Source organism: Lepisma saccharinum, chromosome 12, assembly GCF_977018435.1.
Source record: "Lepisma saccharinum chromosome 12, izLepSacc3.1, whole genome shotgun sequence".
Classification (NCBI taxonomy): Eukaryota; Metazoa; Arthropoda; class Insecta; order Zygentoma; family Lepismatidae; genus Lepisma; species Lepisma saccharinum.
In genome coordinates, this window is record NC_139240.1 from 35,633,638 (window position 1) to 35,735,629 (window position 101,992).

The 101,992-nt window shown below is 37.1% G+C and overlaps 2 protein-coding genes across 4 annotated transcripts; one reads left to right on the forward strand and one right to left on the reverse strand.

Annotated features, from left to right (window-relative positions):
• Positions 1-20,828: 20,828 nt before the first annotated feature.
• Positions 20,829-55,459, reverse strand: Cdc50 (cell cycle control protein 50A). The gene is made up of 8 exons (XM_083132077.1): positions 55,268-55,459; positions 51,003-51,136; positions 45,937-46,074; positions 41,735-41,927; positions 37,192-37,314; positions 29,965-30,186; positions 28,383-28,548; positions 20,829-24,265 (listed from the first exon to the last, which is right to left on the reverse strand). The coding sequence occupies exons 1-8, from the start codon at positions 55,320-55,322 to the stop codon at positions 24,220-24,222; spliced, it is 1,077 nt and encodes a 358-aa protein (XP_082988203.1). The 5' UTR covers positions 55,323-55,459; the 3' UTR covers positions 20,829-24,219.
• Positions 55,444-93,410, forward strand: Rad23 (UV excision repair protein Rad23). Of its 3 annotated transcripts, none has more exons than XM_083132074.1 (8): positions 55,444-55,635; positions 59,011-59,089; positions 68,069-68,279; positions 70,999-71,143; positions 72,258-72,471; positions 77,876-78,058; positions 88,218-88,366; positions 92,757-93,410. In XM_083132074.1, the coding sequence occupies exons 1-8, from the start codon at positions 55,444-55,446 to the stop codon at positions 92,865-92,867; spliced, it is 1,284 nt and encodes a 427-aa protein (XP_082988200.1). In that variant the 3' UTR covers positions 92,868-93,410. The 3 variants fall into 3 exon arrangements, with proteins under 3 accessions (XP_082988200.1, XP_082988201.1, XP_082988202.1); XM_083132075.1 differs by having other exon boundaries at positions 77,879-78,058; XM_083132076.1 differs by lacking the exon at positions 77,876-78,058.
• The last annotated feature ends 8,582 nt before the right edge of the window (positions 93,411-101,992 follow it).

Below are 101,992 nucleotides of genomic sequence, written 5' to 3' on the forward strand. Positions count from 1 at the left end.
GGCTGATCCGGTAGGTCTGAACGGCAACAGGGCCCTTAACAGGGATATGAATAATCCCATAGCACACTATGCCCCCAAAGTCCTTTCCCGCTCTTTCCTTGCATTGGCGCCCTCTTCTCCCTTGTTGCCTCTTCAGGGTAGCGGAACGGCCTCCCTCTTCGCTTCTGTCGGCTGCAGAAAAAATGTCCTAGGTAATATCTACTCGACGGCAACGGTGTTCATTAACGTATTTAACAATGTTGTCATTTTATTTTAAACAACATTTCAATTCTTTACATTTTGCTGTTACCTGCGGTAACACCGGCTACATGCACGCCACGCCTCTGGCATGATGGCATCAAAGTCCCAGATTTCTGTCTAAACTGGAGGTCGCAACAGGGGCAAGGAAGGTACAGATAAAGAAGTTCTGCCGTGAAAGAACTTTCTAGAATCTAGAGAAGAGAATCTTCTAAATAATTGCCGCTACTTACACTTCTTCTTATTTATTTATTTATATCGTCTTCTTTTACATGGTGAAGTTAAGGCTGTGGAGTTTTTTCTTCAACTTGACCATGTTTACAAAAAAATTTGAATGTGCGATATTGAAATATTGAAAAAAGAAAAAAATATATAAAAATTACAGAGGAATAAAAAAAATACATGAGAAGGGTTATCTAACCTATAGATATGGGAACTCACACTCACACATACATATTTTTGCCCTTACACATACACACGCACAAGCAGATACATAACATTATACTTAAACACAGTCCAAACTGGTATACTTTGGCGATAATTCATCTTAACTATTACGTTAAATCATACTCTGCACCAGCCACTTTATTAGGGAAGTCAAACATTTAATTTTCGTTATACAACATGTGTAACTTTATCAATTTTTGAACGTCACAATTGAGGAAGAGACATGAATTTCAGGTGGCAACTTCTTCCAAAAACCTGCTGAGATAACAGTAAAAGAATTTGCATAAAAGTTGGGTTTATGGAGTGGAATGGAGAGCAGAGACCTATCGCGCGATCTGGTGTTGCGGCTGTGAAAGTCGGAAAGATGTTGAAATCGGTTATAGACATATTGCGGGTCTTTTATTTGGAGGATTTTGTACAGTAAAATTAACTTATGAAAATTACGTTTATTGTTTAATTTAAGCCACTCGACCTTCCCAAAGTACGGTGTCAAACGCTCTGAATATTTTAGATCGAAAACGAAACGAATGCAGGCATTTTGGATTCGCTGCAGTCGTCTAGCTTGCTCGTGATTGACATCCAAGAAAGCAATGTCGCAATAGTCAACAATGGGAAAGACAAGAGACTGGACCAGTTTAATTTTTATGCGTTCAGGGAGGAAGTTTTTGAGCCGATAGAGTGAATGCAATGCACCGAAAGCTCTTCTAGATACAGAGTTAACTTGCTCTGCCCAGGTGAGATGGTGGTCGAGTATCACACCCAGATTCTTAACAATAGTGAAGAAGAGCAGATGCATATCATTTACGTTCTTATAAATAAGATGAACAAATGTATTAGCTGTTGTTCACGTTCTGTGAATTTCCTTCACCAAAGTTGTGAGCAAAATATATGCTTTCTACATATTCACTCTTCACTGTAAACATATTATACAAAATAGTTTTGCTTAATGTCAAGGGGGCTGACGGCAGTGCCAGGAGGGGCTGATGGCAGTTCCAGGGGGGCTCAGCCCCCCTGGCTCCTGCCTGGCTACGGGCCTGCTTTAACTGCTGGGAAGTACAGTGTTTAATAACGGAGAATGCCTCATCCACACCACATTTTTTTTTTCAATTTCGTGATGCAGGCTGGAAGATGGCGAAAATTTGCACAAACATTGATACCCCTTCCTGTTGCATTGTTTCCTTTGCCGCTCTAATTCGTTCAAGGTCTCAAGGTTGAAGGGTTCCAAAATCTCTGTGGTGGAAATTAAGCCTAAGGTGTTAGGTTCGGCTTGTAAGATTTATTTAGACTTAGCATAAATAATAAATTGAAAGTGTATTCATGCTAAGATAACCAAACCTATCAGACCTAACCTAACAACATAAGCATTCCTATAGCATTCAGCAGTTGTTAAGTATTTTTTAATATTTATTTTAAAATAGAAGTCTGTGAGACCGGACCTGGGACAGAGTGTGACAAAAACATGACCTGGGAAGTTAAGGGTTAATAAAAATTATTTTTAAAGTTAAGCGAAAGGTTTAAAATGAATTTTTCAAGTCAAAATAGGGCTTTTAGGCATTTATACGAATTTATAGTTCATTTAGGCATTTATAGAAATTTGTAGCTCATTTAGGCATTTTTAGGTCCTATATAATTCAGTAGATGAGTGCTGTGTATATGAAACGCAAGGTTCTCTAAATAGCATACGTCTAGGACTTAGCAAAAAAAAAAAAAAAAAAAAAAAAGGTATGAATCTAGAAATCCGTTCCCTACTGATGAGACATCCATGGACTCACACCAGAAGCGTGCGGTAAGAAAAGGCGGGGCAAGCGTCGCTTGCGTTGTTTATTAAAACACTTTTGATATCTTAAGTTCGTGTTTTTCAATGACTTTATACACATTAGAATGGAATTTATTTACTATAAGATATTTACATTGCAGAATTTTCATTTCCTCTATTTTCTGTTCTTTTGGCTTGAAACATAAACCGGCTACACCCTTGACGACGTTGGGCGATGCGGCATGACTGACCGCGTTAGAAGAAGAGGACTGCTCGCCTTTCTCCCCGCTTTTCGAGTGACTTATGCACTTCTTGCATGGACACTGTCTATCCCCGTTTACAAAGAAAAAAGGCCGAGGGCAAGCAACACCAAGACCGCATCTGTCTTTGGCAAGGGTGTTGGAAAGAATTCGTCCACACTGGCCACAAGTGTTGCTAACTTCCATAATTTTCTGTGCATCCGTAGCACCACCTAACGCGGTACGATTTTCATGTTTGAAACTCTATAGTAATCAACAAATTACATTATGAAGTTAGCCAGTGATCACCAGTCGTATGCTATTTATAAGAAATAAGTAAGAAACCGAAACCCGTCCGTTTAAGATCAAAACTTAATACTAATAGGATGTTTATTATTTTCAGGGTTAAAAAAGAACGTAATTTAATTTACAGTTGCCCTCAAATATTAAGTAAATCATTATTTTCTTCATGGTTGAAATTCACATGTTTATATCGAGAGGCTGTTTTTCTTCTTTATAATCCGTGCAACGAAGATTTGATTTTACGGTATGTATGCACTTCACACACTCAAGCCCGATACTTCACCATTATGCACATTATTGTATAATAAGTTGGGATGTGTGTAGGCCTATATTATATTTGAAATTGTTATAATTAACCGAAACGAAAAATTAACCCATCGCTTGCCTATCACGAAAGGTCACGGCACGCCCCTGCTCACACTCACTGTTCCTTTAGCCATCACTCCACCTAGCGGGCCATAGCTAAAATAAGATTATCTGCCCCTCAGTAAATAATGTCATTAAACCTTCCCGAACGACACCTTGGTCCTTCGAGTCAGATTTCTATCTGCACTAAGGAACGACGTCCGAGCTCTGACATTCCACACTGCTGGAGCCAGCGAAGTAGAACAGTTAGCTGGCGTCCCGTGAGAACGTTCTTGCATGCTAGGCACCGATTACACGCCGGGAGGGATACAGAGTGATATGCGCTTCCCACAGCTTCCGGGCTAAGCGCGCGGGAACTGGGTGGTGTTGTCGACAAAGGTTAATGTCCTTCAACGAAGCTGCAAAATGTCTCAGTCGGTAGGCAATCAGGCCCGTAGCTACTTTTTTGAATTGATCTCCAGGGGGAGCTCACAGGTTATCAGGAGGTGCTTTGTAAACAAAGACCATTTTCAAAAGCTTAACAGTTTTAAATGAAGGTAAATTATGTGTGTGTGTGTTTGTGTGTGCAGGCCTGTACCTAGAGGGGGGCAGGGGGTGGGCAACTGCCTGCCCTGTGAAAAATACAGAACACATTCCTACCTGGTATTCTCACTAATCTTTACAATTATATCCTCTATTACTCTAGCAACATATCAAAGACACTTATTGATTTGGTGGTTTATTGAGGTGTGTAAGATTCCGAATAATGTCGTACTAGGATTAGGAGTGGAAAATCCCTTCCTGATTCAGACTTCGGAAAATGATTTCGAAATTTTCAGTATCTAGAACAGTTGGATGTGTTGCTATGAAGTTTGAAATGCTTAATCTCTTGTTTCCCAAGTCAAGCGTTTGGGAATAGTGCTTCATGCAGTAGAGAGAGGGAATGGACATTTAATTTCTTTTACCTAGCGTTGCTTTTCTGACACTTCTAGCTAATCGCGACAATGAGTGATGACGTGAAATTGATGAAGAGGCACTCACAAACAGTACCGCAACCACAAGTGCCCCCGCCCCAACCTTGAATGGAAGTCCATTCTAGGGAGGAAAACATTTAAGTAAAAAAACGAGAGCAGCAGAATCTAAGAATAACAGGACAAATGGATGGAATTCGAGACAGAATTAGTTTTCACGTGTTTTTTGCATTTTTCTTCCAGACGGCCAAGGGAACTTGCAGGGGGGCACAGAGGGTCAATTGCCCCCTTGATTTCAAATTTCGTAAAATTTTCTTGATCGCTTCGCTCGCAATGTCTGCTGTTCTTATAGTCCAAGTTCAGAGCCATAGTTATGGGGCCGAAAAAGTCTAAATGAAATTAAAAACGTGTTAAAGAAAATGCCATGGCACCCCGTGAAATTATTTGCACCCTATTAAGTCAATATGTTTTCAGTTTGCAAAAATTTGGATCAATAAATTTTCTTGCTCGCTTCGATTCCAATATGATTGTTTTCTGTAATGCATTCTAAATTACCCGAGAGAGAAGTAAGACCAAATATGTAGCTACTTCAGACTGTTGCTGCTAAAAAGTATTGTCTTAAATGCACGAACATTTCTTTTGAGGAAAAAGACAAAATTTGTATAATTTTTGCTGTTGATTTGTTATACACTATCTGGCCATTCGTCACCGGACACCCCACCAAAGGCATGTGGAAGCATCATGGTGTGGTCATGTTTCTCCTGGTATGGTCTTGGTCCCCTTGTGTTAGTGCGTGGAAACATGAATGCAGATGCATACCTAACGATCCTGGACAATTCTGCGCTACCGACATTGTGGGCACAATTCGGTAGTGGTCCTTATCTGTTTCAGCACGACAATGCCCCATGTCATACGGCAGGTGTGATCAACACGTGGTTCGAGGATATGGGTGTGCAAAAACTTGATTGGCCCGCCCAAAGTCCTGATCTCAACCTGAATGAGCATCTTTGGGACGAGTTGGAGCGCCGGTTGAGAGCCAGGCCACACCCCCAAAAAAACACTAAAGAGTTGTTCGCCGCTTTGCAAGAGGAATGGAGCAGGATTCCCGTCGAAACCTATCGCAATTTGGCGGACAGTCTTCCTCAGAGGGTTGTGGCTGTACTTGCTGCGAAAGGTGGCCACACACGATACTGACGGACGCCTGAAACCGGATTAAAGTACTCGTTCCAGGTGTCCGGTGACGAATGGCCAGATAGTGTATATATATTAAAGAAACTTTGAATGCACACACAATTTAGCGTTAAGATGTTGCATATGTATTTTCTTATTATACGTCGGTTCATGTCGCACAGTGGCGTACGCAAGGGGGGGGGGGGTTACGGGGTTTAAACCCCCCCTTGAGCTTGTGAAATATTATGAAAAATGCTGTGGAAAAAATTAAATGGCCAATTTTTCACAGTCAAAGATCTGGGACAATAATATTACTATTACTACTTCTACTACTACTACTACTACTACTACTAATAATAATAATATAATTTGAATTATTATCTCCATGTGGCATGGAGAAAAGCACAGCATTCCAAACACACGCGTCTTTCAGAGTGACGCCTTGAAAATAAACACTAGTTTATGAGGTTAGGTTAGGCTAACTATGATATAAAAGAGAAAAAAGTTGTTTTGTATCTCAGTTGCAACAATGTTCAACACACTGGCGTACAAAGGATTTTTTTTTCGGGTGGGGCTGGAATAGTAAATGTGTATAGCACATGGCTTCGTTTTGGAGGGCAGGATGCATAATAAAATATTTCGTATTTTTGGAGCTTTTCAGTCTATTAAAATTGTATTCAAAGACAAAAATGGTAATCGGGATTCACTTTAAAAGAGGTTTAGCATTTACACATTTTGATTTTTTAAAGTTCTTAACGGATTTTTATTTGAAAATTCTGATTTTCTCAAAATTTCGGTACGGGCTGGAACACCATCGGCCATCCCTCTACTTACGCCAGTGTTCAACGAACATGTATTTTTTTTGTGTGTGAACAATGAGAATTAACTAAATAAAGTTATTGGTACGTTGTAAGAGGCTAATGTATAGACAAAGGCTAGGCGGACAAGAATACAGTCACCAATTCGCCTTCCCATTATATTGTTTACCACAGCTCGTCTGAATGTCTCTCTTTAAAATGTGGCACCTTGTTGACTAGACAATTATTAAAACGACAATAAGCTTAACTATTGTAAAATGTTTTGTTGGTAAGATCAGCGAGATAATTCAGATGTGAATTATCGGTGACATTTAAGCGGGGGAAAAGCCGGAAAAATTCAAACCAATTTCGGGAATCGAATCTGGATCTCCCGCGTGATATCACTTGTCAGATGCTCTACCGACCAGATCACCGCAGCTCCTTGGATGAGTTTCATACTTTGATTATTTCAATTTATTTTAATATATTTTCTTGTATTTATGGATCTTCTTCACCCTTGAAATGTCTCACCTCGTTGACCAGACAATTATTTCGTAACAAAGAAACAAATAATACTCCCAGGATTTGATAAAAATCGAATGACTAGAAAGTAATTTCGTTCTATTGTTTTCATAAATACAATATTTATGTAGATCTCTACAACTTAATAGTAGTAGTAGTGGTATTTGTAGTGTTATTAGTATTAATTCAGCTAATTAATTAATTATAAGTATTATTAATTAATTGTGATTATTATTATTTAATTCAAGTATAATAAAACAATGGTAATGTGAATTTGGAAAAAAAGTTTTAGAAATAACACCCCCCTTGATGAAATCCTGCGTACGCTACTGATGTCGCATAAATAAAATATATGTTGTACATGAAAGTAATAGGCATATGTACAAATATAATTTTCGTCATGCATTTTGTGTCTTTCAAAAATACAGTTTGTGTGCTTCTTTTCCATTATTAGCCAATATGAAATTGAACGTGTTGGAAAAATATTTTCAAATCAATTGTTCCAACACAAATGCTTTAGCACTGACTTCTACCCCCTTCTTGCGTGATTTTTAATAACGTCTTTGATGCTACTATTATTACTACCACCACTATATTACTATTATTATTATTATTATTTGCAAGTTTGTCCTGGTACTGCCCCTCCTCTCCAGACAAGAATTCGTTGTTGCGCCTCTGCTCACAAAGAACACTCATGCCCAGGCTCGAAATTGGGACCCTTGGCTTCGTAGTGTGTTGTGTAATCAACCATCCCACCATAGAGGTCGCTGGTGAAAGATTTAGGACAGCTTAGTGGGTCAAATTATTATCAAACATGATGAAAATGTGATAGTGTTTCACATTTATTGTTTTGGTTAAAACGCGACAAAATTTGTAGTTTGATATGGGTTACACTAGGCATCTTGTGGAGTGTAAATATCAATTTCAAATCTTTGAATCATTTATCATATGCAAACACATCAAATATGATAAGCAACATAGGTGTGGGTTATGATATGCATTTTGTAAAGGAAAAGGTAAGTGATAACCCTGACTGTTGGCATGATATCGTTTCCATAGCATGTTGTATATTGCTCTTAGAATTTAAACGGCATTTAAATGCCATTTGCAACTGCGAAGAAGCTGTCAATGGGATTGCATACATTAAGGACAAACGATGCCATATTTCGATTACTTGTTACATCGAAAGAAGAATTGGACGAGCAAATAGTTACTGAGAAGAGTTGTTTGCCTTGATGTCCTGTACACACTGTGAAAGTTGGCGGTGTTATCAGGCAGCACCCTATGAATATAGGATCAAGAAAATGACAAGTAGAAAAAATCTGCAGTGAAATAAATACGGCTGATAATCTCTCAAATTATATTCTATTTATTTTCTTATATTTATAATATTACACTGTGTCTGTAACAGACGTCTGTTAAAATACCTCAGGCACAAACTATTTTTTTGACAAATAATTCTGTCAACTCTCCCGCTGTGGAGAGGCTTTCCCTAATTTTATTAACAAATCTTAAGCCATTCTGTGACTGGCAGAAGGAGGTGTATCGTTTGGTTTCGTACCATAGTCATTAAGCAACATATTTTTCATAATGTAAAGAAGATACATAATTTATCTCTATAAAACTTAATATGAAATATTAATGATGACAATGTCATCCAAGAAGTCATTGATCAATTAAGGGATTCCTATTTGTTTTTCGGATGTCAAACATGTATTTCAACAATAAAATAATACAATTCACACAATACATTTTCAAAATGGTAACCAGTACGCAAACATTGTTTATAGTGATGCAAGAATCTCCCCTTTGAAGCAAATATAATCCGTGGTGGACTAAGGGGCCCATGTTTTAATGTTTTAGCAAGTACAAAAAAAATACAAATTTTTACACAATTCATTAAAGTGTAGATAATATGTAACCATTATTATTTAATTAATTTGATTTTCCTTGCATAACACAACACAATGATGTTCTTGTTGAATTCTCGTTAGATTCCTTTGTGCGTAAATATCTTGCATACTGGAAATTATAGGGAAACATTATGAAGCATGATTTATAAAGGGCTCCCTTAATCAGCTCTGCAGAGAGGCTCAAAGCTGTTGATACATATTAATCGTCTATTAACATTATCGACCTGTAAATATCAAGTAGATACAGTCCTGATTAGACTGTTTATGTTAGTTATACTTTATCTTTGTATTCTTCGGTAGTCCGGAAAGGTCATTATCGAAATATTGTTATTTGATGTTGCTCGAACTTTTTTGTTGATTGGAGTTTCAAGATATTATCCCTTTCCTGTTACTTACAGCTTTTTGGGGAGGGGGGGGGGGCAAGTGCCTCTGTGCACCCTACTATATCTGCCAATGCGACACAGTATATTAAAAATTTGCCCCCTCTGGGAATGACTTCGCCCCCCTACTAAGAATTTCTGGCTACGGGCCTGTGTGTTTGTGTGTGTGGGGAATGTCATTAAGTTACACAAAATTTAGAAATATACAAAAACATCGCTTGAAGTGTTAATTGACTGATATTGAAATCATCCCTTACTACACAATCCATACTACTTTTGATGATACAGATATTTATAATCACTCAAAGAAAATGTATAATATTCAATCATAGTGCCTACTGTACATTCTACCCCTGGCCGAAGCAATGAAACTCCCCATTGTTCCCAAAACTTGTGATCTGTTGACCTTTGACGTAGATGTGGAGCAAGGACGTATTTAGGGGGTGGGTCCAGGGGGTCCGGACCCCGCCGAAAGATTTATCAAGTACTAAAATTAAATAATGAAAAATATATACGTTTAGCCGTTGTTGTAAAATTGCCTCTGAACTTATTGGAAGACAAGGATTATATTGGAATCATAGGGCTTTGAGGGACACGAAGGACGTATTTAGGGGGTCCGGACCCCCCACCGCACACACACCCGAAAGACTTATTAAGTACGAAAAATAAATAATTAAAATATTTGTTGTACAATTTCCTTTGAACATATTGGAAGACAAGGATTATATTGAGATCATACGGCTTTGAGGGACAGGAAGGACGTATTTAGGGGGTCCAGGGCCCCAGACCCTTCCGAAAGACTCACCAAGTACTAAAATTAAGTAATGAAAATATTAGCATTTGTTGCATAATTGATGGTTATTAATTTCCTCTGAACTTTTTTTAATCAGAAACTTACTTTTCTCCAACTACATGTGACTTAATTTTTGTTATTCGATAAATATTCAATTGTTCATCTATTTGACATTAATTTAATTGCCAAAGCACTTCTTTTTATGTCAATTATTCCGATCTTAACTAAAGGTAAGCTACGTAATGAATATGCGCTGTTATATCTCTATTTTTATAGCTACAGTATTTTTACCTAATCGTGTAATAATAATATAATATTAATTTATGTATTGTAATTTGTATTAATTGATCTAATATAATTATTTTAATTTAAATATTATTATTATTATTATTATTATTATTACAGGGGAACCTTTGTAACTCGAACCTCAACATCTCGAATTCCTTGATAAGTCGAATTTTTTGTAATCCCCTTGAATTGTCCATAACACTCAATACTAATTTTACCTCAACAACTCGAATAAAACCTTGATAAGACGAATTTTTGTACAGTTTATGGGATGCCGTTCGAGCTCAATAACTCGAAGGTAGACTATGGAAAACCTCTATGAGTCGAAGTTAAATTCTAATCACCTCTATAACTCGAAGTTTTAGTCGCACGGCTCTCAATAAGTCGAAGTGTAGGGTGCGTACGTACAATGTCAGATGATCAACATACGTTATAGGCATACGTAGTGCAGACGTTCAGAAGGGTCAGTAAACTTTAGACCTCTATAACTCGAAGTCGGCAATTTTGGCCCTCAATAACTCGAACCTTGGTAAGTCGAAATCCTTGATACCTCGATTTTTTTTCTTTTCCCCCTCAAGTTCGAATTATCAAGGTTCCACTGTATTATTATTATTCCTGAGATACTTGATTCGGATCCCCCCCGAAACATATTTCTAGATACGTCATGATGACATCAAAGTCACAAATTTTTGTCTAAAAGGGAGGTTGCAACAGGGGTAGCGAAGGTACAGATAAATAATGTAATATCCTGTTCATGTTATGTGAATTTATACTTCACCAAAGTTGTGAGCAAAGTAATGCTGGATGTGCTGTCTACATTTTCACACTTCACTGCAAAAAAATTATACAAAAGAGTTTTACCTAATGTCAAGGGAGCTGACGGCAGTTCCAGGGGGCTCACCCCCCCCCCCCCCTGGGCCCTGCCTGGCTACGGGCCAGTAGGCAATCAAGGGGCGGCTCAAGATAAAATTTTCAACCGAGCGAGGTGTGTTATTTTACGCCCCCCCTACTTTACACCCCAATAAAAACCTTGACAACAGGCACGTATCTAGAAATATATTTCGGGGGAGGGGTCCGAACCAAACGTCTCAGAAATAATAAGCATAATAATGTTTTGATTAGAATAATTATAACTATATTAAATTAAAGTATGTAAATTAATATCGTATTGTTATTGTTACATGAATAGGTGAAAAGACGGTAAAAGAAGAGATATATAACAGCACGTATACATTATCTAGCTTACATGTAGTTAAGATCGCCAGAATTTATATAAAAACAAGTGCCCTAGCAAAGAAATTAATGTCAAATAGATAAAGAATTGAATATTTATTGAATAACAAAAAGGACGTTAGATCCAGTTGATGAAAAGTAATATTCCTGATTAATATTTTATGCATATTATCTATATAATATATAATGCTTGCCTTCCAATAAGTTCGGGGAAAATAAATAACACTCGACTATGCAACAAATGCTAAACAAGTATATTTTCATTACTTCATTTTAGTACTTGGTAAGCAGTGGCGGATCTACAAATTATGGGCCCTCCCGCCCCTCTATATAAAATACACTTACTTGTGAAAGGAAATGTCAAAGTTTTTGCTGTTATTCAGTTTCTTCAGTGTGGGCGCGCCCGCTGGAAGGATTTAATTCTTATTGCTTAGCGTCGCGTTTCTGCCACTTTTGGCCAAGCACGAAGCTTACGATGAGTGATGATGGGATGAAATTGATAAAGGAACATTCACATAGAACAGCCATATTCAAGCGGGGATTCAAATACGGGACCCCTGTGCACACTGTGATGATAACCATTCCACCACGGAGGTCGGTATATCTCTGGAGAGCTTGGCAGAATTGTATTATGCTTCTCATACATTGATAAATTTTGCAAAGTCATGTACGGATGAAACTTTTGATAAGTCACTTTTGTAAAGAGACCATTCAGCTAAGAAGTGGCGAAGCGTGACATTTTTACTTAGTTATCGCCCATCGCAAGACTTGCCAAACGTCAGGATCAATCTTTCAACCGGGGCGGGGGGATTCCTAGGACATGTAGTTTTAAACATACCAACTCTGCTATACAGGGTGGTCCAAAAGTATGGAGACACCCGAATAAAGCTTCAATGGTATACTGTTACATTGATAATTATGATAAGAGTGTTCGTACAGTGGGATCCATGAGTATTAACGTGCAAATTGTCCATGACTAATTTCATTAATTTTTTCTCTTACATCCCGTGCGTTTTTAAGCGAATGATTCTGCTGGTGCAGAAGTTGTCAACAACTTGTTTTGAGTTTTCTTTTAAGTGTTGAAGCTCTTACTGGGTCAAATAAAGTGCACGAACATGGTGATGGACAATTTGCACGGTAATACTCATGGATTCCACTGTACATGACGTGTGAAGTAGAGATGACCAAATCCATTTTTTTTTCCTACGGAGTATATGATCGTGAAATAAGGAAGACAAAACTTTCTTAATAAATACTACCCGAAAAAAAATGTTAAACCTCTCTCTCCGAAATCCGGGTAGTAAAATTTCCGAATGAAGATTTTAAATTTTCAGGAATCCTGATATTTTTGACCATCCCTGGTGTGAAAGTAAGATATGTTAGGAAAAAGGTTCTATCTGAGTAAGTATGTCTGTCACCTCGAGAACAAAAATCTTGATCATTCTTGTGTCATTTGTAAACATAGTGAATACAAAACAAGAAGAAGTACTTCGTGCTTTATAAAGCAAGAACATTTTTTTCCGAAATCGATATTTGAACCGCAGGATCTAAAAAATTAAAAGGAGAAATACTATGAAGGAAATACAATGGATCCAGAACTTTTTTTTTCCAATTCTTTCTAGCACTTACCGTGGGGAAATTTATGCTTTTGCTTACTTATATTTTTTCATATGCACCATTACTTTCATGTATTCTGTGTAAGTTGCGTTGCGATGCTCTTCAATATATGCTTTTCTCTTAAAAACAAGACCGTTGCATGCTTTACAGTGGTGGACATTCTGAGAAGTTTCATGTTGATGACGTCACAGAAACCTTGTCGTGTTTGTAAACAAGGGGGCTGAAAAAAAAGGTCTCTTATGACCAGACCTTCAAGAGCGGGGGAAAGGCGGTCGAAGGACCTTGGATTCGCAGACCTGCTGCGATGACTTGGCCCGCCCGACACCATTGTACTCAACAGGAAACTTAGCGGGCCGGTTGGGCACGGGGGGGGGTTAGAACTGGGCTCTCCTTTCGATGCGCTAAACCAAGCGAATCTCTTGTTTATTTCTAACCGTCTTGTGGTGTCAGTTGATTAATTTCGCTCAAATATGCGAATATGTTTTTTACTTTTTCTCTAAAATATTTAAAAAAGCAATATTTTTATTATTTTGCTTTATCATCGCTGCATCTCCCGATAACCCTCTGCAGCTGAGAATGATGGACTAACACATCTTTCATAACATTTATGTAATTGCTCTGCTTGTGCCCTTGTGCTGTAATTTTGGCATGCGCTGATTTTGGTTTGGTTTGATGGCCCCCAAGTGAATAGTAATTTCGTCATATCGACGAGATTTTCATCCCTTGTTCCGGTGTGTTGGAATATTTGTAAGACACGTTTCACCTCGTAACTCATATGTACGTACACAACTAGTAGTACCACAACTCAGAGCTAAGGAAGAAAAATTTGCGGTTAGAAAGAAATTGAAGACTAAAATTGGTAAACGCTGTAAGTGCCACAATAATTCATACACCATTTTTCACGTTAAACTGTGAAATGTGCCATGCTTTATAATGTGGTAAATGTGAAATGTGGCTGGTAGCCCTCTAAGTAGTTCAAAGGGCGTGTAAAGAGGTCACTAGTGTGCACGTTCTTACGGGCTGATGTGCGGACCGATGTGATTTCCCAACACTTTCGCTTTTCGCACTTACAACGTTTACCACTTTTAGTCCTCAATTAATGCTTAGTTTGCGGTATGGAGCATTCAACAGAAGTTAACCGAAAACTCTTAGCCAATTTAAAATTAATAGCATATCCTTTCACCGTACAATATTCTGGTGATCTTTTCTTCTCTGCTCTGAGGTGCTGGGCAATTAATTTACTATACGTTTATTTGAGTATGCAAAGTGTATGGTAAGCCCCCCTCCCTCCTGCACTGCGGGGTCTTGCGGTTTATAGATCCGGCACTGTTGGTAAGTTTTTCGGGAGTTCCGGACCCCCTGGCCCCTATAAATACCACTAAAACGTCCTGGCTTGCGCTTGACCATGTTACATATTTACGGTTTTTAGAAGAAGAAAAATAATAGTCTCAGTTTTTTTAAAAAAAATAGTGTTACTATTTAAAAAACACGTTTATTGTTATTGTAGGGATGCATTTATTTACATAATGATATCAATATCTTAGCTGATTTTGCAATATACAGGGTGATTCATATAAAACTGACACATTTCATTATCAAACAAAGATACAAAGCTTATTACATTTGAAATGTAGCATAGATATGGGAGTTTCCTTTAAATTACATGCTGAAAATATCGTCTTCCATCCTGAAGGCACATCAATATTGCATATTTCCCTTAAGCTGGTTCCAGCAACTGCACTGTTTAACAGCCATGACTCTCTACAACTTTATCTTTTCTGTGCCATTTGCTGACACATGGAGTACAAGCAGATGAGACCGCTGGAGTCATACCTCGACATTCCGAGAAACTGTCAGCAGTGTAAATGAACGATGCTTGCCAGTTTCGCTCCCAAGAAATACTGTTGTTTCCTACTTGAGTACAAGCACTAGTATAGGATTTTTTTGATGAGGTTTCGAATGGTAGTGATTGCTGCCACAACAGTTTTGGCTGACGTGACGTCATTAGTGTGAGGTTATTTAGATAGAAGAAAAAGTGTTGTGGTACTAATTCGAACCGTTTGGAATACCAAATTCCCTCTGCCATGTTGTTTGCGTAGCTGTGATCGAGTTTATAGTTTATAGTCCCATTATGTTTTCACAATAGGCCCTACCTGTTACCGTTATGTAGTGTGCACTGTTTCTCCACATCGACTGAGGCAATATGAGGACGACAGTTACCCAATATTGCTGGGCTACCCACTCCGTTGGGAATATATGAATCTCCAAGATGTCCCGCATCACGTGAAACTAGCACGGAGCATTACGATGAATTACTTGTGAAATAAATACAGAAATGTGTTCATTTTATATGAATCACCGTTATTTATTATGTTATGCAGCCCTAACCTCAATTAATTCTTGTCTACACAAATCTAACTCTTTTGAAAACAAATAGCTATAAATCAAAATTAAGGTTTTGGCGCTACCGCCGTGTTTGTGAGCTTTTTTCAGTGTAATTTCATGTGTCACATACCTAGGTTATCATTTAAAAAAAGTGATCTCGATCCAAGAAGGCAGCTTTCAAGATGGCGACCATATTTCAAAAGTGGTTCAGTACGTTTTCCTCCATCCCCAAACTACATGTACACACACAAAATTTCAATAACCACATGCATTTCGGTTATATTTGGCCCATTCCACACTTTTGGACCACCCTGAATAACCATCGATTATAGTACACCAAATGCTATAGTACATTTTCATTATTTTATTTTAGTACTTCCGTTATTTTTTTTGGGGGGATGGTCCGGACCCCCCTAAATATGTCCTGGGATACAATGGATTCCTACTCAAGGGCAGCGCCCCAGGCAGTCGACACCACCCCTGAGAGCATCTGCCATCAATAAACTAATAATACAATGCAAGATGCAAGTTTTATCATCCCTGCAGTGGCGTTGGAGAAGGGTGACCATATGTTTCGTTTTGACCAGGACAGTCCCGTTTCAGAGGCGTCGTCCAGTCGATATTATTAAAAAAACACCATTTGTCCCATTTTATAAGTCTCTAGGAGTTAGCTTGAAAACCAAATCTAAATCTAACACACATTTCATGCCAAAAAATGTTGGTGGAATTCTTAAACTAGCTTCATGGTTGTCGAGAATGTTCGAGCAGACAGTTCCAGTGGCGGTGAGGGGGGCAATTGCCCCCTGCATTTCGCCACTTTTCCCCCTGCACTAAGCTAAACCTTATACAAAGGGAAAATACTGCCTTTCCCCCCCCCCCTTCCATTTTGGAACCCAATCGCCACCACTGGACAGTTGTATTGCTTTGTGTGTGTGCAGTGAATAAGCATGGTCAAGAAGCGTGTACGAAGTTTCAATACGAACCTGCAAGAATAATTTAAATTCCTGCATCTTGACAACCTCAAAAGACAAATCTCGCATTGTGTGTCAGATATGTGGGGAGTTTTATGAACGGTTGGTGAAGAATAAAGTTGTTCTCAAGAAGATTGGTTCTTCTGATAAATACTTCTGGTTTTTCTCAACTTCAGTGTAGGTTGATGAGAAGGGAAGAGAAACAGTATGCAAGTCATACCGAAATTATAATAATTAAGGTCTGTATTGCTGCTACAACCATTTTCGTCACCACCTTCTTAAGAGAACCAAACCGAACTAGCCTAACCTACCCACCACAGATTATTTACAACCCCAAAAAGTTACCAGCCAATGGGAATGCTTGAAACAGTTGTACCAGCAATCACTACCAATAATTAATACCTCTTGACAAGGGTTATGCTATATCATTCATACGATCTATACTTTCATAAATATTAATAATAATAATTTTATAGTTAGGCTTAACCAATTTTGTACGGAGGGGCTAAACTGACCTCCTTGGGATGTCCCGTTTTTGGGTCAAAATATTATGGTTACCCTACATTGGAGGGGAGGGGGTTGAACACAAGTGATGAATTCAGGTTGGTCGGGAGAGGGGGGGGGGGAGATCACCTACGGAAATAGAAAAATTCCCCTGCCAGAAATTTCAATAACTTGGTAGAGCATTCGGACAATATCTGATGAGATATTGTCTGATTATTATCTGATACTTTTAACGAAGAACATTTTCTGGCTATTTTGCAATAATAAGCACTGATTCAGTCCTTTATTATTAAAAGGAAAAAAATAATCATGGAACGAATTTAAATCATCGTCCTTCACTGAAACTCAACAACGGGCATGTGTAGAGCAGCAGGGCTGATGTAATGTAAGTTTCTATTGTTGTAAGGAATTTGAACTTCTTGCAACTATTTTAACGGTTAGTTCTTCAACAATTTGCTGTGGAATGGTAGTGATGTGCTGTACAGTCTTATTGGAAATTTACAATTAATTTAATTTATTTACATATCAGATGTAAAGGGCAATTAAATAATATTAGTATTGTTTTATTAGTGTTATAATTTAGCATCTATGACATTTTCCCTGGAAGCACAAGCACACAAACTGCTCTTTTTGAAAGACAGAAAATGCATGATAAATGCATTCCGAATATAATTCTTTTCTTTTTAGACATAACATGTATAACTTCCATGTGCAACATGGAGTGACATAAAATAAGAAAATACATTTTGCAACACTAAATCGTATGTGTGTTCAAAGTTTCTTTAATACATTTATATAAACAACATATATTATTTAAATACATTACACAATCAATTCATCCACCTCATAATAAACACTACCTAGTCATATCATAAATACTGACACAACACTGAAAGTAAATTATGACGAAAGTGTTAAAGATACTTTAATGTCCTGATTGTATAGGTTACTTACAGGTCTAACGAACACAAAACACCAATCATTTTTCAAAATGGCCGCCTTTGGCCTTCACACAGGCCTGAAGTCTCTGCGGCTACTCATCTACAGCATTACACACTGTCTCCGTAGGGAAAGTCGCCACTGCCTTCACCAGGGACCGTTTCAGACTGTCAATATTGGCATGCCTCCTCGTATAGACCATGCCCTCAAGCACTGACTACAATTTGTAGTCTAACGGGTTGAGGTCAGGGCTGCTAGCAGGCCAATCAGTTGGAGCAATGAAGTCCGGGACATTGCTCTTGAGCCACTCCTGGGTAGTGTGTGCCTTATGGGCTGGTGCGGAATCCTGTTGGAAGGTCCAATGTTGGTTCCTGAACAAAGTGTCACTCAAAGGCTTCACAACAGAGTTCAACACAGTATTTTCGTACACTCTGGCTTACGTTTTCACCCCTTTTTCACAAAAATGCAGCTTGGTGATGCCATCATATGCCACGCCCCACCAAACCATGACTGAGGCTGGATTATGACCCCTCTGGATCTTCGGGGCTTTCTCCCAAGCTTCGTGGGATGTTGACGCATACACTCGGTCATTTTGGCAATTGAAAGTTTCCTCAATGTTGAATATCTTTTCATCTGTGAAAAGAATTTTCCTGTGGCCATTGTTGGCGTAACGCTTTTATCACCCTCTGCTCTTTCAGACGTGCATTGAGGAAGTGACCTGTACTTTGCCGGTAAGCCTTCAACCCCAAGTCACTTCTTAACATTTTGGGAATGTTCAGCTCACGAGCAAGCACTGCCTGCTTTCGTACAGGATTTCTCCGAATACGTGCTGGCACTGCTTGCACTAACTTTTTGGTTCGTACGATGCGTGGGCAGCCTTGCCTTGGGCGATCATCAACTGTCCCAGTCTCTGTGAATCGCTTGATGGTCCGATACACGAAAGATTTGCTGACATTCAACTTTTTAAGTGTTCTGAATATCATGGGGGCTGTTTGACCCACTTTATGAAGCGCTATTACTGCCACACGATTTTCGTAATCACCCCACTCCATAGCTACACTTTTACGAACACACTTCCTCTATGACAGCTCAACTCGCAATGGCCCACTCCAGCCTCTTGCACAGGAAGGTTGGCCGCGACCTTGAAAACCGGTTGTACACACTGTCTCAAACTTTCTGTCAGTATTTGATACGACTAGGTATATAAATTGTCTCTCAAATGTGCATGCTATTTTCCTCCAAAAAATTCTTCATGCATTTAAGACAACATGAATGAAGAGAAGTTTTACTTCTCCCTCTGGCAATTTATTTGGTCTAGGAATTAATTCGTGCGCCTGAACAAGAGATGGCATAATGAGCGTATCGTCCCACAGTTCCGTTTATTCACACATGCGTTGAAAACTCCTGTCAGCGCGCATCGTTCGTAGTATAGGGCAGTTGATTGACGCGTCAACAACAGCATTTTGTAGTCAACTGAACATGGCACAGTTCGTGCCAGATAAAGTGTTTTTGCGGGGTGTTCTGCTTCATTACTTTAACATGCAGAAAAGTGCTACCGAAGGTCATAGTATTTTGGTGGAAGTGTATGGTGACCATGCGCTAGCTGAGCGAACGTGTCAGAAGTGGTTTGCACGGTTTAGAAGTGGTGATTTCGGCCTGGAAGACCAAGAGCGACCTGGACAGCCAAAAAAAAAAATTTGAAGACGAAGTATTGAGAGCATTGCTCGATCAGGATTTGTGTCAAACACAGGAAGAACTTGCAAAAGCATTAGGCGTTGATCAAAAACAGTTTCCAAATGCCTCAAAGCCATGGGAATGATTAAAAATATGTCACATTGGGTTCCACATGAATTGAAAGACAGAGACGTTGAAAGACGAAAAACCATTTGCGAATTGCTGCTTCAAAGACAGAAAAGAAAGGGGTTTTTGCATCGCATTGTTACTGGCGATGAGAAGTGGATCCATTACGAGAACCCGAAACGAAAAAAGGCCTGGGTGAAGCCAGGTGAACCAGGTCCATCACAACCGAAATGAGATATTCACTGTGCAAAGGTTATGCTGTGCATATGGTGGGATATGAAAGGTGTGGTGTACTATGAGCTGCTGCAACCGGGTGAAACTATTAATGGAGAACGTTATCGACGACAATTAATGCGTTTGAAGCAAGCTCTGGCCAGGAAACGACCAGAATGGGAGAACAGACATGATAAACTTATTTTTCAACATGATAACGCTCGCCCACATATCGCAAAACTGGTCAAAACCTATTTAGAAAATGTCGGATGGGAAGTTTTACCCAACCCGCCGTATTCACCAGACGTTGCTCCTTCGGACTACTACTTGTTCGATTGCATGAATAACGATTTGATTGGACAGCGCTTCACTTCTTCAGAAGATATCAAAAAATGGGTCTCTGACTGGATCGCTTCAAAGGATGAGGACTTCTTTCGCCACGGAATCCGTAACTTGCCTGACAGATGGGCGAAAGTGGTGGCTTGCGATGGACAATATTTTTCTTAAGGTATTTATGTATTTTGTGTTTGAACTACAACTTCAATGTGTGCGTAACAACCGCACGAATTAATTCCTAGACCAAATACAATGCATTACAAAAATTTTTTTCATCCAATTTTTTGCAAACTGAAAACAATATTGATTTAATAGGCTGGAAATAATTTCACGGGGTGCCATGGCATTCTATCTTTTACAGATTTTTTCATGTAGATCGTTCGGAACCCAGGGCAGACTCGCACTATCCACTAGCTACGACTCGGAACTTGAGAAGACTACGAAAAACCGGCATTGCGAGTGAAGCAAGCATTAAAATTGTACAAATTGTATTTTTATTTGCAAAAAATTGAAATCGAGGGGCCAATTGCACCTCTGTGCCTTTGGCCATCGATGTTTGCCCCCTCCCCTAGAATTGATTTCCATCCAAGTTTGGAGAGGGGGTAGAGGTGGAAATCAATTAGTAGTGTGGGCATCAATGGTTCAAAATGTAGATAAGAAACTAAGAAGCAATTGAAACAATACATATATTTTCTATTCTCCAATTATATACAAAGTAGGAAACAAAAACAAAATCATACTGATGCAACTATGAAACATATCTTACATGGAATGGTTTATCATTATATAATCTGTATCTTACAAAAATACAATTATCATTTACTCTTTCTCTCTCACACAAACATTTTGAAATGTTTCAAACATACAAGGCACACATCATCATTTCTGCATACTCGCTTTTCACATAATTAATACAACAGTTTGTAAATGTAATACAATTTACACAAATTTATAAATAATATTATAATGAAGATCATGTTACTGCATATGGAAGTGGAAAACTCCATTTGGAAATTCAATCCTTAATTTAAGTTACAAAACATATAATTTCAGTCCATACATACAGTGTGTTCCAAAATAGTGTTTACACTCTTTGAACATTAATAACAGAGAAACTATTGAAGATAACTTGACTGGACTTGTTGTATATGAAGCTGCGGATGTAGGCATTCTCTTGTTTTTAGTTCTTTCACAGACCACCAGGTGGTAGGCATTAGTGTACACAAAATGGCAAAAGCAACGTATGTAGTGTCGACCCAAATCTCCCATTTAACACTGTTAGATTTCTACCTGTGGGGAACTGTGAAGAACAATGTTCAAGTCACACAGCCACAGACACTGAATGGCATGTGGCATGCAATTGAGACTGCCTGTGCTTCCCTTCCCGCTAAAATAATATCTGCTGTTTGTTGATCTGTCAAATCTGCACTACAGTGTGTTGCAGATGATGTATTGCTGCCAATGAACATGTATAAAGTTCATACTTGCTGTTATTAGTGTTCCTGTTAATAATATTCAAAGTGTGTAAACACTATAAAAAGTTTATTGATTTGAAATAGAGTCCATAATCCACTCCAAACGTTTGCTTGTAAACAATTCACTCATGATCTCGGTTTTAAGTCGCAAAATGCAGTTTTTTGTTATGTAAAATGGAATCTATTGAAAATTTTATTTTGAGTTTTTCCAGAACAGAAAATTTATAAAACATCACAGATTACTAACAAATAAGTACTTACAACAATTTATCACTTTCTTATGGAATTTAATCAAGTGCCATTATTCTTTCCCTTAAGAGAGTAAACATGTGGAAATCAATATTGTACTTGAGGTAAATTTTATTGTAAAATTCAGAAATTTTCACTTTATTAATTTTTCTTGGCCAAAGTTACTACATACAGAAAAATTCTGTATTTTCTATAATATAAAAATAAATATATTTCTTACAGACTTTTAAGGATCATTCAACAAAATACCATTTCATAGATATTAATTTAATTAAATGTATGGTTCATATAGTATGTTGAAAAGCCAAAGGTCTTAGGTTCGAATCATGGATAACATTCATCCTCTCATCTATTTATTCAAATAATCATTCATCTTCTACATGATATATAATCTAGGAACCTAAAAAGCAACGTAAAACAACGAAATTACAAAATAAGGATAAGTTATAAATGTAGGTCACAATAAATGAAAAGATATATTAAATTTTGGTAAATAATGCAAATATTTACCATTCACACATAGAAACAGCAATCCCCCCTTCAGGACTTGAAACAAGGTTCACAGAATGCTACACTAACCACTTTCAATGGGTGCGTTCTGAAAGTCTTAACGAAACGAACGAAAGTAACTGGCCTCGTGAACCTGGTGAAACCAGTTATTTTAAAGAAATTTTCCGCATGGCATCCAGCAGAAGGCATGTCTTTCTGGCAGAATTAAACTCTGCTGCGGGCACTGTTACTCATTTTAATCACATTGTAAGAAGAGTAAGGTACACTCATCTTGCACATTCATATCGCTCTCTGTCAAAATTATAATACATTAACCGAACTAGTACAGTTTGAAGCCATCATGCACGCGTGTTCTGTCCAAGCAGCAGACGATTCTCACTGAACAAACCAGACTCCTAGCCCGTGCGAATCTCGTTCTTTCATGAGACACGTGGAATGCAACTTTTGGGACAGCATAATGAACCTCACGGAAGCACTTAAGGAACAGCCAGTTACCATAACTCGTTTAACGCGTTAAGCTCGTGCGACTTTCCAAATGGGCCCACAGTCTCCAGCAGCTAGAGCTGTGAGACTCAAGTGTTGCCACAGATTGAACAGTTGACAGTTGAAATCAATTGAGGTTAAACAACATATGCATTTGGGAAATACTTGAGGCTTGGCTATCAAATGTGGATATATGAACATATAAGAATATGCTGTTCTATAGAGCTTTCAAAGCATCTTTGAAATACTTTGAACTTCTGTTTGCCCGATTTCTTCCCAAAGTACACTGTGTGATGATGTAATATCATCCATTCTTACACTGTACTTTTCATGAACGTTCAAACCAAAATACTATACTTCAATCCATATATTTTGTGATTATTGTATAATTGTTTCACTATGTGGCATTTTCTTGAAATTCTAGTTTCAATAGTCAAAGTTTGTTTCAAGGCCATGTTATGCACACCTAGGCTAATTGTTTACAGTTTAAAGTGGGATCTGAACCACTGTGGATCCACCAGGGATTGAATCCAGGACCCCTCGATTACAAGGTAATCAATGAACCACGGGAAGGCCAAATTCTAGTTTCAAATGATTCCACGACTTACACTGGAAACCTCGATTTTGTGTTTTTCAGGGGAGTAAAGTGAAAAAGTTTAAGATAAGGCAAAAATGTTAAATCCAGGAAAAGTTTATAAGATTTACTTTACTTAGACCATGAATTCTGAATGCATAATTCGGAAAAATGTAAAAAACTGGGAACATAAAAACCAAGGTTCAAATGTATTTCTATATTCCAATAAAATAATTTTTAGTTGAGTTGAATTAAGTATGTAAAAAACATACATAAAAAAGAGTTGGTGTCTGCAAATACAGATAGTTTAAGTACAAGTATGGTATCGTTTTCAGATATGATTACATAGTTTGTTGACCAATTGTCTAGAATCAGCTGACAAAAGTTAGCACCATACTAGAACAAATGCCTACTGCAACTTAACAAGAACAACATGAAAGGAAGATATTATGTATAAATAGGCACAAACAAATGCTGCATGCAAACAAAAAAAATCAATCTCCTGTACAAAATTAACTAATACTAAGTCAATCTTTGAGTAGTGACCAACATTGTTGTACATAAGCAAAACCACAGAATGCAGTTCAAAATAATGATCATAAGAACACAATGCTGGTGCAACGTTCCTCCTACAAATTCGATCTGAGAAACTTACTACATTTACATCCCTAATTAATTAGAAACTTGAACGACAAATCACTGCAGTTTTCTTTCATGTCACATTACCAACACAAATGACTAGCATTCACTTCTCTTCGGGCACAGGCTCCTACTGATATGGAGTTCTTGGACTAACATTAATCATCTCCGTTGTACTGAAAGAAACAAAATAACTTTGTGAGGAATACAAGACAAAACAAACAATCTATAATGCATGGGCAAATATGAATTGTAATGCGTAAATAGATCCATACCTGTAATTATTTTATTGAAATCAAAGTAGCTAATTTTCAAAATACTCTTCCTGGTGCCAATACTCTGGAAGCTTGTGGATGATGCCGCTCAGGGAAAAAGTTCATTGGTTGGAGGCATACCCACTCCCGAACAGCACACATGGCATCCTTTTGGTTTTGACAAAACTTTTGGCCGCTCAGGTGCTCTTTAAGATTACCAAGAGGCGATAGTCAGATGGTGAAAGATCCAGACTATATGGAGGATGTGGGACAAGGTTCCATTTAAGTTTCTGGATTGTAGTCATTGTTTGAGAAGCCACATGTGCACGGGCATTATCCTGCAGAAATGACACCACCATTTGTGACCTTTTTCTCTTGATCCTGATCGCAGTCTTCACTCGTCCTTCGAGAAATCTTGTGAATTATTCTGCATTGATTGTACGATGCACCGTGAGAAAATCCAGGTAAAGTATTCCTCGGGAGTCCAAGAAGAAGCTGGGGAATATCATCTCGGGTGATAAAGGAGATCGTGGACTGGCATGCATGAAGTTCATTTTCCACTATTTCCTGACATTTCTTAAAGGCACTGCACAACTTATACACAACAACATCTGACATCATATTGTTATTTCAATCTGGAACAAATTTCAGACTGTCCACAGCTTTCTTTGGTGAGGAATGAGCATAAGTTTGGAAAATTGGTCAAGAGCAGAAGTGAGGGACGTGATCTGTTTTTGTGGGTCAAAAATGTTTTGGCTGCCCAGATTCATAGCAAACTGGTGTCGTGCCCTGGAAGCAAAGCAGTAAGAAGTTCAAAGTGATGCAATCAGTCAGAAAAGTTCCTGATACTGTTTTCTGGGATGCATCTGGGGTTTTGCTGGTGGAATACCTCAAACATGAATGCACAGTCAATGCAGATACCTACTGCCTACTACCTACACTTCAGCATTCAGGGGGGACCATCAGAAGGAAACATCAAGGTCTTCTATGCAAGGGAGTGCTTATTCTTCATGATAATGCACATTTTTATACCGCATGTCAAACTGTTGCTTGTTTGTGAAAGTTTCACTGAGAAACATTGGACCGCATCCTACAGTCGGGATTTGGCACCCGTTAATTTCCATCCCTTTCTTTTATATAAATATAAACACTACATTCAGACCAATGAAGATATAAAAACTACTGCCTTCACATAGTTCTGAAATCTTGATGCAAAATTTTGTTAGACTAGCATAAACAACATAATCTCACGCTGTGATAAGTGTTTCGACAGGAACAGTGATTATGTGGAGCAGTAGTGTCATGTATCCAGTTTCACCCAGCATACTCATTTCCAAACTATAAAGAGTACCATGTTATTTACAGGCTTTGTAACATTTTTTTCTGATCACCCCATGCATAAATTTACAAATTTTCCGTGAAGAACATGAATGGTTTATTGCACAAATAATGTATTGTGTTTCCCTGTTGCAAATTGTATTGTTTTTTCTGATTAATTTTTAAGGATGTCATAACCTCTGTTAATGAAGGCAGTGGTCCTTCATAATTACATGGAAGGAACACAAAACATTACTTGTGTAATATTAATACTGCGTTTACTGCACCCACCATTAAATGAATGGTTTAGTCACGTCTTTCATAAATTTAGGTAACCAGATGTCTACAATGGGTTTTGTTTTAGAAAAACAAACATGTTTAGACACTTTAAACACTGCCACATCAAACTAGAGCACACAAATTGTATGTTGGTACAGAAAAACATCGTTAATCCAGAACCCGATAAGCCAGACTTCGCTTAATCCGGACAGGCAAAGGAAAAAAAAAGCAGAATGCAAGGTTTTAAATGTGGCTAGAAGTCAACAAGAGAACTTCCTAAAGAAAAGGCAGTAAACCACTAATGAAATTCTGTTTTCCGCAGACTTTATAGTGTATTTAGGCCTATGCCCTTTAAATACACCACAATAAACATATTTTGTTGCTATAAATGGAGTTTTAATGTGCTTTCTACTGTTCTTTTAGGTTATTTGAGTTCATCCGGACTTTCGTTAAACCGGTCAACTTATCCCCCCATTAGTCCACATTAACGAGGTTTTACTGTATTCAAATAAAAATGAAAAAAAAATGGCAAAGTTAAATAGTTCCTACTTTATCTCAGGCTGGAGACAGACTGTATTTTCAGTGGAATGTATCCCACGGTATGCAAGTGGCAAAATAACTGGTTTCCCTAAGTGCATGTTAAGTGGATGGCTTTCAATCATGCCACCCACATTACCTGGCTTCAAGTCCTGGCATAGGGATGGATGTTCTTTCGGAGTGTCCCTTCATCAATTTTGTCTCATTATCACTAATCCTTGTCATCACAAATAGCAAGGAAAAGGTAAAATTGCCCCATGCATATAGCACATCATACCATGAAGGCATGTGCAGGTTGGGAAATAACCTTTTGCTAGGGGTCTGCAGGAAAAAGTAACAACAATTAAGAAATTATGGTAATAACAAATGTTTACTACGACAATTGTGGTTACAAAAACAAAATTAAAAGTTAGTTCACGACAAACAACCTTGCTTCAAGGCAAATGCTAAAACCAAGACCTTCTTCGGCGAAGTGGCATTGACTTCTTGAGCAGTTCTGAATGGCCGGGTGCATCACCAGACCTGAATGCAGCGGAGCACTTTGGGGCTATTCTGAAGGACGCAGTTGAGTCCTTGATGATAGTGGAACGCGGACCGGACCGCTATTCCCGGCCAACACTCCTTGCACATCTGGAACAAGTCCTCCGTGACAGGGAATGGAATACGGACTGTTTTCGAATCTTCTGAGCTCCCATCCTGATCGTCTTCGTGGTGTGAGAGAAGCAAACGGCGGGCATACTAAGTTTTAATTTTGTTTTTGTAACCACAATTGTCGTAGTAAACATTTGGTATTACCATAATTTCTTAATTGTTGTTACTTTTTACTGTGGACCCCTAGCAAAATGTTATTTCCCACCCTGTATAGAGGATGTTGTGGGGGTAGGGCCCCCCACATTCTTGATCTCGACCATTTGGGAAGTGATCAGCACCATGCTTGGGTGCAACATAAAATAAGAAAAATTACAAAATAATCACCAAGTTCATTTTACTAGAATTCTGTGCTTGGTGGGGTGGAATGGACCCCTAACAAGTACAGGTTAGGTTGTTCTGTAATACACCACCCTTAGCCGGATCGCATCTGCTAAGAAAACTACAAATAAACAACTAATTTGGCTCATTAGTCCCGGGTTCTCATCCCGTTCCCACCAGAGCACTTAGAACCAAAGAATAAGATGACAGGCAACAACTTACAGAATTATTGTTGTAGGATGCTCCTGAATAGTCTCATAAATGGCTTTATACATTTATTTACATTATAAACAGATCTCGAATTTTTTCATTTTCGTTCTCTAATTTACCTCTTACACATAGATACTCTTAAGGTGGTCCCACGACAGAACTGCCTGTGGAAGCCGGCATCGATGGATGCTTAGTAATCTGATGAGGCCATTGAAGTCTGTAAGATAACTCTCCACATCATATCTCTCAAAATCTGTTTCATACACTCTCAATTACACACAAAAATTGTTTACTAATATGAACACTTAATTCCATATGAAAACAAGGTACAGTACAACCTCGTTAATCCAGACTAATGGGGGGATAAGTTGACCTGTTTAACGAAAGTCCGGATTTACTCAAATAACCTAAAAGAACAGTAGAAAGTGCATTAAAACTCCATTTATAGCAACAAAACATGTTTATTATGGTGTATTTAAAGGGCATAGGCCTAAATACGCTATACAGTACAGTACAAAATCTGCGGGAAACAGAATTTCATTAGTGGTTGACTGCCTTTTCTTTGGGAAGTTCTCTTGTTGACTTCTAGCCACATTTAAAACCTTGCATTCTTCTGTTGTTTTTTTTTGGTCCGGATTAAGCGAAGTCCGGTTTATCGGAGTCTGAATTAAAGAGGTTTTACAGTATATCTAAATTACACGTTACAGTTACAGCTAAAAATCCTTACCTTTTCCCACATTTGATATGTATAAAAAGGAAGATTATCCCTAGAAGCAAGCATATACAGCCCACCACAATGTATGCTATTCCTAGGAAAGGGTTCTTTCCCCCGAGGAGAGATGTGGTGGACAAAATCATTCTTTTCCTCCCCTCAAAAGACTTCACTGGGTACGCTGCAGGCACAAGAGAATCATAACTGAAGTTACATCTTCACAAAAGCATGTTCATAACATATACGTAATGATGATGCAATGAAAAACTCTTAATGTACTATTGTTATTAGAGCACTGTGGTGAATGAAAGATCAAGATTAAATTACAAAAACTGAGCACATTTCAGTCAGAAGTGATATATAAAAATTTCACTTCAGTGTTAAATTGGTGAATAAAATCCCAAATTTGATTTGAAAAAAGTAAATAAAAGTAAAAAAGTAAAGTGTTCCCCTGTGCTTAGCACCACGCCATGAAGGCGTATAGGGGGTGTGGGGGTAACGCCCCACACTTTCTTGATCCGGTCGTGAGTGGGGGTGATGTGATCAGCACCATGCCCCTGACCACCTTTACCCCTCAGGTTTCCCCAGGTACGCATGTTATTCGACGCTGGGTGGGCGCTGGGGCCGCTTCCATCTTTAGAAAAGTTCCCGGATTTGAACCGGCCGGGGATCGAACCTGGGACCTTTAGCATGGTAGTCAGACGCGTTACCGACTGAGCCACCAACATAAATATTTCCTTTTTAATTTATGTATATAGTTATCAGAATATTAAGTTTATTCCTGTGTAAAGGAGTCCATTTTGTAACAGAATTAATCAATTTTCTATTATTTTGCATGACTCACAGGATCATTCAGACATCTGAAAGTGTTCCAGCAACTCTAAATTTAGTGTTTAAGTGTTTACTTCACATTTTGCAGTTCATTTTGAATTTCATGACAAAATATGGTAGGAAAATGTACCTTACACCTTTCAAAGCTATGAAAAAATGAATACTACAGCATGTTCTTTCACATTTCGTAATTCCGTTGAAACAAAATATGCACGTCTCTAGTTATCATGTACTCTTTCTATCATATTATACTGTTTCATAGTGTAATGAATGTCATCAAGTCACTGAAAAGTTAATAAAATTGGTTTTACTGTCATTCTGTTGTTATGATTGTTTTTCTTGTATGTATGTATTGCTTAGTTACATGAAAACTAAAGGAAACAAGAAAAGTGACACGGACGAGAAACCTGTTGCAGAGAAATTCATCTGTATTCCAAGGGATTTTCACATTAAATTGGAAAATTTTTGAGAGGATTTTAACACGCGCGCGCACGTTATTGTTGATATGGTGATAGTATATTTTTTTCTCTACTTAAGATTTTAAATAAATAAAAAATAAATAAATAAGAAATTAGTTATTTGTGAATAATCGGAACACATTTCCAGCTTTCAATTATTTCATTAAAATAGAAGAATCAAGAATCTCAAACGTTTTGGCCAAAAGTGTTGATTACATTGACCAGACTGCAAACGTGAGTACCAGCTTGAGACAAAAAGTAACATGCTTGAGAGTTCTCTCGTTTGAATGCATCAATCAGAAACTTACCATAAGTAACATGGAGAGTGTAATTTCCCTTAGGAAGCCCATTCAGATAGCCTGTTTGGCTGTGGTCCACCCGTCGGTACAGCTTTCGGAATGTTGGCAAGGCGGCTGTTCGCATCCACACTATCAAATCTTCATTCTCAAAGCCGTTGTTGCTCGGGTCACTGGGGTCCAGCTTATACACAGGTTCCCTCCAATTCAGCGGTTTGGCAAAATCTTTAAATGCTGCAAAAGAATGGAATACAGTAGAATCACCTCTTTTGAGCCTGTGTGTTTCAACCTCATGGGCCACTTTTACAACAAAACCTTGTCAAATTGATACTTTGCATAACTCTTTCAGGCCAGACACAAGGTTCTGGAGAGACCATAAACAGCCCTATCCTCAACTGACCCCTTTTTCCAAGGTGATCTGGAGAAAGAGAGGTCTATGCGCTAGATAGTTGTACGAGGGGACGGAAATATAACATTATGGGAGTATTATTTTGTCATTTTGGGAATATCAAACTTCCGATGGCGTAGAAAAACACATGAACGAGAAGAGGACTTGCTGAAGATTTTATTTGTTGTCAGGAAAGTCAAACTTCAATTTCATTAGCTGTAATTTGAAGTTGCTGGCTGCATTTTTTCCTCCGTAAGTAATCCATGGGATATTGAAAATTTTATTCATCATATGTACTTAATAATCAACTTGAAAAACTGTTTCCACTTGTAACATGGGGAGAAAATCATACTCTCCTGTATCTTTCCTTTAGTAGAGAAGGTCTAAATATGGGCGAAGGTTTAAATATGGGTTTTGGAGTTATCACCGCTGCTGGGTGCTGCAGCTTGGCAGAAGCTATTGGAACTGGTTATCTGTCAAGCATAAAGGTTGCGGTGCCAATTTGCAAGAGAAAGTGGTGGTTAGTTTCGGCCTTGGATGCTGTTATAGAATTGCAACCTCCGAAAACTTTTTGCAGGTATGTTTTCACTCAGCGTTTTCTAAATTCTCATCTGCTTTGTATAGGTTATGATATTAGCAGTACATAAAACAAATGTGGACTTTTATAATGCAATGATTTGTTTGAGAAATATGTATCACAGAGAGCGAAAATAAATTGAAGAAGAAAAATAGCGTGATAGTCTAAATATGGGCTATGACATGAGGTGTAATGTTGAGATCACATTTGCAACAAATATTTGGATGTTTATCTTAATTTCGATTTTTCCCATTCTGCATGATTTTCAAAACAACAGATTAATCATAAATATGAATTTTATAATGTTTTAGTGATAAATGACGGTTTTTTAAAAATTTTAATTGCTTTTTGTGATATTGCCACTAGTAGTCCATATTTAGACCACAATTTTAAAATACATCATTTTACCATTTTTTGGACATTGCTTTTTTTAAAATAAATGGAGACCTTCTATACTTTAGCATGCTATTACATTTAAATATATACGAGGTTTGTTAAAAAAAAAAGACCGAACTTTTTTAATAGCCCGCCAATGGTTGCAGATGGCATGATCCCGCTACCGTGTTGCACGTAGCAGCATATCTTGGTAAGAGATCGCCTTTTACTGGGTTCCGATCTATGCGTTCGTTCTCGAGTAGCAGCCGATTGTCGGATTAGTGACAAAGCAACAATGAAAGAGTTGGAGGAGCAATGCGTGTGTGTGAAATTTTGCGTAAAACTTGGGAAAACTTTTACGGAAACATTCCAAATGATTAACAAGTGCTATGATTGGTTTAAGCGCTATAAGGAGGTGCTATGATTGGTTTAAGCAATTTAAGGAGGGCAGGAGTTTGATTCCCGAATATCCAAGGGCTGGACGACCTTCCACGTCAACAGACGATCAAAATGTTGAAATTGTTCGCGCTGTGATTTGTGAAAATCGTCATTGAACTGTCTGTCCGTGAGGTTGCTGAAGAAGTTTGCATAAGTGTAGGATCCTGCCATAAAATCCTGACTGAAAAACATAACATGCATTGTGCCAGTGCAAAATTCATTCAGTTTGTTGACAGATTACCAGATGCAGAATCAAGTTCAAATCTGTCAGGAACTGCTTACAAATGCAGATGAAAACTTTCTCAAGAACATTGTAACAGGAAATGAGACATGGGTTTACAGATATCATGTGGAAACGAAGAGGCAGTCTTCGCAATGGTTGGGGAAAAGGTCTCCTCGACCAAAGAAAGTGCGGATGAGTCTGTCAAAATCAAGGTGATGATGGTTGTGTTTTTTGATTGGAAATGCATTGTGCACCATGAATTTGTACCACCTGGTCAGACGGTAAACAAGGAAGTCTACCAGAGAATTCTAACACGATTGAAAGATGCTGTGCTTAGAAAGATGTCTGAACTGTGGGGGGATCAGTCGTGGATGTTGCATCATGACAATGCTCCACCTCACACATCGCTTGTCACAAGTTATCTGGTAAAAATCACACTTCTGTTGTGCCCCACGCACCCTATTCTCTGGACTTGGCATCTGCAGACTTTTTTCTCTTTTCCAAACTGAAAACCCCTTTGAAAAGACGGTGTTTCCAGACCATCGAGGAAATTCAGGAAAATGCGATGAGAGTACTGCGCGCCATCGAAGAAAGTGCGTTCTAAAATAGGATGAAATGATGGCAACGGTGTATTGACACTGGGAGGAGTACTTTGAAGGGGATAGTGGTTGAAAGTGTGTATCATGAGCAATAAAGCAAGAACAGCAAAAGTTCGGTCTTTTTTTTTTTAACACAACTTGTATTTCATAGATATGCATTTTAAAGGCAGATGCTTGATATATTATTTTTTTTCCTCCGAAAATGACAAAACATAAAAAGGGGGGTCCACATTTAGACCTTTTCCTCTAGCAGTGCCAATTCAGATGATTTTGACATAAGTGTACACCTGGTGTGAAACTATCACTCTTTGCCTTAACCTTTTGATGCCCAAGACCTTTTTCACAAGTAAGCCTCTGGGTACCGAGCCGATTTTGAGCAAAATGCAGAGTTTCAATTAAATGAGTATAGATCGGAAGCTAATTGCCCTAGAGAGATGAGTGATATACCGTTGTACGCGGAATGAACCAGAGATTCAGACTATATGAATTTTTTGCAAATTCGGCGTATATGTTTCAAGGGGGAGGGGGCTAACTCTCAAAATTCCAAAATTTCGGGAAAAAAATTGTTCTTCACCCTCAAGCAAAAAGTACATGACAGTGTCGACATGCATATGGAAATGATCGCTAACATGTAAGGAACACAAACATATTTGCATTATTATCATATGACCAATGTAACTTGAGTTATACCCCAAAAGGAATTGTCGGCACGCCACTGATTCAAGTTTCAAAATGAAGCGGTACCTTGAAATAACTTTAGCTCAGAGACTATTTGCCCTGGAGATATGAACGATATACCGTAGTACGGAGAATGAATCACAGATTCAGACGATATATAATTTATTCACATTAGGCGCACATATGGAGGGTGAAAGGGGGGAAATCCCCTGATTTTTTTTAAAAAACAAGGTTTCTCCCCCCCCCAAAAAAAAGGATATGAAAATTTCAAAATGCACATAGAAATTATCGCTGGCATGTAAGAAACAGAAAAATATTTGCATCATTGCCGTATGACCAATGTAACAACAGAACAACAAAGGCGGTCTTCCTTTGTCGGCAAAAATTTGACGTTGAAAAGAGCAGCAAAAGAGAAGTACCTTTTCCCCACCATTTTCATGAAGACAAAAAAAAAATGCAAAAAACAATTTCTGTTAAATACATGTGTTAGGAACAATATAAAAAAATAAAATCGATATTCTAGCCAAAAATAGAAAAGTTATAACGTAAAAACTACGACCTTGACACAGTGTCTCGATCGAGATGCTTGGTACCCCGAGGGTTACTTTTGGGTATCTCCTTCGAGATGCTTGGGCACCAAAAGGTTAAATATAGAAAAATAACACACATATATTTACAATATAAACAATTACTGCACTACTATTACAGAGTTAGAACTAAAACTAAGACCAATGCCTCATTCCTGTTCTTTACAGCAAATACAAAGTCATGCACTAATGTTTGGCAAGTAGATGGTTCTTTAAGTTTAATTTGTGTGTTGCAGGGTGGAGCACCTGTGAGGTCAGTGGTGGTGGTGCTTCATTCCATTCTTTTATCACTTGACTATGAAAAAATTTCCATAGGGTGTTGTCTTGTGCATGGAAATTGCATAGTTTTCTGTTTTTCATTCTTCTTGCACAGGACAGATTGCTTGTATAAATATTTAGGTTTCTTGCTGTACAGAATCCTTTACAGTTACAATAATTGTATCTAAAGTAACAGTTACGCGGAGATATGTAATTCACTCTGATATATTCACTTTTCATTTTTCCATGCAAATTTCTCTTCGCGATTGATTTCGCCACCCATCTGGTGGCTTTGTCAGGCATATACTGTCTTACTGCGAGCTGCATGGTTCCTTCTTCTTCCACTTGTGATCGTGGTGGCGCTAGTTGATGCGGTCCTTTCACTTTCTGTGGTTCCGGTGTGGGCATAGTGCTTCCTTCTTTTGCCACGTATCGGGGTACATGCCTGATGAAGCCACCAGATGGGTGGCAAAATCGATCGCGAAAACATTTGCGACGAAAAATGAATAGAGAACTTATCAGTGACTTACAAAAATGTCCAAAATTTCCTCTATTTTTAATGTTTAACCAATTAAGTTCCTTTAAGCATGAGAACTATGTTCTCTTATTTTGACATTCAGTGTAAATCTTACATGTACCTTTTGAAGTTTCTGTAGTTTGTAACCGAGGGTTCTGTAGATAACTATGGGTGACATGTAATGAACTTTCGGCATTACAAGTGTGTTGACTAATTGAGTTTTTAACTGCTTTGCATAATGTAAGAACTCCATAGTAGATTCTCATCCAAGATTATGCAGAGATTGTTTGCAATTTAATACTTGTCAGAAAAGTTCCAGGACTGATTTTTTAATTTCTTACCTGTGATATTCAAACACAAGAAATAGGTGTTATTCAGTCACCTGATATGTGTTCTGAATAGACATGGCCTTTGAAGTGTTTCCATGTAAACTCACTAGGTGGCAGGGCTGTGCTTAGCAACCCACAGTTCGGCTTGTCGGCGCATTTAGTTGGACGAGTGATGTGATGGACGTGGATTCCGAGCAGAGTTAAAATAAAGTTCTGCATTAAGAAAGGGAAAACCTCTAGTAAAACATTGAATATGATACAACAAGTATATGATGACGAGGCATTATCGAGGAGCTGTGTCTTTGAATGGCACAAAACGTTTCGTGAGCGAAGATATTCCATTCCGTGCAAGACAATCCCAGAGTGACAAAGACAATGTTGATCACATTTTTTGATGCTAAAGGTTTGGTGCACTATGAATATCTGCCTGAAGAACAAACGATAAACCAAAACTTTTATATTGAAGTCCTGAAATGTTTGTGTCAAGCAATTCAATGGCGCTGTCCTGATTTATGGGCATCAGGGCAGTGGTTCTCAATGCTTTATCAGTCCAGGAATATCTGGCCAAGCATTGTCTTTGTGCTTACTAATATCATAAAAGAAATTGAAAATTCACTATGATGTTTAAGCTGCTCAAATCTTTCTCTTAAGCCTGGTTCACATTGGTCAAGTAGACGGGAGAATAGCTGGAGCGAGTAGGGTAAAGCGAGCTACTCTCCCTGTGTAAACATCTGGGGAAAGCACTGGAGCCAGCAGTCAGGACAGTCAAGTGACTGTCCACGGAGGACAGCGACTCGACCGAGTTGCTTCTTCTCCCATCGATTTTTTCACTCGCATGTAAACCCGACAGACCACTCGGTCAATGTAAACACTTTAAGGACAGTATAGAGTCTGCATTGTGTTGTGTCTGTGAGTGTCCGTGGAATTTGTGTCGATTATAGGAGCAAACAAAATAATCTACGGGCGTATGAAGAGATGGGACTTGATGTATTTGGCGTAGGAGAAGTAAAATTAAAAATAAGGAATTTACGTTCTACATTCAACCAAGAACAATCGAAAATAGAAAAATCAAAGAAATTAGTTTTCTTTCAAGACATGTCCTCGTGCATTATTGTATTCATTTCTCATGAAAAAAAGTGTGTAAATAGTTTCAGAACTTTTTTCTTAAATCGACAACGGCGTTCATTCTGTCAAAAGAGAACCAAACAGCTGCAGTGCCTTAGACTGCATGGCCATGGTGCGGAAAGTTTGTAATTGGAAAATGACCCTTCACTCTTAGGAGACATTCATAATTGTATTGAAAATTAATAATCTAGAATTAACAAAACTATTAACCTAATAATGAAACGATACCTGTCCTGAAGACCTTCTATAGTCCTGAATGGGAATAATTGTACACAAGAACAGAATGGGTGGTTTACCTAATGTCCAAGAAGATTTAGCGTGATTTTTCTTAATATGTAGTGTCACTTTTCTGCTACTTAGGCATAATGGCGAACATGTGGATGAGTGATGTGATAAAATTTATGAAGGGACACTCACAAATAACACAGAATTCCAACTCAAACCCCTGTGCTAACTTTGGGGAGAAAGTTTCCTTAAAACCCTCCTCAGTTTTAAAGTTTTACATAGGTATTAGAATATCTTAATGACACACAGAAGTAAAAAGGTAGAATTCCCTTTGCACATTGAACTGTAGAGAATTAATATTATCATGCTGAAAAGTTAGTAAAAATTTGAGGCTCAACTGAAGATCAACTGAGATATTTCGCATTCAAGGTTCATTAGCTTAATTAGTTTGATTCCAGGATGAGATTCAAATTTTCACCTACTATTCAATAAATTATGTTAGTTGATATTGGTAATTTTACGTTACTTTTGTGCAACTTTTGATTAATCATGATGGTGAGGATGAAATTCACGGAGCATGGCCTGGCCAGAATTTGAATTACCCCTGGTGTTGTAGCAACCTTTACTCACGACTTGGTTACAGAGATCGGCTATGTTATTTTAAGCACATGTTTGCATGAATATGAAGGCGATATCCTAAGATGCGCAGAAACCTATTAATAAATTAGTGAATAAATGCACAGCAGAAATAGGAAATCATTTAAATCTGCATGCAATAATGTTTACCATGCTACATCATGAATTTACATGTTTGTTCAATTTTTTAAAAAAATATTTCTTTGTAGTATAATATTTTCATGTAGAAGGAACCACATGAAATTTTGAAATGAACAGCTTATGCATGAAGCACCAGAAAATACCTTCGGTGAGATTTTTTCCTGGTGGGTTCTGGAACTTTATCTCCTTGTCCGATGGCCACGAGATACCGGTCCTCAGCAATGGCACTAGTTCCTTGTGGACATCTGAGTAGATACTCAGGGTATCTGGACAGGAAAAAGAAAAGATTGATTTTCACATTTATATTTAACCACACAATAAATCAGGATGGTTACTCCATAGAGTTCAGTAACATTATTGCCTTGTAATCAAGGAGTCCCATGTTTGATACCCCATGGAGGCACAAAGTGGTTCGGATCCCACTTTAAACCATTGGTCCAGTCCCAATTAGACTACAGTTGAACCTGAGTTATACGTATGTCAAGGTGAAGAGGAAATAATACATATAACTGAGAATTACTTACAAATCAGATTTATCATTATTAAAATACTTTAATTGTATCTATTTTGAGGAACAAGCTATACATAATACAGGATATTTCTGTCAAAGTGAAGAATTAACGAATCTAAAAGTTTGATTCTTAAACTTTCTTTGCAACTTTATTAATGAACACTTTGGTACTGAATTAATATGGTAGACACTATAGTTTTTCTACCAAATTTGAAAAAAATGTCTAAAATAGCATTTATTCTACTGACGACTGTCCAAAGAAATAAGTTATGCCTAAATCTGCAGCTATTTCAGTTTTAGTTTTATATGGATTAGCGTCCACTTCCTGTATACATTTTATTTTCTGGTCATGCATGTAAGTTTTCCTCTTTCTGTTGTCCGTGACAGACCAGTAGGAACTGAAAACTGTCACTTCTGTGACATTGTTGTAGCTTGGCTACATACAAATCAACTGTATTTTATGAAAATTAGAACATATAACACCGAATTACATATAAATGCATTACGTAGAAATAAGGTTTAATCAACACGTTGTTAAATTATATTTTGCCGGGACTTACAGTAATTTACGTATGAAACAGAATTCCACAGAATTGTTATGTATAAAGCAGTCTCAACTGTATATGTGCATAAAGCGGACTTAAACTCACAACACTCATAGGGTTTGAAACATAGCTTTGACCTTTAGGTGTCATTTATTTATTGAGAAAATTCCAGATACAGCACTGGTGGCCATTTTACACTGAAATTGTCAACAATAAAAATGCAATAATAATAATAATAATAATAAGCAAAAAGATATTAAAAAATAATAATTACAAGTAACAAAATAACACAAAGAGAATAGCAAATTGACAAAAAATAAGCAAAAGGTCACAATTGGATATTATTTACAAACATTTCTTCTAATAGAAGACCGAAAGGCAAACTCGGAGGAAAATATATCAATTCTTGACGGAAGGTCATTGTATTGTGTGGCAAGTCTGTAAAAGAGGGATCTTTTTGAATTTGTAGTCTAGGTTTCTTTGTATAAAATAATCTTGTGTTGCGAGCATAGGTACTCGAAAGTGGAATTCCTCAAGGAGTGTGTTGCAGCGGATTTTGCCATTCACAATTTTGTATAAATAACTGAAATCATTCTGCAAACGTCACTCAAAAAGCAGTTTCTAGGTTTAGAAAAGACAAGAGATGCTGAGATGAAAAATTGCGTAATGAGGGAAGCCTGTATCGAACTATAACTAGGAAGAAAGTTGAGTTGAACACGCCATAGACCAAACAGGAGAGCAGTATTCTATTATTGGGGAAATGAATCATTTGCCTGTTATATGTTCTTCAAATGTGAGTTTTTGGTTGAAAACAATGCCTAGGTCTTTGTTAAGAGGATACTGCTTGGATATTATTGCCAGACACGGAATAAGATGACTTTAACAGGTTCTTCTTGAGAGAGATGGTGAGAGTAGTACACTTTTCAGGATGTCCCATGTTAGACACCAGGAAGTAAATGTTGTTATGTCATTCTGAAGAAGATGAGTATCGTCGGAAGTGGAGATTTCTCTCATCTGCGAAAAGAAGGTAATTGCTAGAGGGAGCTGTGAGATGGTAGGCAAGGTCGTCGACGAATAATATGAATAAGAGAGGTCCTAGAAAACTACCCCGTGGAACTCCTGAGTGGACAGGAAGAAAGTTGGATAGAGTTCCTGGAAGAACGACACATTGTTGGCGATCGCTAAGGTAATCTGTCAGAAGGGTTAGAAATTTACCATGAATGTTGAATCTATTGCAGAATTTGTGAATCAGAAGATGGTGACTAACAGTATCAAAGACTTTTGCCAGATGTATATGAACTTAATGAATATTCAAAAATTGAACTCTGGTAAAAAAGACGTGGCACAATTCCAATGGAATACTTATATAGAGCGGAACGCCCGATTTTACGTTCCCCGGTTTTACATTTCCGCGCATTATACATTCAATATTCATGGTCCCAATGGAGCAAAATGCTATAAAATTTTCTTCGATTCTACATTTCCCAGCATTTGAAGTTTTTTCAGCTTGCTCCCCCTGTATTACAATAGAAAAAGAAAGAATGAAAGATATCCTTCGGCACACCCGTGCAAGCCCAAACTCCCCCAAATGGGGACTTTCCATGGGGGAGGTCAGGAGGGAGGGAGGGAAGAAGGAAGAGAGAGAGAAAAGGAGAAAAAAAATGCACCCCTATTCTCCGTTCACTCTTCGGTAGTGTGGTGGCAAACTGCGGAGGGGTAGCACAAGATGTTCCTCAAAAGTATTTAAAAACAAACGGCCAACTTTGTGATGCTCTATCCTGTATGGAAAAACAAGAAAATATCTATGAAGACCAACTTCATACTTTTTTGAAGTAATGTTAAATAAGTGCTGTTATATGGGTCCGAGACATGGAAAGTAACAGAAACGATTCCCTCTTTAAACTACAGACCCACATGAATTGCTGCCTCAGAAAAAAAATTATATCTGCTGGTCAGAAGTGATTCAAAACCAAATACATTGAAAAAAGATTAAAAACTGGAGAAACTGAGTTGTCCATATGGATAAAACGGCGGAAAAGGAATTGGACAGGGCATACACTGAGGAAGGAAAATGAGGCTACCGAGAGAGAGGCACTAGATTGGAACTCGCAGGGTAGAAGGAAAAGAGGGAGGCCTAGCCAGACGTGGCGAACATCTGTTCACGCTATGGCAATGAATTGATGTTTAAAGTCCACCTTATGCACAGACAGGCTAATTGGGACTGGACTTACAATTTAAAGTGGGATCCAAACCAATGTGCAATGTGCCTGCACCAGGTAACGAACCCGGCACTCCTTGATTACAAGGCAATGATGTTACCACTACACCATCGGGGAAGCCCTACGCTGAGGCATTAGAGGAAGGAAAGAGCTGGAATGCAGTGAAGAGAATTGCCATTAGTAGGACCAGTTGGAGATTTTTTGTTGATGTCCTGTGTTCCACAGGGATCACCAAAAATTAACGTCAAATGTAAGAACTCCCTTCTCCGTGGGGGGAGGGGGGAGAAGCGTGCATGTGTGTGCTTCTTTCTTCTCTCTTTTGGGAAAGGGGCGAAAGAGGAGAGAAGAGGGAGAAAGTACAAGGGCCCCATCTAGAAGGGGGAAGAAACAGAAAAAGAGGAGATAAATATACTAAGAAAGTCTCCTGTGTTAGAATAAACAAGAACACACTGTGCAACAAATGCTTTTTCACACACTGGAGTGGCCAATGTAATTTGTTACTTCAGTCTGAAAGTTCCCTAAATAAAACTGTAAACATACCATTCACAGATGAATTTTATTCCTTAACCCCTTAAGTGCGGAATATTTTGAACAAGTCACTACTGCAAAACGTTCTTTTTTAGCAAATTCCATTTCATCACTCCCTCCTTCTTCTCTTTCTGATTCAGATTCACTGTCACTGCTTTCAGAGGTGAACAAGTGCAAATCAGTCTTCCTCGATGGCATTGTGGTAATGCCATCGCCTTGTAAATAATGGGTCCCGGGTTCGATATCCGGTGGAGAGACAATGCACAGTGGTACGGATCACATTCTAAACTGTAGGTTCAGTCTCGATTAGCCTATGTGCACATAAAGTGGACTTAAAACAGAACTTCAAAAAAGTGCTAGTCAATTTTTGCATCATGCAACCTTTGTTTTTGAGCCATATTTCTATTTTATATTATTCATGAACTACGCCCAATGAGAGCAGACAACTTTTCTTACATCTAACTTATACTCTCTTTCTTCTATTTAATCGTTTTCCTCTTCTTTCTTTTCTGATACTGTATTTGTTTTTACTACAGCTAGCATAATCTCACATTAGCACTTGCAGTTCATTGAGTTGGTATTTATGTCCACTTTATGCACAGTAAGGCTAATCGAGACTGGACCTACAGTTTAAAGTGGGATCCGAACCACTATGTGCCTCCACAGGGTATCGAACCCGGCGCCCCTTGATTGCAAGGCAACGACGGTACCACTGTGCCATTGGGGAGATCCTCACTTGCAGTTGAATCTAATCCAAACATATATGTACGAATTCCACATTGCAACAGCAAACTTAAGGGCTGAATGAGATCTTCAATGATGCAACTGAAATTAGTTGCATGGGAGTGGAGCACCCTGTACTGATAGCATTTACACAACTTACCATTAAACATGCTGTTAGCAATTGCTCCACAGGGTGCAATAGGGGTGCCATTTGTAGTTTTGTCAAATGGCTGGCAATCGGTGGAAACATCCGTGTGAAGATTTCCCAACAGCTGGGAATCATCCCTAGACTTCACATAGCGCCTGTGATTCTGGTAGAAATTAGTAAGTCCATAATACATGTACACCTTGCCCTGGTAAAATGAGAACAACAGTAAGTATTGGCAAGAAACATTACTATCTAGGTATCACACAATATAAACAAATTCATGCAGCTGTTGATAAATTTATTATAAAAATAGTTTAAATAGTTTTTTATCAATATAAAACAAACAATGAACAGTCATGCAAGATGGATTTAAATTACTTACAGAATCACTTTTGTTGAAAGTACATTAATTTTGTAATCATTTAATGGCATTTATTAGGCTTTAAGGAAGGAAAAGAAAGGAAACAAAATATATATAGTGATGGGGTGGAGCTCATAGGAAAGGAAATGTAATATGTAAAGTGTAAACACACTTAAATATTTCTTGATTTAAAATTCAAAAATTTAATAGGGCAAAAATAGCAAACAACTCATGTAGAATAATATACAAAATACTAATCATGTTAAATCGTAAATAGTGTAATTATAATTAAACTGTAAATAAATATGGCAACTAATATTTTTCAAACTATCATTAAAAAATTGCCAAAATTCAGCTACAAAAACTATAAAACACATTTTAAGTTACAATATTCAGAATGTTTTATTCCCACTGGAAGAAAAGTTACTGAAGTTATTAGAGTTTCATTCACACATTCAACAAACATTTTCATAGTAGGTTCACAAATACCGTATCAGAAACAGAAAAATGTATATTTGCATATAATTTTTTATTTGCTTTAAACAAACTATTCAAATATTTTACAGCGCCATTTAACAGAAAAAGCCTTTCTGTAAAATAAAAGATATATATCTATATGTATGGTGCCAAAGACCATACAAGCAATTTTAAATGCTTTTATAAAAAAATAAAAAATGAACAAAAATGATTTTTATCCACTCAAACTAACAAATAATTTACATTTCAGATTTGACTGATATACCTTATAAGGGTGTCTACAATTTAGTGAAACTAACTTCCCTGACTTTTCCAGGTTTATATGCAATATGCGAGACGAGTTAATATGCAATTTCTACTGTAACAACCAGCGATACTCGGTATATCTAACCGTAGCATAGTTGTCCACAATACATTTAAGGTTTCTTGCGTGTCCTTTCTTCATTGTTCAAGAACCTATTTTCAGTGAATTTCCACAAAAATACTGATTTCTCCAGAAATACAGCAAATTTCCCTGACATTTCCAGAAAAAGAAAATTCCCTACCTTTTCTAGGATTTCTAGGTTATCGAGACTGGTATTGGTAGGAACGTCAATTTTGTTTCCTTTTTCCCCCCAAAAGTGGGTTATTTTTGTTACTTATCAGTGTTATTTTCCCCAAAATCAGTGTTCTTTATTTTAGCACACTTTTCCCTGCCAAATATACCTAAAATTATACCTTCATTTTAGTTTTAAACATGTATTAAATTTCTAAGTCACATGATGTGCTCCTGTACATGGCTCATACATAGGGAACGAAGTAAGAGTCCCTTGTGGCAAAATGCTCCGATAGGAGGTGAAAAATTGTTTTAAATATCTATTTATGCATACTTTCATGTAGCTGTCTGAATTATTCAATGTATAACATTAACCAATGATTTTTTTTATTAAATTTTGGAAAACTTGCAGGTTACACATGCGTAAATATGGTACATTTTTCTTTTAAAGCCAGACCGCAACCAATGTTGAATTTTTGCATTATTTTTAGTTTTTTAAGCAGAAAATGTATTGAGAATCACAAAAAAGGTCACATTTGCATAATTTTGCAATTGAAAATGCATCAAAAATGTGTTCAGAACATATCACTCACCGCACATACTTAAACAAATTTTTACAAAAATTAAAATATTTTGGGTGTTGTTGCATACATGTGAGAAATTAAGGTTCCTAAATATTGGCTATTCGTACTGTTATAATTCCTGGTCTTCTTCCCCCCTCGCCTTGTTATTTAATGACACTTTTCTGTCATTTATGGCTAAAATAACGATGAAGGGACACTGGCACCCTTCCTCAGGGAATTTCGATGACAAGTCCAAAAGTAAACCACTGAAAACACCTGGGTCACTGAGCTGGCTTTTGTATTTTATTGAAAGTTTGCATAACTACCTGCTGTGTGTTAAGAAATAATGCAATGATTTTATATTGTAAGTGGTTTTAATTTTTTGAGGTTTTGTTCTTGCTCTCCAGAACTTTTTCAAGTTTATGCTACCAAAATATATTTTATGTGATCAAAAGTATCCGGACACACGGCGAAACGTGTGTTTATCATAGAGGGCGACAAAGTACTGCTACCTACCATGTGGAACACATGGTCAGCGATCTCACGCCAGTAGTCTGCAGACAGCAGCAAGGAACGGTTTGAGGAACTCCCGGACTTTTGACGTGGTCAGGTGGTTGGGTGCTACTTGAGTAAGAAGTCTGTGCATGAGATTTCCAACCTCCTAAACACCCCTAGGTCCACTGTTTCCGATGTTATAGTGGAAGTGGAAATGTGAAGGGACGTGTACAACCCAAAAGCATGCAGGCAAAAGCCAAACGCCACCTTGCGTGGTGCAAGGAGCATCAAAACTGGACCATAGAACAGTGGAAAACCATTGTGTGGATTGATGAATCATGGTACACAATGTAGCGATCCGACGGTAGGGTGTGGGTGTGGCTAATGCTTGGTGAACGACATCTACCAGCCTGTATAGTGCACACAGTGAAATTCAGGGGTGGCGGGGTTATGGTGTGGTCATGTTTCTCCTGGAGAGGGCTTGTTCCCCCCTTTTTGCTTTACGTGGCAATGTCACGGCACAAGCATTTTAACAGCTTTCATGGTGCCTACCGTCAAAGACCAGTTTGGGGATAACCATTGTGTCTTTCAACACGACCGAGCACCCATCCATACTGCAGGGCTTGTGGGGGGAGTGATTTGACCACAACAAAGTCCCACTAATGGACTGGTCTGCTCAGAGTCCTAATTTGAATCCAATAGAACATCTCTGGGATGTATTGGAATACTGACTTAGACTAGACCACACCGACCCACATTGATACCTCTTCTTATTTCGGCACTCCATGAGGAATGGGCTGGCATTCCCCAGGAAACCTTCCGCCACCTGATTGTACGTATCCCTGCAAGAGTGAAGGCTGTCATCAAGGCTTAGGGTAAGACAACACCGTATTAACCACCAGTGTTCCCGATGGAGGGCAGCCCAAACTTGAATTTTATTTTCAGGTGGGTGTCCTGATACTTCTGATCACATAAAAAGAGCATGCATTAGAAGTTTATGATGACCAGCCATGTCAGATTTTGGTTTTGGTAGAATACGTTTCAAAAAAGTTCCAGGGAACTAAAACAAAACATAGAAGAATTAAAACCTATATTTGCGTTATTTTGTAATAACAAATTTTACCGGTATTCTATTAGCAACAGATAATTTCTTATTTATTAGGGATGTGAGAGATTAATCAGTACTCTATCGGTATTGGCCGTAAAATTACCAATAATTTTACCGATCTGATATATCTATAAATATCTTACAATTTAGAGCAATATTCTGCCAGATATAATGTTTATGGATATAAATACGTAATATCCATGGCCTACATTTTAAAAAAGTAAACGTCTAAATACAAAACTTCTTTTGCAACATACAAAGAGGTCAAGGGATCATTCAGGTTTCTTAAGGAGCATTTTCATTTTATGTAGGATCAATATGTAGAATATTGGTAAATTTTATATTGGTATCAACAAACATTTCATATTGATCCATCCCCAAAATTAATCCATTCAGAATATTATTCTTATTTTACATAGCTTAAACGTTTCGGTAATCACAATGATAAGGATGGGCAAAGATTACATTCAACTGAATAGCGATGGTATTCCATCATTGAACCTGCTGATGAGATCATTCTATATGCTCGAAAGGTTGGAAGTAAACACAGACTTAACCTGGTAATCCAAGAACACACATTAAAATGAACTTGGGACCAACCACACAAAAGACACAAGTGATAACTTTTCAGCAATATGGAAGCCTTTTATAATTCGACTAAAATAACATCCTTACATTGAAATTCTTCTCCAGTTGAAAATCTATTTTACATCTGCATACGTCGCCCTTGGTTTGATTGATGACTTCAGCACACATTACATCACTTCTTCGAACGCTGTAACAATCTGTGTAGTCTATGAGATGCTCCTTCACCTGCAAGTTAAGTAATAAGAATTACAATTTATGAAGGAAATACCATATCTTCCGGTGTATAAGATGTACTCTTTCCTTTAAAAATACGCCTGAAAAACAGGGTGCATCTTGTACTCAGTTTTTTTTGTTACCTCCATTTCTGAAAATTTTCTCTGTACTGAGTCAGATGATTTCTTTCTTGCTTCCTTGTGACGTGTGACGAAGAAGATTAAAATGTATCCTTTCCAGTTAGATTAGGTAAGTTATTTGTTGAAAGTAGACTTGCATATTACTTTTACTAAGTGGCACACGAAATACCAGCCTGTCTGCAATAGTGTAGGTGTACGTGTATGTATGGGAATCATTGAGGAATTTTACAGAAGAAAGGACTGTCAGCAAAGGAATGTGATCGCTGGACCTCACAACTGTGGGGAAGTTTGAAGGGAAAAGTGTATGCAACTAATCCAAAAACATTAGGAAGACTTGAAGAACAATATTCGTAATGAAATTCGGAGAATTGACGCTGCAGACTTACGTCGCGTGCACAAAAGTGCATTGACGCACAAGGAGATCATATTCAGCACCTTCTGTAAACAGTATACAGTCAACATTAAACAGTAAGTACAGATCTTTGCACTTGCTTATTTGGTTATATCTGTGTTCGTATAAACACGCGTGGAAAGCGGGCCGGTTTTTCATGTGCCACCCTGTGTTTGAAATACTGTAAATTAATTATAAATTCAGTGATAAAGATTTTTCCTAAAAAATGTGCAAAATTATATGCCGGCAAATACGATATTTAAAAATATTTGGGGATAATTTATCATGAACAGTACAATTTCTCTTATTATATATAGACTGTTCGGGGAAAAAGCACCTACGTCAAAAATGCAATTTCATAGCAGACAGTTTTTATGTTGGATGATGACTGTTTAGAATCCTTACATATGCATAATATAAAATTGTACTTATATTTTCTTTAACTGATTCAGACTGACTTAAATGAAAGCAACAAAAAATCGGTTTGTGACTTATGTGCCTTTTCCCTAACACCCTACATATGCTGTGGTGTGAATAATCAGTCAGGAACCAGTATGATAAATTACATATTGAGTGGAATTAGTATTTTTTCACAAACAGACGTTCTTGGGTTATCAATCAGGTTAATTGATGTTAACTTCCTGGCTGATAACACTTGTTTGAATCACGTCTCCAGGAAAGCTACAATTCCTATCATATTTTTTAGTTTGTGGCTCAAACACAGTTAAATTCACATATTATGCAAATATACAGGGTGTCATTTCAATGGTGCCCACGGACCACGGAAACGTATATATAGAGGACATCAAAACAAACAACTTTTCTCAGTAACATTTTTCTCGTTGGTGCCTCGTTTCGGCGCTACAGTCGTTCAAAAAAGCCCATTTTGCCACCTGAATGCTGGCAACCACACACAACATTTGATTGCATTGGTGACGTCATATCCCGTCATGAAGCGATGCGTTCCAGGGTTGCCAGGAACACACATTCTCATTGTTACTTTTTTTTTTTAGCCGTAATGTAACAACTTGCACCTCAGATACTTCCGTTATTAGCACAAAAGTACCACAAGGCATCTGGACACAAACCTGTAGATATCAACCTTGCAACGAGATTTGCAAATATTTGACATGTAGCTGGGCGGAAACAGCCACGTGTGAGCTGTAAGTCCAATAAAATTTATTGTTGTTGATATTTTAGATGTAAGTGAGACAAAATCCGACATTGACATTTCATTTTGAATACGTTTTTTACCATTTCTCATATCATTGGTTCACTTTGCCCTTCCCCGGAGATGACTGCTGATCTTCTGGCTGGTAGGCTATGATGTTATTGTCATTTGTTTGTCATCTTTCACAAAATTTGTGTGTTCCTTGCAACCGTGCCGTGTGCTGTTTCGCTGCAGTATATGACGTCACAGGTACGATCAAATGTTGTGTTGGGTTGCCAGCATCCAGGTGGCAAAACGGTCTTCTTTGAACGAGAAAGATGTTGCGGGGAAAAGTTGTTTGTTTTGATGTCCTCTATACGAATCTGTGGTCCGTGGGCGCCATTAAAATGACACCCTGTATAATAGTTCCATGCAAGGCCACCTACAGGATTTTTTCTCAGGGTGGGCAGTCATAAAAACATTTTATTATTATTACTACTACTACTAGTGCTATTATTATTGTTGTTGTTATTATTATTATTGTTGTTGTTATTATTATTATTGTTGTTGTTATTATTATTATTGTTATTATTATCATCATCATTACTACTACTACTACTTCTCATGTTGTTTTTTAAATTACACACATTTGTAATTTCCATATTCTGTCTATCTATATATAATTTGCATAACTGTATATTTAATTCATGTCGGACAACAAACTTGTTTTAATAGTTAGATAATCAGCGTAAAATAGACTGTCAGCTTAAATGTAACAATATTTCAAATAATAGCAACAATGGTGATGATTGGGTTCCAAAACTAGGGAGGGGGGGGGGGGCAAGGACAGTTTACTTTCCATTGGTAGATAAAGTTTTGTGGGGGTAAAAGTGGCAGAGAGTGTTGGGCAACTACTCCCCCTCCTAATTGCTGCCAATGATTATTATTAATAATAATAATTGCTGTAACTTGTAGCCTGTCAAAAAAAACAATATTTTTATTATAAAAGATTGCTACAATTTCACCACTCGAATTAGGCCTACACTATTTCCAGAAATCTCAGGGGGGAGCAAGAGCCTCCTCTGCCCCCCATCCTTCCCTGAGGATGCCCTTGGTTCCATGTGCTTTTTGCATACAAATTACTTTCTTAACCTATCAATTTGAGTGACTCGATCATCACCAATTAGTGGCTGTTGATTGGCATTCAATAAATCTCATGACAGTCCAAGTATCACAAAGTATATGACCATTTTCCCCCTCTTGCTGCGTTTTTTGATTTCAGATTGGTTTAGTAGCCGCGGTAGCTCAGTCATTAGGGTGTCTGACCACCATGCGAGACACCCAGGTTTGATCCCCGGCAGGGGAGAACCGGTAGTTTCTCAACCTCTTCAAGCAGCTCCAGCACCCACCCAGCGTCATATAACATGGGTACCTGGTGGAAACTTGGGGGGGGGGGGGGAGGGCAGCCAGGATTATGGTGCTGACCACATCACCCCCAGCTTGGGCAAGATCAAGAAAGTGTGGGGCCTAACCCTACACCTCCTATACGCCTTCATGGCATGGTGCAAAGCACAAGAGAGCACTTTACTTTACTTTTTTTATTAGATGACACTTGTGTTATTTATGGACATTTATATAAGGGGAGGGTTAAATGGATTCAATCACTCCAATGGGTTAAGTTAACATTTTGCACTAATTGTGTAATGAAATAAACAATATCTCAAAATTGGGCAAGACACTACATTGGTTGAAAAGATTTTGAAAACAATTTCTTACTCTAACAAAGTTAAATTTAAAAGCAACACTGTAAAAAAAAAAGGTAAAGTGTTCCCCTGTGCTTAGCACCATGCCATGAAGGCGTATAGGGGTGTGGGGGTAACGCCCCACACTTTCTTGATCCGGTCATGAGTGGGGGTGATGTGATCAGCATCACGCCCCTGACCGCCTTTACCTCCCAGGGTTTCCCCCAGGTACCCATGAAAACAACACTGTTATGGTTAATATAATGTATACATAATTTACAACTCTTTATTAACCCTTCCTGGACCAGACTGACAATACGGAGCTGTCCGCAGGAGTTTTTTTTTTGCTGGTTTTCAAAAAATAATACAAAATATGTTAAGTATGTCATATTTCTAAAATCTAAAACACTTCCTCCTTCCACAGATATATATAAATTCTTTTCTGTAACAATTTTTTGAAAGTAAAAAAAAGTTACTGAAAACATATTTTCAATACGTAATATAATTAATTCATGAAAATAACCTAAAAACTTCCTATTAGGATCAAAATCAGAAACTCCAAAATCCGAATGGTAAATAATTTCCACAATGTGCATATAAATTATTGAATGCAATTCTCAAGCGTATATACAAAAGTGCAACTTAATTCAATATGAGTACAAGTAAAATTCAGCAACGAAGAAAATACGATATATATCTGTTGGAATGTGAATTGAATTTAAAATTTTGGGAGCGTCAGCACTCAGGCCATTTTGCTCCCGTCACACTATACGGGGGCCAGCCCCTTATCATTACTAATAACAACTCGAACGTTGCCTAACTAAAAATGTTAAAATGTTCTGACTTATGTTAAAAGGTGAGGCTAGAAACGGGCACTCAGCACACACAAGGACAAAAAACAGGACAACACACACAAAATTATACTGGCCATAGTGCCAGTCGCCAGAGCCTCGTTAGTCGTTAAGCCAGGGTGCACTACGTGGAAGTGAGGTTGACTTTTGGGCGCCTACGTGGAAGGTACCCCTTACACCCCTGTTGGAATGTGAAAGAGACAACACACGTGCACAAGAGACGAGGTGTGATTATAGCACATTGTTAAGGGTTAATAATATAATAACAATTAAATTAAAACTGTTAAAATTGTACTATTCTTGGGCTACAATAAGTTGAACCCCATATTATTTTGTTATTAGTTTTGGGCACATATTTCTTTCAAAACACACTCGAGTTATATATTTGTGTATGAAGTGTATATATTGTTATTTTGTCAGTATTGGTGACAATTGACACCAATTTCACCGAAATAAAAGATATATTTTGTTGAATAACAAGAGGAAGATATGCTTGACATATAAGGCAAAGAGAAGTCTTGATTCTAACTTGCTTTAGTAATACAATAAGTAACAAAATAAATCATCTTAAACTAATCTAACATAAATTCCCAACTTAAGAGAATACAACTAATTTTACACTGGAAAACATGTAACAAATTATTGACCAATGCCCAGCTTACTTACCTCATCAGAGAAATACAGTAAGCCAATGCCAACAGGAATAAAAGCTATCCCTATCACAAAGAATGTTGGCAATACTGTCCCAGCAGTTAATATTGGTTGCCATGCTGGCAAACGTTGTTGCTTGAATGCACTATCTGTAAAGACACAAGCATATAAAAATTAAGCGTCAAAATTGATTCACAAAATAGCTTTGAATAATAATAATGTTAATCTTTATTAAAGCAGATGGCCCATTCTATCTCAAGCCAGGTACCCTTGACCACTGTGAATTTCCTCGAAAAAGCTAAATGATAGTATAATATGAGTAGAGTGCATATTTATAGGCACTAAAAACACCTTTTACCCAAATTCCCCTGATGTAATTTTGTTATCCATGCAATATCAATCTCAAATTTTTTTACAGTACTCTTTGTGCTGTAAATATTAAATTTCTGTTAGGTCCCCCGCCAGAGATGTGTGTCCAAACTTTGAAAAACTAATATTTCAACTCAAAGAGAAAATCAGTAACAAAGATCAAATGTTTTATGCAAAAACTATGTATATGTTTCCTCAAAAAAAAATTATGTCTGATATATGACAGCACTTCTCTACTAAAAAAATAAATCCTAAACTTAAGACTTTTCTTAGAAATTGAATATCAGTCTTGGCCCTAAATTTAAGCCATTTTCATTAGAGATGGTGAAAAAAGGTGCAGAACATAAAATAAAGCTTCAAATGTTCTGAATACAATGTTTTTTTTACCACAGCATTCTATCATTTTTCTTAGCTGTCTTCGGTACTAATTTACTATACATCGGACAGATTTCTTCATTTTTACATAAGAAACTACTTAGGTAGCATTGTCTAACATCTGGAAGGTGTTTTCTGTGATGTGGGAATGTTTCATAGTGGAAATTCATGTTCTTGTTGAAAATTAATTCTCCGACGGACAATAGCCTTTGGCGTACACCTTCGTAGATCATGACGTGTTGAGATTGTGTTTTGTTCATGTTCATTGGGTATCCAGTGTTTTGAACTGTCTGTGTTTGCAACGAAAGTTAGAAACATGACGTGTCGTGGATGCGTGGTGAAATTCGTACAGGGTGTGGAAGATCCAGTGGATTTTTTAATTTAATTGAACATGGGAAAGGAAAGGAATGTCGAAAATGCGGCAGTGAATGTAAGCTACTCGTTAGAAGGAATGGGCTGTGGGTTTATGCCTAATATGACGTGTCGTGGATGCGTGGTGAAATTCAGGTAAGTTTTCTGTATCCTGAAAACAGATTTGTTCAAATTTAAGATTTTGGGGCTCATTTTGGGGCAGGTGACTCCGGCCAATTTCTAAAGTGCCTTTAACAGGGACTCTATAGAGAAAGCCGGGTAGCCGGAGCGGAGGCGGGGCTGCGGTAGGGGGTGGAAGGTCATTACGCCCGGAATCGGTGGGAAATTTGGACTCAAAAATTTCAAACTAAAATAATTATTTAGTTGAAATGTCCCATCGATTCCGGGACGGATAGCCTCAAAAACCATTCATGGATAGTGCCGCGGAACATTACGATTTTCTTCGTAAAACAATGCGAAAAAGTTTTTTTTTTTTTTAAAAAAAAAAGATCAGATGAGCTTTGTTCATGGGTATTTCTTGGGTTCCGAAGGTTGAAACAATGTATAACGAATGATAAACTATAAAAACACAAGACGATGCGCGATTATGTAGGAAGGTGTATGCGCCATATTGTGTCTCAGGCAAGCAAAAAGACTACGAGAAAGAAGTACTCTTAATGTGAAAATTGCAATTACTTTGATCAAAAAAACGTCAATACACCTTAAGGAATGTTCCGTGAAGCAGACAGGTAAGTACGAATGTCAAAAATTGACTAAACAAAGAAGTTATAGGTGTCCGACGGATAGTAAATTTTTACCCTATTTTTAAACAAAACTACCCTTGCATAGGGGTTAGAACAACAAAAATATTGAACATTTTAAAAATGGTCAAGCAACCAGTGCTGGACCATTCAGTATGGACTGACCTATATGTATTCTGGACAAAATCTGTGGTCTTGGTACAATTTCTGTGAGCTAAAAGTGGACACACATCATAGTAGTGCCTCTCCCACGTATTCATCATTTCTAACAATATTATCTGTACTCATACTAGTGGTAATTTGTGAATATTTTAGGGCCATTTGTCAAAAATATAACTGTTTGCCAGTGGAAGAATGGTTCATACATTGAATACTGAAACCTCTGTTATTTTTATTATGAACAATATTACCTTTCTGATTTTTTAATATTTCGTTGAACATGTATTGATTATGCTGTGTAACAATTTTCATTGTTGTAAAACCTGGGACTCACTATCAAACAATTGCCTGAAGCGGAGTGTCTTTTTGATCACAACATATTACTTTATTTAAAAAAATTCTACTTTCCGAGCAAAAAATATTGGTAACACAGTTATTTTCTGCTAGGACTGTCCATCTCTCCAACAATACCTAATATATCACAATACTCCACATAGTTTCCGAGATATGACATGTTTTGTGTCACACGGTGAGTTCATTAGTCCACACAATTTCTGAAAATCTTCAAATTTTTGAAAATTTGCAACTTTCCACATATTTGTCAGACAAGTCTAATATTTGTCATATTGGACCAAGTATCTATCAGTCAAGTCTAATATTACATATTTGTAATATTGGACCAAGTATCTATCAATCTATGAAGCAACCTGCTGTGGGTGATCTCGCTTGGAATGACCCATAGGCAATTTCAAGCACGATTAAGCAAAATAGGCACTAATCCCTCAAAACAAGCAGGTACTGTACTATTATATGGACTACATCATTTCAGACTGTCTGTTTTCTGAGGTTAGGTTAGGTAAAGAAACGAAAGAGGTATTGAATAACCTAACCTAACCTAACCCAACCCAACCTCAGAAAACAATTTTCAGACTACAAACAAAAAAAAAACGAACTTTAACCATTAAAGTGTACGCTTTACTACGAAGGATTAATAAAGGCAAATAGGCAAAAGTCTGCACCCTAAATAGGAGATAACAAAGTTACAGGCCTGTAAAGAAGTGTGCATTTTGGAAATATTACAAAAACATACTCTGTTACAGTTTTAAAGTATCACATACATAACACACTTTCATTAATGCTGTTCATGTATTTAGGGTATGTCAGCTTATTGAAGGTTCTTTTTTTCATTTGTTAGCAGGGTGGATAAAAATCATGATTTTTTAAAATTAAAAACTCGCTTAAAATTGCTTCTATGATTTTTGGTACCATACATATAGATATGTTCTTTTTTTTTTAATAGGGAGGCTTCTTATGGTAAGCGGCCCTGTAAAATACTTGGAAGTTTGATTAAAGCAAATAAAAAAATATATGTAAATATACATTTTTCTGCTTCTGATACTGTATACATGCACCTACTATGGAAATATTTGTTGAGTGTGTTACTGAAACTATAATAATTTCAGTAACTTCTCTTCCAGTAAAAATAAAGGTATACCAAAATAAACATTCTGGATGTACTATATAATTGTAACTTTAAATATTTTTATAGTCTTTGTAGCTGAATTTTGGCATTTTTTTTATTAATGATAGTTTGCAACATATCAGCTGCCATGTTTATTTACAGTTTAATGATATCGACACTATTTATGGTTTAACAATTTGTATTTTCTATACAAAATGTTTGCTATTTCTACGTATAAATTTTTTTGAATTTTAAATCTAGAGAAATTTAAATGTATTTACATATTACATTTCCTTTCATATGAGCCTGAAGTCATCAGGGATATATTTTTTTATAAATGTATTTCTTTACATATACAAATAGGCTATGAGTCATTTTCTGTCAAGGTGAAATTTGAGTAGGTACAAGGCGAGAAAAAAAATGTAACATCGTATATTCGTCGCCGAACTTTTGCAGGAATTTGAAGAAATAAAAATACACTTCGATCGAAATGTTGCAAAAGTCATTGCAAGGAAAGCAGAAAATAGTAACGTGTACAATGTTGCTGGTGAATAGTGTCGTTCTTAAAATGTACAAGGAAAGATGTAAATTTAAAAAAAAAATGAATAATTTAAAGACTCTGCTAATGAGTATGCTGAATACATTCCGCACATTTTAATTGTATGCCTATTCTTCAAAGGTGCAATTTCATTGTAATCGTCGAATACATTTTGAAGTTAGGCAACATTGCCTCCTATACACAAGACTTGCAATATCATCATGCCACCTAGTGCATATGTTTGAGTTTCACTTTCTCATCTTACCTGATGGCTTTTTAGATTTTATTGTTGCATCAGTTTGATCACTGAGTGATGCCATATTTTATCTGTAATAATTAACTTCTGCTTTATAACGACCTTTTTAACAACATTCAATCGGTCACAGACACAACACAACTCCTGCCAAATGCGGAATTGTGCGGAAATACCGAGATCACGTGATGCGTGATGTCAGTATACATGGCGACTGGTTGAGTGCTGCAAGATCATTAAGTGAGGAAATTTCAAAAAATAAATCCCAGTTTTTGTGTCAAAAGGACCTCTGTAGCAAATCGGAACGGAGGAAAATGCTGGTCACACTAAAGAATCTTCAGCAGCAAACATTTCAAGTAGAAATAGACGCAAGTCAAACAGTAAGTGAGGACAGAAGCTTTTTTTTTGTCGCTTGAATCGAAAACAAGTGACTGTCTGAGTTATATTCACGCTGTAATGCAATTTCATATTTAACTGAAAATTAAAGATTGTAAGAGAAAATGCTTAAAATTATACTTGCCAGTATCACATAATGATATTGCTAGTTTACTGATATTTATATTTCTTGTTATTCAGTTGAATTGAAATATATTCGACATGTTATATTGTATTCTGTTACGAAGCTAGCGTGCACTTTTATAGCCGGTTTCTTGTTGGTTTTTAATGTACGATTACAAATAGATCGTATATCCACTTTTTTTTAGGCAAGGGAGTACACGAGTTTTCCACACAAATGCATTTTGTACAATAATTTTAACCTTTTTGTACGTTAGATAATGTCCCATAACCAGTTTTTTGAACTTTGGAAATTGATTGGTTCTGCTTTATGATTTCCATATACTAATTACATTAATTTGTCTGAAAAATAAATGCAAAGCAAGATATGACCATGGGAATTTATTAATTTTTTCTATCACTTGAACAGTCTTGAATCCTTTTTAGGGTCTTCCCGCATGTTCAATAATGTATTAACATTGATTATGTTGGTTATTTTTTAATTTTTTATTTTGATCTTAACACAAAACTAATGACTGCACAATTGAATTTGGTTAACAGGGAATGTAATGTAACTAATGAGAGATGCCTTTCATAACTAAAAGTACAATGTTTTTACTCAAACATTTTTTTTTAAGATTGAATAATCTGAAGGTATAGCTCGACCACAAGGAAAAACAACCTTCCGTCAAAAGCGTTCGCTCACCTTCCCTGCTGTTGTCTCTGCTCGGAGCAGTGTTGCCAGGTCAGACTTGAAAAAATCGGGAGATTGTTCCTTGGATCCGATGATCTAATAGTACTAGCAGATGAACGACTATCTCAGGGGCGGCATAGGCGTGCACGCTGGGGGCGAGGGGTCGTCCGCAGATTTCTTCCAGCGAAGGGGAAACAATGTATTTTTATCAGGCATGTAAACGAGGCATATTACCCTCTCAGAAAACACCACTTGAGTTTGAAATTATCACGTTCCTACATCCCTATTATAAAAATGGATGTAAATTAGTGTGACTGAAATCAACTCATACGTCTGAAATAATAGGTACTTTGGGTCGGGTACCCTATTCTACACTCTCGAATTTTGAATTTTTTTTTATTTCATTATGAAGATTATGTGATCCTAATTGTGAATTAAAAAAAATTGGAGCGCAGAAAGAAGTATTTACGACTGTACACCTGTTTAAAGTTGAGATTTTGTTGTTTGAAATTGTTGAGTCCAAATTTCCTACCGATTCCAGGCTCCGCCCCTGGGGTAATTGACTTACCGCCCCCTACCGCTACCTCGGCCCCACCTCCGCTTCGCTCCGGCTACCTGCCTTTATCTATAGAGTCCCTTTTAAAGGCATGTTAGAAATTGGCGGGAGTCACCTGCCCCCAACACTATTTCTCACTGTTTTCCGCATTGACACATGAAGATACCAAAAATGAAGGCTAAAATTAAACCTAAGAAGGTAACTTACCTCTTTTTACCAAGGCCAGGTATTGAATTGTGGGTGGAAGTTCAATTTGCAAGTCCAAAAATGAAGTAACTCTACGTTGAAAGTCCTTGTTGTCCTTTTCCACAGAATACCACCCTCCACTCATGTCCCATCATAAAAATTAGAAGTCGCAAATTATCCCATCCCACAAGTCATTTAGAAATAACAACTCTCTCCTTTACGGCCTGCAGTTGCCAAAAAGAATTAATTATTTCCAATTTCTGAAGTCTCATAAATGAAATCCAATGTCTGAAATGTCCAATCCGCCATTATATCACAGAAATAACATATCGCAATCGCAAATGTTTCCATTGCACAAGTCAATTAATCATAAGGAGAGAAACAAAGAAATTAAGCGTGCGCCTGTGACATGAATCGATGATCCGAAATCTTCAGACTTGCGCCTGTGACATGAATCCATCATTCGCCATCATAGAAGTTGTGAAAAACTTTTTTAACGTTACGCAAGGAATTTTAATTTCATAAAAAATGTAAGTTTCGTAGCGCACAGATCTAAAAAATTAACTTCCGCGCTATTTGCAAACACTGTTTGTTATGAGGAACTAAATATTTTCACGAAAATATTTGAAATGTGCCTGAAATCGAGGGTGTAGAAAGGGCCACCGGAGCCGGTACTTTTATGTCAACATTCATTTTCTAGAAGGGTAGGAGGTGGCGACCATCCTTGTTGCACTTCATTCTGGACGTCCATGCCGCTATATAATTTTGTAGAAAATTAAATATTTAAGTATAGAATAGTATATTAAGGATAGAAAACGAAGTATTTTCATGCCCATGAAAGTTCCAAGCAACTACGGGGGAGGGGGTGCATTATTTCCTTTGTAATTGAACTATGCCGCTTCATTCTCTAGCAAATTTCTTGTTATTACCACCCACATGCTTTATTCGTCAGTTATGCTGCCTCTATGTTGCTGCATTTAATATATACACACACATACATACATACATATATGCCTAAAATTACACTAAGGGAATTTTCGATGGTTCCTGACAATAGTTACGCCCTGTTTTATACCCACCAATACAATAAAACAGTGAGATGGAATGAGGTTTTTCTTTACGGACTGAACATTATCAAAGCTTTTGGTCCCCTAATCCACTCTACCTCTCCTCACCATGTTCAAGGAAGATGAGCAGGAAACGTGTTTTTGAGCAGGCCATTGGAGATTCCATAGCAATAGTTTATTAAGGTCTGGCAACACTGAGTGGCCGCGCTGAAAAGTTCCTTTCCCCCACCTGCCAGCGCGATGAGATTCTGCGCAGGTTTCTTCTTTCCTTGTGGTTCCTCTATACATTGTGGAAATTTCAAGACGAGATTACTATTGTTTGGCAATTACAGTTTAATTGCTAGATATGATTAGTCCCCGTATGAATTACACCAAGAGTCCCAGGTTCGAATCCCAACCTGGACATGGTTGTTGTTCATAGTGTCTGTGCATGAATTTCATCGTATCATCTTCATCTTTGCGACAAAAGTGGCAGAAAAGCAAAGTAAAATAAACCAAATCCATAGGGATAATTAGCATAGGGGATAAGGTTGATGCTCTCTTCTGACTTGCACTGACTGGCTCCCACAGGTGATTCATTTTGAATTCTGACATGCTCGGCTTTTATAAACACACATGTTTAATGTGAGTATGCTTAAAATGTTTTTGTTGTATGGTTTCATTTTACTGCCTTGGGGTTCTTGATTATTTACATGAATTTTTGTGTGGTACTGGAGAAAAGCAAGTAAGTAAACTGACAGATAATTCTCATTTGCAGGTAAAACATCTGAAGGAAAAAATAGAACAAGAAAAAGGGAAAGAATACCCGGCTGCTAATCAAAGACTTATATATGCAGGTATGTGATTTCAATAATAATAGAAATATGTTCTTGTTCTAAGTTTCAGTTTCTGTACTTGAAAAAAAAAGATGAAAAGTTATGTTTTACACTAGTTGGACTGGTTTAATATTCGAACAAGGATTCTTTTTGTATTTTGTTAGTATTTTATTCAACAGAATTGTGATGTAAATTCCTTAATAATGATCACATGAGGGATGCAATTCCCTGAGAAACTTCTAATGCTACATTCATTATCTTCATCCTCCAACTTAAATCATCTCTGCCATTTGCTGCTTGCACTGTTTTACAAATCATGAATACTATGAATCTCATTATCCATCAACTAGGTGAATACTATAACATTGGAATAAATTCTAGTTTTTTTTTTAATATCAAATTTTCCAAGTGTAATTGTATTTAACTAGTAAATGTTACAAGTGAAAAAATATATTTTGCTCACAAGAGTATTAAGGGCATATTACACATACAATACACAACAGAAAGCAACTAAATAAAGCTAAGGCCTGAGTTTAGATTGTGTGATGATAATGATAATTCAGTAGTACCAGGAAAAACCAACAGGGCCATCTACCCAATGTACTCTTTCGAGAATTACCTTGAATTTTATTTAATTGACAGATTTCAATGTTTTACGTAACGTAAAAGTGGTTCCAGCTTTAGGAAAGCACAAATAACTGAGATATTTGATCCCAAAGAATGGCCCACATAAGTTAAATCTTGCAATTTCAGAGTATTTTCGCCGCTTTTTGTTAGTAAAAACTGTTTGTATGCATACTAAAATAGCAAAAGAACACGTCGAAAATAACTATCAGTACCAAACCTAACCTAACTACGTAAAATTGCAGTTGCTGTTGTGGAAAGTTGTTTTCGGGCTGTTCTGCTACACGGTAAAGTAACACACTAAGATAACAGACGTACTTTACTTCACAAGAACACATTTCTGAGAGCTAAAATCAACTGAAAACGTTCATGAACAACAAAATCTTCATTAACCATGCAAAATATTTCACATTCTTCAGGGATACAGAGGGTCAAGGTTACGAAACCAACAAGTCTATTTTGCACTAATATGTTCATATTTCTTTTATGCATCATCCCGAAGTAAGAAAGTCAAGCTAATTACGTCTTTCTCTATGTGTCTGTATTAAATAACAAACCTACTGTTTTAGGAATGAGAAAACTTTTGTCAAGTGACAGGACTTCTAATGCTACATTCATTATCTTCATTCTCCAACATAAATACCTGTTTTTCCCTGGAATTCATGCATATCTGGAAATGCAAGGGGCACCAGATTTGCACCTTGTACAGGAAAGTTTTTCTTCAGGCTTGCAACAGTGAGGGATGCCACAGCATCAAATTGCTGGTTTCTGCTGCATGCACTCTTGTTTTTTATGGAACTTGTACAATACTTGTTAAAAAGATTCAAGAATTTGTACTCTTGATACTCATACTCAATAATGAAAGGGTTCCCAATTCGCTGCTACACATATTTATGTACATGTTGTTAAAGTACACACGTCCAATCAAATAACAATATTGAAATAACTAGGCATTATCACAAAACACAATAAACAGTAAACATTACACACTTCCGAACTGATAAACGAGAAAATTGCCTTATAGCCAACTTTTGAAAAATATTGGGTTAAGTTCACAAAAAATCTCATAAATTCTCTCTTCCAAGTATTATGGTATGAATGGAGACCAACAATGCATCATTGGTTATATTTTTTACAAAATCTATTATTTACTAATTTCAATAAACACTCCACAACGATAACAAGCATATTCTATTTATTTATTTATTGAGAAAATTTCAGATACAGCACAGGTGGCCATTTTACACTGAAATTGTCAACAAAGAGAAAGCAATAATTATAATAAGCATAAAAATAAAAAAAAATAAAATACATAAATAAAAAATAAATAAGAAATAATTAAGAGTAACAAAACAACATAAAAGTGAATAGCAAATGAACAAAAAAATAAGTAAGAGATGGCACTATGTGATATTAATTACAAGTATTTCTTCTGATAGAAGACCGAAAGGCAAACTCGGAGGAAAATATATCAATACTTGAGGGGAGATCATTGTATTGTGCTGCAAGTCTATAAAAGATAATCTTTTTTTGAATTTCTAGTCTAGGTTTTTTTGTATAAAATAACTTTGTATTGCGAGTTGTGCGCATAGGTACTCTAAAGTGGAATTCCTCAAGGAGTGTGTTGCAGCGGATTTTGCCATTCACAATTTTGTATAAGTAACTGAAATCATTCTGCAAACGTCGCTGATAAGCAGTTTCTAAGTTTAGAAAAGACAAGAGATGCGAAGATGAAAAATTGCGTAATGAGGGTACCCTGTGAAGGACTATAGCTAGGAAGAAGTGAAAGACTGAATCGATTCTGGAGAGGTGAGTGGGACATGCCATGGACCAGACGGGAGAGCAGTATTCTATTATTGGGGAGATGAATGATTTGAAGTACAAAGTGACGGCTGAGATGTCACTAATTTCAGTGAAACGGTAGAGTAAACCTAAGAGACGCATGGCCTTTTTTGTGGTGAATAAAATATGTTCCTCAAATGTGAGCTTTTGGTTGAAAACAATGCCTAGGTCTTTGTGAGAGGATACTGCTTTGATGTTATTGCCAGAGATGGAGTAAGATGACTTTAACAGATTCTTCTTGAGAGAGATAGTGAGAGTAGTACACTTGTCAGGATGTAATGTAAGGTCCCATGTCAGGCACTAGAAAGTAAATGTTGCTATGTCATTCTGAAGAAGATGAGTATCGTCGGAAGTGGAGATTTCCCTGAAAATTTTACAGTCATCTGCGAAAAGAAGGTAATTGCTAGAGGGAGCTGTGAAATGGTCGGCAAGGTCATCGACGAATAATATGAACAAGAGAGGTCCTAGAACACTACCCTGTGGAACTCCAGAGAGGACAGGAAGAAAGTTAGAAACAGTTCCTGGAAGAACGACACGTTGTTGGCGATCGCTAAGATAATCTGCGAGAAGGGTGAGAAATTTGCCATGAACGTTGAATCTATTGCATAATTTGTGAATCAGAAGACTATGACGAACAGTATCAAAGGCTTTGGCCAGATCAAAGTATATTACATCTAATTGTGAATTATTTGAAATGCATTTCATAGCATGTGAGAGTAAAACAGACAGGTTTGTAAGACAGGAGCTACCAGGAAGAAAACCATGTTGCTTAGAGCTTAAGTACGGAGAAACAAATTTGTACAGTCTGTCTTTGATTACTTTTTCACAGATGATTGACAGAGGAGAGAGTAAGGAGATTGGTCTGTAAGATGAAACAAAATTTTTGTTACCACTTTTGTGAATCAGTGTGATGTTAGCTTGTTTCCAAGCGTGAGGAAAGATGCCTTCCGAAAAACATCTGTTCAAGAGAATGGAGAGGGGATAGCACAGGGATTGCACAGTTTTCCTGAGGAACATGGTGTTGATATCGTCCGGTCCTAGGGCACGGTGAGCTGAAAGAGACGACAATAGATCCTTCACCACGGCACGTGGTCCGTCACTGCTGCTTGAATTACATCTGTAAATAGGTCAGCTGCCTCGTCGACAGTCCCGTCTTCGAAGATGCTCCAGGGGAAGGAGTCTAGGGAAAGTCTTATCTCCCCCCAGGGTGCTCGGTTCCACAGGTAGCGTTTGTTCTGGATGGAGGGGGGATGACCTCTTCTAGGGGGTGGGGGGATGAGAATAGAAACATCCAAACTGTCGTGGTCGGAGGTCAGGAGGTTCTTACGTGGCGTGATACTAATATCGTTTAGGGTGGACAGAACATAATCCAGGTTGCTGTCCTTCCTGGTGTTGAACAAATTATGTTGTTTCAGGTTTAAACCACAGATGAAAGTTTCAATAAACCATGCGTCATTCGTACACTTCGCTGTTCCATTCACAGTGTCTTGCCAGTCAATTGAGAGGTTGAGAGGTTGAAGTCGCCGAAAAGTGCAACGTCTCCCAGGGCAACTGCAGCTAGGAAAGAATCTCGACATTCTTTGAGGAGGAACAAAGGACTGTTTTTATGTGGCCTATAGTAAGAACCAAGGAGAAGCTTCTTGACACCGGTCACTGAAACTTCCACCCACAGTATTTCACAGTTCCGTTTTAAGTCGTGGCGTACTTTGCTTGGCCATTTTGAGTTAACACAGATCATAACGCCACCACCACGAGTCGCACGATCGTTCCGATATATGGTGAAATGGCTTGCGAATGGCAGCTCACTGTCACAAACGTTTTTTGTCAACCACGTTTCAGTACAGTAGTAGTTTTTGAAGTTCTGGTCGTAGTATAAAACCTAATACAGCACTAAGTCTGATAAAACAGTACAAAATTACACAGAAAAATATGTAACATGTCTTCTACTATGCCTCTAATAGTAATAAGTGTTCATTGTTACTACAGGGAGGTTATTTCAGTCGTTTACCGCCAGCGTGTCGGCCGGTCGGCAGCCCCTTCATGCAACAGGTCCCGGCAAATTGCGTTAGAGGAAGTCCTTAACAGAAACTGCTTATTTTGTAATGTTTCCACTTTTCACAATTACAGTTACAATTACAATTGAAATAAGCACGTACCTTGTCGCAAGGATGCTGGACAAGGTGTCCTCCCAAATACAAATATTTCTGGCACCTTATTTCTGACAGCTAATCTTAGATTAGACATCGCTACTTTATCCTCAGTTGACAGAAAGGGAAGACAGCATCCCGGCGCATAAAGCAAACCGAAAGCGTAAAATGATATTTAAAAGTAATAATAATGATCACTAACCTCCTGTGTTATACGAGATATTGAAAATGACCTCCTTCAACAGCAATACAACATGTTTCTTAGGTTCAAGAGATCCTGTCTCTCATAATTGCCTGACCACTTTTCTGTAAGAGTTCGTTTGCACGTAATTATCGTACATAAAAACTCTTTGTCCAAGACTATATTTGTTTAGCAGAATAACTAATGAATGAATAAAAATTAACACACAAGAAAGCACTAGCACACTAACTCAATAACACAGTATAAACAACACGCGTACTCATAAACGCAAACAGAAGTGAACATGAATGAGCGTAGACTCTCTACGTCTGGTAGCCGACAGTGTTGCTAACCATTTTTCGGCAATGTCCCTACAGACGTAGTCAAAATCTCCCTACAACTGACCAACTGTCCCTACGCCAAGTAAAGCGACTAAAAAAACAACACCTCATTAGCATGCAAAACAGAAGATAAAATATACACATTTACTTACCAAATCTTTCTGCTCGGTGCTTCCACAATTAATGAAGGAGCGAATTTATATACAGGACCCCTCCCCGATTTTTGTAATATTTCCCATAATCACTAATTGAGGCCTCCTAATCACGAATTTGAAGTTAAAATTTGGGGGTCACCTGTAGAAATTGTAAAATTTGTGAAATTGAGTGGTCCATGATCGGCACGATTGCTCATTATTTACCGGAAGATTTTGTGTTTCCAATACTTAAAAAATGAAATATACATTCCTGATATTACTACGACCCCAAATTTTAACTATGTTTCCCCATCCTAACCTAACCTTACCGTGAATGGTTCGTGGGGATATCCGTCAATGGTTTGTGGGGCTACCCGTGCATGGTTTTTCGACCCCAAATTTTAATTATGTTTGCCTTGCCTAACCAAACTTAACCTAACCTTACCGAAAATGGTCAGTGGGGCTATCCGTGAATGGTTTTGCGCTAATTGTGATTATGAACCATTTTCGTAGCACTTTAACGGCAAACGTTCATCATCGAAGATGCCATTTTCCCATCCTGCAATTTTACGATCGATGCACTGTTGCCTAACTTACCTGTAATCAAATAAGTCCACATTCCACATGTTCTTCTACATCGTGATTTTCACTGTCACATGTAATCACCTTTTTTAGGCAATATACCGAAATCCATAAGTTTATTAATTACCCCACGGTAATCCTCCTGCACACCCCACCTAAAAATCTGTACAACATTAACAAATTTTTTACTGTGCTCTTCCGCCATTCTTGCACGATCCATACTCTCCAAGTATGAAATCAACAGTGTGGCAATGCTGTAGACATCGTAACTAATTGTGAACGTCAATTATTCATATCAAAAAATATGGCTACCATACTTGTACACGGAGAATCATTGCGAGAATTGAAAACTTTATTTTACAACTTCTACACGTTAATGAGCAATTTTTTCACCTCACCCCAATATGTTAACTTGAGAAAATTCATCACGACTAATTATTTCGTGAGTATAAGACGTAGCATAGAAATTACAGAATGGTTCGGTATTGTAAATTCTTGCCTTAATGAATAATAGGGGTGTGCGGGACAGATTTTTTTGGGTAGGGACGGGAATTTTTTTAAATCCCGACATTTGGGATGGGAAAAATTTGCAATTTTCCGACCAAGTTGGGAAATTTTCGAAATTTCCCGAAGCTCTGGAAATCTCTGAATTCTACAGGTCATTTTCACTTTAAGTGATTGTTTTTGCATTTCTAGAATAAAAACTTACAATTTATAAGTTCCAGAAACTTACAATGCAGAAAATGTCGAGAAGTAACGACTTTTTAAAGTGACCATTCGGTATTTCCCGACTGCTTGGGATCCCGAAAAGTCGGGAAGTCATATCCCGAAGTCGGGATCGGGATGGGAATTTTTTTTCACAATCCCTGTCCCGACTTTTCTGTATCCTGCACACCCCTAATGAATAACGTTGAGTGATTTACTGTTGATTATGTTATTTGAAGTCATACATGCTGCTGCTGTGAAGAGATAGATGTTGGTTGGTGATGCTGTATTTCCTGCAGTCTTGAACAATTCTGGCCCCATTTTATTTCTCTTTTTTGTTTTTTATCACTCAACATTGAAAATATTCTTTCCGCTTCCGCGTTAGAATGTGGCAATGTTAGCACTATTTTCACGAGACTGGAAATGTTTTAAAAAAAGAACTTGCCTTGAAAGTTCTTGGTAACCGATAACATGTTCCAAAATTCTGATGGAGATTTGTTAGTTAGTTCTTTTTTCTCCTCCTCGCTAAAGTATCCAGATAAACTAATCCATTCATTCCAAACAGAGCACGAGGAAAGTGCAACTGACTGGCGAGTAAGCTTTGTACCTTTGCACAATAAAATGTTATTTTCCAAAATGTCCCTACGTTTTACCTCATTTGGCAAATCTGTCCCTACGCGGGCGAAATATAGTGAAAAGTCCCTACGGTTGGCATCACTGCCGACACTGTTGCATTCGTGCAGTATGAAGCACCCTCTCGCGGCTGATAACTCCCCCAACCCCGATAAGCTGCTGACGCTGTCTCGACAACTGAGGATAAAGTAGCGATGTTTAATCTAAGATTAGCTGTCAGAAATAAGGTACCAGAAATATTTGTATTTGGGAGGACACCTTTTCCACACACAACATCCTTGCGACAAGTTACGTGCTTATTTCAATTGTAATTGTAACTGTAATTGTGAAAAGTGGAAACATTACAAAACAAGTTGTTTCTGTTATGGACTTCCTGTAACGCAATTTGCCGGGACCTGTTGCATGAAGGTGGCGCTGAGCGGCCGACTGGCTCGCAGTAAACGACTGAAATAACCTCCCTGTATATGCTGTGCACATCAATCGCTAGATACACCACCACGTCCAATTTCTACAATTATTTCATGACATATCATCCTTTAAAGTATGGAATATATAAATGAATTAATCAGTTTGTTATATAATATTATCAGTTATAATAATAATAACAATATGACAAATTATTGGGTGGGGTCGGGCCCATGTAATTTGGGACAACTGGTCATGGTCGATCTGGAGGTTAAGATAAGAGATAGAGGCTTCTGCTAATAAACGTCTGTTGAGTACTGGAAAGTGAGAGCACAATTGAAGTGAATCTATATAGTGCATAAGATTGCTTGGCATCAGTTGCTCCACCGAACCTGAAGAAAACCTCTGTACTTACTATATTGGCATTCTTCAAACCGAAGATTTCAAATATTACTGACTCCAGTCACATTTCTTACTATGTTATTTTACATGGAGAAAGCAATAGATGAAAAGAAGAATGCATGGTGATGAAGTGCCAAAAACAATAGAGAAGCAAAAGTTTAATAGTAATACTTTTTCTGCAGAAACCAAAGACAACATGTGTTTTGCATTTCAGTATCTGCTACACACTTTTTTTTAAAATAGGATTTTTTTATTGTCTTACTTATTTTCTTTTATTATGATCAGTGCTCAAATAATTTTCTTCAATGCTAGGTGCCAGCTCTGAAAATCAGACGCCAGGAAACCACCTACTAGCAATTGTGCATACTACAGTATGTTTCAAAAGTCACGCAATACAAAATTTGAAAATGTATATCATGAAAATCGTAAGAGATATTTACACCAGGTTTTATGCACTAAACTAATCCTGTAGGCTATCACTGGGTTCATAAATTTATGATAGCATCTATCTAAAGAAAAGAATTACATTATTTTCAAATACATTGTAAATTTGCTGAAAACCTCTGTGAACTGATTTTCAACAATAAATACCAAATCTTAAACAATTTGTGGGAACATTTGTTGGTGTTTGACTGGTTGTAAAATGCTAAAATTTTCAGTTGCCATGGCAACCTGGCAACCAGGTTTTTTTGGAGCCCTGATTATGATTAAAACATTGTTTTAGCATCAGTTAAAAATGTCTGATGACACTGTGATGATGTAGCCAGAAAATATTTTCTAACAAATGAACCTAAATGTCAATTTATTGATATGCAAATAAATGGGCCAGTAAGCAGTCTGTAATTTGACAAAATTTGATCAATTATTTTGGCCAATTAAATCAGTAATTTTGACCTGATATAGGATCATTACACAATCGGAACTTGGGCCAAAGCTAATCTCCAGTAGTGTAGGGTTTTTTACAATGTTGATTTTTTTTTGCTTGATGCATCTCTCTCTTGCAGGAAAAATCTTAAACGATGACAGCATCCTCAGTGAATATAATATAGATGAAAAGAAATTTATTGTTGTTATGGTAACCAAACCAAAGGCAGCTCCGCCTCCTGTAGGGCCGAGTGACCCGACAGCTGTGGCCAGTGACTCGGGTGCCGGGGAGGGCAAGCAGGAGGAGGAGAAGCCACAGGCGAGGTCGGAAGAGACACCAAGGCCAGAGAGGTAAGGACAAGTTAAAAAAAAACAAAAAAACAGAAATGCCTTCAAAGTTGGTGTTCCATTTTAAACAACTAAATCAATAATAACAATGTTCCTTCTCTTTGATGAAGGCCTCCTCGATGATTTGTAATCAAGGGGTCCCAGGTTCGATACCCGGTGGAAGCACATAGTGGTTCGGATCCCACTTTAAACTATAGGTCCAGTCCAAATTAGCCTTACTGTGCACAAAGTCGACTTAAAATCCTTCACTTTGAAACAATAATGTTTTCATGTAGTAGACCAGCCAAAGACCCAAATATAGGGCTGAACCGATACCGATGTATCTGCAAGTATTGGTTCAATTTTTTTTCTCCGGATATCATCCGATACCAAAGTTTTTGAGTGGCTAGAGCGACCAAGAGAAACAACTCATTTGTCAAGATTTGTCCATTTCAGAAGTCTGTTCACCCTTCCATGACAGGTTGGGGTCCCGCACAAGAATTCCATGTACATTTCTGAAAATGATGCATCCTTCTGGGAAGCAGAGGGCAAGATAAAATGGAGGACTGAAGTGAAAGTGCTGCACCCAAACGTGACCCTGAAGGCATGTAACTGCCTGGTGGTCAATGCTATGTGGAAATAAAAGAAACCATCCATTGGCAATTCTTGTTTGCAAACTCTGTCAAGAATGCAACTTTTGCAAAACCAGCATTATTATAATGCTAGACTCATTCTGGAGTTCCTGTGAAAGGGATGAATAGTCGATGTGGGAGGAAGGGTTGTGGATTTTCTTCTTGTGCTCTTACCCTTGTGTGTGTGTGCTACCCGATGCAGACACTTCAGTGACTTGTTTTTATTGCAAATGACAGAGAATAATGAACAACAGGGCATATACAGAGCTGCCAAATGAGTATTATATATATATATATATATATATATATATATATATATATATGCGCTACATAAATTTTATTTTACATGCTATAACTTTCTCTCCCCTTATAGACATGTATAATGAAATTGGGGATCATGAAATGAAGCAGGGACACTTATAGGAAACCCCCGATTTTTCGTTGTATCTGCAACATTTTAACAATGCTTGCAACATTTCCAAAACTTCTTCTTGTGCATCATCTGGGGGTAGAAAGAAGTTCACATAAAATGTCACAGGACATTTTAAGTGATACAATGTTATATGGGAATAATTTATAAGTATTTGATAGAATGTGATGTGATGAGTTTTGTGACTCGGTAACTAGCCTTTGTTATTTTAAACTGGAATTATACAAGTTTCGGTATTGGAATCGGCAAATGTTGGTATCGGCTCAGTCCTACCAAAATTGGGACTTTTACCTGCATGAAATGTTAATAATTGGCACCAATGCTAAATAAGTCAGTCATGAGTCAGACAGAAATACTAGGGTGGATGCCACTTAAAATTTTGACCTTAAAGGTCATTTTAAGGACATCGTGACCCAAAATGGGCAAACCACAAAGTCATCTAAATATAGTCATGTAATATGTCAAACGAAAGGTAAGGATGAGACAAACAGTTTGGTACGGTTTTTAGGTCAGAATATGTATCTCAGAAGTAGGTCATAGTCCCAAATTACAAGGCTGGAAAAATTCCGACCTTAGGTCTCCCGTGTGACAGTCGGACATCTTACTGACTGGACCACCACAGGTCTGAATGAAAATTTGACAACAGTAAACCAGAGTCACATTTGTAATCAGTTTTTTCTTGAAAGGAGTGTTAATTTTCCTTCTATGTGCATATTATTTGCATTGTAGAATTACTTTTCTTGTAATTTACTGTTCTGACAAGCACATGTGTCGCCTCAGTCTAATCTGATCATGTTCACATTGTATATTATCATTCCATGAAATTCAACAATCTGGAAGAAATTTGCTATCGTTTTTGACAAAAAAAGTTAATTATTTTGTAAGTACTTTTGGCATTTTAAGAATATTTCAAGAAGGTATGTTATTTCGAAGTTTAATTATTTTCTGTAGATATTGTAGAAACGTAAATTACATGATGTAATGATGTAAAACCATAGATACATGTGAATATTGGTCAAGTTTCTTTGGCAGTTTGTCAACAACTTTTCTCTATAAAAAGGGACTAAATTGTGAAGTATTTGGCCTTCTTTAACCAGTTGCTGTAAGGCTGGTATCACAGGTTAAGCCTGTAGGGAGGAACTACCCATATTCAAGCAGATTGGACATTGGCCTTTAGCTGTTCCTCGGAAACCTATACCTTCAGACGATCTACTGCGATACTGACAAACTGTTACCATTGACTAAAATGGGTTACCCGTTGCAGATTTCAAAGCAGATCTGTATGAGTTAACTCGATCCAAGGTTGCCTGTGAATAAGTTATATTGCCTTTTTGCATGAGGACAATAAACATGATTTTTTTGGAAGAAATGTCCATAACATTTCAAGTACAGAAAGGCGTAATAAACCTGACACCAGTGACCATTCAGGGCCTGGTCATCTGTTAACCTGTTAGCCTATCTGAGAACTCTAACCAGTCAGTTCCTAGAGGACCGGTGGATGTGCATATCACACATTATTGATGTGACATTTTGGGGGAACACACGCTCGCTTCGTCAGACATTTATTCTAAGAATTATATCGATTTATGTTCTTGTAAGAACCATAAGCTACAAAAAGATAAAAAGAAGAAGTGTTTAAGACAGAGAGTATTTTCGTTAATTCTTCCTTTGCTCCTTTCAGAACTGTGGAATCCAACGTGGCTGCTGCAACAACTGAAGAGACTCCAGCTTCCAGCTTGGCCCAGGCTGAATCTGCCTTACTTATGGGGGAAGACTACAGTCAAATGGTGCAAAACATAATGGATATGGGATATGAGCGAGATCAGGTACGGTCTGTTCTGCTGCTTTCACATTTCTCATTTCAGGGCAGGAGTCCCTTAAATTATTAGAATAATGAGAGGGGCGAAAAGTTGGTGTAAAATATGTATGTTACATATTCTATGATCTAACTGTGGAAGTATTTGTTAGAGCACCATATTTGTAGTAGTAAAATCACATGTCTGTCAGGTTCGATCCATACCAGCAACAAAAGGAAATTACCTTAGTGAAATTTTGTGTTTCCACGTTGCTCAATTGAATAGTTTTTTTCCGATTAATTTCAAAGGCTCAGTGCCTTCATTCACCAAGGGTACGTCATCTCATCTTGATTTCATGTAGGCAATATCTAAGCTGCGTTAACCGCATCCATCACGAAAATAAAATTTGTTCACCTCAATATGAGAGAAGAGGTTCTCTCTCGAATCGTAGTGTTAGAATGAAGTATAGTTAAAAGCATTAGACAATGGGTAATGTCCAATTAACATTGCATGCTGGTTCAGAGTATTTATTAATTTTAATACATAATTTTTCCGTTGGAACTGTAACGTAATATGTACCAAAACCAGTGTTTTCGTAATTATTTTATCGCAAAACCTGCTTCTCCCCACAATGGTAGCAAAGATAATGACTATTCCTAAACTTTCAGGATATTTCGAATCGTGAAATGGAAGTTGGAGTTGTTGTTTAGACTCGTAGACTTTGAGAAGCTATAGGCTGGTATGGATGATTAATCTAAAGGAGTGGTATCTGCTCAGCTGTAGTTTTTAGTTTTTGTAATCAAGATTTGATTCCAGATGGTGTAAATTTGTCAATATTGGCTGAAATTTCATATCGATGCATCCATAATTTGTTTTAATATCTGTGCCAAAAGTTGTTTTTATTTTGAATGTTATAAATCCGGAGAAACCAGTACTCACTTTATACGCAAAACTGTTTTTTCTTCTTCGTTCTATTAATTTCAGTGGCCACTGCCACCGTCCTCGTTTCGCAGTGGCCACTGAAATTAATAGAATGAAGAACAGAAAACAGTTTTGCAGATAAAGTGAGTACTAGTTTCTCTGTATTTATATATTACCGCATGTCTCTTTTCCCAATTATTAAATGTTATGATGCTTGTTTTAGGTGGAACAGGCTCTTAGAGCTAGTTTCAATAACCCTGATCGAGCAGTGGAGTATCTCCTCACAGGAATCCCAAGCATAATGTTCGATGACAATTCTCACAGTCAGGATAGAGAGTCGGAATCCTCGCTCGGTTCTCAGGCTTCGCTAACCCCTACGGGACCTGTAACTGGAACCGGAACTGGAACTGGAACTGGAACTGGTGCTTCATCTGAAGGTTAGTGAGGAGGGTTGTATGTTGTGGGTGTCTTGTGTAGTTTTAGTGGTGGCCATTACCCATACCCTTCTCAGGAAGTTGTATTTTTTGACAGGTGTCTGTCAAACCTGCCACAAAAGTATGTGGACACATGTGTACAGTCATGGACACTTCTGGGTTGTAATGATTCCATTGAAAGTTAATGGAATTGTTGTAACCCAGAAGTGTCCGTGACTGTACAAACTGTATACATTATCTTTACAGATTGTCCATACAGTTACAGTGATTCTATGGTAGTACCAAGTTGGAAATGCAGGCTCAGTCAAGACTCGAACCAAGTTTTATGGAATATTATGGAATTGCTCCCCCACTATTGAATTTTTCACATGTGAAATTGTCTTAACCAGTCATAATGCAATACACTGTGCATTCAAGGGTACACAAAACTGAAAATAATTCATTAGCTAACATGTTATTTGTTGGGCTAAGAAAGCAGTGAACCCAAGGTAAAGCTACACATCTTGAAATGCAAGTTTAAAACATCTAATTTATTAATTAACGCAGGATTGGATTTAAAGTAATTATTTTTGAGCCGGAGTGATCTAACTAAAGAACTATATACATGAGTCTACTGCTGACAGTATGAATAACTTTTTTTATATATATAGTATAAATAACTATGTAATACATTTTAATGTATACCCAACTACCATATTGCTGCAGATTTCAAAATTCGGCTAGCAACCGTGCAAAAATTTATAATGGCATGCAGGGTTGCGATGCACCTGGAAAACGGAATTTTGCAGATTGTCTGGAATGTACATGCAATTTGGAGTCTGCAAGAGAAAAAGTTGCAAAATGAAGAAGCAGTTCACTTCCACTTCTGGATTCTGTTCTTGTGATTCCATTCCCAAAAAAGATTCAGTGTAGAAACTTGTTTCTTTTGTTCTTACGATTCTCAGTCTTGTGCAAAATTATGGTCCCTTTGAATTTTTGTAATAAATTTTCACTTTTATAATACTAGATATTAGAAAGAATATCGAAGTAAAACCTGGAATCCAGATATCTGATTGATAACTAAAGTACTTTGACAGTATGCAGGCGTGGATCCATGGGGAGGGCGATAGGGGCGATCGATCACCCCTCCCAACTGCCAGGAATTTGGATATACGTATTATTATGCTTAATATTTTTGAAGACTCAAAATTTCCTTCTTTTATCACCAAGTTTAACAAACTCGAGAATATTTTTTTGAAGTTTGATGTAAATCCACTTTCGGCTCATGATAGGCTAATCGGAACTGGACCTATTTTTCAGACGTCTTATTTATATGCTAGTTATAGTAGTGGGTTAAGAAAATTATTTATTGGATTTTTATTTTTATGGTTAATAAGTTGGATCCAAACAACTCTGCAATATGCCTCAAAGTGGATCGACTCTGACACCCCTAGAAAGAATAGGGTTTTCTTTTCTTTGGTAATATGGGCCTCCCCGGTGGCACAGTGGTAGTGTCGTCGCCTTGTAATAATGGGGTCCCAGGTTCAGATCCCACTTTAAACTGTAGGTCCAGTCTCGATTAGCCTTACTGTGCATAAAGTGGACTTAAAACAACAATCCAATTTAATTTTCTTTGTTTATTCACTTTATTAATTCATATCTGTTCATTCAGTTTACTGTGACAGTGGGAGGAATTATGATAACGACAAACAATAATTGCAATTTATTCCAGCCAGAGGTCCAGGGTTCGAATCCAGGACTGGGATTTGTTCTTTGTGAGTATCCTCTCATCAGTTTCATATATCATTACTCATCCATATCGTTGCGATTAGCCAAAAGTGGCAGAAGAAAGACACTAAATAGCAAAAATCAAATGAAATTCAACCATCTATTTCAGGCCTGGAACTTTATTTTTGGAAAATTACTCTGTAATCTCTCAAGTATGGATGCTAACCTAGTTCCTGCTTATAGTAGAATGTATTGTTTGTATAAACCAGTGCAATTGAGGTCAGGTACCCGAATGAAATTTGCCCCTCCCAACTATAACTGCTGGATCCGCCACCGACAATATGATCATAATTATCAGAACGGTTGGTGAAGATGAGTTTATCGTCTTATTATTTTATAGATCTTAGTCTTGTTGGCATTTCCTATAGAATTCCTATATGCAACGAGAAATTTCTCCAGAGGGCGCCTCCCCGATGGCGCAGTGGTAGCGTCGTCGCCTTGTAATCAAGGGGTCCCGGGTTCGATACCCGGTGGAGGCACAAGTGGTTCGGATCCCACTTTAAACTGTAGGTCCAGTCCCGATTAGCCTTACTGTGCATAAAGTGGACTTAAAACACCAAATCAATCCAATCCAAATTTCTCCAGATGCTGTGTACTTATAAATGCAAAACAGCAGCATTTTCTATGACACTATAAATACACCAGAAAATGAAAAATTATGTATGGTTTATGAACTTTTTCTGTTTTTATATTATGGAGATCTGTTATGGTAAAATAATGTACCTCTGTTACCTTAGACTGAAGCCTAGATGCACGTGATTGTAGCCCCAATACATTTTATGCCGATTGTCATTTTACTTTTCGAATTTTCACATGTTCTTGTGTGTGTGTAGAATGAAATTTGCTAAGTAAAAGTTGTGAAAGTGAATATTCATAATAATTAACGGATTATATATTTAATTGAAAAACACAAGGTTGGAAAGCAAAAATCATGATGATAAACGTCTGGAAAAATTTCATTTCTGTACTGGAAAATCTGGAAATGTCAGGGAATTTCATAATCAAAAAAATCATAGCAGCCCAACCCTGTGGCATGTTTATTATTAATTATATCCAACAAAAACATATACTGTAAACGTAAACATTGTTATTATTATTTTTTAAAGAAAGGTAATGGAAATTTCCATGAGGGAACTTGAAATATTAAAATATGTGTGTATTTGAGAACTGAATTTGGAAATTCAGGTGTATCACTTGAAAAATATTCTGTCATCTTGTGTTTGCCTACCTCTGGGTGCATCCAATGGGAACAGTGTCTGCTGCATTTTCCTGAGCAATTCAATTCTACATATGTAAAACAAATGAAAAAGTAAGCCGAGGTAGACACAGATTGCCAGTTGTGAAGCTATAGAATGGTATGCCCAAGATTGATTGGGTTTGCATTTTCACTAGGTTTCAATTGTAGGAAACATGAAAACCTGTCATATCCAAGTCATTTGAAACTATTACTATTAATACAAGTTGCTAAATATTTTATTGACATATTTTTTCCCCGAGAACGTTTAATATATTGAATTAGAATGCATCACCATCAGTAAAATCATTATTATGCACAGTTTATGTAAATCCACCTTTACCTGAAGATGCCAATGGAACATTGTGAAACATATAACTTTAGTATTCTAGTGTTTTCATATGACAAAACCATATTTTTCTCAGTACCAGCTTGTTAAGAGTTGAGCATATTTCTCAATTGCATTTGTGAATGTTAATCCATATCTGGGTGTGTGAGGTGTAGCAAGTGTATATCTAGGTCTTGACTCCCTTTTATTAAGTATTATCATGATCATAATATGGGAATGAATGAATAAAAGGTCGTACTTTTGTGTAGTTTACAAATTTAGTATATATCCAGATTCCAAACAAACTATTACAATGAAATTTTTACATGAGATATAGGCATGTCAGTGTTCGCCAATAAGTTTACAGATCTTGTATTTCTATAAAGAATAAAGATATTCATGTTTCAGGGAAGTAAAAAGCCAGTAGCAAATTTATATGCTGTACATACTTGTTTTTCTGTGAAACTACTCGTAGAAGGTTCCGTTAATGATGGTGGCCACTGTCATCACTTAGGAATGTGGATGATAGAAGTGGCCACTGATAGATCCACCATGTGTATTTTTGCATGCTATGTAAGTTAACGTTATGATTTTATGAACAAAAGCAGTACAGAAACATTGGGAATGGCCTCGGAAATAATGTAGTTAATTTTCAATTTTTTTAAAAATTATTCACAGTTGAAAAATCGAAAAACGATAGGTGGTAGGCCTGGCAGTCCCCTCCAGTAAGTTAAATTAATTCTACTAAGGTCATCTGGGATACTAATTAATGAACTATTCACGTTCTTCAAGGAGCATTTTCAGTTTTACACTGGTTACCAGCAGGGAACGGATTTATACGTAGTAAAAATGTGCTAAATATGTAAGTAATTTTTAGTTATATTCCCCAAAATATGGAGTTAAATATGAACTTCAAATTGTAAAAATTACCTTTTTAATAATATAAGAGACTACATGAGCTATGTAAAATACAGTATGCTTACATTGACATTAATTGTAAATCAACAAAAAAATGTGTTTTCATTTTCTGTTTGCAAAACAATGAATAACAAAACCTTGTTGTAGGTGTTCGAACGTGAATTTCTGTTGTGTCTCTTGAGGTGGATTTATATTGACTAAAACTGCATTCAGTATCGCAATAAATAATGGCAGTGTATTTCAAATTTGTCAGTTATATGCAAAAAAAATTCACCCAACTCTTTCGGTCACGCGCGGACATGTAGTTATTGCCCAAATATGGAGTATATGTTGAGAAATGTCCTGAAATATGGAAATAATATGTAAAAATAACTAAAATATAAAAAATATCAGCCAAAACCTAATACAGAGCTACTATAAATGATTCATTCGATTTCAAAACACTATTTTCCAAAGTGTTGCGCATACAGATATGAATGATACATGAAAATAACGGTAAACTCACCAAGTTTCCCTCACATTCTACAAATGTTCTGTGTGTGCCCCTCTGGTCATACGACGCACATCCAAACGGTAGTCAAGTTCATCCATACCAACATGCCCAATCTGTTCATGTGGAAGTTTATCGTTTAGGTAGCGGGGAACATTGATGTTCCATTGGGGTGGTAGATGAAATTCCCGGAATCAGCATTGAGATGAACATCTCACATATTCCAACACACAAGAATTCTTTTCTCTGTGTACAGGCACGGTACTTGTGCTGCCAACTGGTCTGTCATGATGTAAACTTGGTGAGTGTACAGTTGTTTTCATGTACCATTCATATCTGTATGTGCAATACTTTGGAAAATACAGTGTTTTGAAATTGAATCAATCATTTATAGTAGCCTTGTATATGTATAAGTTTGGAAAATGATAATACAAAGTATAACTTATTTCATCGTGTATATAAAAATATACATTTACAAATAAATCCATTCCTTGGTTATCAGTATCAGCAAAAGTTTCATATCACTCGAGCCTTGCTGCAAACTTTCTGTCCCTGCTAAGGAGTAAACTACATGCAAGTACAGCCTTTATCATACACTTCCGATAGCCTACGGTGTAAGCGAACTCTTAAAAGACAGTGGCGTGCAGTGTGTGTGTGTGTTGCCTTCCAGAAGACCCCTTGGCTTTCCTTCGAACCCAGCCGCAGTTCCAACAGATGCGGCAGGTGATACAGCAGAACCCGCAGCTCCTCAACGCAGTCTTACAACAAATCGGCCAAACAAACCCGGCCTTACTCCAACTTATTTCACAGAATCAGGAGGCCTTTGTCCGGATGCTCAATGAGCCTGCTTCAGGTGTGTAAATTAGTTAAGGAGCATTTGTGCTAACGGTCCCAGCTCAGTAATTACGCCTAAAAGCAAACAGAGTACTTACAAGTCCAACAGAACCAAATTCGTGTTAGCATTGAGATAGTTTTCTTGTTTTGCAGTTGGATTAAGACTGAATATATGTCTAGGTGAACAATACCTGTATGTATTTGCTAAATACTGGTGTATACGTATATTTTTTGTCATTGGAAACTGGTAAGTGTATATCCAAAGCATATACAGGGTGTCCACATGAAACTCCCCTGATGAAAATTACCTTACACTTATGAGGAAACTATTCGACATAGAGCCTTGCACTTTGCGGCGGCATGTAAAGCAACTCAGTTTTTTTTTAATTGCTGAGTTATTAGCAACGGTGACGACAGCAGAAGAGAGAACACAGTGTGTGTGTGGTGTGCGGAAACGAAATCGTCAATTTCAGTCCAAAGACATTTCAGACGTGCATTTGAAAGGGAACCACCAGGTGTAAAGACAATTAAGACTTGGTATAACACATTCCAAGCCACTGGGGGTGTTCACCAACAGTCAGGTTCTAGCATAAAACACACATCTGATGAATCGGTAGAGGTGATTGGTTATGAAAGGAGCCCACCTAGAACTTTAAAAAAAAACAAACACAACAACAACAACAACTTTTTGAGTTGCTTTACATGATGCCACAAACCGTAGGGGTCTGTCAAATAGTTCCTCATAATTGTAATTTTAAATCAAAGAGGTTTCATCTGAACACCCTGTATATGAAGAGGTTTCATGAAACTTGAATGTCTTTACTCTTGCAAGACTGGCAAAACGGATCACTTGTCAAAAAGTATTATTTTTTTTCATTGTTTCACTTCACATGGCATTTCTACTTCTTCAAGGCTCTCAAATAGTCATATTGTTAGTGCTCTCACCTTTGGTGCAAGTGGTCCCAGGTTCGATTCCCGGTGGGAGCCCCTCAAATTTCACATTGACCCAGCCTTGAATGCCAGAAAACAGCAGTGATGGGACTCAATGCGCTGACCATGCATCACCCAATGAACAGCCCCTTGGCTTACCCTGGCTCTTAGAGGACTGTTTCAAGTTTAGTTTAGGAGTTCAGCTTCTAATCATGATGATGAAAATGAATAATGATTAGATTAAATGATGCAAGCATGAACTCGAACTTAGAAACTTGGTGGTAACTTCGTCTGGTTGAGTACTTTGCCACCAAGGCAGGAAAATATTATGTTGAACCATGGGTTAGTAAGATTTCCTTCACATCCCATATTACTGATACAAGTGGTTAAGATCCTGTTATTGGGTATTGGTGCAGACTCAAATCCAATGGCAATGAAGGGGTCCCATGGTGGTTCAAATTCAACTTTAAACTGTAGGTTCAATCCCGATTAACCTATCTACACGTAAAGTGGACTTAAAACACAGGGGTGCAATCACAAAAGAATTTTTCACATAGTATTAGTGCAAAATATGTGGAAACTACAAATTTGCATGCCAGAAAAGTAATGGAATGAATCAGTAAATAAAACCCAACCAATGCTTTGGAATTCCGGTTCAATGGGATGGGTATCAGCTCATTCCTAGTCCCCCCCTTCGATGGCATTTGAGGCAAATGCTGATATGGAACCTATAAAGGAAACCACTGAATTCCCCATTTGATTATACCCTGTTGTGGTTAACCCAAGAGTACAAATAAGCAGCCTTACATAAGTGAGATCATACAATCTCCATCATGTACATTTCTCTAATTACATACAAAATTTTACTGTCTGAAAGTGGCAACAATGTAGAAAGAACTACTACTACAACTACTGATTGGCCAGCGATGAGGTGGTGATCAAATGTTGCCAGAGTTCCTCATATCAAATGACTTTTTCTTCCTTCATACTTGCTATTGAGACAACTTTGAACTCCTACGTGGTACATAGTGTGTTAACTGACCAGTATTTAGCAATAAAAAGAGTTATTGTTTGCTGTGACCTTATAGGCAGCCATAAGATTACATTTCTAGTAGAATGAGAATATCTATGCACACCGTTCTTTTAACCGGTGTCTTTAAGAGACGATTAGTAGTAATCAGTAACTAGCTCTGTTGCAAGTTGCACAGTATTTTTTACTAAACAAATTGAAAATTTCATCACTACTACTTTAGTATTATTAAGTGTGTATTCCTTTAACCAAGGACAATAATACTTAACAGTAGAACAGCTAGATGTTGGATTAAAGAAGAGGCTATTTTGGACTTGTAAACGAAGTATACACTTGCATATTTTAGTGTTCATGTGTGTAGTTAGACTAGGGGCCATAAATGCTAGAATTCATAATAAAAGTGTTAATATTTAAGAAGTATTTCCATGTTTGCAATCTGTATATTATACACATATTTTGGTACAAAACCTCTTCAGCTTATTTATACTAGTACTATAATAATAAATTGATTTTATTCTACAATGTAAGGTTTTCAGATATAATAGTAATTAAATTGAGTGTAGATATTCCAATTGAACGTACGTTTACTGTAAAAAGAAAAGAACAAACAAATTGGGTAAAAATCACTCCATTCTGTTACTTTTTACGTTGTTAATACATATATTTACAGTACAAAACAACAAAGGGGTGAGATATGCTCGTGGTAAGCCAAATGTTTTAAGTTATCATACATCATGATATGCGTTCACTGTTGTAGAAAAAGATGTGTATTTGACTTTTGTGTACAAAAATACAATTTATTGTTTGACTAACCCCTTGCTTTACAGCCAGTCTTGTACTTTGCACTGGGAGGTGGTAACAAATACATGAAATCAGAGTATGTAAGAATGCTAGATTTCTTTAGTTTTGTTTGTGATGTTCGTTGTAAATAGTGTTAAATATACATGAAGGAATGCATTCAGTTACTATTTCATTCAGTTGTTTAAACTACATTTTTGGGGATTTTTCAATGCACAAAAATGTAGACCTTAACCGAATATGCAAGGGTATGCTGTACTCTGTTTGCTTTTAAACGTAATTACTCTCCTGTTAGTTTAAAAAGGTTTGAAAGAAGCTTCCTTCATTAAGTTGTGGGAAGGTGAATTATTAAGTATATTTTTAATAATAAATAAACTTTCATACAAGAAAAGATGAAGAAATTGAACATACGCAAAGAAGTTAATGTATACAGCTAGATATAAGAATATTAAATTGGAGTGTGAATTTGAAATAACAGTGTCCTTGTTTCAGCCAACAAGAATTGCATCCTTATGTGAAGTTCCAGTAAAGATTTTTCATGTGTTATAGATATGTGTGGTATTGGTAACATTGTTTAAATTTATTATTGGCATTCTTTTATCTGTAGTGCACATTGTTGAACATGCTCTCCCTTTAAGAATTGTGATGTACTGTCAACGTTGCAAGTACTGTCGCAAGAAGTTGGTCGAAGTTTGATGCAATGGACTGACTGTGAATTTGAAAAACCCATCAAATCTTGCAGTCAAGTAGCTAGCGTATATCACTACAAAATGGCCTGTTACAACTTTAATTTTAGTGTGAGAACAAAGACCTCCAAACATCGCAGTTTTTGTACTGATTTTAACCAATACAATCTCTCTGATGGGGTGTAAGGGGTGACACTTTCGCAAGACACCCCAATGTCAACCTCCCTTCCGTGTAGTACACCTTGGACTGCATTTTGAAGACTAACAATGCTCTGATACCTTGACTCACGAATGTCAATGGGACGTGTGTTTTGTGCTCTCCATTTGTGTTTGTGATTATCCCTTCACCTGTTTCATCTTATCATGCCATTCATTCTCATCTTTGCAATTAGCCAAATGTGCTAGAAACACAATGTAAAATAAATCGGTACATTCAAACTCCCTGATATACATTATATCAAAGGATATTAATTATTCAGGTATGTGGGGGAAGGTAATCTATTCAAATGAACTCTGTTAACTTTTCCATGTGGTTTTTGAACTGCCATTGATTTTCCACCTCTCTGGCATCTTCGTCAGGCATATCTGTTCATGTCAGTACATAGATGAAATGGATAGACTCCTTGGTTTTCAGAATAAATGTTCAGATGATCCTCTACTGTTTTAACTTACTTTAGCTTTCTTTACAGTATATTTTCAGTAGTGATAGGATGAAATTACTCTCTCAGTATCTGCAGACAAGTTATATTTTGCTAGGCCAATATTTCTACAAATAGCCTCTAACTTAGTGCAAAAATTTTGCCATTTATTTTATAAATATAAATTGGTATATCATGGTTTTGTTCAGTTAATGTTTAAACGTGCATTTTATTTTTGCAACATTAAGTAAAAACAAAAAACTTCCTTCATTAAAGTGTGGGAAGGTGAATTAATAGGTATATTTTAACAATAAATAAACTTTTGAGCAAGAAAAAAGTGGAACAGAAAATGATGAACATCAAGAAACAAGTTAATGTGTAAATATATGTAAGAATTAGTTACAGACATGAATAAACAATTCGGGTTCATGAAACTTGGAATTTTAGATTGGATCTGTAGAATATTGGTGATCAATGAATTTTACATCTGTCCATCCCTAGTGTGAAAACACTGGCTCCTGCCAAGAGAAATCATTTATTTAAAAATATATCTCTTATAATCTGTTTTAGTGTTTACAGATGTGTAATAAAATGAAACAAGAACCAGATTTAACATTTCCTAACATTTTCATGTTTTTGAATATTTTTATGGATTCTCATTACTTCTCCACGTTAGTGAGAACTCTATTTGACGAAGCATGTTCCCTTGAAACCATTTTTTTTTTCTAGAGTTTTGGCCATGATAGGAAATTCCATTGCTTCAAATTCAGTCCTTGCTTTTCCAAATTTACTTAATTCAGAGGTACGTCAGTATCTGAACAATGTTTTTGCTTGTTGAGCAGACTGATCATTTACTCAATGGCTTCAGTGTCTGTGATCAACCATTAGTAACACATGCACTTTTTTTTTTCATTAATAGTAAAATTATATGCAGAGTTTGTTTGGTTTCTGCTGGAATCATTCAGAATTCCATCTCGTCAACAACAAATACTTTCCCTCCAGCAATGCCATAGTCTGTGGCCTAGTCGAGAGTAGGCTGAAACTTTCCTCATGGGGCAGTGAAGCTTATTTGGATGTGAAGTAGCTGAGTGATCTCATTGCCAACTGAGTAGTGTGCTGCATCGCCTTTTTGCTCGATCGTCTAATAATTCGAATGGATGATGCGAGATGTCTTACGGAATTGACAGTGTCTTTGCTTGAGGGAGTAACACTCGAACAGGCAAACGATCAGTATGTGCTCAAAGCCCATTAACCATAATTTATTTTTAGTAGTGGGCCTTCAAATATGAATTATGAAGTGAAATTTACTCTGTTACATGTCTGACGAAGCCACCAGACGGGTGGTGAAATCGATCGAGAGAAAAATTTATGCAGAAAAATGAAAAGTAAGCTTATCAGAGTAAATTACCTATCTCCGTGTAACCGCCAAACAGATACAACATGAAGTGAAAGACAAAGTGAAATTGAAATTAAAGTGAACATAGTCATCATCTCCATGTTAAAATGTAATTTAGTTTATTTTACCAACACATAGCAATATATGTAAATGAATAGATTATTATGGGCTGAAACTGCTAGGACAGATGTTTACATCTATATTTGTACAATTACTATCACATTGAAATTATATTTGATCTTCAGCGTATCATGCTTGAGCAGGGAGGTTCGATCGAGTATGAGTGAGCGAAAGTACTCTACCACAGCATTCAGATACTGGACACACCCCACAACTCCAACTCACTCTTAACTGAATCATTTTTACAGTTTCTGATGGTGTCGTGATAATGCAGTTGCCTTGTAGTCAAGGGGTCCTAGGTTTGATACTCGGTGGTGACCAATAGCGGTTTGGCTTCCACTTCAAATGTAGGCCTATCTGTGCATTAAACCAAACAAGCTCTAGTGGACTGTATAGTCCAAATTACATTTGCAAGCCTCACAGTGACCCAGTGTTTGAGCATTTGTTGTGGTGCGGTCCCATCAAGGTGCCTACATTGTTAATGTATCCGAATACTAAGGTTACCTCATTAGAAATATCCTGAGTGGTACTGACACACTTCCCACGGACTGAGTTCTTCAGTTTTGTGAAAAGTGTGGAAGGGAACTGCATCCCCACAACCATACAGACCTAACATTAACCCACATTGTCTCCCCAGCTTAGTGGTAACCTTGTAATTCAAGAGCCCCCATGTTGGTGAAGGCACATTGCACGGTGGTTCGGATGCCACTTTAAAATGCTACGCAGAGACCCATTTAGCCTTTACTCATGCATAAAGTGAGCTTAAAAACACACTTACACTCTTTGTTTCGAAAACCAGATAAATCACTTCATGGGAAATGATTCAATACTTTGCGGGATGTTTTGAAGAGGTGATGCCAACTTCCATGGAAAAGTAGTTAGCACAGAATGCTACGATGTCAGGGCTCCCAGGTTGAAATCCCAACCTTGGCATGGGTGTTCTTTGTGAGCGTCCCTTCATCAATTTCATCATACCGACTCATCTTCACGATTAGCCAAAAGTGGCAAAAAATGAAGTAAAATACATCATATCAATCAATTACTTTGATGCCTACAAAAGTGTTTTGTACAATGATACAAAAGTGTTTTGTACAATTATTTTTCTTTTAAAGAAACGCATGTTATCAGTGCCCCTCATAATCTCGATAATCTTATCTTATTTATGGAACAGTCTATGCACCATGGTAAGTATTCAGAAATTCCTGGTTTTAGTGGCATGTGGTCATTATGGATGAATTCTCACTTTGTCAAGATGATGAACAAAATTTATAAATAATCAAGAAAGTCAACATGTGTAACTTTGGGGATTTTTTCTCATGCGAAAGCTATAGTATCATTTTTTAAACACAGAACACAGCATAGAACAAAACAGCCAAACATACTTTATATCGTATTTGCTTTTTATGTGTTCATGTACAGTCCAGATACATAAATGTATCTGCAAACCAAAGTAACGTATTACCTGCATAGGATTTATTGTAACTTATTTCTCTAGTAGTCTACGGTTATTACAAGCATAAAAACACAGTTTGTTGTTACGTTTCAGGAGAACACACGCTCCCTTCATCAGACACTTATTTTTAGTTTGATTAAAGATACAGTTATAACAATGGTTAATTTTTTTTTTAACAAATAAGAATCACTTATACAATGGATGTTGTCAATGTTACATTGTTGTAATATAGCAACTCAACTGTGGAAACAAGCAGTCTGCTTTATTTTTATTTCAGATAAAAAAAAATATCATTTTTTATTTAAAAATTATGAATCCCAAATATCATCAGGCAATTCAAAATCATCATTGCTTTGCTTTCACAGAGTTTCTTGATGTTTTTCGTTACATTAAAGTTTAAAGATGGTGGCTTACTCCACTTGTGAAAAAGAAAACTCCATAGTGGGTTACCATTTGATATTTGGGATTCATAATTTTTAAATAAAAAATAATGTGATATTGTTTTTTTATCTGCAATAAAAATAAAGGAGACTGCTTGTCCTGAAACGTCACAACAAAAAAAACTTTGTTTTTTGCTTGTAATAACCGTAGACTACAAGAGAAATAATTATTGTAACTTGTTTAATTTTTTAAATTGTTTTTCAACCAGCAAACAAATGTAAGTTTTCAGCTAATGTTTCATCACTGAGCCCTTCTCTGAGCTCACCAGAGCATAGATATCTGGGCAATTTCAATAAATATTAAGGGGCATGGTATGTAGTAAAGTTATTGTAATATTCATTACATAATGCTCATATTATACAGGGTGAGCCTAAAAGACATAAACAGTTTCAAAGCTTTACAGAAACAAGTGTGTTAATAACATGGCTGAAATGCTTACATGGTTGGAAGAGTGTGTCCTGAAATTTACATGGCTAAGTTACAAATATTCTCTGTGTGACAGATTTTGTAACATGACAGATATCAGTTCTAGTCTCCCACAGACAACCAGTTTCCTCAAATTTCTTGCTCCAATCGTAGCTAGACTGCCTTGTGGGTGGTTGTTTGCCATACCATGTTCTAAAACAACGCCGTACAAGAGAAACAGAATTTGTTCTTGCAAATTCAAGCACACAGAAAGCCTTTTCTACCTGGCTAGTGGCCATATTGCTCAACTGGCATCAAGGGTTCTCACGTGATGCTGACATTACAAAAATAAACGAAAATTGGAGGTGGTAAATTGAAGACTTTCTCTATAAAGCTATACTAAATGCTTGCTGATAAGACAAGCCGTTTTCGATTCATGAAGCATTTAATCTATTTCTTTTAGGCTCACCTTGTATTTAAGGCCAGCGGGCCTGACTTGACTTGATCATTTATAAATTATGTTTGTCATGTTGACAAACTGAGAATGCAGCCATTGTGCCCATATGCCACAAAAATTTGGATGTAATGAATAATACCATGCTGCACCAAAAATACAATACCTGCAGCTGTAAAGTTGTTTTAAAAACCCATCGTCCTCAAAAAATCACTGTGATTTTCCAAATTTGGAAAATTTAATGTTGAGAGAATTTCTTGTGGAGCACATCACAGATATCTGGACAACAGAAAAGCAAACCATACGAAGATTAACTTGAATGCTCTGGAAGGCATGATGTAATGTTTTAGAATTTGAAATATTATAGCAGTGTTATGGAAGGAGGTTGATTCAGCATACTTCCCAATGAGACACTTGATGTGGCAGGTATAGAAAATTCTGTGTGTGCACGATTTGTGGATTCTGAAAGTAACATCCACTAAAAGTTTTTTCTTATTTTGTTTCACACTGGGTAGTAATCTGACTTCAGTGAGAAACTATTTTGGTACAGTAAGCAAAGTAAGTGTAGTGTCAACAGACATTCAATTCTGAAATTATGATTCCAAGAATAACAAAAAAAAAAAAAAAACAACTATCCTCATACTATCATAGAGGGGGGAACATGTCATTGGACTTGGGGGATGGTCATTCCTGGTTGGAACCTCCCCCCCTTCCTCCAAAATTTCTTTCTGAATATGCCCGTTTGCATCCACAGGCAAAAGGTCCAGCATGGCTTCAAACATAGCTTTTGCTAGAGTATTACAAAACTAAATCAATATTTATTTTTTAACATATCCCTGGCTTGTATTATGGCACTTTCCCCACTGAGGAGGAACTTGCCATATGGGTGTAAAGGGCGTGGAATATTAAAAAAATTCTCAAAAACCTAGACATGTCAAGAAATATAAAATATTGGTGTAAATGCAAATTTGATATAACAGGCATTTTGTATCTGGAAAGAAATAACTTTTGCTCTTGCAGCCAGAGCCAACCTCCATGTTGGAGTGGTTATTGGTTATTGGTTTTCTCCTACAATGACAGTGAGTTTCAGGTTCAAATCCTGGCCTAGGTATGAGTGTTCTTTGTGAGCGACCCTTCATGAATTTCATCATACCATCACACATTCTCATCGACACGTTTAACCAAAAGTGGCGGAAATGCAATGCTAAATCAAAACCAAACTGAATAAAATCTTGCAGTTAGAGCCAGTGCTATTTCCCCTCTAAAAATATACTGTAAATACGTTACAACATTCCAGAATGGTCTGGAAATGCATTTCAAAATGCATGGGAAACCTTGAAAAGGCAGGGAGTTAACTATAATCATGTTGAAAGTAAGTTTTACTAACCTCCTTCATAGCATGAAGAACAAGGACTTTATCTTCACACTAAAATGAAGCACTAACTTAACTGCAAAACTAATTTTTAAGAGATTCTGTTAATTTTGATGCCCAATTCAATGCCACACCCTCTTGGAAACAGTGGCTGTAGAAATTAATAGAACTTCTTAAAAGCCAGTTTTGTACACAATTGGGTACTTATTTCATTATAATAATTAGCTACCACATCTTTCTTTCCAAGAAGCATTATCGAGCCTCCCTGTTGGTGTAGTGGTAGTGTTGACACATTGTAATCAAGGGGTCATGGTTTGATACCTGGTGGAGATGTGATTCAGATTCCACTTTAAACTGTAGGTCCAGTCCTGACAAGAACATTATTTTGCGTGAACATGAAAATAAGCTGTGGTGGAATCTCAATTGTAATATTAATAAGGTCCTAATTTTTTTAGGTTCAGGAACCCCTGCACCAGCCACCCAAGGAGGAGGTGCTACTCCAACCTCTGGGGGTCAAGGGCAGGCTACGGGTCAGGGTGCTGGGACCCTCTTCCCACCTGGTGTAATTCAAGTCACTCCACAAGACAAAGAGGCCATTGAGAGGGTGAGTCTATGCTGTGTTACGTAGAAATGGTATTTGCGTGAACAAGTGCATTGTTCTGAAACTAGCTTTTTTTTTATTTTAGTTTAAACATAAAATATATCAGCCAACACAAGTGGTCTCTGTAGAGCCAGATATTTTCTGGATCCAAAGCTGTGTATATAAAATGGCATTTTAGTGTTAAAATAATGAATATAAACCTAAATTTAATTTAAAAACTATCCTTATTACACAAAATTAATATTTCACTTCTAATAGCATATTTATATAATTATCCGAGTATTAAGTTTATTCCTGTGTAAAGGAGACCATTTTAGCTTCTCAAATATTTACAGCAGAATTTAACAATTCTCCGCAATTTGCATAACTCGCAGGATAATTCAGGCCTCAAAAAGTGTCACATCAGCAAATAAACCAATTTTTTTTTAGTTTATTTTGCATTTTGCAGTTCATCTCGTGACAAAACATGGTAGCAAAATGCACCTTACACCTTTCAAAATCATAAAAAAATAATATTACAATGTATTATTTCACATTTTGTGTCTGTCAAAAACTAAATATGCATGCCTCTAGGTATCTCTATTGGAAACCATTGGTTGGGTTTTATTTACTGATACAGGCTGATACTTTTCCTGCATTTCATTCTGTCATGTTGTCTGCAATATTGCTATGTGACATTTTTGCGGAGTTTAGTTATCCTGTATATTATGCAAAATTCAAAGTTGCTATTTATTTTGCACCAATAACTTCATTTTACGCAAGAGGTATTTTAATATTCAGATGTAATTTTTGAATATTTTGAAGTAAGGCATGGATAAATTGATTCTTGTAATTAGAATGCAATACTTATACACTAATATTAATATTTTAAACAACTTTTAATAGTTACAATTTTTAAGCATTGGCATATCTCTGAGAATTGATAGGAGCATCGGTTTAACCCTAGTTATAAGGTAAAATGTTTACAAGATTGAAATATAAGGTTGGAGATTGGTAGCAATGTGAGGAATGCTTTGTTGTAAAAGGTTATAGATAAAACTTTCCCAGAGATAGGTGTCTGTGTCGTGCCTTACAGACAGCCTTTTACGATAAAGCATTCCTTAGTTTACTGCCCATCTCCAACTTTTCAATCATAACCTTTTTTGTTTAAAAATAGTTCGATATAGCCGAGAACAATCCTTGAAATGGGCAGAATCATTGCAATTTGAGAGCATTCCATTTGTTAACCCTGTGACATGTGCGCAGTTTTCTGTAATACCGTGCGTTCATTTCGATCTTCAGCCGAGAGATCGGGAGAAGAGTGGCGGGCGTCGCTGACGGAGATGCCGACATGTGCGGCCTGTAATGCCTGCTTATTTTTATGGACATATGCAGACATTTATATAAATATTGCAAAAAGCGAGCACTAACCTGTGTTATAACACGCAAAAGTTATTCTGTAATTCATCCAAGTTCTGCCCTTATATACACAAATAAATACGCTTTAGAAACGATGTTAAGAGCCACAGATAATAAAACATTTTAATCATAGTTTTGACCAGTAACGTCCTGCTTAAGTTTATATCCTTGAAAGAGTTTTGTGTCGATGAGGATCGTTTGGAGGTTTCGAATGTGCAACACTGTATCAAGATTACGCTCCAGACGAAACCATTAAAAGTCAATGGTTTTCGTGAGCTTCCTTGCAATCCAAAATCTCCAAGCTCGAGTTTTTTGTTCCTTCGCGAGTAGATTAATACAGAGCTGTGAATATAGTGGCAAGCAGATGTACTGTGCGCAAGAGTGATATTCTTGGTTACTTGCCGTTACTTGTTTGTGTTATTGCAATGTGTATGTGTGTTGTGTCAGTGAGATGATTGGAATGCCAGCCGCAAGGTTCACGTTAGAACAAAGAATTTTTATGTATGACACTTACGTGAAAACAGACACTTGTCGAGACATGTGTAGGCAATTTGTACAGAAATTCCCAGGCGTTTCACCTCCACATAGAGATACAGTTAGACATCTTGTCCTTAAATTATGAGAAACTGGATCGTTAAATTTTAAAACACCTAAGCAAAGACGAAGGATTTTAACCGAAGCAAAACTCCGATGAAATTGGTGCAGCGTTAGAACGTTCTCCAAACAAACCTCTACGCCGTGTTTCACAGGAGATTGGTGTCAAAATCATCAGCACATACAGCCACTAAGCTACTAAAATTAAAACCGTACTCTTATAACACAGGTTAGTGCTCGATTTGCAATATTTAATTAAATGTCTGCATAGTCCATAAAAATAAGCGGGCATTACAGGGTGCAAATGTCAGCATCTCCGTCAGCGCCGCCCGCCAAGCTTCTCCCGATCTCTCGGCTGAAGATCGAAATGAACGCACGGTATAATTGGTTACATGGGTGAAACACGTCACCAACCCTTTAACTTTATTAAAGTAGGGATGGGAGACATTAATCAGTATTCTATCGGTATTTTTCATGTATCTTATTAATTTTAAACCAATTTTTTAAAATTCTTCTCACATGTAATCTTACTTTGTAACTCCTAATCCTGAGTTAGGTGGTAGAGCAGCTCTAGGCTGAACATCGCTCAGTAGAAAATAAAAGACTATTCTATTCTCTATTCTATGGGCCAATAGAGGCATATAAGGACATAGGTATCAGTAAAATTACCGATAATTTTACCAATCCATCTATAAATATCTTATAATTTAGTGCAAAATTCTACCATTTGCACTCATGTTTATGGATAGTCTCCATGCCCTAATTTTTAAAAAAGTAATGTAGATGTGCAGCTTTTTTTCATTGCAGTCACCTCGAAACAAACATTTATTAACTCTTTCGCTGCGAAATTCTCTGGCACACAGTATCCCTTGGCTGCGTAATTAAATTTGAAAATGTATTTTTTTATATAAAAAAATAGTTTTCACAATTACATTGCATTATATATGAGAGAGAACTTACAAAAGTCATTCCTTGCACTGTAAAACCATTCTGTAGTCCCTGGTGGTATTATATTTTGAAAAATGTTGAAATTCCCGCACCTAGATCAATGCTGTTTTGCACTCTGCTCCATGATGTTACGGAGGGCAGTACAAATTCTTCATCAGACACTACACAATCACTGTCACCACTTGAAGTCTCATAAAAACTGTCGCTATTATCGTCTCAACTTAATTCACCTGATTCTGAGTCGGCAAATAACAGTTGAGTAACATCATTATCAGACAAGTGTTGATGACTTGACGAAGCCATGTTGTTTACATTCGAACATGCATTTGAAACACATGTCAGAGCACTCAACGCTCGTATGTCAAAGCATTTGAAACACATGTCAGAGCACTCAACGCTCGTATGTCAAAGAATTCTAAACGGAGGCGAAATTAGCGACATCATACGGATAAAAACAAACCTACAAGTTCAAATAGTTCAAAATACTATCAACAGATGTCAGAAGGCTACTAAAAGCGACGTACTTCGAAAATGCAACATCCGCAGCGAGTAGAAGTATGAACTCACAATAATGCGACTTCCGCAGAGTAAGGCACCTGGCGTGCTGTGCATAAAAGCGACGACCACAGCGAAAGAGTTAAGGAGATTAATGAACCACTCAGGTTCTTCAAAGATCATTTGGAATTTTATATCTGATCAGTAGATTATCGGTATCAGCCAAATTTTCATATTGTCCCATCCCTAATTTAAAGTATGACTTACAGTGCGAACTATACTGCGCCTGTGTGATGAACGTTTATTTTTGTTCTAAGCCCCAGCTGAGCTTGGAACAAAGAAAAAGAAAGAACATTCAGCCACACAAAAGCATATATGCACAGTATAAATCAGTGTTGCAATCTTGAAATGAATGTTGATGGGTGACACAGGTGTGCGGGATGGGACAGTAGGGGTGTGTGAGATCCTTAAAATTCGGTACCAGGATCTGGGGGGAAAAAAAATTCCTGTCCCAATCCTGACTTTAGGAAATGATTTCCCTACTTTTTGGGATCCTAAACAGTCGGGAAATTCCAAATGGTCATGTTAAAAAGTGGGTAATTTTTGGGTGTTTTGCATTGTAAGTGGCTGAAACTTCTTGGAAATTGTTAGTTTTCATTCCACAAAAGCAAAAAACAATCTCTTAAGGAGAAAATATGTATAGAATTAGATATTCACAGTGTGAATATTGCAATTAAAAATTGCAAATTTTTCCCATCCTGAACATTGGGATAAAAAAAAAAAATCTCATCTTGACCAATAAAATTCTGTTCCGCACACCCCTACTGGACATCCACAAGTCTGACGGAGGGTTAAACATTTTTCTTCTTGGGTGCGACCATGATTATGCAAACAAGAAAAGTGTCTACATGAGAAGTGCAATATTTGCAGTTCATATTTACTTTTTTTTCCTTTCCAGTTAAAAGCACTTGGTTTCCCAGAACACTTGGTTGTCCAGGCTTACTTCGCGTGTGAGAAGAACGAGAATTTAGCTGCCAATTTTTTGCTGTCCCAAAACTTTGATGAGTGAAGATTTCTGTGTACATAGGGTTCATATCCACGCAAAGCACCTCTGAGGACATTGTGAGGGGGAAATTTTTTGGGGTTGGGGAGGGGTATTTGCCCCAAGACACCCATGGCTAGAAGTAAAGAATTTTTGAGATCCTGTTTTTTGGGGTCAAAAACAAAATTCTCTGTGAATATTAATCATGGAACTTTGAGTCAGTTCACAACTTTTTTTTTCGTGTGTGGGATATGCATGTGTAATTATATGAAGTTTTTTCTACAGACAAGTTGTTATGGGCAAGACAGCATAATTAACACCATAGCATTGTTGCCAGGACAATTGTTATTACAGGAATACAAGATGTGAAATGAAAATACAGATAAACTCAGTGTTGGTAAAAAGAAAAGAAAAAAAACTTCTTCAATGAATTTCTTTTTTTCCCCTCCTGACTCTGTTCTATTACAAAATATACATAAATATATATATAAAAATGCAGTTGGTTGATTGTACCATTGTAAACAGCTTACTAGCCTTAAATAAATGTGATTTTGATAACTGTTAACTTCAGTTAACCTATTGGGTATTTTTATTTGAAATAAATCTCTTGTTGTAAAATTTGTGCTTATATTAAAGGAGTAATTAATTTTTTCTGGATGCACATTTTGTTAATATTTTGGGAGTTGTTTTCCGTACATTTATAGATGAACTGGCATCACATAACTTCTTTTTACAAGTTGTAAATAATGTGGTAAGTTCAGTTCCTGTAAGCTATGTAGTGGTGGTGATGTCATCAGCACAATTCTCCAGCTGCCTTTATTTCACGGGTACCCATTGTTAAAGACTTGGTGAGACCGGAGCCACTTTATGTAGAGCTGATCTCCGTGGGTTAGCAGAGTACACTACGATGCCAGAGGTGCAGGTTTGAAGCCCAGCTGGGGCGTTATTTTTGAGTGTCCATCAATATCATCATATTATCACTCACCCTTGAGGTTGTGATTTGCCAAAAGTGATAGAAAACAAGCTCGTTCTTTCTTTCCTTCCTTCCTTCTTTCTTCCCCCCCCCCTAAAGAGAAAGAAAGAAGGAAGAAAAGAGAGAGAGATAGATGAAGTAGTTCTAAATTAGTTCATTTTAACAGATGTTAAACAATAGCATGTATTTGGTTGAAAAGCAATAATACATTAGTTTTTTCAAAAAAAAAAAAAAGGTAAAGTGTTCCCCTGTGCTTAGCACCACGCCATGAAGGCGTATAGGGGGTGTGGGGGTAACGCCCCACACTTTCTTGATCCGGTCGTGAGTGGGGGTGATGTGATCAGCATCACGCCCCTGACCGCCTTTACCCCCCAGGGTTTCCCCCAGGTACCCATGTTATTCGACGCTGGGTGGGCGCAGTTTTTTCAACTATTCCAAATTCCAATATGTACTTATATGTAGGGACTAGCGTGATGCAGGAAGTGTGTTTCGCTCGAGTGCCAAATAGTTCATACTAGATAGAGTACGGAATTGAGAACCTCACTCGAGCGAATAACGAGCAGTACACTCTCAAACAGACAAAAACAGGTGTACGCTCGAAGCCCAGTAGTACACATATAACCATAATTTGTCTGTGGTAGCGGGCCCTCAAATATGGATCGTGAGATGAAATACGCAGTGAAATTAAAAAGTAAACATAATCATTATATCCATGTTAAAATGTAGTTTAGTCTATCTTACCAGTACAGTGGTATATGAAAATGAAACATGATTGTGGACTGATACTGCCAGGACGGATATTTTACATACATATGTGCTTGTCACATTAAAATGATATTCCATTGTAATAGCTTAAGCGTTGGAGACACGAACGAGTGAGTCATGAAGTAATCTTTGTCGGAAAAATTTCCACCCGAGAATCTAGCACTGGTCTCCTGCTTGTCATCCAAACCACTGTGGCTCTATAAGCAGCACCAATGCTAATTCAACTGAACTAGCTGTACCGTGGGTCAATAGTCACGATTGGATACTAGAATTTCAAGCGAAATTGATGTAAAAAGAGACGAATGTTCATCCTCCTCGCATACGTTCTGTTGTAATAATTTGTCTATTCCAATACTGTGGTTAAGAGTCAGGTTTTTGCACCAGGAGCCAGCAGTTGCAATGCACGTTGTGAAATACAATGTGATCCATTGAAGTGTAGACCACTGCTTTGGTGTTTGCGCTAGTCAATGAAGCAAACACACAACAACTTCTGTAATTATTTAATAACGTGATGTTGCATTTGATGTACACACATTTTTGATACATCTTGATTAAGACACCCACTAATGTAAGCTGGTGAGGGGGCAAAAAAATGTTTTTTTTTTGTTTTTTTTTTACGGAGGTCCTGAAAGTAGACGAGACTGTGAAGTGATAAGGGTCCTTGTTTTATATTATGTGGCCTCTTTATTAGTCTGGAAACTGAAGTGATACGTGCTTGTTATGTATTGTGTTTTTTCTAGTGTATTCAACCACAAAATGTGTTATGGCTCAGCAAATGTTTTCTACTGCACAATGTATGTGTATTTATCATTCATATGTGGCACATGAAGTTCAAAGGCAAATTGAAATAATATTCCCTGGTGTGAAAGTTCCATGCTTCGAGTTAGGGGTAACTTCATCAAGAGGTGTCAAAAATGTGTGGACGAAGAAGGTGGCCAGTTTCAGCACCTTCTTCCATAAATTGGTAAAGTAAAAGTAAAGTGCTTCCCTGTGCTTTGCACCATGCCATAAAGGCATATAGGGGGTGTGGGCCCCACACTTCCTTGATCACGCCAAAGGTGGGGGTGATGTGATCAGCACTACACCCCTGGCCACCTTTATCCCCCAGAGTTCAGTCCAGGTACCCACTTTATAGGACAATGGGTGGGTGCTTGAACAGGTGGAAAAAATTCCAGTTCTCCCATGCCGGAGATCAAACCTGGGTATCTCGCATGTTAATCGGACACCCTAACAATTGAGCTACTGCGGTTCTTAAATAAATTGGTAATTCAATAAACTAGTTACGGAAACTTGCATGCTTGGTTCATGGACAGTCTACAGTGCCGACATACAGCCGCAAGTGCCCGCCAATAGTGCAAACACTAATGCAGCGGTCTCTACACTTCAGTGGATCAGTCTGTATTCTTGTCCTATTTCACTGTTTGATGTATCTTGTTGCATTTTCTTTCACGCTAATAATAATGCATCTAGGGCTGAGCTGATACTGGTGCTGATATATCAGTATCGGTTGGATTTTATTTACTGATAATGGCTGATACTTTTCTGGTGTTTTGATTGTTCGCAGGGTCTGCAACACTCACAGTCTTAATTGTCCCATAAGTTATGAAAAAATTGATTTTGAACCAATATTATGAAAAAATACGTAATTACATAACATAATTTTATATTCTAACGTAATTTTTAAAAATATTTAAAATCAAAACTAGTAATTGATGCTTATAATTGGAGTGGAATGCCATTAATGTTAATCAATATTGTGAACAACTTTTAATTATTACAATTTTAAAGCATCTGTATTTGTTCAAAGTGGTAATGGTTTAGCCATAAATATATCAATATCCAATCGTGGCTTTTGGCTCATCTTGTACACTAGGTTCTCAAAGTGTACACCGTGGCACCCAGGGATGCCGCAAAATGTTCCAATATTTTCACTGAAATGATGATATTGTTCCAAATATGTGCTTATTTATTTAGTACTTTGTACACACAAAATGTTTCTGAATTTGAAATAGGTGTTATTTTTTAACTTAAGGCAAGTAATCTCACACTGAACATTGCAAGGTCTACATTCTGACTTGGGTGCTGCAGAAAAATCTTGAAACCGTAAGGGTGCCGTGAAACAAAAAAGTTTGGGAACCCCTGCACTAGAATTTGAGACTCCAATACTCAGGGTGTCATTTAGCAATGTTTAATTAAACTTATGCCTTGTGATCCATGTGTTTTTCCTAGGGTTTCTGCATTTGGGCTTTTGGATCTGGTTTAATTCTTTACTATTGTATATGTATGAGCTATGCTTTCACAACTTGCAATGAATGGTCTTTCGTCAGAAAAATGTATGATTCGTGTAGGTCTCAAACAAGTTAATGTGCTCTGTTCATGAAGTGATCTAAATAGTTATTTTTGACTAGATCTCGGGGCTGATTTTCCTGAACGCCAGGAGCATTTTCAAGTTTGAAATTCAAGATTTGAGTAATATTTTTTTATATTGAAAACTACGAACGCTAGACTGACAAATGATACATAGTTTTCTTCAAAAAATATTAGGCTACAACCCTGTAGTCCAAAACCCTCATTTTTCTTTACCAAATATAACAAGAAAGTAAAAAAATATTTTTTTAAAGAAATGATAAATTTCATCGGGTCCCCACATAGGCAACGCCAGCATGTGTGAGGGTTTGAAACCATATATATTTCCTGATGTGTGTTCCATTCTCATGACAAAAATTCCACATTTGCTGATTATACTTTTGGAGGAAAAAAAATATTCTCTAATGTAAAAGCTGTGCTTTTTTGCAGCGGGAAATTTAAAATTTTCAAGTTTCATAAAATTTTGCATTTATGTAACTATGAATGCTTGACTTATAAATTAAAACTTATTCTCTTCCGTACAGTGTAGGCTACAAGCCTATGTCGAAAAAGAAAAAAAAAACATATTCTCATTTAAGAGTTGCCCCACGTAGGCAACACTGGGATGTGAGGGTTCAAGACATTACCTCCATGTTACCTGATATGTGTACCATTCTTATGGCAAGAACTGCTCACTTACTGCTAATAGTTTTGGATAAAAACATATTGTACTGTAAAGTGCTTTTCTTGTTTGGCTAAAAATTAAAAATTCCGATTTTTAAAAATATATCTGATACTATGAATGCTAGTTAAAAATTATATCTAGTTTTCTTCAGTATAAACTAGGCTGTATGCCTTTGGTTGTAGAAACCTAATTTTCATTTATCAAGTAGAAGAATAAAGTTTTTAAAATAATGTTGTTTACGCAATTTGAACCATGCCGGCCCCCACGTAGACAATGCTGGGACGTGATTGTTCCAAAACGGTACCTGGAATATTGCTTGATATGTTCTATTCTCGTGGCAAGAATTGCACACTTGCTGCCAATACTTTCAGAGAAAGAAAAATGATTTCTAGTGGAATGATGGTTATTTTCTTTCCAACGGGAAATTGCCCACTCCTCCCCCCAAATATAGAGAATGAAATTAAACTTACTTTATTGCTACTGACATACGTCAAGTCTTATGACACTCAAAACATGATCTCAGAACATTATCTCTGATACACAGGGTCTTCCTAAAGTCACAACACTTCTTGTGACCAGGGGTGCCACAGATGGCATTAGTGACAATACCCAGGTGTGACGGCCAGCATCTAAGTTAAATAATAGCATGTATTTGGTTAAAAAAAACGATGCTGCATTAGCTGTAACAACTGTTCCAAATTCCAATAGTAATCTGTAAAAAAAAATATGGTGTCAATATATAGTCACTGTTAAGAGTTGTGACATTAAGACAAATATGTATCAAGTACCGAAAATATTGTCGATAGCAATGATATTGGTGCTTCAATATTTTTAAAATATTGGCTTTATGTCTATACTGATATAGCAAGACATTGCACAGCCTTAGGGCCAGTTGCACCATCGCCACCCAATCTGCCACTTTACAAAGTGCTGGATAACGACAGGCGGGAGATTTAGGCGGCGGTGGGTTGCACCAAGCATTTTTATCCTCGGCCTTGTAAGGTGGAACTTTCTCCTGCTTGCCGTACGGCCTGGCAACAGAAACTGGAGAAAGTTGTGTTTTCGATTGTGTTTTGTTTGTTTATTACGTGCTAATATCTGCTTGTCAATTCCAAATGCATGCTTTTTCAACTGAAATATGTTTAAAAAAACTAAATATTTATTGCAATAAAATGAAACAGCTGATAGAAGTAGGTAATGCATGTGTCATACTCTCATATAATATCAAATGTATGTTATATGATGCAATATAACCAGTAATCTTTCGAAGTAGTGGGAAGCTTACAAAATTTTCAATTTATTTTTCACGTACTCCAATTAACATAATGCAAAAAAGAATATTCCTCGTCTTATCTTTCAGTAAGACATACGGTCACTTTTTTAAAAATATTAAACACTACTAAACAGTGACCAAAATTTTACGAAGTCGTAACAAATGCAAGTTACATTTATTCAATTTTTAGTGCAAGGCTGACATATCTGAGTTTGTGTAAATATACGGAATGAGAAGAGCAATCTTCTATTCTGCTCTTACTAATTTATCATTTGTTTCTGTTAATAATTTATCAATCCGTAACCCCTTCTTTAGCGAATAGCGAGTACTAGTATTATCAACGTTGACCATCTTATAGGTTTCTTCTTTATTTATAATGCAGCTTTTGTGAAAGTTGGTTAACGATGCAGATGAAAATTAAATTTTTGTATTCAAAACAAATTCGAATAGCACAAAAAAAAATCGTTAATCAACGGTTCCATGTACAAGGTACATTTTGGGAATTACTATCATCTTAGCACAAAAGGAAGAATCAAATAGTAATGTAAAGTACCGTAGTACTGTATGTATGCATGTTTTATTCTTAAGAAAAAAGAAGAAACTCCAGGCTGTATATACTTTCAAATAGATAGTTTCGTGCAACGTTATATGCTAGTGCAATGCAAGAACGTATATATTTCTTTACAAAAAACAGTAATATTCACCAGGAAAATATACATTGTACATATGTACAAGCTGTGGTCCTTTTTAGACGAGCGGATAGGGACAGTATTAGCACCTTGGGTAATACATGCTAACAACACCAAACATGGCCTGCCTAACCTATCCACGTATGTATATAATAGCTTAAATAAACAAATTATAATTTGCCAAACCTATTTACATGCTTATTTATGCTATTATATGCCTACGTGGATAGGTTAGGCAGGCCAGGTTTGGTGGTGTTAGCATGTATTTCCCAAGGTGCTAATGCTGCCCCTAACCGCTCGTCTTTTTAGGCCAGTTATTTTGAAAAATCAAATAAAAGATCATGTGTATTGCATATGAATGTTAAAAAAAAAAATCAGAAAAAACTTGAGTGCACGTTTTATGCATCTTCAGGCATGTAGATTCGTGCAAGGTTTATTACAATGGTGCATTTTCTTTGTATCTACGAAACGTAACACCATTCGGAAATTGTTCCTTGTATATACGTATCAACGCCGTAACGATACTGCTGTACCTGTCTCTATTATTATTATTCTTTGCCAGTTTTAAAGTTAAAGTACAAAATCTCGCACAATGTAATTAAAAATATGTTACTTCGCATAAAATGTTTCCTCTAAGTAGTAAATACCGAAAAAAAAACTTTGGCATTTACGTCTTATGCTCTCCCATGAATATTACGGTAGGGTTGGTTAGGTTAGGTACAAAACCAGTAGGAAATTGTTCCTTGTACATGCATGTCAACATCGTAAGGATGCTTGTTAACAGTAAACTTTTTTTTGCCAATTTTGGAAGTTAACATACAAAATCACACATATACAACGTATTCGTTTCTTAAAAGATTGGTATTACGTCTTATGTACTACTAGGTATGTAGTTTCTTGCAAGGTTATTATTGTAAATGTGTGTGTTTGTAAAAAACACACCACCATTCGGAAATTGTTCCTTGTACGTACATATGTATGAACTGGACGGTAAGAGTAGCTACTGCTAAATATTATACGTGCATTCTTTGTCAGTTGTTATTCGGAAACAACACATTACTTGTTTATTTGCAATGTTACATTCACACCAATGGCGACGGTTACAAATTACCAGGATTGCGAAAAAGCAACTGATGCATGGTGTACATTTCGTGTATTGCGTTTGGTTGAAAAAAATGTTACAGCAAACACACATTCATTTATTTGGAACGGCATTTCAATACAATTTTGCAAGCATCAAACGCATTACTTTAACCTGGTTTTATTTTCTGTACCCGCATGCACTCAAATCCTACATACGAAATTACAGTGAAACTGCTAATGCTAATATCAATATACAACATTTTCGGAACACACACGAAAATGACCATCTAATATTCATTTCTACACATATATTTACAAACGTTGCTTTATTTATTGCCGTTCCTGGGGTAATTAACAAATCCGCCTTTTTTTTTGCTGTTATTTGGTAATGCAAAACATGCAGCAAACTTTCACAATTTGCAACAGCTGATCGAGACTTTGCCATTTTATCAACTATAAAAGTGTAAACACAGATTATACTAGGTGCTGCCCCTATCTGTTGGCTGCACAGTGTACTGCTTTTCCATGTTTACCTGGCACTTAACGCGTTAGGCGGAGCCCCGACCGCCACTTACGTTACACGGAACTTTAAGTGCTAGGTAACGTTAGGCGGACATTGAACAACCGCAAAATGGTGTTAAGTGGGGGATAAGACTTTAAGCGGAGATGGTGCAACCGGCCCTTAGTCATCAGCTGACAGTACAAAAGCAAAAATGATGCTTTTAGAAGCCACACCAAAATTATAGAACAGCATAGAAATGAGTTTCATACATAAGTGAGTATTCATTTCAATATTTTAATAGTGTTTTGTTTGAAAGAAAATGTTAGACTAGTCACAATAATCATGATAAAAAGTAGTACACCCTATGGTGTAAAGGGCAATTTATGGAAACAATATTCTGTTGTACCTGCTGCAAAAGACAATATAAATCGATTGTTTTTTCCTTACCACACCCTTATTTCTCCCATGATATGAAATCTGTGGTGGAGTGGTTATCACAGCATGTTACAATGCCAGGAGTCCCGGGTTTGAATCCTGACCTGGGCATTAATTTCATATCAAAGCAGAAAAGCAACAGTAAATAACAAAAATCAAATCAAATCCTAAGATATACAATAAAATATGCACAACCTGAAAAGAAGAACGATTGATTTGGTTTATTTTACTTTTCTGCCACTTTTGGATGATGGCGAAGATGAGTGATAATATGATGAAACTGATGAAGGGACACTCGCAAATAACACCCACACCCTGGTCAGAGTTTGTACTGAGGGCTCCTGGCGTCATCGTGCACTGTGCTAACCACTCCATGAAGATTGGTCTGAAAAGAAGACTGA

What these genes read in the sequence shown, in the direction of transcription:
- Cdc50 (XM_083132077.1), bottom strand. Translation starts at nt 55,322, where the DNA reads ATGGCATCACTCAGTGATCAAACTGATGCAACAATAAAATCTAAAAAG. An exon ending in AACTGGAGAAGAATTTCAAT is followed by an intron (nt 41,928 to 45,936) that starts GTAAGGATGTTA and finishes TCATTTTACCAG; the next exon opens with GGCAAGGTGTACATGTATTA. An exon ending in AGGAAAAAATCTCACCGAAG is followed by an intron (nt 30,187 to 37,191) that starts GTATTTTCTGGT and finishes ATTCTTTTGCAG; the next exon opens with CATTTAAAGATTTTGCCAAA.
- Rad23 (XM_083132074.1), top strand. Translation starts at nt 55,444, where the DNA reads ATGCGTGATGTCAGTATACATGGCGACTGGTTGAGTGCTGCAAGATCA. An exon ending in TGGGATATGAGCGAGATCAG is followed by an intron (nt 71,144 to 72,257) that starts GTACGGTCTGTT and finishes TGCTTGTTTTAG; the next exon opens with GTGGAACAGGCTCTTAGAGC. An exon ending in ACAAAGAGGCCATTGAGAGG is followed by an intron (nt 88,367 to 92,756) that starts GTGAGTCTATGC and finishes TTTCCTTTCCAG; the next exon opens with TTAAAAGCACTTGGTTTCCC.